General features: G+C 37.8%; 9 protein-coding genes and 2 non-coding genes across 14 annotated transcripts; 4 read left to right on the forward strand and 7 right to left on the reverse strand.

The window, feature by feature from the left end:
• Window positions 1–9,167: 9,167 nt before the first annotated feature.
• On the reverse strand, window positions 9,168–10,288 carry LOC143626192 (uncharacterized). The gene is made up of 2 exons (XM_077096339.1): window positions 9,825–10,288; window positions 9,168–9,747 (listed from the first exon to the last, which is right to left on the reverse strand). Exons 1-2 carry the CDS (start codon window positions 10,286–10,288, stop codon window positions 9,168–9,170), a joined length of 1,044 nt encoding a protein of 347 aa, XP_076952454.1.
• A 6,204-nt stretch (window positions 10,289–16,492) lies between these two features.
• On the forward strand, window positions 16,493–20,664 carry LOC143626240 (sucrose nonfermenting 4-like protein). Its single transcript, XM_077096388.1, has 13 exons — window positions 16,493–17,114; window positions 17,229–17,316; window positions 17,486–17,668; window positions 17,749–17,883; window positions 17,961–18,020; window positions 18,122–18,211; window positions 18,331–18,465; window positions 18,540–18,684; window positions 18,766–18,939; window positions 19,016–19,079; window positions 19,180–19,249; window positions 19,573–19,684; window positions 20,299–20,664. The coding sequence occupies exons 1-13, from the start codon at window positions 17,014–17,016 to the stop codon at window positions 20,388–20,390; spliced, it is 1,449 nt and encodes a 482-aa protein (XP_076952503.1). The 5' UTR covers window positions 16,493–17,013; the 3' UTR covers window positions 20,391–20,664.
• A 2,776-nt stretch (window positions 20,665–23,440) lies between these two features.
• LOC143626241 (ISWI chromatin-remodeling complex ATPase CHR11-like) lies at window positions 23,441–30,310 on the forward strand. 3 transcript variants are annotated; one of them, XM_077096391.1, is made up of 24 exons: window positions 23,442–23,696; window positions 24,535–24,651; window positions 24,749–24,855; window positions 24,970–25,082; window positions 25,503–25,600; window positions 25,700–25,879; window positions 25,980–26,201; window positions 26,386–26,520; window positions 26,606–26,888; window positions 26,991–27,064; window positions 27,185–27,405; window positions 27,486–27,573; window positions 27,664–27,757; window positions 27,852–28,040; window positions 28,118–28,226; window positions 28,304–28,393; window positions 28,509–28,581; window positions 28,728–28,782; window positions 28,856–28,914; window positions 29,035–29,200; window positions 29,287–29,465; window positions 29,539–29,754; window positions 29,840–29,947; window positions 30,055–30,310. In XM_077096391.1, the coding sequence occupies exons 1-24, from the start codon at window positions 23,487–23,489 to the stop codon at window positions 30,070–30,072; spliced, it is 3,204 nt and encodes a 1,067-aa protein (XP_076952506.1). In that variant the 5' UTR covers window positions 23,442–23,486; the 3' UTR covers window positions 30,073–30,310. The 3 variants fall into 3 exon arrangements, with proteins under 3 accessions (XP_076952505.1, XP_076952506.1, XP_076952504.1); XM_077096390.1 differs by lacking the exon at window positions 30,055–30,310 and having other exon boundaries at window positions 23,441–23,696; window positions 28,731–28,782; window positions 29,840–29,998; XM_077096389.1 differs by lacking the exon at window positions 30,055–30,310 and having other exon boundaries at window positions 29,840–29,998.
• Window positions 30,311–32,318: 2,008 nt separating this feature from the next.
• On the forward strand, window positions 32,319–41,921 carry LOC143626242 (uncharacterized). Its single transcript, XM_077096392.1, has 5 exons — window positions 32,319–32,721; window positions 33,227–33,361; window positions 33,469–33,526; window positions 34,105–34,331; window positions 41,328–41,921. The coding sequence occupies exons 1-5, from the start codon at window positions 32,339–32,341 to the stop codon at window positions 41,398–41,400; spliced, it is 876 nt and encodes a 291-aa protein (XP_076952507.1). The 5' UTR covers window positions 32,319–32,338; the 3' UTR covers window positions 41,401–41,921.
• A 1,520-nt stretch (window positions 41,922–43,441) lies between these two features.
• Window positions 43,442–49,277, reverse strand: LOC143626243 (putative serine/threonine-protein phosphatase 2A regulatory subunit B'' subunit TON2). The gene is made up of 12 exons (XM_077096393.1): window positions 49,137–49,277; window positions 47,367–47,458; window positions 47,083–47,145; window positions 46,126–46,224; window positions 45,683–45,841; window positions 45,467–45,538; window positions 45,206–45,338; window positions 44,948–45,012; window positions 44,738–44,813; window positions 44,512–44,613; window positions 44,230–44,422; window positions 43,442–43,844 (listed from the first exon to the last, which is right to left on the reverse strand). Exons 1-12 carry the CDS (start codon window positions 49,273–49,275, stop codon window positions 43,607–43,609), a joined length of 1,431 nt encoding a protein of 476 aa, XP_076952508.1. The 5' UTR covers window positions 49,276–49,277; the 3' UTR covers window positions 43,442–43,606.
• LOC143626249 (small nucleolar RNA snoR104) lies at window positions 44,065–44,188 on the reverse strand. The gene has a single exon (XR_013152401.1). It is a non-coding gene; the product is annotated as a small nucleolar RNA snoR104 (small nucleolar RNA).
• Window positions 46,722–46,844, reverse strand: LOC143626250 (small nucleolar RNA snoR104). The gene has a single exon (XR_013152402.1). It is a non-coding gene; the product is annotated as a small nucleolar RNA snoR104 (small nucleolar RNA).
• A 19,258-nt stretch (window positions 49,278–68,535) lies between the features above and the next one.
• Window positions 68,536–71,929, reverse strand: LOC143626245 (putative cyclic nucleotide-gated ion channel 14). Its single transcript, XM_077096394.1, has 7 exons — window positions 71,683–71,929; window positions 71,057–71,594; window positions 70,334–70,546; window positions 69,933–70,234; window positions 69,748–69,859; window positions 69,410–69,646; window positions 68,536–69,295 (listed from the first exon to the last, which is right to left on the reverse strand). Exons 1-7 carry the CDS (start codon window positions 71,709–71,711, stop codon window positions 68,567–68,569), a joined length of 2,160 nt encoding a protein of 719 aa, XP_076952509.1. The 5' UTR covers window positions 71,712–71,929; the 3' UTR covers window positions 68,536–68,566.
• Window positions 71,930–87,142: 15,213 nt separating this feature from the next.
• Window positions 87,143–93,806, reverse strand: LOC143626246 (ubiquitin carboxyl-terminal hydrolase 18-like). The gene is made up of 11 exons (XM_077096395.1): window positions 93,323–93,806; window positions 90,647–90,782; window positions 90,467–90,555; window positions 90,292–90,377; window positions 89,791–89,953; window positions 89,544–89,667; window positions 89,232–89,389; window positions 88,976–89,060; window positions 88,609–88,821; window positions 88,397–88,458; window positions 87,143–88,042 (listed from the first exon to the last, which is right to left on the reverse strand). Exons 1-11 carry the CDS (start codon window positions 93,607–93,609, stop codon window positions 87,427–87,429), a joined length of 2,019 nt encoding a protein of 672 aa, XP_076952510.1. The 5' UTR covers window positions 93,610–93,806; the 3' UTR covers window positions 87,143–87,426.
• Window positions 93,807–135,507: 41,701 nt separating this feature from the next.
• Window positions 135,508–136,069, forward strand: LOC143626160 (flowering-promoting factor 1-like protein 1). The gene has a single exon (XM_077096319.1). It carries the CDS (start codon window positions 135,520–135,522, stop codon window positions 135,901–135,903), a length of 384 nt encoding a protein of 127 aa, XP_076952434.1. The 5' UTR covers window positions 135,508–135,519; the 3' UTR covers window positions 135,904–136,069.
• Window positions 136,070–138,788: 2,719 nt separating this feature from the next.
• Window positions 138,789–139,867, reverse strand: LOC143626161 (protein SRC2 homolog). Of its 2 annotated transcripts, XM_077096321.1 has the most exons (2): window positions 139,289–139,866; window positions 138,789–139,252 (listed from the first exon to the last, which is right to left on the reverse strand). In XM_077096321.1, exons 1-2 carry the CDS (start codon window positions 139,710–139,712, stop codon window positions 138,804–138,806), a joined length of 873 nt encoding a protein of 290 aa, XP_076952436.1. In that variant the 5' UTR covers window positions 139,713–139,866; the 3' UTR covers window positions 138,789–138,803. The 2 variants fall into 2 exon arrangements, with proteins under 2 accessions (XP_076952436.1, XP_076952435.1); XM_077096320.1 differs by having other exon boundaries at window positions 138,789–139,867.
• Window positions 139,868–144,179: the final 4,312 nt, after the last annotated feature.

Consider the following 144,179-nt stretch of genomic DNA (forward strand, 5'->3'; position numbering starts at 1 on the left):
GTTGCCATGGTTTGTCGCCCGGTTAATAGCGCTCTTCCGGACGTTATCACAGGCGCTCATGAAGATCGTGAGTGGTATCATGTCCTTATGGCGGAACCAACGCCAATGCGGGCGTTGCCTGAGGAAGCCCTAGTGTGGGCAGGCATGAGCCGCTTATGGCCTTCAGAGTTTTTTGAACCTATTTTTGTTGACTTGAATGAAAGTAAGTTGCCTCTTTGCCTTTTCTTTTCTTTGACGCTTTTTAAGACTGATTTTCTATCTTCTCAGGTCGGATTTCTATGCTTAACGCCCTCTTTGAGGATAGAGGTTGTGTCCGCAAAAGCATCCGCGAAGCAGGGGACCAACCTATTCTTGAGAAAACCAAGTCCCGGTTCCTCTTTCCAAAGAAGGTGCGTGCTGAGCCTAAGATTTCGGACGCCACTCTATCATCAAGCGATGATGATGACGACAACTCTGAATTTTCCACCTCTCAAGAAGAGGGAAACTCTAATGTCAATACTTCTGAATTTTTTTCAGTCTCTCACTTACTGGTAGAGTTAGAGAAGAAGAGAGCTTTCATGGCTTTTCAGGCAAGTCAAGCGGACGCAAAGACTGCGGACACTTAGGCGGGACCTTCGAAGAAAAAACAAAAAACTCATCGTCCCAAGAAGCCACAGTACAGTCTTGCTGAATGCATTGATACAGTAGAAGGTATGTATTACCCTTTAAGTACTTTACTAATTTGGGGTGTTAGCTAAGTGTAACTTTTTATGCAGATCCGTTGATCTTTTCAAAAGATGTGTCTGAAAGGTTGCCCACTCCGACTCCTCAGACTGAGAAGCAGCCATCTCCTCCTCCAGAGAGAGGGGCGGGGGACAAGCCTCCCACTCCACCTACTGAGATTATCACGGAAGACCGGCCAACGTCTCCTCTGGTTGAGACGACTACCGGAGAAAGGCCACCGACTCCTCCGGTTGGTACTGCTATAGATGAGCCCATCATTCAGTCTGAAACTGATAATCGTTATGCTTATCTTTTTCAGACTGGAAGTGCCACTGGTGATTAGGACGACAACCCTGCTGTGAATGCGGAGGGTTACAGGATTAATGAGTCTCCTCCTCGTCCTCCTCTTTCCCAGTTCGTCTTGAACCTTCAGGTTCTCGTTACTATGGGGATGCGAACTTGGGAGATAGGTTTGACTTGTTTGTACCTCCTTGGGACATTACTAATGGGTCCCGGTTTTCTGATCCCGGGACCTGTATGAGCTTTGTCAAACATTGTGAGCCACCTGCTGAGATGGCGTACCAACGTGACCTCTCCCGCCACGACCTTCATACAAACGTATCTTATCATCTAGCTAATTCTTTAGCCGGTATCTAGGAAATCTTACATGAATGGCGTACCATGGGCGGGAAGCTGGGAGAAGCCCATCGGGCCGCTGAGGTTGCGAAGAAAGAGGCTGAGGAGCACCGTGTTGCGGCCCATACTGCTAAATGGAAGCAGGCGGACGCGGAGAACGCCCTCAAGAGTGAGCAGGATCGCAACGCTACCGCTGCTCGTCGATGGAAGGAAGCCTGTGAAAAGCAGAACTCCCTTCTTGAGGCTGCCCGGGCAAAGGCTCAAAAAGAAAAAGATGATTTGGCCCGGGCTCAAGAAGCAAACTCGGCCTTGGAAAATCAAGTGGCCCATCAAGGCACTCGAATCCAAGAGCTTGAGGCGGAGCTGAGGTTGCAGAGGGAACAAGCTGAACTCAAAGACAAAATGCTGCAGAGATGCAGGCTGCTTATGACTCCCTCTTGCATGCTCGAGAGGAAACAACTGCGGCGTCCCAAGCGTTCCGGATGCGAGCTGAGCGCACGGAACAGGACCATCAGTGGTTCCTTGCTTGAGGAGTTGATGTTGTAAGTTTTCCCACTTTTATGTTTATTCCTTATCTCTCGTTTTGATATTGAAAACTTATGTTTTTATTTCTGACAGGTCATCCGCCACATCAAGGGAAGTACAAAGCTAACTGACAGCTTTGCTAATCTGATGGCTGCCTCTTCTTCGCTTGGACGTGTGAGGGGTTGTAATGAATGGGTGACCTATGCTCAGAGTAATCGCACGTTTAAAGATCATCCTCTTCACTGCCATGATGTCAAGCAGGAACGCGCTATAAGGATTAAAGAACATGATGACCTGGTCTTCCCGCTCCAGAATATGCTTCCGGAGTTTGCTTCCGCCAATGACGGCGTATAGCAATTGAAGATCTATCTGGGTGATGAGTCTGAGGACGACTCCTCCGAGAACACTTCTCCGAAGGCTCCGGAAGACACAGCGGCTTAAATCTGTAGGCTAGGATTAGGCTAGATTTTTAATCTTTGTAATTGTTCTTCCGTCTGTTTTGTAACCCTCTTTTGGATATTAAATGGAAATGAACTTTTGTGTCCTTTGTGAAAATTCGATTGTCTAAAGAAAATATCCTTAGAAGTTTTTTTTGAATTTTGAAACTTTTGAAAGTTAGATAATCATGATGACGTGGCAGGAAAAGAAACTTCTTGGGGACAACTGATTAAACGTATATGACGCCTTTGACAGCGTGTTTGCAATTTCTTGAATCTCCCGCCTGACGTGTCAATCATCTGGTGGTCCGCATTTTCTCTCTCCTCTGGCACTCCATCAGTCGCATTAATTGCGATTAGTATAAATAGATCACTTGTGATTCCATTCAACTCTACCACTTTCGAATTCTCCTTCTTTCAAATACTCAAGACTTGAATTTTCTGAGATTTCTCTGTTCATATTGTTTAAATGGTTTGAGAGAAAAAGGGTACCCCCACTATTCATGACGTCGTTGTAAATCTTAAACAGAAGGATTTTGATGACGTCATTAACGTTTACGGTCTGGCCTTTGAATGAGAACCAGAACGTCCAGCGAAGGGTTCTGTTGCAACTCATCCACCGCCGAAGAAAATGGCAGTGTACGTGGACCATTTCACGACCGGGAACTTCCGTATTCCAGTGACGAAGTTCGTCCAATCGATCTTGACGACTTATGGGATTCATATATCTCAGATTCATCCTTTTGGGATGTTGAGGATTCGACACTTCGAATTCTGTTGTCAAGTTCGATATTTTGAACCCTCTGTCGGCATGTTTGCCGTTTTCTACAAAATGACCTTCCGCGATGGATGGTACAGTTTTGCCTCCACCGGGAAGTATGTTATAGGTACGGAATGGAACCGTAGCCTACATGGCTGGAAGCCGAAATTTTTCTGGATCAGGGAGGAAATTATCCCTTTCCCAATGACCCGCAGGAAGGCGGAGGAAACCATGTCGGTGGTTCCGGCTGCTGATCACGAGGGTCAGCCATGGTTCACGACCCTGACCACCACGCCGACTCCCATGCGCCCTATCCATGAGGGAGTGATGGTGAGTGCGCGGATGAGCCGTCTATGGTCGTTCCCTGAGTGGGAGCCCTATTATGAGAAGACCAACAAGAGTAAGCTTGATGTTACTTCTACTTTCTTTAATAAACGTCCAACTTCTAACTTGTGTTATTATTTGTACAGGTGATGGTTCCGCCTTCGACACTTTGTTGGATCAAGAAGGGGGAATGATGGTGCGCCGCCCAATCGATCCTAGGGATGTGCCCTTTTTGGAGTGCACCAGCACCAACTTTTTGTTTTCCACCGCGTTTCGCTTGGAACCAATAGTTTCTGAGGCGATGTACGCCCAAGGTGAGGAATATGTTAAAGAATGCATCCAGAAAGGTAAGGGCATTTTACAACCCCGACCCGTGACTTATATTACTTCCAGCGGAGTGATTGTACTCTTTTCATCCAGCGAAGAGTCATCACTCTGCGGAGGAAGTTTTTCGGCTGATGCTAACAACGTTGTGGACTCAACTGCAGGTCTCACCCGCCAAAGAGCCACACTACCAATCAGTCAGCGGGTCACGACGATGTTAACACTGCTACGGAGGGCAATGCGCCTGATGATGTCATCCCAGAGGACACTTATCAAGCAGGTGATGCGGGTGTCTCCAAAGTGGCTAGGAAGCGCAAGGCTAACCCAGCCAAGGCTGCTCCAAAAAAGAAGTCCAAGAAAGCAAAGCCTGCTGCCTTGGGGGCACGCCTTAACCAACTTGACGCGGAAGACGCTTCCTTGGGTAAGTTAACTGCTTCTCACACTTGTTGACTGTTATGAATTGAATATATTTCTGACCAACTGCTAATGTTATTCAGTAGACCTGGATGACCTTACTGAAGGTGCTTCGGGTTTAAAGAGCTCAACTCCTCTTCCGCCGCCACCAACTAATACTGCCGAGGAGCCAATTGTCGTGGCGGACGACTCTCCCTTAAAGGACAAGGAGGCTGTCAATACTGATCATGTCAGTATGTCACCTTCTGATAATGTTCATCATTTTAAAGATCAAGGAGGTGTGAGCATGTTTCCCCATGCTCCTCAGACTTCTCCAGCTCCTCAAGAGGAAGACCCTACCCTACATCGTCCGCGTTGGTCTCTACGTCGAGATTCGACATTTCGCGACGTGGACTTATGCTTTGAATATCTGTGGGAGAGTCTTCCTCCCGCTGAGAGGGAGTGGCGTCGCCGTAGTATTCGCCAAGAATTACTGAACTCCAATTCTTATCATTTGGCGAATACTATTTCCACCATTCAGGAAATAACATGGGACTGGTTGGCGATGAATGAAGAGTGGGATGATCTGGCGGCCTCCGCATCCGATGCCAAGGAGGAAGCTCTTAAAGCTATAAATGAGACTCGGGAAAACTGCCAGGCTCTGGAGGCGGAGAAGGTTGCTCGATCCGCCGCCGAGGAAGCCAGGACTGTTCTCCAAAAACAATTGGATGAACAAGCCAAATTAGTGGAGGCTCTACGAGCTGAATCGGCGGCCAAGGACAAGCATTTGTCGGATCTTAATGCCAAGAACCGAGATCAGGCCTTAGAGTGTGCTGGCCACAAGATGGATCTTGTCCGGGCTAAGGCGGACAAAAAGTGGCTGTTAGCAGAAGGGATTCCCAAGGTATGTATCTTTTCTTTATTGTAAATCATCTCAGTGTTTGAAGTTACTTATATGTATTTATTCTAACAGGTCATCGCCGATGTCCGGGCGAGTGATGAACTTGGGAACTGTGTAGCTGTCCTTCTGAAAGCTTCCAAGCAAGTTGGTCGCCAACTGGGTTTTCAAGAAGGTTATCAGTTTGGTTCAACTTCCAGGCTTCCTGAGGAATACATTTTGGCTGGCCAGGATACTGTTGTCGTCCTCAAACAAAAAACAAAGGATTTTGATTCTTTGAAGTTTTCTTTGGCGGAGCAGATATCCGAACTTGCGAACAAGGAGGATAGCATGGAGCAACTAAAAGTTCTCCTTGACCTTGACGGAGAAGATGAAGAGGATGATGATGATGCGGGAGATCAGGATGCGGGACATGATAACGTCGCGTTATAGATAGATTTTTTCTTTTTCTTTGTAATTGATCTTTGTTGTAATCTCTTTTGCATGAATAAAGAAGTTTCTTTGTTGCATCCGGTACACTTTGTTTTATTTTCATAATATAAGTGTTTGTAGGATCTTCTTTGTATGCTAATAAAAGATTACATAGTAAAACAAGTCGTAAATGACTTAAGCGATAATTTCCATAAACAAGGCATAAGCCGAATTACACAAAATGAAAGTACATAGCTTGTGACTATCTAATTAGGCACGCAGGCCAAAAAAAACATATTACATATAACATTTCTTTAGTTGGGCCCCATTCCAAGTTCCAGGGATCTCAGTCCCATCCAACTTTTCTAACTTATAGGCACCTTTAGATAAAACTTTCTGAATTCTATAAAGTCCTTCCCAAGTTGGGGCCAAATTGCCCGGAGGCTCTTTCCCGGAGGCTTCATTGTTGCGGAAGACAAAGTCTCCTGCATCGAACCCACATCTTTGGACCCGCGAGTTATAATATTTTTGCAATTGGCGTTTGTAATTGTGATCGTGGATCGATGCTAGTTCTCTCCTTTCCTCGAGGAGGTTAAGGTTCATCCGGAGTTCATGATCATTATCATCGATCAAAAGAACTCTGGTGGATGGAATCCCAATCTCGGCCGGAATCATGGCCTCTATGCCGTAGGTTAGACTAAAGGGGGTCTCAGAATTGCTGGAATTCTTTTGGGTGCGGAAGGCCCATAGTACATGGGGCAATTCATCAACCCAACCCAACCCGTCCGTTTAGTCCCTAACCTTGCTTTCATTCCTTCTTTGATGGTCCGATTGGTTCTCTCAACCTGACCATTTAATTGCGGGTGGGCTACAGAGGTGAAGATTTGAGAAATGTGTAATTCTTTTAGCCATTCTTGTAGCCCACTGTCCGCGAACCGAGTTCCGTTATCGCTAACGAGTTCCAGAGGAAGACCAAACCGGTAGATTATGAATTCCCACAGGAATTTCTTAACACTTGTTGCTGTTGTGGAAGCAACCGGTTTAGCTTCCACCCACTTCGTGAAGTAGTCGATAGCTACTATAAAAAATTTAACGCGTCCAGGAGCTTCAGGGAAAGGTCCCATTATGTCGATAGCCCATTTCTAGAACGGCCAAGCTTAAGTGACTGGAACGAGCTCATTATTTGGTCGTAGCGTGTTAGGAGCATGACGCTGGCATGAATCACACTTTCTGATTTCGTGCACAACATCCAGATGCATTCCTGGCCAATAGTATCCGGCGTTCATTAACTTTGCTACGACCATACGCGGGCCAGCGTGAAGACCCCATATGCCTTCATGAACTTCTCTGATTAGATAGTTCGTGTCCTCGGCATCCACACAACTAAGTAGTGGTCCGAGGAAGGAACGTCGGTATAGAACACCATCATGTATCTGATAGTTCAAGACTTTGTGCTTTATCTTCTGGGCCACGGCTTTTCCTTCTGGGAGGGCTCCGGATGACAAGTATGTTGTAATGGGTGTCTTCCAGGACTCCACTCCTGTTTGGATCACTAAAACTTGGTGTTGGGGAACAGACGGGCGGTCCACTATTTCAATGCGGATGTCTTTGGCGAAGTGTTCGAAATTTGTTGAAGCAATTTACTAAGAGCATCTGCTGATTTGTTTTCACTTTTTTTTATGTGGATGACCTTGCATGAGGAGAATTTAAGCATCAAATCTTTCGCCTGTGACACATATGAAGCCATGATGTCATTCTTTGCTTCATATGTGCTGTTGATCTGCCCCGCAATCAACATGGAATCCACGCGGGCTTCCAAATGTTTAACCCCAAGCTTTTTGGCTATCTGTAAACCCGCCAAGAAAGCTTCATACTCTGCCTCATTGTTAGTACTCTTGAAGTCTAACTTTATGGCGTATGTAAACTCATGGCCTTCGGGATTGACTAGCCTGAAGCTTGTGCCAGATCCCTCACTGCTTGAAGCCCTATCCGTGAACAAAGACCAAATCTGTCCTAGTTCCGGAGGCGCTTAGGGTTGTTGCTCAATCAAACATTCCTTCTCTTTGTGTTGCGGGACTTCGGTGACAAAGTCCGCTAACACCTGTCCTTTAATTGCTGGTCTAGTTTTGTATTCTATCGCGTGTTCGCCTAGCTCGAAGGCCCATTTGGCCAATCGCCCAGACAGTTCCGGCTTGCTGAGGACGTTCTGGAGCTTGTATCCGGTCAAAACATTGATAGGATGCCCTTGGAAGTATCTGCGGAGGCGTCGGGCAGCATAGACCAATGCTAAGACAAGTTTCTCTAACATTGAATATTTTGCCTCTGCTGACAAGTACATCGTTAGCAATGTCTGATGCTGACAAGTACATCGTTAAAGGTTCTCCCGCATGAGGTGCTGTCAGCGTAGGTAATTCCATCAAACATTTTTAACCTCCAAAAAAGCCTGTTCCGCTTCCGCGGTCCATCTGAATTGTGCTTTCTTGAGGCAGTTTCTTAGTGTTGAGACAAAAGGATAAGACTTGGCTGCATGATTCGCTAAGAAACGATTTAAAGCAACCAATCGACCATTGAGTGTCTGAACTTCCTTGAGGGAGGAGGGAGAAGGCTTGCGGGCTACAGCTTGAACTTTTTCTAGGTTAGCTTTGAAGCCCGCACCTGTGACAATTACACCGAGGAACTTTCCTTCCTCCATCCCGAACGAACATTTAGCTGGATTCTGCTTCATGTTGATGCTTTTTAAGGTTTCGAATGTCTCTTCGATATCCCTTAGCATCTGATCTTCCTCAACACTTTTGATCACAAGATCATCCATATAAACCTCCAAATTTCAACCAATTTGACCTTTAAACGCTAAGTCCATTAATCTTTGATATGTGGCTCCCGCATTCTTTAGTTCAAAAGGCATCATTTTGTAATAAAATGTGCCTTGATCGGTACGAAATGCTATTTTATCTTCATCACCCGCAGCCATGCGGATCTGATGGTAGCCTTTGTAGGCATCCAAGAAGCATTTGAGTTTAAACGGTGCCACAGCATCGACCTTTAGGTCTATTTCAGGCAATGGATAACAGTCCTTGGGACATGCCTTGTTTAGGTATTTGAAATCTATACACATCTGCCATGTTCCATTGCTTTTGGGAACAATAACCAGATTGGCGACCCAGGTCTGATATTGAATTGGTCGGATGATTCCAGCCTGTAAGAGGTCTTGAACTTGCTCATTCATTGCCTTTGTTTGTTCCGAACCCATCTTACGTTGTTTTTGAACAATTGGTGTAAACATAGGGTTTACCCTCAATTTGTGCTCCGCAATGCTCCGCGGGACACCGGTCATGTCCGCAGGTTGCCATGCGAAGACATCGATGTTTTTTTATAGCAACTATTTCAAGAAAGTTCTTACTATCTCAGAGATAGCAGGTCCAATTGTGATAGTCTGATCAGAAAACTTCTTGTTCAAAACCCATTTTTTCGGTTCAGTTCGCTAAGATTGTTTCGGAATCTTGCTAGGTTTTGAGCTTTCAGTTGCAAAGCAATGTCTATTGACATGGATTATCGCTACGCCGGTGCGGGTTGGAACCCCTACCGCACCATGAGTTGTGGACGGATGAGCGTTGAAGTCACCAATGGCTTCTCGTCCAAGGATGATGTCATGTTTCGACGTTGCAGGCAGGACTAAGAACTCAACTTCCTCAGTCCTTGAGCGAACTCCATCACTCAGGGTAACCGTGAAGGAAATCACTCCACGCGGATGCATTATTTATCCTCCAAATCCAGATACCGGAGAATGAATGGGCTTTAACCTTTCTTTATCTTCGTCATCCAGTTGTTCAAAGCACTGTTTGTACATGATGTCCGATGTACTTCCAGTGTCAAAGAAGACATATTGAGAACGATAATGACCAAAAACAGCAGTGATAATTAAGGGGTTCTTGTTACTGGGACCTCCTTTGACTCGTGGAAAAATTATTGGCTCGTTTTTCCATTCCTCTTCATCAGTCTCTCTCCTCTTTCCTCCCACCTTATGTCCGTCCTGGATCATGTGGACGTTCAAGTCCTTGACTTGCTTTTTGGATTGGCCCTGGTTGTCCCGTATGGGAGCTTTACCAGTCCCGGGCTTTCCATCTTTCACTAGGTGTCCAAGTTTCCCGGACTTCACAGCCAACTCAATTTCGCTCTTTAAAGCATTACATTCGTTCGTGTTATGAACGATGTCATTATGGAACGAACAATGTTTCTTGGTATCAAGGAACGACCTCCTTGTGAGTGGTTGTGGCTTCCGGAAGTTCACGTTCTCTGTGGTGAGAATTTCAGCGGGAGTTTTTGAAAGAGGAGTCCACCTGTGAGGACCTTGATTTGAGGGTCTTGTTTTGTTCTTATTTCCGATGAGGGACCTTGCGTCAAACGGATTTGATACCTCCGTATTCGGCTGAAGTCTTGACAGGTCGGTCCCTTTGCCTGCTTATTGGGTCGCGGGTTTTGGAACTCCACTTTGAACTTTTGTCTTGAACTGTTGTTCCCCAATGTTTTTTCGGAATTGGCAAATAACTTCGCCGCAGTCATAAGATCGTCCCATTCCTTCGGCATTCCATCTTTACCAGTAAGTGTACGGATCAACTCGTCACACTTGACATTCTTACAAAAGGCACCACGAAGCATATCTTTGCTTATCCCACCAATGTTCAAACTTTCGTCATTGAACCTGGCGATAAAATCTTCAATGGATTCATTATCCCGGCGGATAACATCCAGAATCTCTGATTGGTCACGCGTGTGCTTCTTTTGTTGGCTAAACTGTTGTGAGAACTTCTTCACTAGATCATCCCAACTATAGATCTGACCATCAGGGAGTTTCTCGAACCATTCCCTCGCTGCGAACATATGGCACCAATAGGGGAGCGTCTATCGACTCACACCACCTACCGCTACGAAGTTTTGCAGATGATCGCTTGGATCAGTCATGCCATTGTATCTACCCACCGTTGTAGGTATCTTAGCATTGACAGGGAAGGGTGCTGTCGCAATACTAGCTATAAATTTTGACTTCTCGGCAAAGGCTGTCGGACGGTATGGCTTGGTGAAATCTTCCTCAGCATCGATGTGATACACGGTATGGCGAACGACGTCATGCGGACGACTGCTTCTTGCCCTCAAACTCATTATGCTATCACCCGTGTAGAAACTGTAGTCCCCCGGATGATAAGTCGAGTCGTAACTATCATATGCATCAAAGTAAGAAGGCATCCGCATGTCCATGCGAGGACGAGGGCGTAACCTTCGTGGTTCAACAAATTCTTATTCGGTTTGCTGACTGTAGCGGATCTGACTTCCCCTCACCGTTGGAGGAGGAGAAAGAGATCTCCGAGGAGATTCTTCGTAAGTCAGAGCACGAGCGTGGAGGTGTGCATTTCGCACCCAACGCTCGTATTCCGCTCTCAGGCTATCTTGTTGAGCCTGCAGCCATTTATCCGGGGACAATTGTCCGTCGGGTCTGGAATTATGACGGTGAGATCTCACCATATTAGAATCGCCGGAATCATCTTCCAGATCTAATACAGAACGAGTTTGGCGAGTATCTCTCAAGATTCGTCCAAGGTCCCCAAGATTAGAACCTTCTGTAGCCGTAACATGACCTAACTCAGGAGGAGTTGGTCCAGTTGGAGCAACAACACGCTCAAGGGTATGACCACCTGGTGTTGTCTCGGTGGCTCGTGAACCCGGAGCTGTTCTTCGTGCAAATATACTGGAAGCAAAACCCTCAGGTGCTTCAGTATTAATGACACGTGATGTTTGTGCAGGAGTTCCCGTCGGCCCCTCAGGAAGTTTGCTCATACTTTAAACGAATCGAAAAACCAACGAAGAAAAAATTATGCAGTTCTAACACTAAAACGGATGGCGCCAATGAAGAAACACGGATCTGATCCCCGAGTATGGGTCCTGGATCCAATAAGTCCACAGGGTAAAATACGGATAACTACTAACACGGTATGAGTATAACTTCCCAAAGTCCAGTGACCGGAACCTGCAAAACAGACACCGTGAGTCTCGTTATAGGAAGGACAAGAGGGGGGGTCTTCCTGTAACCACCCTCCGGCGTGAGAATTAGTAACGTTTGTAAAGGAGAAAGTACTGAAGCAAACAGACTAAGTGTAGTCAGAATGATTGTGAGTGAATGAATGTGTACCTCATATGGTTTGACGAGGTATTTATAGCCGAAGGATGTAGGAAGATGATTGGGCCAACTGTCCTCTTCTAGAAGATCTCAATAACAGCCTGGACGTGTGTCCTCTTGTGATAGGTTGAGCTACAACCTGGACACGCGTCGCCCAATAATAGGACGGATTGCACCCTGGCCATGTGCACGGCTATAACAACCTGGCCAGGTGTCCTTTGCTCATTGGCTGGTAGGTCACGTATTCTTCAAGTAACAATCGTGGTCATTCTTCTAGAAGATAGCTGATTGGTGACAACTGTCCCATTGGCATTGCCTTATGGTCATTCTGGCGGGCAAATGTCATGTCCTGCGGATGACTTCTGAGGGTGCCAGGATGCTTCTGCGTGTGGTACGAGGACGTTCTTCCTCTACCGTGATATGCGGGTGATCCATATGTCCCGCGGGTGTTATGTGAGGAGCCCCTCTATAACCCGCGAGTGTACTTAAGGGTATTTGGGTCTTTTTGGTACCCTACCTCTATAGTTGTGCTGATAAGTCAACGCAAATTCTATTGATATTGGTTAGATTCGTAATGGTATTAAAACTAAACTTAAAAATATATTCATAACATGTTTAAAACAAAAGGAAATAAAAAAAAAACATCTTTAAAAACACACAAAAATAAAACTAATAAAATATTCAAAAATTGAACTGTGACACCGACATCATCTTTTAAACTTATGTGTAATATTTAACGTTAAAGGATCCCCCAACTAATAAAACTTAAAAAACAAATGATTTGACCGTTAAAAATGTAACTTTTCTAAGTTATAATAGCTTAGTATAATTTGGATATATATGGTCTCACCTAAGTTGAAAAAAAAAGGGAGAAATTGGTTGAAACAAGTTTGGTCAAATTATGTTTACATCATGTTCAACCGAAATGTTAATTTCACCTAAAGATATATATCTTATTAGCCGCATGAGTCAGGTCAAATTAGGTTTGGATCATGTTCAACCGAAACACAACTCTCACCTAAATATGTGTAGATATTAGCCGCATGAGTCATCTACAATGGTAAATTCAGTTGATACATTTATTTTTAATCCTACTTCTAAATTTATACATTTGTCCATAACAAGACCTAAACAGCTAAACCTTTACCACTTCAAAATGCAATATTTTTAACACCTTAATATATTATTAGGGCTAGTCGCCCTCTAACATTTGTGATTTTTTTATCGAATGGGCCCATTCTATTTGTGGAATCAACATAAAATGTTTGTGAACCATTTATGTGAAATCAACATAAAAAAAGGTTTGTGAGCTACAAACCTAAGCAATAGTATGGTGTTTGACCTTTAGGAATCCGACATATTCGGGTTTAATGATATGAAAATATTTCAAAAGATTTTCTTACACGTTTGATTTCATCTATTAATAAAAAAAACCCAATCAAGTATTTTTAAAGTTAGATTTATTGTAGGTAAAACTATTAATGATCAACTAATGATTACATGTAAGATGAAAAAAATTATTATTAATTTGTCTATAAATATACATGATAGAGATATCAATATCATTAACAAAGTAAACATATATTTTTCTTTTTCTTTTTCTAACATAACTCTTCGTGAGAAAAAAAAAATAAAATTAAGATAAAACAAAGGATTTCTTTCCAGAATGTGGCTCACAAATCCGTATATAAACTTGTTCGTTCACACGAACCTACTCACGCAAAACAACTATAAACAAACTCGAATACGCATAATCGACATGTATAACATTTTTATCCGTCATACATTCAATTCAAAAGAAGGTCTAGAGTTCTAATTCACAACTTATTTTTAATGTTATTCATTGTTGGGTTTTAGTCTTTATTGATGATTTTATACTTACACCCTTTACATCTTAATTATGTTTATACCCTTAACGTCAATAGAATTATCATACGACCCATGAACTTAAATAGAGTTGTCATACAACTCCCGAACTTTTTAACCTTACACTTGCACCCCCTATACCTTAATTACGTTTCTACCTTGAATTTCAATAGAGTTATCAGACAACCCCATAATCTTAATTAAGTTATCATACGGCTCTGAAACTTATAACTTTAGACACGTTTACTTAACCAGGTAACTTGCTTATCGTCGTTTCAACTTTAAGTTTTTAAAATATGTACAAGTCACCAAAACTAATCCGTACATATTTTTTGCCTGATCTACACCATGCACAACACACATATTAATTTAAGAGTTAAATGCATTTATGGTCTATGTGATGAAACCCAAAACGCTTTCAACCCCGTGGTGATCATTTCGTGTATATGAACCATGTGGTGGTCCTTTTTTGCAATCAGCCTATTGTGAACCCAAAATTTGTTTTTCTACGAAAAGACCATTATACCCTTGCAACTTGCAACCCTATGAACCCTCAATCTATTAAAATATTTTTCCTCCAACATTTTCAACCAACCGAATGTTAACTTTTTATGTTTGACTATCTATGATCCATTGGTTGTTATTGTAATTTGCTTATCACAATCTATTTAACATAAACCATCATAATTTTGATTATCTAAACTGATTATTTATATAAGACTAACTAAATTGACACGAAATCAAAATTTTAGCTTGACAATATACATACACATACAAAGATATGCACACACTACACCCATACTCTGATGCATGCATATTCACATGGATATGCACAGATAATCATACAATAAACTTAACATAAACAATCATCACCTGTTGACTTTCCTAAGTCAAACTATGACTTTGCAAATCAAAGAACTCTAAATAAAAACACACAGTTTGACTTTCCTAATCTTTGCACAACATTATCTAATTGAACAAAATGTTTTGACTTTCCTAAATTAAATTGTGACTTTGCAAATCAAAGAACCATAGGTCAAAAACACACAGTTAACTTTCCTAATATTTGCACAACATTAACCTATTGAACACAATGTTTGACTTGGCTACATAAAGATACATTCAAATGCATGCAAAACACATACACAGATACATACACTAATGTGAAATGACACTCATGCCCCTGCACACTGGCTTATACAAATTGTGTGTATGTATAATTAAGTGTTAATACAACAAAAGACAGTGCATAAAACATTTAGTATATAGACACTTAGTATATAAAAACCTAGTAAAACACTTAGTATAGCACACACAGGTATACATACACAAACAACCATACATACATATATACAAAGACAATCATACATAAAAAGGCTATTATGCCCTGCATAAATACACATACACACGTTGCAAGCACTTGATTCCTTGACTAATTAGTTTGTTGTTATATAGAGTCAAACACAATCAACATATGCATACTAATTATACATACACCTAATAAAATCAAACAAAACACTTGACTCCTTAATACAGCCTCACATACATCTAATTATGCATACAAAAAAATAAATACATATAAGCATACATATGTACAATGGCGAAGCTTGGACTCGAGCGGGGGGGGGGGGGGCTCAAAATGTATTTAAAAAATCATAAACGAGGGGACGACTCAAATTTTTGGCTGAAAACGGGTAAATTTAAACTACGTATAAAACTTTCAGGCAAAAAAACTGATACATTTACACTACTGCGAAAAAAATAGGGAGTTTTCGGGTGAAAACGAGTAAGTTTACACTACATATTAAATTTTCGGGCGAAAAACGGATACATTTACACTACTGTGAAATAAAATAGGGAGGTAGGGCTCAAATTTTCGGGCGAAAACGAGTAAGTTTACACTACGTATTAAATTTTCGGGCAAAAAACGGATACATTTACACTACCGCGAAAAAAATAGGGAGGTCGGGCTTAAATTTTCGAGCGAAAACGAGTAAGTTTACACTACATATTAAATTTTCGGAAGAAAAACGGACACATTTACACTACTGCGCAAAAAAACAGAGGGGGCCGGGGCCACCCCTGGCCCTAATGAAACTTCGTCATTGCATATGTACACAATTTTACAAATTCATATACACAAAAACAAGCATACATAAATAAAGATATAATCACACCCACATTAATCATACATATGCGCACACATTGATCAAAGTAACAACTTTGCAGTTAACTAGTGATCATATATCATTATATTTAACAGACATAATTACTAGATTGGTACTTAAGTTAATACAAAATACCCTAATTAGTTGTTGATAACAAAATACATGATTACAAGTATAGGTCATTAATATCTAAGTTATATTATATAAAACACCCAAACCACTAATTACATTAATCCTACTCGATTTGATCATGGCCACATTCTTCACCAATTACCTAAATCCTACTCGATTTGATCTTGACCACCTTCTTCAAACTGGAAAGTGTAGATCCTGTATGGCCGAGTTTTCACCAAAACCACAAACTCAAGTTTCATATGGTCAAAGGTAACATCTAGCCAAATCGTTGATATAAAACCAATAACATAATCGTCTCAAATGAGCATCGACCTAGAATAAAATTAATCGAACAAACGAATTAACAGGGAAATGTGAACTCCAATACCTGTGAAAAACGTAGTATTAGCCATTAGGGATTGCACAAAAATCCAAGCCATTGTTATGATTGACGGAAGGCAATGAAGACGGGCGACGATGAAGACACGACATTGGGTTGATTTTAGGTTTGTAAGTTGAGTCAGAATTTGTTTTGGTGTGAAAACACTATGTTGCCCCTAAAACTAACGGAGATAACAACCGTTAACTAAAGACCGGTCCTGATTGGAAAAAAATGACCACCACATAGTCCATACATACAAAATAATGAAAGTTGCGTTTTAAATTTCACAACAATTAGCTCTTAATTTAACTTATGAAAACAAAACAATTATGTGTCAACTTCATCATAATATTAACTTTTATTCAACCATTTATTTAACACAAAAAGTGAAAAGAAAAGTGCAAGTTTTCACCATCTTTGTTGTTGGCTTCCATTCATTCTTATTCTTGCCCAATGAACGGTTGATTACGCAACTTTAATACAAATACAACACAACATCTTCATCAGATCCTCAATTTATTACTTCACCACAAACTTTATATACCAAAACAATTCAAGGGTTTTTGCTCAATTTACATTTCTAGGGTTTCATTTTTCTATCAAGATCCAATTCAATAGTCTCACTATTCGATTCGATTCGATTCGATTTGACTCGTTCGCATTAGGGTTTAATTTAATTTCTTTTATTTTTTATTGGGTTTAATTTTGTTCTATGCATGAGGTTTGTTTTTGAGCTTTTGGGGATTAAATTAGGTTTCAAGAATCACAATCTTGAGCTGTTGTAGACTTGTACAGAGTCTTGGTGTAATTTAAAGCTAGGGTTTTTAATCAAGCTGTTTGCTTTGAGTGAATTTTGAGTGCAAATTGTGGGTTTAGTTTAGTTTAATTGGAAGTGGTGGATTGAATGTCTGGTTCGGGAATGGATGGCGGTACGAATCTAACGCCGGCTCGGTTTGTGTGGCCGTATGGGGGAAGGAGTGTGTACTTAAGTGGCTCGTTTACGGGGTAAGATTTTGGTGTTTATGTTTGTTTGTACGGTTGCACGCCAGGTGTTTGTGATAATGCTTGAATGAATGGACTCGTACGTTGGTTAATTGATGGTATGTGTGTTTTGTATAGATGGTCTGAGCATTGGCCCATGACTCCGGCTGAGGGATGCCCGACTGTGTTTCAGACGATTTGCAGCTTACCGCCTGGTTACCATCAGGTTAGTTTTTTGCTTAATATTGTTTTGGTTGTTGATAAGATTCTTTACAAGTGAATGGAAGGCGTTTAGGTTAGGATTGATGTAATTTTTTTAAGACCAGAGTGAAGTTATGGAACATCGGATAACTATCACATTTATACGACATTCACATATTATTTGCATCTGGCAGTATAAATTTATTGTCGATGGCGAGTGGCGACATGATGAGCACCAACCTTTTGTAAACGGTAATTATGGTATTGTGAATACTGTACACTTAACCGGTGAACCAGAATACAATCCTGCAGTCATGAGTCCCCATATGACTTCTGGTTCAAGCATGGATGTTGACAATGAGACCTTTCAACGAGTGGTAGGACACTTTATATTTTATTATCTTTTAACTAGTTAACTGTATATTCTTGTAACTCACTGTTGCTAGTTTTATTGTAGGTTAGGGTTTCAGATAATACGCCACATGAACCACTGCCAAGGATATCAGAAGCTGACCTGGAAGTTTCTCGTCACAGGATTTCTGCATTTCTGTCTACACACATGGCTTATGAGCTGCTTCCTGAGTCTGGCAAGGTCCGGTTTGATTATTAGCTTATTTAATCAAGTAATTAATCTTGAATTTTACATTATTTTAACCTTTTTTTTCTCAGGTCATTGCTTTAGATGTTGATTTACCTGTAAAACAAGCATTTCATATTCTTTACGAGCAGGTAATCCAGTATTTCACAACATCTCTTATCTACCGTATAATGAATCTTTTTTTATATTATTCTATCTATATGTATGATTATTAAAGCTGTATAATTTTTAGGGAATTTCTACTACTCCTCTCTGGAACTTCAGCAAGGGTCAGTTTGTTGGTGTTCTAAGTGCATTGGATTTTATTTTAATTATGCGGGAGGTAAGTTCGAGGCGAATCCACTTATCAACATTAAGACTAATGATGCATGGTGAAAAAAATACAATATTTATAATATTATTGGTTTAAAAAGGCTGGTTATTTATTTGAATCTTTTGCAGCTTGGTAATAACGCGTCCAATCTGACGGAGGAAGAACTTCAGAAGCATACCATATCTGCTTGGAAAGAAACGAAGCTATATCTGAATAAACCAACTATCGAACATGGTAAAATATTTCCTAAAAGATTAGTGCAGGTGAGTATTTATTTATTTCTTTTGGAAAATTTAGTTTTTCTAATGACTATCTGATATATATACACATTGTTCAGGCTGGGCCAGATGAAAATTTGAAAGACGTCGCATTAAAGATTTTGCATAATCGTGTTGCTACAGTTCCAATAACTCATTCAACCTCAAGTGATGGTTCATACCCACAGTTATTATATCTTGCTTCACTTTCTGAAGTATTAAAACGTAAGGTTTTGATTCGTTTCTATTAACCAATGTAACTTTTATCACTCTGAATTGCTAACCAAGTACATGTGGTTAATTCAGTTGTTTGCAGATACTTTAGGCATTCTCTAAGTTCATTGCCTATATTGCAATCACCAATTTGTTCACTTCCTTTGGGCACGTGGGTCCCGAAAATTGGAGAATCCAACAGACAACCGTTGGCAATTTTAAGACCGAACTCTTCTCTTAGTGCAGCCCTAAATTTGTTTATACAAGGTTTTTTTATGATCAGTAGATATTGACATAAGTGTAATCACGTTCTCTTTTATAAATTCATCATTTTCTTTTGCAGCTGATGTTAGCTCAATTCCAATTGTTGACGACAATGATTCATTGTTGGATGTATACTCTCGAAGGTATCTTTATCTCTCTTTGTGTATTCTAAATCTTAATATTTCTTTGGATTATGTTATTGATTTTGCATTGTTCTTATCGTGTTGGTGTACACTTTGACAGTGACATAACTGCTTTGGCAAAAGACAAAATCTATACACACATTAACCTTGACGAAATGACTTTTCATCAGGTAAGTGTCATTAGATCAGCTAAACTTTTAACCTTGAGTCAAATAGTATTAGTGTTTAGTGACTTAGTCTGTAAAGTAGTATGATATTAGCAAAAAAGGGAGCGAGTCAAACGGTTGTAAGTCAACAAAAATTAATATTTGTACATATCGTAGAAATAATATAACATGTGTAAGCACATTTTACACTTTATTATGTATTAAGCGAGTTAGACAAAAAAATGTTTGGCGTCAACTCAAGCCGTACCAAATTTTCACTCATTTTAGCCTATCCAGTTTGGCCCATTAACCAACTCGTATGTATCTGATGTCTCTGGTAATCTCAGGCTTTGCAACTGGGACAAGAGCCATACCCTAACGGGGCAAGTGGTCAAAGATGCCACATGTGTCTACGCTCGGATTCTCTGTATAAAGTCATGGAAAAATTAGCAAAACCAGGTACTTTCAACCCATGTGGCCCGGTCCATTCCCCTCTAAGATCTGTCAATCTAACTTAATACAGTCGAGCCAGCTCAGCTCGTATCATTATTGGCCCGAGCCCGACTTGTGAACATGAAACTTTAATAAAAAGATCCGTAACCAAGAAAACCAAAGTGACCAAACCTAAACAAAAACCATCGGTAATGTTTTTGTAATAACATTATTTTTGGTTTGGTTTCGGTTTTGCATGTAATTAAAACCTAAAAAGAACCGTACCGAGTTTATGGATTTTCATTTTCTATTTTGAATGTTAAGTAGTTTATAAACGTCAATAAGTAGTGTACTACAAATGTTTTAGCCCAAGTGTATAGTAATCAACAATTGACAAGAAAAATTTAGGCCCAAAGTTTTATGTGTTTATTATTTCGGGCCAATTTTTTTTACACCCAAAACATTTTAAGCCCAAATGGTAAAACCAAAAAAACAAAACTGGAAGTTTTCAAAACGAATTATTGGTTTGAACTCGAAACCGACCGATGCACGCCCAACCCTGCTGTTTGTTATGATCTATGCAATACTTTAAAGTTTGAATTATATTTTGACCATTTGACTTGATATGTGTTTTGGGTCAGGGGTAAGACGAGTGGTGATTACGGAGGCTGGAAGCAAGCGGGTAGAAGGCATCATTTCTCTAAGTGACATATTCAAGTTTCTGCTTAGCTGATCCATCAATAACAAATCACAATTCTTTGAAGCTTACGGTTGCAATTTCACTGTTTCGCCTTATGTTTTGATAAAGTTTATGGATTTTTGAGAGCAAAGGCGTGTAAATGATAAATCCCATTTGTATTTTGTTTGTTCATCATCACCCACCCACCTTTCTGACCATTACTCAGACTTGCCTTTGTGCTCCGTGCTAGTTTCGCCACTTTGTGGTATGCAGTTTTACTGGCAACTATGGTGGTATTCTTTTTACAAACAACCGAACAGAACTTATGAAATGGTAGCTGTGTTGTTGAGCTTGTTGGTTATGGTTTTGTACAACTGTTGACGTTCATTGTTCAAACTTTTAAGAAACCGCCGATGAAAAATGTTATCATGTGTTGGTTAACTCAAAACACTTTCACGGACTCAAGTGGAGTTTGTTGGTGAACATAAAATTTAGTGAGATATTAACTTTGACTGTCGGTTGGTTTAAACATGTTTACTAAGATGACTTTTGGACTTGGTAAGCGTTGATAAAATCATCGGCGACCGTGCATCTGATCATACAAGGTTAAAGGGTTGGTGTTTGTGAAATCCGAATACAAACATTCAAATGGTATGAAGCAAACAATTATTTGAGTTTTGATTATAAGATCTTGAAGATTGTTTGATCAAGGTATACCAATGAAATAGCATTTGTTACTTTGATTTCTACGTTTGTGCTTAAATAAACAATATATAGATTTTTGAGTTCACGGTCTTAAAAGACTGTTGTGATCGATGTTAAGTTAACTGACAATCTATTAGTATATATCTATTTTATTAGAAGAGTAGGATACCCAAAACTTGAAGCTCTTCAAATATGAGTGCTTATTGACAAGGCATTAACACAAGTTGATTTTGTAATAAAGGTAACATTCGTTTTATGTAACTAGTTATAGTCGTTTTCATTTTTAATGTTAGTGCTAGAAGTAAATTTGACAAGTCAACAAGATGCAAGGGGTGTGTTTGTTAATTCAAAAAACTCATTTGAATTGACTTTATAGTTTGGTTTGAGGATGAAATAGTTTTCAATGTTGGACGACCATTTGTGACAAAAAAAAAACTTAGTTTGTTAACAAATCGTTAACCAGCTCAATTTAGGGATTTAGGGTTTATAATACGACTAGATAAGTTAGTTCTTTGATTATTTTCCTTTTTCATTACAATCATTTCGATCTTGAATTCAATAATAATCGTTTTATATCCGTTATTTAATTGTCGAATTGATTGGTACTATTCATAACAACAAACGACGGTAATAATGAAATTAGTAAAGCATTAATGCAATCATCATTCTACAAACTTCGTTCATTCTAAATTCAATTTAGGACTAACAAAATCCCTAACCAAGCACAACCAACACTCTTTAAGTCTGCAGTTCTCACATTTTACTTTATATCCATAAATACTGAACACACGGGCATGTCTCCTCTAACACCTACTTTGGTATAAAACAAATAAACTCAATCATGCATACACTACACGTTTTATGTGTATCTAAACACAAAAGGAAACCACTTACATTCCTAGTCAAGACAAAACAACTAAACACCATATTACAACACAAACGAAAATCATCGTAAGCAACAAATAAATCACCCGTCACCACAAAACCTTCTACTAATCACATCGCTCAACAATACATAAATGAATTATTTTCTATCTCAGTAACAACCTATACGTAGCTTAAGGGTGCGCAAACGAGTCACACCCGACCCATTTACTGGTATTCTCATAACCCAAGACAGGGGTGAAGCTTATTCAGTGCTCTGGGTGGCACCGACCCCCTGTTTTTACAACAGTGTAAATTCACCCATCTTTTTGCCCGTAAATGTTTATATGTAATGCGAATTTATCCGTTTATGATACATTTAATACATTTTGAGTTGGGCCCCTCCGACGTTTTCGCCCAAGTTTCACCACTAACCAAGACCCGACAATATCGTAAATAACCATATCTGATCTGTTCAGATATCACTAGTTTTAATGTAAGAAGAAAACGATCAGACCGTCACCCAACCCGGACCGGACCTGTTTAATGATATTATACTATATATAAAGCAAAACTTAAAGCTACAGTAATATGATATGAGGTCCAATCAGTGGCTGCCAAGTTTCCTTTTTTTTTTTAATATTTCGATTTTGTTTGGGTATTTAGAGGGTGTTTGGGATTGCTTATTTTCACCAACTTATAATTTATAAACTTTTTGAAAATTAATAAGGTGTTTGAGATTGCTTATATCGTGAGATGAAAAGTTTCACAAGTTACGCTTTTGTAACTTATTAACTTAATGAAAAATTACAACGATGCAAAATAAGGAATCCCAAACACCCCCTTAATCATTTGAAACTAACTTAGCTATTAAAAGTAGAAGTTGGTGTGGTGGTTTTGTTGTGTTGTTGCATGTACTAAGTCCCGAGTTTGAGTCTCTATGAGCCGTTTTTTTATTTTTTTTATTTTCACTTGAAAGTAATAATTGTAGCTGTTGTGGTGGTATTGTTTGTTGTTGCAATTTGCAAGTCCCGAATTCAAGCCTTTTTGAAGCCATTTTATTTGTTTTTGTTTTTTTTAAATTGAAATAGATTTTTGTATTTATAGATTCCATACTAAATCAAGCAATGAATGAGTAAGGTGGTGTGGTGTTTTGTTTTTTAATTTATTATAAATAGTTAGTTTGCGGAATTATTTCTTTGGTTTAGTTTTGATACCGTAAAGGACGTTGCTGATGCCAACCGAATTCGCGTCAACTTATAGAAACGACAGCCGGGTGTAACCAACACATAACTGTCCAGCGCGCCCTCGGGTAACAACCTAGTTCTCATAACCCGATACCTGACCGTATTGTAAATAACCAGGTTTGATCCGGGTATATCTAAACCCAACAAAAGCGGGAAGCGAAACAATTGCGATGTGTAAACGGCGGGAATTTTCCCACTCTCGAAATAAACTAAAAATTTAGCCTATAAATATCAATACTCACTATTTTCTCTCTCTTCGCTCCTCATTTACCCTCTTTTAGATTTGGAGAACTGAAGCCAAAACCCTAACCGTAAACTGATCAATTCGATCGCCATGGCCGGACACTCCAAATCCAAGGACTCAACGGACGAGTCTCTCTCTAATTCCAATTCCTCCGAGGAGGAGCCGCAGCTCAACGATCCGGTGGTGGAGGAAGAAGACGAGGAAGAACTCGAAGCCGTTGCTCGGACTGCCGATTCCGACGAGGAGGATAACGGAACTGCTGCGGCCGGTGAGGAGCAGGATGAGGATGAAGAAGACGAGGTTCGTTTTGTTGTTCATTTTGGTTAGTTAGTGGTTATGTTAGGGTTTGTAGTCATGTATGACGGTTTAATTGTACGATTTAGGTTAAATTTAGTGTGAATTTGTTGCTAGGGTTTTGAATTTGTTTTCTTTTGATTATGCGTAGCTTATTTGATGAAAGTTTGTTAATGTAATGTAATTATTGTTTCACCTTGTGTAATGGGGATTTGGTGATTTAGAGGTTTCAGCTAGTTTTATGGAGAGTGATGTGCTAGGGTTTTGTGTTTGTTTTGTTTTGTATGTGTAGCTGAAGTTGTAGTTTGTTTATGCTTGTTCAGTAAGCGTAGCTTATTTGATAAAGTTATGTCAATGAAATATATTTATTGTTTGTTAAAGCTGGCGTTATGAGGATTTAGTGATTTAGAGGTTTTAGCTAGTGTTATAGAGTGTGATGTGCTAGGGGTTTTGAATTTGTTTTGTATGTGTAGCTGCAGTTCTGGTTTGGTTATGGTTTATGTATTTATAGCTTATTTGATGGAAATTTGTTAATGAGAGAGAATTGTTTTTTCATTTTGTGTTTTGTGGTTTTAGTGGTTTAGAAGTATTAGTTATTGATTTGATGAAGTTCTTGTTTACAGAGCTGGTTTTGTTTGAATACATGCTGTAGTATGTTTGATTTGAGTTAAATTTTGGTTACTGGTAGTTGAGATATGTATATAGAGTTTACTTAGGTTTATGATGTTTATGACATTGTTATGGTTTTTAGAGATATTTTATGCACTGTCCGAGAGTGGAGGTGAGTTAAGATGAATTAGTATTGTTATTTTTCTCCGTGTAACCGGTGTATGGTATTGAACAGGCACAGAATGATATTTCTCGTCGTGAGAAGGCTAGGTTGAAGGAAATGCAGAGGTTGAAAAAACAAAAAGTACAAGACATATTGGACCAACAGAATGCTTCTATTGATGCTGATATGGTGTGTTATTTAGAAAAATAACAATACTTTTGATGCTTTTTTATGTTAAAATTAACTGAAGTAATGTGTTTGTGTTGCTTATTTTACAATATGACAGAATAGCAAGGGAAAGGGGAAATTGAAGTTCTTACTTCAGCAGACAGAATTATTTGCTCACTTTGCCAAGAGTGACCAATCTGCTTCTCAGAAGAAGGTGAAGGGAAGGTAATAACTTTACGGACTTGTTGAACTTTGTTACTTGATTTTTTTGTGATTGTTTTTTATTTAAAGCATTAAACTTTTCTAATGGCTTTGTGCTTGCTTTATTTTGGTTATTAGTGGTCGTCATGCATCAAAACTGACCGAAGAAGAAGAGGATGAAGTGTACCTTAAGGAGGAAGAAGATGGGTTGTCTGGAGCAGGGCATACACGTCTGTTGGTGCAGCCATCTTGTAAGTTTTTTTCTTTTTTGTTTAATAGTACTGGTTTGTCAACACAAGGATTCTATTTTTTCCCTCTTTTCTGTACTAGCTAAGATTTAAACCCGGGACAAAGTTTTTTAATTGTTACCATTTTTACGACCCTTGGTGGTTTAGGTAATACTTATTTTAAGAGAAGTGTTATTATGCGATTTGGTAAAATTTTGATCAAGTTCTTGTTAAAAAAAGCTCTTATTTTTTTTCTTGATGATCAATGCATAAAGTGTTGCTATGTTTTTTAGATCAGAGGGAGTGTTTTATACTTGTTTTAAAAAAATGTATAAAGAAGGTTTTTAGTGGTGTTTTTTTCCCCTTTTTTAAAATATATGTTTCAATGTTATAAGGTATAGCTGGCCTTTTGAATCTAATTTTGGGTATGTAATTCTTTGACAGGTATTACGGGGAAGATGAGAGATTATCAACTTGCAGGGTTAAATTGGCTTATACGATTATATGAAAATGGCATAAATGGCATTCTTGCGGATGAAATGGTACAGCCAGTGATTTTAATATTCACTATCAGTTTTATCATGCAATTATTACTTTCTGTTTATTTGATTACTTATTTTTATCATTTTATAATTGTTCAGGGTCTTGGTAAAACTTTACAAACCATCTCCTTGCTTGGTTATTTGCATGAATTTAGAGGAATTACTGGCCCTCACATGGTCGTTGCTCCTAAATCCACACTTGGAAACTGGATGAATGAGATTAAACGTTTTTGCCCGGTGTTGCGTCCTGTTAAGTTTCTTGGGAACCCAGATGAAAGGGTATGTTACGGGCATTGTTTTTAGCTGAATTTATTGTTAGTTTTTCTTAATATAGTCTTAAAGTTTAAGTGTTGATATTTGATTTTATCTGATTTTACAGAAATACATACGAGAAGAGCTACTTGTTGCTGGAAAGTTTGATGTGTGTGTCACTAGTTTTGAAATGGCTATTAAAGAGAAGTCTACTCTACGCCGTTTTAGCTGGCGCTATATTATAATCGATGAAGCTCATCGAATTAAGAATGAAAATTCACTTCTTTCAAAGACCATGAGGATCTACAATACCAATTATCGTCTTTTAATAACTGGCACACCACTTCAGGTACTGGAAATGATACTTCATTTTATTTCTTTGTAGTTAGTTAACTTGATTTTCATGCATGGTTTATGTTTATCATGAAAGCTATCAGGCCTTTCAAAGTTTTTGTTTTTTCTTTTTAACCATTTGTTTTAAATCTTGTGGTTTTTGTTGTAGTTTTAATCATATTTATATATTTTTTATGCAGAACAATCTTCATGAGCTTTGGGCACTGCTGAACTTTTTGCTACCTGAGATATTTAGTTCTGCTGAAACATTCGACGAGTGGTTTCAAATTTCTGGTGAAAATGATCAAGAGGAGGTTGTTCAACAGCTTCACAAGGTATGTTGAGTGCTTAGTTTATAAATTTTTGTACTTTGATATCTGTTATACTACTGCATATCTTATTTGTTTTTATCATGTTTAGGTCCTGCGGCCTTTTCTACTTCGAAGATTGAAGTCTGATGTTGAGAAAGGTTTACCTCCCAAGAAAGAAACCATTCTCAAAGTTGGAATGTCTCAAATGCAAAAACAGTATTACAAGGCTTTATTGCAGAAAGATCTTGAGGTTGTAAATGCTGGTGGGGAGAGAAAACGTCTGTTGAATATTGCTATGCAGCTTAGAAAATGTTGTAATCATCCATATCTTTTTCAAGGAGCCGAACCTGGCCCTCCTTATACTACTGGGGACCATCTTGTAGAAAATGCAGGTGATTGTCTTACCTTTATATTCCTATATGGCTGCATCATTTTATTTGATGCTCATATGTTCATTGGTGTGCTGTCTATTAATAAATTTCTTTTAATCACAGGTAAAATGGTACTTCTAGACAAGTTGCTTCCAAAATTAAAGGAGCGTGATTCAAGGGTTCTAATATTCTCACAGGTTCATACTTTTAGTTTTTTCGTTTTGTATGGTTTTATATTCAGCTTATTGTTGAAGCCATGAATGAATGTTTATTAAAAAATTCCCGGGTGAGTATACTAATGTAATTTAAACTTGTAGATGACAAGGCTTCTGGACATTCTAGAAGATTATTTGATGTATCGTGGATATAAATATTGTCGAATTGATGGAAATACTGGCGGTGAAGATCGTGATGCTTCTATTGAAGCTTTTAATAAACCAGGAAGTGAAAAGTTTGTTTTCTTGCTGTCAACTAGAGCAGGAGGTCTTGGTATCAATCTTGCTACAGCTGATATTGTCATTCTTTATGATAGTGACTGGTAATACATCTTTTGTCTACTGTTTTTAGTATTTTTTGGATTCTTCTAACAAACTTGTATTTACTGTAAATATTGTGTAGGAATCCACAAGTGGATTTGCAAGCTCAGGATCGTGCTCATAGAATTGGGCAAAAAAAAGAAGTTCAAGTGTTCCGTTTTTGCACTGAGGTCTGTCTTAGTTTCTTTCTTTTGCATTTAATTAGAAGCTGCTGTACTTATAGTTTACTAATCCTTTTATGGTCATATTGATGATTGCAGTACACTATAGAGGAAAAGGTCATTGAAAGAGCTTATAAGAAGCTTGCACTTGATGCATTGGTTATTCAACAAGGACGTTTAGCTGAGCAAAAGAGTAATCATTCTTGATACCAAATTATCATACATGCATACCACTTGTAACTATTGGATTTCTGTGTGCCTTATTATATTCTGACTTTTCTGTACAGCTGTGAACAAAGATGAGTTGCTACAAATGGTGAGGTTTGGTGCTGAAATGGTTTTCAGTTCTAAGGATAGTACAATCACAGATGAAGATATCGATAGAATCATTGCTAAAGGAGAAGAGGCAACTGCTGAACTTGATGCTAAGATGAAAAAGTTTACAGAAGATGCAATTAAGTTTAAAATGGATGACAGTAAGTTTATTATCTTTGCTAATTTTGTGTTTGTGTTATTTTAACAGATACTAAACTAAACATATATTTACATGCAGCTGCTGATTTGTATGACTTTGATGATGATAAGGATGAGAACAAGTTTGACTTTAAGAAGATTGTCAGTGATAATTGGGTCGAACCTCCAAAAAGAGAGCGAAAGCGAAAGTAATTGTTACTTCTGATTTCATGGTATTTTAACAATCTTGTAATCAATCACTTGGCTAAGTGTCACTTTTTTTCAGCTACTCAGAATCAGAATACTTTAAGCAAACAATGCGTCAAGGTGGTCCCACAAAACCCAAGGAACCAAGAATTCCTCGTATGCCACAACTGTAAGTTTCTTTTTTAATGATTTGTTTTGTTTAATAACATAAAACTGTTCCCTTTTCTTCAACTTCAAATAACCACTTGCAATGCTTCTCTTGGACTTGCTACATCTTAATGTAGGCATGACTTCCAGTTCTTCAACACACAGAGACTCAGTGAACTCTATGAGAAAGAAGTGCGCTATCTCATGGTGGTAATAACACTATTAACTTGTTAACTTTTTCCACCTTTCTGTTGTTTTGAATAGTCACATCACTCTATTGCTGGTTTTTTCCACCTTTGGTGCTGATATTTTTGTGCACACTTCTGATGCCTTTTCTTTGTTTTTTGATTCTTCAGCAGGCACAACAGAAGAATCAAGTTAAGGACTCGATTGAGGTTGATGAGCCAGAAGGTAAAAATAGTTATTTTCATTGTTTATTATATTATTTTCGTGAGTATTGAGTAATCGATTATTAATTCTTTAGAGGTGGGAGACCCTTTGACTGCTGAAGAGCAAGAAGAAAAAGAGAAACTACTGGAAGAAGTATCTTTTTGTTTTTTACTTTATATTTGAATGAGCACTAGTTCTTAATTTGTTTTGGATTTTTTAAGTGTTTACTTAGTTTTGAAATTGTTAATTTACAAACTTTATTCTTTATTTCAGGGTTTCTCAACATGGAGTAGGAGAGACTTCAATACTTTTATAAGGGCCTGTGAGAAGTATGGCCGGAATGATGTGAATAGTATTGCTTCAGAAATGGAAGGGAAATCAGAGAAGGAAGTTGAAAGATACGCTCGTGTGTTTAAAGAGAGATACAAGGAATTGAATGGTAAGTTCATACATATAACTTCAAAGCGTCTGTACGTACGCATGTATGTATATGTATTCTCATTAATGATATGATTGCAACTACAGATTATGATCGGATCATCAAAAATATTGAAAGAGGAGAGGCTAGAATTTCACGTAAAGATGAAATAATGAAAGCAATAGGAAAGAAACTGGACCGTTACAAGAATCCTTGGTTGGAGCTTAAAATTCAGTATGGTCAGAACAAAGGCAAGCTTTACAATGAAGAATGTGATCGATTCATGGTACTAATTCTACTCATAATCTTTACTTCTAAAAATCAGTTATCTTTTTGCTAACAAGATGATGAATATACAGATTTGCATGGTTCACAAACTTGGGTATGGAAACTGGGACGAGCTGAAGGCAGCATTCAGGACATCACCTTTGTTCAGATTCGATTGGTTTGTGAAATCTCGAACCACCCAAGAACTTGCAAGGAGATGTGATACTCTCATTCGTTTGGTTGAGAGGGAAAATCAAGAATACGACGAGAGGGAGAGGCAGGCTCGTAAGGAGAAGAAACTTGCCAAGGTTTGACTTTTGACTTCATTTTTTAACTTGCTTAACCTGTCACATATTCCTTTGATAAATTGTCATGTTCACATGAATATTTCAGAACTCGACTCCATCAAAGCGGGCCTTGTCAAGACAAGCTAATGAGAGCCCTCCGCCTTCTTCTATGAAGAAACGCAAGCAGTCATTGATGGATGACTATGTTAGCTCGGTAATCAAGGCTACTCTTAGTCCCTTCCTGTTGTGATGTTTTAATCTAATCTGCACCCTTAATGTGTAAGCTCGTGTTGATTAGTGAATGGTGTATTTTTTTTGCAGGGAAAGAAGGGCAAGTGACAGCTTACTGATATGTGATTTTTGAGACTGTTGGATTAGTAGTTGTATTAGTATATACATGGATTGGCATTTGTTATATGATGCCTCTTAGTAGGCCCATGGATCTCTATTTACTTAGGTTTCGTTTATTCGGGCTTCAGACTGTAATCAGATTCCAAGTACGAATCCTGGATTTGGATTTTGTATCAGCTCTAACTATCATACTTTTGTTATGACTCATATGGTCTTGTTTCGGTTATGGTTTATTTGTTTATTTTTTAAGATATTTGTAATCTTAAGTTCAACTTAGGCTAAAGATAAATGCAATTATAAAATGGGATTACATAAAAAAGACTGCATCTAAAACTAAAATAGGTTTTTTTTCTCTTGGATACCGTATTTGGTATCGGTATTGGTACCAAGATTTTAAAAATTTGGTATTTGTTAGTTTTTTGTTACTTCGAAATTCGAATAGAGTTTTGTTGAGTAGTCTAACACATGAATATTAAGTGGGTATTTTGTTATAGTTTATTGGTTTTTTTTTTATTGTAGTATGATTGGTATTACTGTTTTTGTTTTATAGTTTGTTGAATGCTGGTACTCATACCAACGTAGCCAATTTGGTACTTGTCGCATATAGATATCCGGAGTGATTCAGCTAAATATTACTTTTTCCTGTGTAGATACCAAGTTTAGTAGACTTGAAAATAAAAAGAACGAAGTGGTACCAAAGCATGTATTGTACTAATACCCATTACTAATCAATGCTTGTGCCATAAAATTTGGTACGGTACCCGATAACCGTACTGATACCCATACTCATACCAATACTTGTACTTTGTTACGGTACTTGGTAACCAGTTGTAGTGATTTTGGGCACGGGTACCGGGTACGACTTCGGTCTCATCCCTATTTTTATATATAAAAATGAGATTTGATGATGATCAAGGATTCGAGAAGGCAATTAGTAAAATAAAGGTTTCATATAATGTTGGAACAATGTGTTAAGTGAACTGAAATTTGTTTGCTAAACACATGATATGGTAACAACGAGAATACTTGTGTATGGTGTGTATAACATGAAACTTTATCGGTGTAGTAGCATGACTTTCCCAAAGAAGCCCTAAAAAATCCGAGGCCTAGAGCTAGTAAAAAAAATGAAACTCTAAAATATAAACTCAATGACTTGTACATAGTTCTTAAAAAACAAAGAATGCCACCTGTAGGAATTAAACCCGAAACATTTAATTCCATGTACCTACAATTTTTTCGTCGCATTCAATAGTCATTTACTCATTTTATGTTTAAAAATAAATTTGTATATGAAATATATACAATTCTTTTTATTGATTATGAGCTCATGAGAGAATGGGCCTGTGTAGTAGCAAACATACAACATTAAGTATTACCGTGTTCTTAGAATTACCATAATAATATTCAAAGGAACGGAAAATAAATCAACGTCACGCCATAGTCATAAAATACTTGATAGAAACATATTATCGTAACGGAAAGTGATTCAAAATCTTAAGTAAGAAGTTACACATTTCTTTGGAGCCATGTTTTGACTCCACGGTAAACCATCTGGCAATTGACATCAATCACCATTGACGTGAGCAAGTTAACCGCCATAACCATTGACCGAACCATTACTATCATAACCGAACCGATTTTAACTGACATAATCGGTTGGTCGGTCTAATGAATTTTCGAAAACCGCCAAATACGAGTCGGTTTTGGTTCAAGATAACTCCGACCCCGTCATAACCAAACCGCCCCATTAGTAATGCTTTTATCGTTTTTTAGACCTGTCACAGGAAATCAAAAAAAATGTAAGGACTTTTTTTATTGAAGATGGTGATTGGGATTAACTTTCACCAAACATGTTCTTGGATTATACCTTTTTGATGTTTTTGGTTCAACATTTGTTATCGAATTAGCTTGAATTTTATTGTTTGAATTACATCATACCGTTTTGTTTGAATGTTTTGTTTTGTTGGATTATGTCATATTGTTTTGTTTTTTTGTTAATATTTGATACCAAACTTTTAAGCCCAACTACTTTGTTTTGGTCATGATTAACCGACTCAGTATAGTAATCGAAATCGATTAACAGAAACCACCATAACAGATATTTTATGGTTAATCTATTAACCAACATAACAATTATTATTATGAATTTAGTCCAAAACCGTCACAAACTCATGCACACACCAAATCACGAACACCAAACAGGTTAACCATTTTGACCGCCATATATTCAGCTCCACCAGTTCGATACACGCTAATGGAGTCATCATCATCATCATCAAGCCACCACAAGCAATCAGTTGATTCTCACTCCAATCACAAACGCTTTATACTCAACCACTTAAAGCCAGCAATCGTTAACAAATCATGCGCCATTTGTTTAAACCTAATTAAACAAGCAGCCGTAATTACAATATGTTTGCACGCCTACTGCACCGACTGTATTCGCAAATGGAGTGATCAGAAGCGGACGTGTCCGCTCTGTAACGCTCAGTTCGCTTCGCTGTTTGTTCAAATCGATTTTAATTCCATGAGTTTCCGTACACAACATTTGTTACCTGTCAGAGAGTCAGGTGCAAAAGTCAACGATAGAGTTAGGGATTTTGACCGTAGGCGTAGAGATTTCGTGGCTCAACGAAGGTCAGCCTTTTTAGTTAAACCTAGGGTTTCCGTTTTCGTGAGAAGTTAACCGTAAACGAACTGAACGAACATGATGTTCGTGTTTGTTCATTTAAGTTTAGCCGAACATGAACACATAATGTTCGTTCATTAAGGAAAAAATGAGCATGTTCGGTCCGTGTTAGTTCGGTTAAAACTAAATGTCTAAATGAACTGTTCACGGACTTAAACGAACATATTTGGACTAACATAAGCAGACACAAATTAACATAATTGACCAAACAAATTAAATACCATCAAAATTTATCTGAACATACATGAACTTAAAAAAATGAATATCAATGAACGAACATAATATGTGCTCATGTTCGTTCATTTAATTAAACGAGCAAAATTTTTTTGTTCATGTTCATTCGTTTATTAAATTAAAGGACTTCCTGCAGGAATATTCATGAACGTTCGGTTCGTTTATAGGCATTCTCAGGGTTTCTATTTTAATATTTGTTTATATTCTGTTCACTCTCAGGGCTATTGGAATATCAAGAGAACTGAATGTTGTTAACAGAAGAACAAGGCCATTACCGAAGCAGAGGTCATTTGGGCAGTCCAGTATGCTGCCTCCTGGTGTTGGCAAAGAGAGAATTCTGCAGTGGCGTGCAAGGTATAACACGTACAGCAATGTTTAGTTTAGTGCAAGTTTCTTTTTTTTTTCGGTAAGGTGATTTGGCGTTTGTTTGGTGACATGCTTTTATGAATATGTATTTGCAGCATATATAAGCAAAACATGGTTGCTGTACCTTGCCCTACCCGAAAGTCTATTGAGCAGGTATGCAGCTTACAAAATTTTAACTATTTACTGTTTATCATATTATTAACATTTTCATTAGATTTATTATTTCTATTTTTAGGCTAAACTTGAAAATGGAGATAGTTAAAATGGCCACGTTCTATTGATTTTGTGTTGCTGTGTACATTGAAGTTGAAATGACTGCATAAACTTAGTATTACCCTCATTGATTGAAAATTAATTTTATTGATAAAGTGGGTTGATAAAAAAAAAAACTTGAAGGGGTCACTTTCAATCTAGTCTCGAATGATCGTTGATCGTTTGTCACAATATATGGAACGTTAGTTTATCAACCCACTTTATCAATAAAAGTAATTTATAAACCTTTTATAAATTTATCGTATAAACCTTTTATATTTGATTTATAGCATTCCATACCTCCAAGCAGCAAGTGTCATCTTAATGTTCAATACTCCTTTTTATTCAGGAAGAAGCTTAACATAAATTTTTGTTTTTGTTCTACGTGTTGATTCTCTAGAGTCTGCTACGATTTTGAAGTTAACAGCTTGCATTTGCTTCGAGAATGTTAAGATATAATTAGATTTGTGTACTTTCAGGGATGTATGGGAAGAAACAGTAACAAGGAAATTATACTAAAGAGAATAGAACCATGGATACACAGGGAACTCCATGCTGTTCTTGGGGATCCAACTCCAGTCATACTCGTCCATTTGGTGACATCACTCTTTATCTCAAGCCTTGAACGAACTCATGAGAATGACCATCTTGAACGTTTGCAACCTTTTCTGCTTGAACGGACGACTACATTCTGGCATGAACTCAGGTATGCGTATGTTGTCTCTAGCTATCATTAAGTTTGTAGTTCACATTAAAATTTGGAATTTATAAACTTCCTTGCGTGAGTTTTCTGTGTGTATGTTTGTGTTACGAACCTTGTTCGTTAATCAAATGGTCCAAAGAAAATAGATAGAAACCAGATTAGAAATCATAGATTTTTGGAAGAAACTTTGATTGTTAAATCATCATTTTTCATTCATAATCCTAACACATAAGAACTAGTAGCTTATATAGCCGAGATACATAACTGACCCACTACTTAATTAAATACCCACTACAAAGTACTAAACGGACAATTATCAATCTAAACAAATACAAAGAACATAGAAAGGTTGCATTGCATGGCATTGAGTTGTAGGTATGGAAACGTGGGTGTGGTGCTAGATCGTGGCACACAACAATCCCTCCCGCTTGAAGAAACCGTGTCCACACGGTTGAGAATCTGGACACGATTTGACGCCTTGCCATGGTGGTCGCCATTCGAGCCTTCCAACGGCGTTCGGAGCAGTCACCACGGTGGGCGCCACTCCTTGAAAGACCGGAAATATGCATGGTTATCTCTATTAGTGCGGGTAAAATACTCAAAATCAAACCCATGAAAAAGGGTTGTTGCTGGGGTGGGTCGTGGAGGTGGGTGTGAAACAGTGAGGGTTGAGCCAAGTGTTGGTGCAGGCGGTTGTGATAATGGCGGTACAACGATGGTTGCAAACAACACAGGTGGAGGTGGTTTGATGACAGCAGATGGTGGTGGTGAGGCGGCAGTGGCCGGTGTTGGCGTTGTGGGTGCGCAAGCGACAGAGGTTGGGAACCGAGGTCGGTTTTTGAGAAGATTGATCACCTCAGCAATAGTTGATATGATTCGATCCAACGACTCGTTCCATTCTTGAGTGTCCATAGAGTGGATCAAGACCGCTCTGATACCACTGATGTGGTTAGATCGGTTCAAGCAAAAAAGATGAGAAAGGAAGGAGTTTTAGAATGGAGAACTGGAACAATTTTCTCCATAATATTACTCAAAACGAAATTCCCTTTTAAAGGGTACAAATCACAATTACCACTACTTCCACTTTCCTACTAAATTGGAACATGCAAACATGGAGAACCAAGTATTGCCCACGATCTCCTTTATTCCCTCACAAATAACAAGACAAAGTAAAAGACAAATAATTAAAACAAATACTAAATAATAATCCACATGCAGGTGGACGTCATGCATGGCTTGATTAAGTGTGCATGAGATTGGTAGACGTGTAACAATCTGATGCGGTTAGATCGGTTCAAGCAAAAAGGAAGAGAAAGGAAAGAGTTTTAGAATGGAGAACTGGAACAATTTTCTGCATTCTAAAATTCTTTCCTTTCTCTTCCTTTTTGCTTGAACCGATCTAACCACATCAGTGGTATCAGAGCGGTGGTGATCTTCAATGGATACCTGACAGAAAGCTAGTGAGCAATTCCAACAACATACTCAAGAATCCCTTGACAAACTCCAAGCCATGCTCGAAAAAATGACGGGGGATTACCAGCCCTCCACTCCACCGTTCAAGCCATCCAACAAAACAACTTCCATGCTTCAAGCAGTGACCTGACCCATGGCCATAACAACCACCACCACTTGAAACTCTTCTTGACCCGGTTCGCGGGTGATGACCCGATTACTTGGCTATTTCAAGCCGGACAGTTCTTCGACTACCAGAAGATTCTCAGATTCCCGATGACGAGCACACCCACCTGGCCTCTCTCCACCTCGACGGGATAGCCCTTCAGTGGTACAAATGGTACACAAAATCCCTTGACAAACTCCAAGCCATGTTCAATGGATACCCGACAGAAAGCTAGTGAGCAATTCCAACAACACACTCAAGAATCCCTTGACAAACTCCAAGCCATGTTTGAAAAAATGATGGGGGATTACCAGGCTCTCCACTCCACCGTTCAAGCCATCCAACAAAACAACTTCCATGCTTCAAGCAGTGACCTGACCCATGGCCATATCAACCACCACCACTTGAAACTCTTCTTAGCCCGGTTCGCGGGTGATGACCCGATTACTTGGCTGTTTCAAACCGAACAGTTCTTCGACTACCAGAAGATTCCCGATGACGAGCACACCCACCTGGCCTCTTTCCACCTCGACGGCATAGCCCTTCAGTGGTACAAATGGTACACAAAATTTTGTGGGCCGCTTGCTTGGGCGGAATTTTCCACTGCTCTCCTTCATCGTTTTGGCTCGACCGACTTCGAAGACCCCTCCGAAGCCCTTTCCTGTCTCACACAGACGACGATTGTTTCAGCTTATCAAGAAGAGTGAGCGTCTCTCGCACCGGGTTGACGGGTTGCCCAATGTTTTTCTCCTCGGTTGCTTTGTTGGTGGGTTGAAAGACGAGATTCGTTTGGAGGTCAAGATTAAGAAACCCCGGAATTTATCTGAAGCTATCGGCATCGCTAGCTTGGTGGAGGACAAACTGAACCTCCAGCGTAAACCTTTTTCCTCCTCCGAAACCTTAACACCCTCTAAACCCTGACCCACTTCGGCTGGCCTATTGGGCCCTGGCCCATCCACACGTTTACCTCTACCATCTCCTAACCCTATCCGCCGTCTTTCTGGCCAAGAGGCCCGAGCCTGTCGTGAAAAAGGGCTCTTGTGACGATCGTTATTCCCCCGGCCACAAGTGTACCAAGCCGTAACTCTTTATGATTGAAGATGTTCATGAGACGTCGGAGGAAAACCCGCCACCGTCCACCGACGACCACTAGGCTGAGATTTCCTTCCACGCCATCTCCGGGGCTCTCACTCCTCAGATTCTACGCCTTCCCGGGCAGATTCAGAACAAGCAGGTGATCGTGCTAGTCGACGGCGGTAGCACCCATAATTTCATCGATCAAGCCCTAGTCGAGCGCTTCGGATTGATAATGGATAAAGATATTCCGTTCAAGGTTGTTGTGGGTAACCGTGAACATGTCTCTTGTGCCGGTCGCATCCGTGGGTTAACTCTAACGATTCAAGGGTTTGTGATCACGTCTGATTTCTTTGTCTTACCCATGGCAGCTTACCCTGTTGTCCTCGGAGTCCAGTGGCTAAAAACTCTCGGTCCAGTCGAGATTAATTATGACAAGCTTACCCTTGGGATCCACCTAGCCGGCTCTTCCCATAAACTCCAGGGCCTTCGTGGCTCCGACTTGGCAGCCTTACAGTTACATGAAGCACTCCCCTTGCATGGCCCTGTTCTCCTGTTACAAATCAGCCTTGCCTCCACCGAGCCATCTCCCGAACCCACCCTTTGTCTCGAAATCCAACGGGTCCTCCATCGTTTTGCAACCGTTTTTCAAGAACCCACTTCCTTACCACCTAGACGTTCCCAGGACCATAGTATCCCATTAGTTCCGGGAGCCTGCCCGGTCACAACTCGTCCTTACCGGCAACCCTATCTTCAAAAAACTTAGATCGAATGCTAAGTCAAGGAATTACTACGCCAAGGGTCGATCCGTCCGAGCCACAGCCCTTTTTCCTCTCCTGTGCTCCTGGTTAAGAATGCGGATGGTTCGTGGCAATTTTGTATCAACTACCGTTCTCTAAATGACATCACTATCAAAGACAAATATTCTAATTCGGTTATAGATGAGCTTCTCGACGAACTCCATGGTTCTCGTCTCTACTGCAAATTGGACCTCCGCTCCGGTTACCACTAGATACGCGTGCGCGATGATGACATCTATAAGACGGCTTTTTGCACTCATGATGGCCACTATGAATTTGTCGTCATGCCGTTTGGTCTCACAAACGCCCCTGCTACGTTTCAGTCGCTCATGAATGACCTTTTTCGCCCTTATGTTCGTAAGTTTCTATTGGTTTTCTTTTGACGACATTTTAGTGTATTTAAAGTCTTTGGCGGATCATGTTGAGCACCTCACTATTGTTCTGGAAGCCAGTTGCTTATATGCCAAACACTCCAAGTGTTGCTTCGGGGTCCCGTGGGTGCATTACTTGGCGATCGAAACCGCCAAGGTTCAGTCGGTTCTATCTTGGCCCACACCGACCACTGCCAAGGGCGTCCGAGGTTTTTTGGGGTTGGCCTGTTACTACCGGAAATTCATCAAGGGTTTTGGGGGTATTGCCGCTCCGTTACACCAGCTGGTGGGAAAGGGTCCTTTTGTTTGGTCAGCCGACGCCGACCAAGCCTTCAATTCCTTGAAGGTGGCTTTAACCCCCACCCCCACCCCCACCTTGGGCCTTCCGGACTGGTCACTTCCGTTTACCATTGAGTGTGATGCAAGCGGGGTGGGAATCGGGGCCGTTTTGACCCAGAAGGGCAAGCCACTTGCTTATTTTAGTGCACTCCTCAAAGGATCCGTGCTATCGTGGTCGGCGTACGAGAAGGAAATGTTGGCTGTTGTGCAGGCGGTGCGCAAGTGGTGTCACTATTTGTTGGGTCGACCCTTTGTGGTTAAAACTGACCATATGAGTCTTATATACTTGCTGGAACAGCGCATCACTACACCTGCACAAGCAAGGTCTTAAATCTATGACATGCGTCGCCCGAAGGGGGTCACTTTGGGTTCCAAAAAACCTTGCATAAGGTTAAACAAACCTTTTGGTGGATCGGTCTTAAAGAGCAGGTTAAGAGCTATATCAAACACTGCCAAGTTTGCCAACGTTTCAAGTCTGATAGTATGTCACCAGCTGGCCTTTTGCAACCCTTGCCCATTCCGGAATGGGTATGGGACGATATCAGTATGGACTTTGTTGAAGGTCTTCCGAATTCTAAAGGGTTTACTGTAATCATGGTAGTAGTCGATCGGCTTTCTAAATACATCCACCTTGTTCCCTTGTAACCATATGAGTCTTAAATACTTGCTGGAACAGCGCATCACTACACCTGCACAAGCAAGGTGGCTTCCCAAACTCTTGGGATTTGATTACACTATTGAGTACAAGAAAGGGGTCACCAACAAGGGGGCAGGGGGGCAGATGCTCTCTCCAGACTTCCAGAATATCACTTTATGGCTGTTTTCCATCCTTGTTCCACCATTTGGCAAGACATTCAGCAAGAGGTACGATCTGACCCATTTTTTAATAACTTATCTTCGGGTTCGGCTCGCGGGGTTTTAAAGCACTTGATCTTCCGAGATGGAGTTTGGTTTCAGAAAGGAGTTATCCTTTTGAGTCCAATATCCCCCTTAATTGACAAGGTCTTAAATCTATGACATGCGTCGCCCGAAGGGGGTCACTTTGGGTTCCAAAAAACCTTGCATAAGGTTAAACAAACCTTTTGGTGGATCGGTCTTAAAGAGCAGGTTAAGAGCTATATCAAACACTGCCAAGTTTGCCAACGTTTCAAGTCTGATAGTATGTCACCAGCTGGCCTTTTGCAACCCTTGCCCATTCCGGAATGGGTATGGGACGATATCAGTATGGACTTTGTTGAAGGTCTTCCGAATTCTAAAGGGTTTACTGTAATCATGGTAGTAGTCGATCGGCTTTCTAAATACATCCACCTTGTTCCCTTGCACCACCCTTTCACAGCTTCAACCGTGGCACGAGAATTTCTTGTGCATGTCGTTAAACTTCATGGTTTCCCCAAAACAGTGGTGAGTGATAGAGATAAAGTCTTCACAAGCTCCTTTTGGCAATCTGTTTTAACTCCAAGGCACTACCCAATACATGAGTTCTAGCTACGACCCTCAAACGGATGGCCAAACCGAAGTGGTTAATCGCGTCATCGAACAGTATTTGCGTTGTTTTGCAGGTGACCAACCAAAGAAGTGGGTGGATTGGCTCCCTTGGGCTGAGTATAGCTACAACACCTCTGTTCATTCTTCTACAAAGATGGTTCCGTTCGAGGTCGTTTACGGGCGTACAGCCTCTAGGCTTCTTCCGTACGTTCTAGGAACAACACAACATCAAGAGGTCGATGATTTTTTACGTGATCGTGAGGGCATTCTGCAACAACTTAAGAAGAATTTGGTTGTGGCCCAAAACCGTATGAAGATTCAGGCGGATAAGAAGCGACAAGAGGTTCATTTTAATGAAGGTGATCTCGTGTTTGTTAAGCTGCAACCTTACCGCCAGATCACGCTTGCACAAAGGTCGTCTAACAAGCTGGCACCAAGGTTTTTGGGCCTTACAAAGTTCTTCGGAGGGTGGGACAGGTTGCCTATCAGTTAGAATTGCCGCCCAATTCGTTAATCCATGATGTTTTCCACATTAGTCTTCTATGCAAATGTGAAGGACCAGATACTACCCCTAGTCCAATGGTGATTAACGACACTACTCTTACGTCTTCGCACCCGCAGCCGGAGTATGTCTTGGACGAAAGGGTGATCCACAAAGGTAAATACCGTCCTCGTACAGAGATCTTGGTTAAATGGGTGGGTTGTAGTCGGGAGGAGGCAACTTGGGAAACAAAGTGGCGGTTTGCAAAAGCTCATCCTGATTTTCACCTTGCGGACAAGGTTGGTTCAAGCGGGGTGGATTGTTACACGTCTACCAATCCCATGCACACTTGATCAAGCCATGCATGGCGTCCACCTGCATGTGGATTATTATTTAGTATTTGTTTTAATTATTTTAGTTATTTGTGAGGGAATAAAGGAGATCGTGGGCAATTCTTGGTTCTCCATGTTTGCATGTTCCAATTTAGTAGGAAAGTGGAAGTAGTGGTAGTTGTGATTTGTACCCTTTAAAAGGAATTTTGTTTTGAGTAATATTATGCAGAAAGTTGTTCCAGTTCTCCATTCTAAAATTCTTTCCTTTCTCTTCCTTTTTGCTTGAACCGATCTAACCACATCAGTTTGTATTACTGTAATGAAGAACATCTCATTATTTACATATATTGTATTTTTGGAATCAACTGATGGAAATATTAAGAATACTGAAGCTCGTGCGGTTTCAATCAAAGAATGTGTATATCAGTCAGCAATCATCGGATTGCTTTACATTTGGTCCAGTTTTGTGTTCTAACCGCCGTATATTTTTTGTCTACAGATGTTTTGCAGAAAGCTCGCTGAACATAGAAACATATGACACAGTAGTTAAATATGAAAAAGTTTCAAACTGAAGACTGTTATTGGATTCATTACTTGTATCCATGTGGGAATTTCGGGAGCACCTATAATATGGATGAAACCAAAAAGCAATCCCAAGTCTGGATGAAGATAATCGGGCCAATTTGTCGTGCAGGCTAGGTGCCAGTTGAGTGTGGTTCGCATAAGGGTACGGGTTTAAAATTGATATCCTCCATACCTACTAAAGAGTGGTGTGTTTTCATTCCTATTCACCTTGTTATCAAACCCATGCCTGCAGTGATCAGCCCGTAGGGACCTGCTTTGATGATTTGAAGTTAGTATGGTTATTGTGCCCACACTCAAAACCTAAAGTAACCCCCTAATCTTTAAATGCAGCATTGTCATATGGGTTTGGTGTTTCAGATTGTTGGAACTTGGAACCCTCAAGCAATGAAGCTGCAAATCCATATTCACAATAGTCAGTTGAAATCGTTTGTGAGCACCGACCCAAATTGTTTTCACCAGACCCATTTAGCTCGGCCCTGATTCAATTACCAGGCTTTGAATCTGCTGTTCTCTTTTCAAGGGCACATATAATTGGCACTTATACTAAAGTATTGTATACTTCATTTGAAATCAATTTAGATGTATGCCTTTTCCACCTCACTTCACATATCACATTTACCCTATCACAACGCAAGTTCTTGAGTGTAAAATGTGAAACAATCTACTAAACACGTGGCGTCACTTTTTTTCACACCGGCACAACGCATAGCCTAAGGGATCACACACAGGGCCACAAAACACACTTAAAACTAACACAAATGGACCTTAAATCCTTTAGTTTACTACAATCCTTCGTAGTGACAGCGTCTAACTTTGCCCTTAACTAGCTTTTGTATAAACATACAAACAACTGAACAAGCATACATGAATCCCCTAACTTACCATTATTTGTAGAGGCATACGGGTGACAAATTTCACAGTTAGGGAGACACTGATAATAGATATTCTCATAGCAGTAAAGACTTGTGGAACAAATATGGCCAACGTGTTACGTAACTCGTCTTAATAATAAAATGCCGATTCATGTGGAATAAGACTTTCTCAAATGACCAAGGAATCTATTCTATAAGGAAACCATGTTTTTAAAGAACGCATTAAGGTAAGCAGTTGCAAAGTTATTATGTAATCATATTATGCTGCTCTCACTTTATTTGAGAAACTAGTTTACCTGAACAATATACTTTCGGTGTTGCAGGTGTGGACAGAATAGCAATTGAGCAAAACATTTTGGAAACAACTTTATAAATGGACTTCAAATCACCGTTCGACCCCCTCCCTCGTTAAAACTTTCGAGCGTTTAAAAGTGGCGCATTGTATAACTTACACACAAAGATCTTAATTTATTTGCTAGATGACCCGAGCAACTATGATGATGCTCGAAAGTATCATGATACACCATAATTTTCTAACATTATCACACGTAGCATTTTGAAGAGAAACAACAAAGCAAATACTCAAAAAATAAAACACATACACAAACATGAGGCAAATTGATGTTATATCAATATTCAAAGACAGAGTAAACAATTGGAAAACATTTTGCATACATAATAGATATTGGCACAACCATACCCAAAAAATGTTCATTTTATGATTCTCTCCTATTAAGTAGAGGTGCACAAAATAACCGGTTCCGGACCCGACCAGGAACCGGTTCCTACCCATACCCTGCCAGAGTATAGGACCGCCCGAGTATAGGACCAGGTATAGGATTTCTCCTCGGAGACGTACCCGGAACCGGAACCAACCCGGAACCGGTGGAAAAAACCCGGAGGAACCGGTCAAAACCCGACCCGGAACCGGTCAAATACCCGACTATACCCGGAACCGGTTTATACCCGAACCTGGTTTGACTTTTGTTGACCATACCCGGTTCCGGTTCCTACTCGGTTCCAGGTTTTTTAAATACCCGATTTTGTGCACGTCTACTATCAAGTCATGAAATGTGGAAGAACAAAATAATAACACAAGCAAGATATCTAACTTTTTGTTTGGCAACAAAAGCCATCAAGAATCTGAACTCATCAATGCAATATAGCATTTTAGCACTCAATAATACTGAAACAAATTAGTTTTGTAAAGCAAGCACTACAAGTTATCATTAATTTTTACATAAGATACACACATGGTTCTCAAAAAGATGTTAATATGTATACTGTAATTGTCACATTATTAAGCACCAAACCAAAATGGCTATTCTTCTTCAGGCTCTTCCTCCTCTTGCAGAAGGTTTTCTCTGTTGTCGTGGGCCCAGAAACCGCGAACGTCTATAAGCATACTCGCAACGGTCCCGCCTTGTTTGCAGGATAACAAATCTGAAAGTGTGATCCTTAAAGGATCAGCTGGCTTCACCATATCCCAGATTTCATCCCTAACATCCTCTATGCAAAGTTCATAATTTCCACCCTCGATCCATTTCTGGTGCACGTCTCTGAATTGTATGCAAACAAAACATCACAATTGTAAGTCTTGCAAAAAGCAAACGCCTTCAAACAAGTGCAAAATTGATTTGCTTTATGCTTACAAAAACAAGAATTATCTTTTTGAGTAATAAGATAATCTTTTTGAACTCCAATGCGCACACTAGTTTTTAGCATTGAGTCATTGACTACACATAATAGTTATTTAAAAGATTAAAACAAGATTTTTTATTATGTATCTCGTAATCTGGAGGCTTGTGAACGTGACTCGTGCACAACAAGCAGGAAAAGTCGAGACTTTCTATTTGATATAGGAAGGGCATATCAGGCAACATTTAAACTTTAAATGCTCCCCTTCTTAACTTCCAATTAAATTCTAGACAGATAAACATTTACCTGAAAAGTGTGTGAATATCAGCTGTTGTAAGGAATCCCCTTCCATGAAGATCCAGACATCTGAATAAATAAGTTATACCCTCAGGAGTATCTTTATTCTCTAGGGCTAGAACAAAGTCAAGAAAACTCTCAAAATCCATCTCCCGGGCATTCCCACTCCCAATTTTACCACGTCGCACATGCTCATCAAAAGCTGTTAACATTAAAATAAAATATATATTATTTAAGTGAAAAAGATATTTCCTTCCAAATAAATGTGAAAGATGTTAACAGTTTACTTACCCCTCTCGATAAAGATATCTGTGAGTGTACCATCTGCATATTCTCTAAGTTCCTGCTTGCTAAGTGAACCACTTGAGTCTTTATCGAGTGCAAGGAACATATCTGCACATGAATATGAATAGCCAAGGTCAAAGTCTACAGCTTAGTTTTCACTCATTATTAATGCAACTTAAGTTAAAAAAAATAGTTGTCATATAAGAATTAAATATTAAAAAAATAGGCTCACCACATATACGCTGTGCAGATGTCAGTGAAAACCAGTTTTCAGCCTGTTCAGTATCAGTAACTTCTTCCTCGCTTTCCTATTATTATGATTAATGATGCAAAAGCCCAAGCAGTAAGGAAAACCATAAACTAAATCATTGGAGAAATGACGATTTAATGTAGAAAGTAGAAACTAGAAAATGCCAACAGAGGCGTACAACTGGCATATTACCTGGTGCAGTTCCATAAGTTCTTGAAGACAGTTACTAAGCAGCACTTTCTTTATGCATGCCTTTCCTGCAAAATAATTTATTAATAAGAAAAATAGAAACCCCTAGATAGACAGCATTCTTCAATTTGAAGATATCTAAAGGCTTCCAAATGAGAATTCCACAGAAAGCCAAAAAAGAAGCTGAAAACAGCTGGTATTCATGATTGTTGGAAACGAAGAACACTGAATTTAAGGGAACGAAATAAGATTAAAACAAACCTCGTCTATTGGGATCACAAAAGAAGAAGAACTTGCGTGCAGCTATCTTGCAATACATTGTAACAAAAGGTCCAGGCATATCACGTAGTTGAGCCAAATTAGGAATTAGACCACGAATATAAGCTTCCATTTCCTATAACATCAGATTACAGAAAGTAAATAATGATAATAATAATAACAAAAATAATAAAACAAAAAGTTTGATCTGAACAAATCAAATCAATTTGTACAAACTGAAGATTAAGATAACGAGATACATACATTAGGGTGAAGGAAACCATCAGAATCCTCATCAAGCTCACTCATATCAATTCTGGCCTGAGTAAGTGAAACCTGAACCAAAAAAAACAAAATATTTGGGTTTGTAAAACTAAAGAAACCCCTAGCTAATAAAGATCTATATAATAAAATATTAATATAAATGCCATGCGAAGAAAATGCTAAAATATCAAAAGAATAGAGTAGATTAAAACTCACCGTGCGCATTACATAGAGATAGAAAGGCAAAATAGCAATTCTTCCTGATTCATCCTTTTCAAATTTCATAAAATTTGAAGGGCTAAAAAAACGCCTGCATTTTGGGCCAATTTGCTCGGTACAAACAGAGGCAATGTGACAAAAGTCTTCATAGTTCATCTATAGATGGTTAATAGAAAGAAAGATATCAGCATCACCATTGGATGATGAAACGATATTATAAAGAAATTAAATCAATCAAGTAAATCTGAACTGTATTAGCCAGGATCATTACAAAAAATAGTATGATCAATGTACATAAAAGTAGGCCCAAGTGCAAAACTAAATATAATGTGACACAAAAAATGCACACTAATCATTCATTATTTGCATGAAAAGTGATATTAGATCCAAAAACACAAAAGAGGAAGACTCTATATGTGACATTTTGATGAGGTGGATACTTTCTCTGCACCGGTGGCATCATCAATAACACAATTTTCTCTCAAGCAAACCCACATAGCATCCAGATCATCAGCGTTCAGTAAAAGATCAGATTGCTTCTGCATCAACATACCACAACTTTAAGTACTTATCTCTAAAACACTACAATGATAGCAGAGCTAATCAGGTAGCTTTGATTTGTAAATGGGTATAGACTACAAGTTTGAAAAGAGGAGGACAAACAAACAAACAAACAAACAAATGTACCCGGTGAAATCCCATTCATTTAGTAGGGTCTAGGGAGATGAGAGCAAAAGCAAAAATACTAATAATAGTAGTAAAATACCAATAACAAAAGGTAGTGATAATAACTAGAAATAATGTGATTAGGGTACATAACAAAAGTTTGCTAATTGAAGAAAAGCTGGGAATTTGAACTTACGAAGTTGTAGTGTTACACCAAATTTGGGATAATTAGGTTATGTAAGTTAAGTTTCATTTCACGTAACTAATGTGTTCCTTGGATAAAAATAATTGTATTTTTATACTAAATCAACTAATGTGTTCCTTGGATAAAAATAGTTGCATTATTATACTAAATCAAGTGTTTCTGGTCATATGTATCTCATAATCCAGAGGCATGTGAACGTGACTCATGTACACAAGCAGGAAAATTCAAGACTTTTGTCTTGGTATAGGAAGGCCATTTTAGGCAACACTTCAACTTTAAATGCTCCCCTTCTTTACTTCCAACAAGATATGATTGTTTTAAAAAATTTGTCTGTTTAATAGGTTGAGATTGAAGGTTTAATAATAACTGTATTTATAAATGCATAAAAGAAAAACACTTTATGGGTGACTTTCATATCCATTAGTTCACTTCAAACCCCTCCAACCAAATACACCCTATTTGAACAGGAAAAAAACATAACTTGACAGTAACACACAATGAATTGCAGAAAAGTAGAAATATGCACCTTCAGAAAACGATATTTTGCCAACCTTTGGACTCTGTGGCTGATAGAACCATCCTCAGGTTTCTGATAAGACAAAAATACATAGGATGGTTAGAAACTACAAGTGAATTATATTCTAGTTGGTAAATAGTGAATTATCTGTGTTAAACTATGTCAAGTCAAATGTCTATATTCTGTGGACGGATGAAGTACTAAAATAAGTCATATTGTGAAGTCAATAATTTCTATAACTGAATACAATAAAATTACATATTCAATAAAAACAATACAGTAATTATCAAAACCTTCTTATAGAAACTTGGGATTGTGCCAGCTTCGGCACTCTTTTGTTGCTTTTCTTTAAAAATATCAAGCAAGATTCTTTTTGTTTCTAGCTCTGCAAAACAAGGTATGAACATACAAGTTACATAGCTACGAAAGAAATATCCACAATATAATCATGACATTTTAAGACCATTTTTGAGAGCATTATAAAACTCTAACTTGAAAATGCTAATCTGCAGACCAAATGGCTTGCAGTAGATTCAACTACAATTGTCAATGGGAAGCTGTAACAAAAGAGCATGACGTTTGTAAACCGTTTAAAAAGATACAAGAGGAAGGTAGAACTTATCATAGTTATCAAATGCGCTAGGCGCATAGGCCTCGCCTAGGGCCTAGGCGCAAAAAAACGAGGGCCTGAAGAAAAGAAGCGCACTTGAATAAAAAATTTAAAATATATAATGAATATGAAAAATAATAGTATTCTTCAAATAAAATAAACAAAAACTATTATATAACATTTAATATAATCTAATTAGTACCAAAAGTTCTAATATATTCAAGATTCAAATGTACTTCTAGAACTTGAATAACAAAATGTATCAATATAATGCCTTTGACATCTCCTAGATCTAAGTTTTAATAGCACTCCTTGAGTTTCTTTTGCTCGGCTTTTATCTTCTCATGTTTTTGGCATAGACAATGCTGAAGCGCTCGCCTAGAAACTAAAAGCGCATTTATTGAGCCTCGCCTGAAAAATGGGCCTAGGCGCAAGAAGCGAGGGCTTTTAATAACTTATATAAAGTAGTAGGAAGGCCTTAAAATTATTATGAAACCATATAGAAGATTTGGATAGCCTCCGTAAAAGAAAGCTTAATATGATCCAAGAAGTGTTACAAAATTCCTACTGTTTGTACTTCCTTGTATTTACCTTTAAATCTTTATCTAATTGTATATTCATGTACTTACAAACTAAAACCCAAACCAAGACTCGGTTTTGACCAAATTTTAGCACCGGCTCAAGCTCACAAATGATAAAAGTTGAATAAAACTGAAAACAGAAACTTCAACTCATTTGTACAGTTGGATTTCGACTATATCTCACAAATGTATAATGCAAAATGTACAACATTTAACAGAGAACTATTGTCCTAAAAAAAACTAAGAATGTTCTCCTTTTACAACCTAAAACCTTTTAGTTTTCATCAACCGTTTCTCAACCTCTCGTAAACACACTTGAGTCTTACAAGATGTGTATTAAGTCTTAGAAACTCTTCTTTTAACAATTCCAAAATTCAAAAATTTAATAATTACTTTCTAAAAAAAGGATCAACCCCTAGTCATGAGGATAACACAAGCAAATTTCACCAAAATATCTAAACATGCTTTATCAAACTGCCCTGACATTAAATGCTGAACATTCACATTTCACTCACTAGTTCAAACTTTTCCTCTAACTAGACTCAAGCTTGCAAAAATCCATTATTACAAAAAAAAATTAATAATAATAATAATAAAGTCTAGCCAATCTTAAGATGAAAATGACCTCAAGTTTACATTTTTCCTCCAATCTGAGACCTAGATATTACTAAGAACCACATTAATCATTAAACTCATCAGTCTTAAACCTAAAACATTCATCAATTCATATAATTATTTACTCAGTGCAAAACACAGAAACCCTAATTACAAAACACACACCACAATTTGAAAAAAAAAACAAGTTGAATTTGTAATAATAATAATAATAATAATAATAATAATAATAATAATAATAATAATAATAATAATACCCATAAGAGCTTCTGAGCCAAGACCGGCACCGGATCCGATGAAGCGGCGAAGATTACGGACCCACAGCATTGAAGACGCCAGCGGAATCTTCCGAGATGATGCATCGTGGCCTTCACCGTCACTCGAACCACTATACATTGATGTATACAGGGAGTAGAGTTAGAGTATACTTGAAGATTTGATTTGAAACCCTAGAAAAGAAAATGAATGACTGGAGTCCAAAGCCTAAAACCACTCCCTATATGTATTGTATTAACCGGAGATATAGTGTTTTTTTTTTTTTTTTTTTTTAATTACACGCTTTGACGACGTAAACTCGGGAGAAAATAACCAATGCTGAAACGTTAACACCCTCATGTTAAAAGGATAAAGACGTTCTTTTAGATTAACGAAAGTAACACAAGGCTTTAAATACCTCATTGAAGCTCTAAACATCATGTTAACAAACAACTCGTTAAGATTCTTACACGTTTTACATCAACATTTTCTAACAAACGAAACCCTCACCTAATAATGTATTCAAAGAAACGTAGTTGAGTAAAAAAAAACTTATTTGTAATATACCTTTGTAGCAGTAGAACACTAATCCCCGTCACTAACCAACTACAATTTCTCATCAATTTCCTAAATAACATATAATTATGACAAAATTGAGCAACTAAACATTAGTTTCCATTTATTCGGTATAAAGTAGCCGCATACGACAAACTACTCATTCAAATAAAGTAATTTAGTATTTGATTTACGGCTTGGTAAAAAGTCGGGACTTTGTACAAAGCTGTAAATAGCCACCACCATCGTCATCGCAAACAAACTCACGGCGGTTGACCGGTAGTCAAGTCGTTAAAAAAACCATCGGAACTGTGTTGCATGCAGAACGATCGGAACAGTGGAGTCGAAAAGTGCAAAAACTTTTGTCGGATAAGACAAAGGTAAAAAAAAAGGATATCAACAAACATGTTGCAAAAATGACCATGTAAAAACACTGCATAACCTACTTGTATATCTTGCAAGTTATATTGGATAATTGATGAATAGTGTTTAATATGAGTGTATGAAATGTTGGTTTTAATATATAATAATTTTAATATCAAATATAGTTATTGCTCGCAAACACTTAAAATCGTGTAATTGGTTACAAGCTTACAGATACCATGATTATGTTTAACCAATTAATAAAAACGTATCGAACGGGTTAACATGGAGTAATCGTGTTGTGAAATGGGGCATAATGGGCTAGCAGATCGATATGTTTACCTAAACAGCTTAGTGACGTGATCTATTTGATCAAACGTGCCTACTCAAGTACTGCTTGTTTAAGGTTACATATAAATATAAGTTATAATAACCCAAAGCCTAATTGAAATTTGTTTCATGTTTATAAAATAGATGTATATTTATTTTTAGGAAAATTGGTTTTAAATAATCCAAACTATTGCCTATTGGTAAATATCCATCCCAACTTTACACTTGCATGCTGGCAGTACTACTACATATGCATTTGTTTTAAACGAGCCGCGACTAACGGATGTTAACTCCGTTAGTCTTTTGCTAACGTGGCCATCCGAGCTGTCAAAAATTAGATTATGTGGACGTCTACGTGGCCGGCTAACTGTGTATAACGTATATGTGTAACATTACGTGGCGTCTCTCACTTTATACAATCTGTAAATCAATACAAATCCCTAACTCAATATAAATCCCTAACTCAATACAATCCCTAATTCTATCTCAACAACCCTAATACTCTGTAGACGAAGAACGAACCCTAATTGCTTGACGATTGAACATCATTAGGGCCAGACGATTGAAACAATGGGTGATAATATTAATATCGACTTCAAGACTGGTGGGAAATTTGATGCCAATCCTCCTAAATTAAGGTATGTTGGGGGGGGGGGGGGAACAACATTATTAGGGTTAGAGGTTGATAAGCTTTCGTATTTTGAGATACTAGGTTATGCAATGGATTATGGTTCATATGAAAAGAAGGAGCATTTGTTCTTATATTGCTTAATACCTAGTGATGGTCGGGTAAAACATTTAAATAGTGATGGAGTAGTAAACGAGATGGCATCTCTGCTTGGAGCTGATGAAAGGTTAGTTATATACGTTCAAACCGAAAAACTATTCCTTACCTACATTTGGTTATTTGCATCCCTACCTACAGCAGCTAGTAAAATACGTCCTAGAAAGGTTTTAAGGAAACACCTATCTAGGCATAACACCTTCCTACAACCTGCTAGGAATCCCTTCTTCAAACCATCAAAACACACAAACAACCTGAAAATAAACCCTAATGACCAAGATGAACTTAATAAACTCTAATGAAAATGAGATTGTACCTGAAAAAAGTCTCCAATGATGAAGATGAATCTGAATCCTCCCTAAGGAACCCTGGTGGGGCAGTTAGGAGTTCAAATGTTGAACTTGGGTTTGTATTCTTTAAAGCTGCTATATGTGATCCAAGTTTACTATAATGGTCCCTCATTGACGCATGAAGCTTCTTATAAGCACTCCTTTTAGCATTATAAGCCATCCATTTATTAATGATCACTTTATACTTTTCTCTAACAGCTATTTGAATGTCTGCAGCAGGCCAATTAGGTTTTGCCTTGAACATAGGCATAAACTCATTAGCAATGAAGGTAGATGTCAATTGCCTATTCCTTATCATGTTTCTTTGGCAGTTGTGCTTGCCTTTTACTCCTTTAACAATATAGCAACTTTTGCCCTTATGAAATGAACAATACAAATTAAAAGGACACCCTGCCACACACTTGATACGTAATCTCCCACCTCTATTCTTGTTACTGTCACTAATGGCTAAATTTCTACCATTTGTCACAGCATATTTCCTAACAGCATCTTTAAAAGCATCCCTAGTAGGGAACCTGATGTGCGTGCGCTTGCGTCTTAAAATATGATGGGTTGGATATCTAGCTTTTGCACAAGATCGTGTTTTAAATTTATAAAAGTGATTTCTACAAAGACTAAACACACACAAAATAGGCCAGTTTACCTATCGTATATGTAGAATAGTATTGGTAAGAACCAAGTATCGATCCGTGGACACAAATGTTTCTAATAATAAATCGTTGTTTTACTTTAATCGGAGGTTTTAATCTTTTTTGGGGTAAACTTTTCGAACTTTTTATAAAATATAAATACTTATATATAATATATAGGTGACCAAGACGAGAGATTCTAAACGAGTTGTTCAATTATGCGAAGGTTACCATCTAAGATCAAGAATCTACTCCATTTTAGCATTGATAATTAATATTCAAACATGTGATAAACTTGCCATAACAATATATGATAGATAGCTTCTTAAACCGTAAGTGAGCATCTTTAGCACTAAGAAGATAACATGCGCATTTTAAAGTCCACCATTTCCTAATGTCATGTCATCTCAATGATGTCAATTTAAGTTGGCAAGTAGTTTCGTAAAGTAGAAAGATTAGGATTGACTTCGATTTCTCAAATACCAATTCTAACAACTTCGGGTGGTTGTTCATCACACAACCTCCCCTTGGTTGATTTAAGTAGGTTATAATTACACATTCCGTTAATATATGGTTTCTTTAACTAATTTGATATCCTAAGAAAAGCCATTTTCGGATTACCAAGGTTTAGAAAAATACACCATAACTTATATCTCATCATTTCTAAGTACAATATAAGGATCCATGTTTCGATAATGTATCAAAGTATTTCTATCTTTCAAGAACATGAATCGATCATGAACGATTGCCAATGAAATTGACAACCACCAACTTTGAATTAGTAATTTAAGATGGTGAAACATTTCTCATCAAAAGATAATTGTAACATAACCATGTACTTTACTAGACTACATCACATGTCTTGATTAATTATCAAGTAAAACAAAGCTTCTTCATAGATTTTAGATGGTAAAAGGAGTTTAGCTCATAAAGAGCATAGTGATAAACATTAAGATGATTGGAAATAACAAATACAAGATTAAACTTGGAACAATCTAACCAAATGTAGATGAATCTTTCTTCTTAATGATGGTAATGATGGTTGATGATGATGATTAGTGGTTATGACCTCCAAACCTTCAAACTCTTCACTAGATCTTCAAAGTGAGTGTTAGTGTGTGTTTTTATAAGTGAAAACCGGAGAGAATTCTTTTCAAGACACCCCAAATGAGTGCAACATGAGCCACTATTTATAGGCAATCTGGATGGTGAGGCACGGCCCCGTGCTTGGTGAGGCGAGCACGCCCCCGTGCATTTTTATGACATGTGCCAGATTTGTTTTGTCTTTTGTGTGAGGTGGCAACGGCCCCGTGGTTGGTAGGCACGCCCCCGTGGTTTTTAATGACATGTGCTCAATTCTTCTTTGTCTTTTCTGCATTCTCGTCCACGGCCTCGTGCATGTTGGGCACGGCTCCGTGCTTCTGCTTCCAGATTTTTGTCTTTTCTTGTGTCAGAAGCATGGGGGCGTGTTTCTTGAGGCATGGGGGCGTGTTTCTTTGTTTTCTTGTGTTTTCTTCTGTTTTCTACGTCTTTTTGCTTGTTTTTTCGTTTGGGGTTTGGTTTCACCTGAAATTATGTTTTATTATGATAAGTAGCCTTTTATTCAATGTTATTAGATAAAAATTGCAGTTTTTAGAGATTATTTGATGCCGAAAAGACGTATATTTCTATGTACATCAAACATCCCCACACTTGAACATTGCTTGTCCTCAAGCAATCTTTTTATAAACATCCTCTAAAAACAGCAAATTTAGATTATAGCTATCCTTTAAGTGAGCTCCAAGAAGACGAAACAAAATAACCAATCTTTATGTTAGTCATAAAAGAGAGAGAACTTTTGTTTTTATGAGCTTCCGTTTATGCAAAACGTCACGTTCTCACAATGTTTACTCACACTCAGTTTTATATCTGATCATACATGTGATGTATGTATGTGAACACTCTTAGCCAAAATGCAACCTGTGATAAATAAGCTTGTAACAAGTTCAAATCTCCACCTTTTGAAGGGTTGCATAGATCAGAAGGTAAAAAGGGGTTTCGGTTTAGTGTGAGTAGGAATTGGTATTTTGTGGCGGTTCAAGGGTTAATGGTAAATACAACTTCCACTGTTTGTTGGGAGTCTTGAGATGTCTTAAATGGTTAGCTCCTTTTTTCTAGAAATATATATATATATATATATACCTAATGACTCTTTTAAGGTCAGATCGTCAAGACCAGTTTTATCGAGGATGTGGATTAGTTCTTCCTCAATCCTGTTCTGAATATAACTTCCAACTCTAATGGATCGTTCGGCTTTGAGCCTAATAGCCCCCATCCTCATTAGTTCGGTATATTCATGCTGAGACTGAGTTTGACTTTTTCTACATCTTCCTTCATGGGACTAGTTTCCGCAACCTAAGCATCGTTCATATCTTTTCGCTCTTCTCTTCATTGCGTTTTTGGAAATTCCACATAATGGTGGCCTTTGTTCGTCTTGGCGCCACTTTTACCTCACCTCATTGCTAAAGAGAAAGATTCTCTCCCTAAGTTCTGGAGGCAACCTAGGTTTTGTGAAGTGTATGCAGCAAAGGAAATTGAAATCGAAAGAATGCATTTCCAGTTCTTTAGGGTCTGCCGGTAAAAGACCAGTGTTGTATTTTACCGGTGAAAATGGATAAAGTGATCGGGTTTTTGGGTTTTGTAATGGGTTTGATGGAATTGTGTATGTATTACATTCTTCTTTATACAACTCCTCGTGCGGTCTTAAAATGAATAATTGCGACAAGTTCTAAATCACACGAAACATATGACTCACTCAAAGCTTTCGAAAAAAATATTTATATGGCATGAGGTTTATCTCACAGTAATGGAGGAATTGGGTATTAACGCCATATTTTGCATAAACTTATTCTCAATATTCCAAAACTTCTTCGTACTTTTTCACTTTTATGTAATGATTGGTTATTTGCAAAAAAATTTCTTGGTTTTTCTTTTTAGGTTTAGAATAATCTTTGTCTGCTGCAAAAATATTTGTTTTAGAGAATTTTTATAATTAGTTGGACAAACAATTGGTCAAGTAATTCCCCTCCCCACACTTGAATCTCACATTGTCCTCAATGTGACAAGATTCATGCAAATATAAAAATTCTAATTGAGTAAAAATGGAGAGTTAGTTCCCTACGGGTTAACGAAATTTCGACAGAGCGTCCCCTGTTTTTCGTCTGTTTTCCTGTTTTTGTACCTGTATAATATAAAACTGCAAACATCCACAAACAACCAAGCATAAAATGCTGAAAATTGGGTATGGAATCATCCATCCCTTTGCCCTATCGGGCTAAATTAGTACCTAATATAGTGTCTTTGGCACCCACGGCCATAAAAGTATCCAAACCAACATAAACAAACAAGTACGATGAAAAGTAAATTGTTCAAAACACACATAATAAGTTCATGAAATACTACCAACCCGTGCCCGTGCCCATGCCCAACCTACCTGTGCCGCCAATCATCAGTTGCCCGTGTCCGGGTCAAACGGTCCCCACTGCCTATCCATGCGATAGCCCAATCGTTCAATCTCTCGCCTAGTTGCTTCATACTCGGCTGCTCGCTGTGCATCGGAGGCAGCCATTTGCTCGTTGATCCTGTTAAATGAGGCGGTAGTGTTAGTTGAGAATTGATCGATAAGTCCATATATACCCTCCAAAGAGTATCGGCTATCATGTGGTGAACTGGGGCCGGCCCCTGATGAAGATGGGCCTCATCTCTGACCGTAAGTTCGGCGGCGTTGTTGTCTGGGCGGCGATTGTCGTCTCTCATGCACATCCTGTATCATCATCTCTGACGGGTCTTCTAGGTCCCAAACTTGGTTGTTCTTATCACAAAATCTCCACACACCCGGGCTGATTTGCTGAACCATCTGCATGCTCTCACAGTAATCAAGGTTGAGAGCTATCGAGTTTGGGCTTGGAGTTCCTTCTATGTCTGCACCATAGGCCCTGTAGAGGTTGTAGATCCAGGGGCCACCAAAGATCGGGGAATTTCCTCGGGCGGTGGCATTTGTCATGAATAGCTTGCAAAATAGCATAGTGATATTGCATGGTATTTCATTTTTCATGCAGTACAATGCCCAAAGATCCCTTAGGTTGACAACCCCTTCGCTCTGTCCTCGAGCTGTGACGGTATGACTCAGCAAACAGTGTATGTACCTCATGAGCGGGTCACGCTGTGCTGTGCCTTTTGAAACGCTCGGTCTATACCTTGTTCCATAACTCAACTGTTCCCAAGCTTCTTCCCTAATGGCACCTGCTTCACCTTCATCATCATCACCCTCATCTGTAAAGGTTGTTTTAGCCTCGAACTAGATATCTGTGTCAGTTTCTTCGGCCGTGTAAATACCCAAATCAATTCCCAGTTGAGTGACAGAAGTTGTATGCCAAACACCCCCACATCGAAACTCGATTGCCTTGGTATCCCACATGTCAAACCTTTTCTTTTTCATGTTGAATGAGGCTAGGAATTCCTTTGTAAGTTCTGTTACTGAATCCCCCGTTTGGCTAAAAACCCGTCTCCAAGGTCCCGTCACAATGTTTTGTTAGCGGTCCCATTGGTTAACTTGTCTGAGGGTTTCTTCGCATGCATGGATGTGAGCTTAAGGATATCTGTTAATCTTTCGTTTGCCAATCGGTCCTTAGTCTTGCGGTTTCTGAAGACTAGGAATGCATGAAACTCTTCCCCATACTCGGCCATCTGCAATTTATACTTAAATTAGTCAAAAATCGTGAAAGATTTTCAATTTGCTGAAACAGAGAGCAAAGCACGGCGGCGTGCTTTCAGAAGCACGGCCCCGTGCTGTTACTTTTGGTTTAGTTCCTTTGATATTTAACTTTTTGGTTGACCACGACTCGTGTTGTTTTGGGCACGACTCGTGTTTTTTTTATATTGATTTCTAACTTACTCAGACTCGAACCCTCGTTTCTAACCGGTTATATCAATTGGGTTTAATGGTGTGTCGGTTATTTATGCTAATACCCAAAACCCGAATTGTTTCTTTCAGTTAAACCCTAACCATCAAACTTTCAACAATCTATTCATCATAATCAAGCATAATAACCCATATCCTTTTCGGGTTTTGACCTGATTTGGTCGATTTGAACAATTTTAGGGTTAATCTAAACCTAGAATTACGAATTTGAATAATGAAATTGTTAAATTAACATACCTTAGGTTTAGAATCAAAGATTAGATGAAGAAATTAGCAAAATAATTGAAGGTCGGCGGTTTCTTGGTTCAGAACACAGTGAAAAATAGGGTTGGTGGTTGGAGAAAGTTATTTTGTCAAGTTAAAACTCGTCACTGCCCTGACACCAAAAACACGGCCCCATGCTTTTAGAAGCACGGTACCGTGCTGCTTAGTGCAGACAGTATTGTTTTGTTTATTTTGTTTGTTGAGCTTGGTTTGTTTTTACTGGGTTTTTATTTTCTGGTTATTTTAACATGGTAATTAAAAATCCTGGATTTCATTAAAACATAAAGTTCGTCAAGCTTCAACGGCCACCACCCCCGAACAAGTCCTGGATGTGTGGTGGTGCTCGTTTGGCTTCCAAAAGTTCGTCAAGCTTTTTGTTGAGCATGACGAGTTCTCGGTTGAGAAAGTTAAGTTTGGAAGTCACATCTTTGTGGTGGCCATCCACAACATGGAAGTTCTCGAACCTAAGCAGGTCGACTTTGTTAATCAACTCGACCACTCGAGCCTCGGTTTGCATATTGCTCTCAACTTGATCTCTTACGATGCATTGGAGTCTCATGATTAGCTCCTCAAGGAAGGAGGATTCATGTTGTTTCCCCTTTTTCACTGGCTTTCATTCAACCCGTTTTCCTTCCATTTGGGTAATTTGTGTTTGGTGTGAATGGAATAGTGAATTTATGCATGCATTATATAGAGACTGGAAAGTTGAACACGACACCGTGCTTTAAGAAACACGGACCCGTGCTGCTAGAAGAATAAATGTTTCTGAGTCAGAGAATTGTACGGAGTCAGCGCGTATCATGCTGAAGATTCTGGGGTGACCACGGCCTCGTGCTTAGGAAAGCACGGCCCGTGCTTTTTGTCACAGTGAATTTCCTTTTAATTTTTCAACACGATTCAAGATCCGAAATTTTTTAAAATGACGTTTATTGTAATAATTTGGAAGATTGGTCATCTAAAAATTACTTTTCATTAAAATAAGGGTCCTAGAACAATTACGGGATAAGCCCGGTTTTCCTAAGAAAAAGAAAATAATCGGGTTAAGCTTGAAGTCCTAACACATTGTGCTTAATGCACTTGTTTACACATAAAAGCATAAAATTAAGTTTCCTAGAGTTCCCCGAAAGGCTCTCCTCCTCCGAATGGTCCTGGTGGTGGAAAATACGTGAAACCGAGAACTTGAAAACGAAGTTGTTCGTTGATGTCTCGGAGTTCCATTTTCATGTTTTCCACTGATTCGGTGAGTTGCACAAGACGCATCTCAGCAAGGAGATTCATTTCGGTGAGTTCTTTCACGAGTTCTTGAAGTTTCAAGAGAAGCTCGGTTTTGGAAACATGACGGGCATCGTTTCTCGGATGTCGGGAAACGGGAATTGCTTCATTCATCTCAGTTGGCATGCTGAATTTTCAGAGGGTTTTTGGTTTTGGTTTTGGTTTGTGCAAGAAATGTAATGACACAAGGTGCCTTTTATAACCAAACAGGATACCGAGCACGGCACCGTGCTTTTGGAAGCACGCCCCAGTGTTTTTACTCTGACAATTCTGTTACAAACCAGTCTGACTGAGAATTTTGCAGCGTAGATGTCGGCCCGCATTTTTAGGCACAGGGCCGTGCGTCTGAGAGCACGCCCCCGTGGTTTTTCAAAATTTTTTTAGATGATATTTATTTACAAGGCCTAGTTTTGTGAAGGTCTTGGCCAGACTTTGTTTCCTTAATCTCTTATTTAAAAAGTTTGGAGGGTTAATACCTCCAAAACTTTTTTAAGTGGACCGTCGATGTATGGTTTTAATCGATGTCCATTTACTTTGAATTTCTGGCTGTTTGAATTTGAAATTTCGATGGTTCCATAGTCAAAAACTGTTTCAACTACATATGGACCTGTCCATCGGGATTTCAGTTTTCCTGGGAAAAGACGTAAACGAGCGTTGTATAACAGTACACGATTGCCAACTTGAAATTTTTTGTTTCCTTTTAAATGAGCGTCGTGTATGCGTTTAGTCTTTTCCTTGTAGGATTAGGAATTTTCATAGGCCAATGTTCTCAGTTCCTCGAGCTCACAAATTTGATCTTCTCGGTTTACTCCGGCGGACGTTAGATCAAAATTCACTGCTCTGAGTGCCTAGTAGGCTTAGTGTTTTAACTCTACTGGTAGATGACATGCCTTCCCGTAAACGAGCTTGAAGGGTGTCGTTCATATGGGAGTTTTGTAGGCCGTCCTAAGGGCCCACAATGCGTCATCTAACTTTTCTGCCCAATTTTTGCGATTCATCCCCACACTTCTTTCCAAAATTCTCTTAATTCCTCGATTTGAGACCTCTATCTGCCCACTGGTCTGAGGGTGATATGGTGTTGCTAGTCGGTGGTGAACCCCATACCGTGTTAAGACCTTGTTCATCAGGGTGTTACAGAAGCGAGTACCTCTGTCGTTGATGAGGGCTTTCAGAGTACCGAATCTTGAGAATAACTTTTTCAGATATCGTACAACTACTCGAGCATCGTTGGTGGGAAGAGCTTGTGCTTCTACCCATTTAGATACGTAGTCGACTGCTACAAGGATGTATTTATTTCCGAATGAGTTAGGAAATGGCCCCATGAAATCTATCCCTCATACATCAAAGATTTCACAAATTTGAATGCCTTTTTGAGCCATCTCATTTTTTGATGAGATGTTCCCGGCTCTTTGACAAGCATCGCATGCTTGGATCAAAGTATGTGTATCTTTGTATATAGTGGGCCAGAAAAATCCTGCATCAAACACGTTCCTGACCGTGGTGGCAGTACCGTGGTGTCCGCCTGTTGGTCCTTCATGGCAATGTTTGAGAATGTCTAAGGCCTCCTTGCCTGCTACGCACCTACGAATGACTTGATCCGCACCTATCCTAAACACGTATGGATCTTCCCAGAAGTAAAACTTAAGATCGGAGAAGAATTTCTTCCGCTGTTGATGGGTAAGTCCTTTTCTGAGGATCCTACAAGCTAAGTAATTTGCGAAGTCGGCATACCAAGGACTTTCGGCCTTTTCTTCTATGACTCCTTGAATGTGCATGAGAACCTCATGTGGGAAATTATCGTTGATAATTTTTTCTTGAAGTTCTTCGGGAGTTGGACGTTCTAAACGTGAAAGATGGTATGCGGCTACATTTTATGCTCCCTTCTTGCCTTTTAACCTCGATATCAAATTCTTGGAGTAGTAGGATCCATCGGATGAGTCTGGGTTTGTCATCTTGTTTGTTGAATAGGTACCGTATTGCAGCATGAGCGGTGGAAACTATAGTTTTGGAAAGAACTAGGTATAATCTAAATTTTTCAAAGGCAAATACTACTGCTAGTAACTCTTTTTCAGTTGTGGTGTAATTCTCCTGTGCATCATTAAGATTTTTACTTGCATAGTAAATTGGGTGAAAATGTTTTTCTTTGCGTTGTCCGAGTACGGCTCCAACTGCAAAGTGACTTGCATCGCACATGATTTCGAATGGAAGGGTCTAGTCGGGTGTGGTCATGATTGGTGCGTTGATGAGTTTGTCTTTTAGTGTATTGAATGTCTCAACACACTCCTCAGAGAAGACGAATGGTGCGTCTTTCTCTAGAAGTTTGGTCATAGGTCTTGAGATTTTTGAGAAGTCTTTTATGAAGCGGCGGTAGAAACCTGCGTGACCTAGAAAACTTCTAATGGCTTTGACTGAAGTTGGCGGTGGAAGTTTGGATATGGTTTCTATTTTGGCCCTATCAACTTCTAGTCCGTTTTGAGAAATCTTGTGACCTAGAACAATGCCTTCCTTCACCATAAAGTGGCATTTTTCCCAGTTGAGAACTAGATTTACTTCTTCACACCTAGCTAGCATTTTGTCTAGGTTCTTCAGACAATGATCGAATGAGTCTCCAAAGACTGAGAATTCGTCCATGAAGACTTCCATAGAGTTTTCGATCATTTCATGAAAGATGGCCACCATGCAACGTTGGAAGGTGGCAGGAGCATTACATAATCCAAATGGCATTCTTCGGTAAGCGAAGGTTCCGTATGGACATGCAAAAGTAGTTTTCTCCCGATCCTCAGGAGCAATGGGAATCTGAAAGTATCCGGAAAATCCATCAAGAAAACAGTAGAACTTTTTTCCAGATAATCGTTCGAGCATTTGATCTATGAAAGGAAGTGGAAAATGATCTTTTCTTGTGGCATCATTAAGCTTCCGGTAATCAATGCAAACTCGCTAGCCTGTGATTGTCCTCACTGGTATTAGTTCGTCCTTCTCGTTCATTAAGACCGTCATTCCTCCCTTCTTGGGTACTACTTGAACGGGACTAACCCAAGGTGAATCCGAGATCGGGTAGATTAATCCGACATCAAGCAGTTTGATTACTTCCTTCTTCACCACATCTTGCATGTTGGGATTGAGACGTCTCTGATGTTGGACCACGGGTTTGTATTCTTCCTCCATGAGAATTTTAGTACAAAAAGAAGGACTGATGCCCTTGATATCCATGATCTTCCATGCGATGGCTTTCTTATGGTTTTTGAGAACCTTAAGAAGTTCGTCTTTCTCTTATTTAGAAAGATTAGATGAAATAATTACTGGGAGTTGAGAATCTTTTTCTAGAAAGGCGTATTCGAGATGTTTAGGTAGTTCTTTTAACTCTAAGGCTGGTGGTTCTTCGATTGATGGTTTTGATTTTTCATTGTTTTTAATGATTTCGTATATCGTTTCTGATTCTTCGTAGTAGTTGTTAAGATTTTCGTTCTCTAAATGGGTTTGTTGAGTGTTTTGTCTAAAACTTGTGTTTCTAAGGGGGTATTAATGGAGGAATCTCGCATATAGCAACTTACGATGGAGTCTATGATGTCAACACAATATAACGTGTCATCGTGCTGTTGCGGACATTGCATAGATTTTCCTATGTCAAAAGTGATTGCCTTGTCATTGACCCTGAGAGTGTGTTTGCCGGTGCAGACATCAATGATAGCCTTTGCGGTGGCTAAAAAGGGTCTTCCTAAAATTAGAGGTACGCTTTTGTCTTCCTCCATGTCTAGAATCACAAAATCTACTGGGAAAAACAAACTTGGAAATTTTGACAAGCATGTTTTCAACAATGCCCCGAGGATATTTAACGGATCGGTCAGCTAACTGGAATGCTCATGCGGGTGGGCTTTGGTTCTCTTATCCCTAGTTTTGCAAAAACCGCATAAGGCATTAAATTAATACTAGCTTCTAGGTCAGCCAGGGCATTGCTAACAGATAAATTTCCTATGAGACAAGGGATAGTAAAGCTCCCTGGATCGGTCATCTTTGTCGGTAGCTTGCTTTGGAGGACAGCTGAACATTCTTCACTTAGGGTGACATGCGAGAGCTCCTCCAGCTTCCTTTTGTTTGTTAGCACTTCTTTGAGAAACATGGCATATTTTGGCATCTGAGCGATAGCTTCGACAAAAGGGATGTTAATATGGAGTTGCTTAAAGAGTTCTAGAAACTTCCCATACTGGGCTTCCAATCGCTCCTGCTTTAGTCTTCCAGGGTATGGAATAGGCAGAACATAGGTTCGGACTGGCTCCTTACGCTGTACTGTGCTTGTTGGGGTCAGCCTTTCCTGCGTTTCATCAGGAGACTTTTTCTCCATAACTGATTCTGAAGTTGGTGAGACAACAGTGGTTGTACCACTCCTGAGTGTAACAGCGTTAGCTGTTGCATTCGGGTTGGTGATTGTATTGCTTGGAAGAGTGCCAGGTGGTCTTTCGGATAATTGTCGGGAAATTTGTCCGATTTGGGTTTCTAGGTTCTGAAGTGATGCTTGTTGACTTTTGAGATCGGCTTCATGTTTTAATAATACTCCGCTGATATCAACAGCTCTTGAGTCAGCTTTCTTTTCTGCTTCATTCGTTTTGGTCATTAGTTGGATTAGTATTTCTTCGATCTTTGAGTAGCTTGGGTTTTGATGGCTACTAGAACTTTGATCTTGAAATTGAGGTTTAGGCTGGAAGCATTGATTCATTGGTCTTTTCTTGAATCCGGGTAAGGGCTGAGTGTTACCTCCGTCTTTCCAGCTGAAATTCGGGTGGTTTCTCCATCCTGGATTGTAGTTATTGCTGAAAGCGTTGTTCTGTCGAGCGATGAAATCGACCTCTTCCATGGCTATAATGACTTGTTTACAGTCACTTGTCTTATGATGTCCTCCACAAGTGTCACAGGCGGGTCTGGTTTTTGATAGTTCGGCTTGAAGTTGTTCGAATTTTTTAGAAAGAGCTTCAAGCTGTGCTGTGACAAGAGTGTTGGAGTCAACGTGGTGTATTCCTTTATGGGTAGGTGTAGATCTTGGTGGGTTGTAAGCAAAACTCTTCTTTGCGGCCTTTTCCAGGACTTCAAATGCTTCGTTAGGTGATTTGGATCCCAGGTCTCCACCAGCGATTTGGTCGATGGCCTGTTTGTTTTGACTGGATTGTGTGTCAAAGAAAGTTTGAACTTGTAACCATACGCTCAGTCCATGATGTGGACATCTTCTTAGAAGACTTTTGTATCTTTCCCATGCTGCGTGTAACGATTCGTCATCATCGGTCCGGAATCCGGTAATGCTGGCTCGGTATTTGGCAGTTTTATCGGGCGGAAAATATTTGAGGAGAAACTGTTCAACCATCTGGTCCCAAGTGGTAATGGAACCAGAAGAAAGAGATTCTATCCATTCTAGGGCTTGGCCCCTTAGAGAGAAAGGAAAGAGTTTGAGTTTGATTTGATCTTCTGAACAGTTTTGGATTTTAAAGGTTCCGCAGATTCGTAGAAATCGAGATATGTGAGAAAGAGGGTCTTCGTCAAGGAGACCATGAAATTGAACTGAATTTTCCACCATATGAATGGTGCTAGATTTGATTTCGAAATGTTCGGTAATTTCGGGTGGAGTCACTCCATTGCCGTAGCCTTCGAGAGATGGCTTGGCATACTGGCTCATGTTCGGCTCATTGTTCTGGGCCTTCATCATTTCTTCGGTTTGATTTTCTCCTGATGTGGTGGCGTCTACTGATTCGTCTTTGATTGCTTCTGCGGTTTCTGTAGTCCATTTACGTGCTTGTCGACGAAAGAGTCGTTCCGGTTCAGAAAGTGGAGAAAAAAGCTCACGCTCAAAAGTAGAGGACATACATGAGGCTAAATCAAAATAAAACTAAAGTAAAAGTTAGCTAAAGTTAGTCTAAATTAAGGGTTAGTCTAAGTTAAACTATAAGTTATGATAAGCTATTCTAAACTATCTAAGGTATAAGTTAATTAAGCTAAGGTAAGGTAAGGTAAATAAAGGTAAAAAGTAGGCTAGCCGTAAAATTATATATTTTAATAAAAAAAATTGAAGATAAAATAGAAGTTTAAAAATTTGTACAATTATAGACAATGATTAAATTAAAACTTGGATCGTTCTTAGAAACGTACCGTGTCCCCGGCAACGGCGCCAAAAACTTTGATGTGCGTGCGCTTGCGTCTTAAAATATGATGGGTTGGATATCTAGCTTTTGCACAAGATCGTGTTTTAAATTTATAAAAGTGATTTCTACAAAGACTAAACACACACAAAATAGGCCAGTTTACCTATCGTATATGTAGAATAGTATTGGTAAGAACCAAGTATCGATCCGTGGACACAAATGTTTCTAATAATAAATCGTTGTTTTACTTTAATCGGAGGTTTTAATCTTTTTTGGGGTAAACTTTTCGAACTTTTTATAAAATATAAATACTTATATATAATATATAGGTGACCAAGACGAGAGATTCTAAACGAGTTGTTCAATTATGCGAAGGTTACCATCTAAGATCAAGAATCTACTCCATTTTAGCATTGATAATTAATATTCAAACATGTGATAAACTTGCCATAACAATATATGATAGATAGCTTCTTAAACCGTAAGTGAGCATCTTTAGCACTAAGAAGATAACATGCGCATTTTAAAGTCCACCATTTCCTAATGTCATGTCATCTCAATGATGTCAATTTAAGTTGGCAAGTAGTTTCGTAAAGTAGAAAGATTAGGATTGACTTCGATTTCTCAAATACCAATTCTAACAACTTCGGGTGGTTGTTGTTCATCACACAACCTCCCCTTGGTTGATTTAAGTAGGTTATAATTACACATTCCGTTAACATATGGTTTCTTTAACTAATTTGATATCCTAAGAAAAGCCATTTTCGGATTACCAAGGTTTAGAAAAATACACCATAACTTATATCTCATCATTTCTAAGTACAATATAAGGATCCATGTTTCGATAATGTATCAAAGTATTTCTATCTTTCAAGAACATGAATCGATCATGAACGATTGCCAATGAAATTGACAACCACCAACTTTGAATTAGTAATTTAAGATGGTGAAACATTTCTCATCAAAAGATAATTGTAACATAACCATGTACTTTACTAGATTACATCACATGTCTTGATTAATTATCAAGTAAAACAAAGCTTCTTCATAGATTTTAGATGGTAAAAGGAGTTTAGCTCATAAAGAGCATAGTGATAAACATTAAGATGATTGGAAATAACAAATACAAGATTAAACTTGGAACAATCTAACCAAATGTAGATGAATCTTTTTTCTTAATGATGGTAATGATGGTTGATGATGATGATTAGTGGTGATGACCTCCAAACCTTCAAACTCTTCACTAGATCTTCAAAGTGAGTGTTAGTGTGTGTTTTTATAAGTGAAAACCGGAGAGAATTCTTTTCAAGGCACCCCAAATGAGTGCAACATGAGCCACTATTTATAGGCAATCTGGATGGTGAGGCACGGCCCCGTGCTTGATGAGCACGCCCCCGTGCATTTTTATGACATGTGCCAGATTTGTTTTGTCTTTTGTGTGAGGTGGCAACGGTCCCGTGGTTGGTAGGCACGCCCCCGTGGTTTTTAATGACATGTGCTCAATTCTTCTTTGTCTTTTCTGCATTCTCGTCCACGGCCCCGTGCATGTTGGGCACGACTTTGTGCTTCTGCTTCCAGATTTTGTCTTTTATTGTGTCAGAAGCATGGGGACGTGTTTCTTGAGGCATGGGGGCATGTTTCTTTGTTTTCTTCTGTTTTTCTACGTCTTTTTGCTTGTTTCTTTGTTTGGGGTTTGGTTTCACCTGAAATTATGTTTTATTATGATAAGTAGCCTTTTATGCTATGTTATTAGATAGAAATTGCAGTTTTTAGAGATTATTTGATGCCGAAAAGATGTATATTTCTATGTACATCAAAACCTTATACCAACAACCCACTTGAAATTTCCCCACTCAGTTTGGTGACCTACAACTGGAACATCTTGTTTGTACTTGTTCCCTCTGATGTTATCATCTTCACTCTCTCCAGGTGAGTTAACATCACCATCTGAATCCTCATAGCTGCTGTAAGTTTCTACATATGAGGGCCCTGCATCACCAGATTCTTTCAAACCTTCCTCAACCAATTTACCAGTTTCTTTCAAGCATTCCTCAAGCGCCTTATTTTGGGTTGCAACAACCTCTTCACGTACTTGTTTTCTTGCAACAATTGAATCTCTCAGCTCTTCATCATCAGATTCATCATCATCCAAATTGACATTGTAAGACTCATCATCAGAATCATCACAGTCTCCATCTAACTCATCTGAACTACTATCAACTGGTGGTGAAGTGTTTGTAACTGGTGGTAGTTCAATTGGTGGTGTAGTACTGATAATTTGTGGTAGTTGACTAGGTGGTGAAGCTGGAAATACCTGTTTTCTTGCTGTAAGCTTGCTGTACCTCACAGGACTCAATGTTAGATGAGAAATGGTTGGCTGGGATTGTGGTTTACTATGCATTGTTGGATGAGTTAGGGGCTAGTGGGCTACATAATGGGTTGGGCTTCAGTGTTAGTGGGTTGGGATTGAGTGTTAGTGGGCTGGGATTCAAGGCTACTGGGTTGTGGTTTGGGTTTCCTTAGTTTTTCGATTTGAACGTATATAACTAACCTTTCATCAGCTTCAAGCAGAGATGCCATCTCGTTTACTACTCCATCACTATTTAAATGTTTTACCCGACCATCACCAGGTATTAAGCAATATAAGAACAAATCCTCATTCTTTTCATATGAACCATAATCCATTGCATAACCTAGTATCTCAAAATACGAAAGCTTATCAACCTCTAACCCTAATGATGTTGTTTCCCCCCAACATACCTTAATTTAGGAGGATTGACATCAAATTTCCCACCAGTCTTGAAGTCGATATTGATATTATCACCCATTGTTTCAATCGTCTGGCCCTAATGATGTTCAATCGTCGAGCAATTAGGGTTCGTTCTTCGTCTACAGAGTATTAGGGTTGTTGAGATAGAATTAGGGATCGTATTGAGTTAGGGATTTATATTGAGTTAGGGATTTGTATTGATTTACAGATTGTATAAAGTGAGAGACGCCACGTAATGTTACACTTATACGTTATACACAGTCAGCCGGCCACGTAGACGTCCACGTAATCTAATTTTTGACAGCTCGGATGGCCACGTCAGCAAAAGACTAACGGAGTTAACATCCGTTGGTCGCGGCCCGTTTAAAACAAATGCATATGTAGTTGGTACTGCCAGCAGGCAAGTGTAAAGTTGGGATGGATATTTACCAATAGACAATAGTTTGGATTATTTAAAACCAATTTTCCTTATTTTTATGTATCATGTGTATGATATTATTACAAATATGTATATCAAAGTGACTCAAAACTTGGTTAGATATTTTCTAAAGAATATACTAATCAAAATTCAAGTTATAAGTGACAACTACATTATAGTTCTTTTGCTTGTATAATCATACATTGTTTAAACAAAATTATTCAAGAAAACATAACCATTGGTCCATAAGTCAAATATTACAATAGGGACGGATATCGGGTCCGCTGTAGTAATCACTTTTCTCAGGATTATATCATCTGGTAAATATTGATAATCAACGTTTTTACCATAACTATATCACATTCAATATTGTAATGTCCCAGTAATAAAAATTATAAAAGCAAACAAATGACTATAACTCTTGTTATATAACTATCTAGATATCAATAACAAACAGAGTTAATCATTACTAACCTTTAATCATGTTTGTTCCAACATTTAACAGTACATATAAACACACTATTAGTTATAAGAATACCAACTTTGTAACTACACAAGTATATATGATGTCCCATGTACCATCATGTATCATACATATCCTGTATAAATTAAAAACTAATCATCTTCTGGCTCAGCAGAAAAATCAGGCTCTTCAGGCTTCTGCAACTTAATCAAATCAACATCCTTTGTTTTCAATATCCCACGCCTCGTGTTAGTAGCGAATCTCGAAGCTAGTATCGTGACATTGAGCGGATTCGCGTTGTATGACGATGCATCATCATGATGTTCAGTTTCATGATGATCATGATGATGAACATCTTCATCGTCATCAGGACGATACGATGATTCGCTCATACTCAAATTCCATTGCATTCTTCTCTTCTTTATTCGTCTCCAAGCCGCTTGAATAAAACACGCAGCCCATGTTCTCCAATGATACGAGTAAAACCGGAAGGTGTGTTGTAGTTTCTTGCTGTGTAACCGTCTGAACTGATTTGCAACGAACTTTAAGTCTTCTGCGCGTAATGCAAAAGCTTCCACTTCACTTAATGCTTTAACGGTTCGTGTGGAAGATGGTAAGTTCAGAGTGGATTTCGGGAGTAGGGCCCACGCGAGCAACTCTTCGCCACAAAAGTCACCGGGCCTTAATGTGATTGAGTTGAAAAAGCCCGTTCGGCCTCCGTTAGTGGTGGAGCTATCGAGTCTTCCTCGGATAATAAAAAGCATCTCTGAAACGGGATCACCTTCGCGTACTATGTATGTGTCTTGGGTGCTTAGTGACGACACTAACCGCTCGCATATAGCATCGAGTAGTTGATCATCCATTTGAGAGAAAAATGGAACCTGTGAATTATTAATTACAAACTTGATCAATGTAATACAACTTGTTTGACCCATTTGCCATTTTTTTTTCATTTGGCCCGTTAGATATAATACAAGAAAAGGTGAGCATCTTACACGTCGAACAAGATCAAGACACAAGTGGCGTTGTATGTCTCGACGAAGATCTGAAGGCAAATTACGCAAAATAGATTCTTCATCAACACCGCGTGTTGCAAGCCACTTGTACTGAACAAACTTACGAACACGTTCTTGCAAATCATGAGGTAGCTGTCTGTGTCTCATCCATGACTCAGTGTCTCGCCTTCTAAGCCTCCATTCCTCAAGCCTTACAGTGATGGATTGCAGATATGTCTACAAAAAAAAATGAGCATAAAAATAAGAAAACATACATTGTTCAACCAATATATAAATAAGATTGGCTTGTCATGTAACAAATAGACTAGAAACATTACCTGCATATTTCCTATTAAATGAGCAAATAATACAAGTCCCATTATGGCAATGAGTATAGCGAACGATGTTTCTCCAATAAATGTGCTTGTGGACAAGTTTTGTCCATATGAACTGCATATAATCATATTTAATATACTAATTTTTTTATGTAGTTCAAAAAAATGTACAAATAATAGAACCATACCTCAAGTTTTGTAATCCCCACCACAAGCAATAGAAGTATTTCTCAAAGAAATTGGCGGAAACAACACCTTTTGCAACAGCAGGTCCAAATATTCCATATTTGAAACCTGTATCATTGTCTGGATCACAAATTTGAAAAAGATTTGTCCCGTTGGCCCATATCTTCCGTCCGTCGTCGTTGGACGAACCACAGTCCAAATAACGAAGTGAACACATCATTGGATTATTATCGTGTCTGCAAGTCGTTTTCCAACATGTTGCGTGTCGTTCAAATGACAACAAGTACCATGATGACCCTAAAACCTACCATAACACACACACATGATGATTTAGCCAATAAAGACGAAAAAACTTGTAACTTTAGAGGTTTAAAGATTGGACATCAAAGAGAAAATTACTTACATGACTAGCTAACATGTACAATACAAGATTATATGCTGCACCGGCCCAAGCAGTTTTGGTGACAACTCCAGTAGTTTTAATGATTTGAGAGCTTAAAGGGAATATCAGATAAAGTCTTGGAATGTATTGGAGGAGCACAATAAGTACTAAAGCGTTGGTAGTGTGATCCGCACTCGGGGTTCTTATTGCTGGGATAATGAACCATATGACAATCTGAGTAAAAATTATGAAAGAGCACCATGTGAGTTTAAATTTCAATTTTTTATAACTATATACCATAAGAATGAGAACTTATATATCTGAAAATTGTGATTACAAACTTCGGTTAACAACGATTCTACTATTTTATAACCAAAGTTACCAAACAATCAAACACACAAAGTAAAATTCACTCATAGCAAGCTATTGATAGGATCTGAGGGGAGGGTGGGCCCGAGCTGCTCCCATTGACCCCCCCCCCCCTCCAAAACATTTTTTTACATGTAGAGTATAGTAATCCACTAAGGGAGTCAAAACAACAACAAAACAAAATGTTACTAATAATAACATTAGTAGACTATCGATAACAATACGTTTGCAGTATCAGTATCACATAATCACTTTCAAAACGCACATCAAAGCACAACCACAATGCCAAAAACATTTCAACTTCCATACAAGACTAACGAGACGTGCATTTTAACTTAAAAAGATTATTTAAATTAAAACCAAAATCATACATACCTGCGGTAGAGGCAATGTAGCAACAAGATCTATAAAAAAATTCGACTTCAAGTACCTCCTCGCAATCTTCTCCTGATCCATAACAAGTTCACCTCTACCCAACACTCTCGAACTCGGCGAAACATACGCAGTCCTGAACTTAATAGCTATATTCAACATATAAAACACATCCGCCATCGTGCGCAGACACGTAACAACAATCCCTAACTTCAAATCAGACAACATACATGAAGAACCACCACCTTCACTTTCAACAGAAGGCAGATAAAAAAACAATGGATCCACAAAAAGTGCCACCAAACAAGAAAAAAGAAAAATCCTATTCCACTGTAAAATCACATCACTTCCAGGATCCAAAACCCTTTTTCCCTTTGACTCGTTACTTTCTTCAGGGTGGATTCTTGATCTCCCTAATTTAATAATACCAACATGATTAGTACTTGAAATTGGTCTACTTTTACCAGTATTCATCAACAATGGAGCTGAAACCTTGTGTTCAGGTAACTGTTTTTCTGGGATTTGCCAAGAATGGTCAAACCTGTGTAATTTGTTCAAAATATTAATATAACAAAAATGTGGAAAATGCATAAAGGCGTTAACTTTATAGCAAAAAGATGAGATTTAACCTGACTTGCTTCTCTGATTTGAAGTCCATGATGGTGAATTGGGGTAAATCTTTAATCTTGAACAGTACCCATATTGAAAGCTTGCATTTTTATTATAAAGTTTTGATTTTTATTGTGTGGGATGAATGTTAGAAGTTGAAAGTTAGAATCTTTTTGGGATGGGTTGAGAGATATGCATTTGTACATGGATTGGTGAAGAAAGATCACAATGCAGAAACCCACACAAGATTTTGATGAATGAGCTGACACTGTGTTTTTGTGAAAGAAAGAGTAGACTACAAAATACAGTCCTTTAAGTATGCTTTGTTTTACAGTTTTGATTTAAGTTTTTTCGTATGGTTTTGGTCTAAATTCTGAAGTTGCTAATGAGAGATTTGGTGGCATCTTAATAGTCATTAAGAGACTACCTTTTAATGGTTTTTAACCTCTTAATGGTTAATAGGTGGCGTCAAGTCTGAATGATTAAGAGGTAGTCTTTTAACCATTTAGATTTAAGGTTTATGAACCATGAAGAGGTAGCATTTTAATGATCATTAAAAAACTATCAATCAGCCCCTTAGTCAATTCATAAATATCTTCTACCTAATATAATAAGTTCTAACGAATTATCAAATCTAAGACGTATATAGAAAAGTGAAGTATATAGAAAGAAATAAAACATTTAAAGTAATTCAAAATCAAGATAATTAGATAAATATTAATAAAAGAAAATAAAGTCGTAAATTTGATCCAATTGATATATTTCATTTGCATCTTGATAGCGGTTTTATTAAAAGGCAAATTTTGATTTACATTCCGGGACTTAAAGTTAGATCATTGGGCTATTTAAAAGACTTTGTCTCTATTACTAGGCCACCAACCCGGACACATCTTAATCGAAGATGGATTTGCCTTTTTTTTTTCATTTTTTTAACACTAAAATAGATTTTGGATAACATGATAAGTAGGTTGGCTATTTAAATCGAAATATTTTAATTTTATTTATAATTTAAGTTCTATGAAATCTGATTTAATAATAAATGTTGAACGAATGTGAAACTAAAACGTTGTTATGGATGAAAGATTATAAATTGACAATAGATCTCTTACACAATAACCCTTACACAAATTATTGAGATAATTGATCGAGTTGAAATACTGCTACAATAACAGAAAAAATTGTCACTAAGCTAAAACTTCAAAATGACATAAACTTAAGGGACTATTTTGTAATTAGTTTAGAAAATCTATTTTCTTGGTTGACTTTTAAGTGGTAAAAGTAGAAAGAAGAAATACATATGTTCCCCGTAAATTTCCAAAATTAGCATTTTTGTCCAAAATTACCTCCATGCTTTGTTAAACCGATAATAAATAATAATAATAATAATTATAATAATAATAATATGTTTACTAAAAATATCAAGTGATACTTTAATTAGTCAACTATAAGTGATCTTGAACCATAAAGAAAAACTATTGTCTTAGACTGAGACCAAGTCGACATATTAGAAATCAATCGCATATTGTTTGCTTGTTATGAGTCGTCAAAGTTTAATTGTTCGGTTATTTGTTTCTGCTAAACTAGCTAGGCCGAAACAGTTTTTATAAGAAAAAAACAAGTTTGAATTGTTGATTATTTAAACTTGTTTTTATGTTTAGAATGGCCAATTGAAATTCTTTTTTTTTCTTTAAGAATTTTTGTATTTTCTGTATATTATTAACCTTTAATTAGTTATGACATCTCTTTATTTTTAAGGTTGTTATATGAGTGGTCCAAACCATTGAACTAACAGAGCATAGCATATGGTATGATAAACTGTCGGATTTATAATTATTGATGATAATTAGATGCTCATAGTAATTCATACTTTTAGCTCATTTTCATTTTTCCATATCAAAATATAATATCAATATCACATGTATTCACAACAAGAAAATGTTTTTCACATTTAAAACAATGTGCTGTATCCAACTTATGCAAGTACTCGTTGTCAATTTGGAATGGTAAAAATACTCCAACACCTTGGAATGGTAAGGACATCATCTGATATCTCAATCTTATCTTGCAATCTCTTAATATACACTTATATTCAGAGCAATCTAGTCTGATTCTCACGCCGGAGGGTGGTCACAAGGAGGAACCCCCCCCCTTCTCAGTGACGAGCTTACGGTGTCTGTTTTGCAGGTCCCCTGAAGAACAACCTTCTCTGCTGGACCTCATCCTCGTGGGAAACATTACTTAACCCCCAGATTATCTATAATCTGCCCGTGGGTTCACTTAGTGTTTCTTCATTGGCGCCATCCGTGCATAAAAGCTAGAACTAATTTAGTTTTTTCAAAATTTCTGAAGAAATGGTTAACGTTACTCCGGTCCCGAGGCCAGTAACCGACCAAGAAACCCCAGTAACCACAACCCCAGCAACTGGGGGGAACACCGGCGGTTATACAAATCTTACGAACACTACCCCGACTACCCAAGCCGGGGCAAGTGCAGTAAATATTCCACTGGGTTCACTGATGCCCAGTTGGAAAAACGAACGAGGGCCCCTCGCCAAACACTAGATCAAGTGAAGGCGTGGGCCGAAGCACGTCAGAGAGAGTTCCAAACTGAATTGGATGAACGCTTGCGTTCAGTTCAACAGGCTGACGAATTCGGCAGTACTCGCCAACAACTCAATATGAACGAGTGCGAGTACTCAGACGAGGAGAGAGAAGAATCCGATACCGACGCAAACCCTCGCCATAAGGCGAAAGGGAAGCGTAAGGAAACGGACTTCCAGCCGAAAAGGAATTTTGGGGAAGCTTTTAAACCAACGAATGCGGAGAGAAACCCGCGTGACTTCTCCAAAACCTTTAGGCCAACTGCTACAAATGCAGGAAAGTCAAAGTTCGCAAGGGACATTGCGGAAGCAATCGCCCCGAGAAGTGCCAAACAAATGTCCAACATTGGCACTTATGATGGTCTATCCGACCCAGACGACCACTTGAACAGATTCATTGCGGGGGCAACCGTCAGTAACTGGACGGAACCCACGTGGTGTTATATGTTCCAGATGACTCTGGTTGGAGCGGCCAGGGCATGGTTCGATCGTTTACCGGTCCACCACATATATGACTGGGCGGACTTTCAGAACAAGTTCAGCCAGCACTTCAGCCAACAGAGGAAATATACTGAAGAACAGTGGACGATCCTCAACTGCGTTAGAGAGGAGGATGAATCTTTATTAGACTTCATCACCCGCTTCAACTCCAAAAAGCTAAGTCTCGGCAACATAAGTGAAGATCTTGTTCGCGCCGCTTTCATCCAAGGCGCCGAATACCCGGAGCTTATCCGCACATTGACGGGTAAGGATGGCATGCCATCAACATGGGATGCCATCATGACGGCGGCCAAGCGCTTTGCCGAGACAGAGAAGCAACTGGGAAGGGATCTTCCCCAGAGTACACACCTCTACACGCAGAGGACAAGAGAGAACAATGTCCGGATCGCCCGGCAGAACAAAAAGAGGAAGCTAGGTATCTGGCAGTCAAGGGTAAACTTTGACACCTCATCCAGCTCTCACCCTCTTGTTGGCGGAAGAAATCACACACACCCTTCAAGCCAAAAGCACCGGTGGACGCCACTCACCAAAAGCGTCACGGAGATATTTGCCACTGAAAAGCTACCGTGGCCAAAAGCTCCAGTGATCCGGCACCGACCTAATGCGGATCAGAGCAAATCCTGTGACTTCCACGGGACAAAAGGTCATGGTACGGAAGAGTGTACATCCTTGAAGGATATTGTTGAAGCATTCGTCAAGGATGGAAGACTGGCACACCTGGTGGCATCAATCAAGAAGGGAGGACGTAACGACAACCGGTACCGAGGCAACGGACGAAAGCCCGTTGACATCAGCATCAACATGGTTCATGGTAACATCAGAGGAAGAAAAAGGCGAACGCCAGAACCATGTGCGTGGAAGGAAGCTGAGGTGCGCTTCCCGCGAGTGCCAGGAGGACCCAGCAAAGAAGGCCCTATCGTCATCAAAAGCCAGCTGGGGCACTACATCACTTCTCGCACTCTTGCTGACAACGACGCCTCGTCAACGGTGATGTACAGGCAGTTCTTCGACAAGCTAGATGACGAAGACAAGGAACGCCTGGAAACGATCTGCGCCTCGATGGAAGGGTTTGATGGCAGCACAAACACCCCCCTGGGTATCCTATCTTTCCCCGTCACTCTTACAGATGGGAAACACTCCCGCACAGAAGATGTGGACTTTGTCGTGATGAGGAAGCCACACCACACATACGACATTCTCTTCGGGAGAGACGGGATGGCAAGATTCAACGCCGTGGTATCCTCAGTCCACGGCATGATGGGATGGCCAACAGCTGAGGGTGTAGCGATGATCACCGGCATTCCCCAGGTATGCATCGCATCTGTCTCATCTAAACCCAAACCAAAGATGGCTAAACCAACCATCACCGAACCAGAAAGATGGGCCTTCAACGGCAAGTACCCGGACCAGGCCGTCTCCATTGGCCCAACAATTGTTGATCCCACACGCACCTTACTTAAGCGCTTATTACAAAGGAACGCCGACATTTTCGCGTGGACACCAGCTAACATGACTGGTGTACCCCGGAGTAAGGCAGAGCATAAGCTCAAATGCGATCCGGCTGTTACGCCGATCGTACAAAAGCGCAGAGTAATGGAGCCAGAACAAACTAACGCGTGTAGAACCCAAGTCAAGGAACTCCTTGACGCAGGCATCGTACGCGTTAGTAGATATCAAACTTGGGTTGCAAATCCCGTTATGGTACAGAAGAATAACAAACAATGGCGCATGTGCATAGATTTCAAAGACTTGAACAAAGCATGCCCCAAAGATTGTTATCCGTTACCCGAAATTGATCTTAAGGTGGACTCGTTGGCACCATTCCGCCTTAAATGCTTCCTGGACGCGTATAAGGGGTACCATCATATCCACATGGCCGTTGATGATCAGGACAAAACCGCCTATCGGACGCCCGATGGCACATTTTGTTACCAAATGATGCCATTCGGACTTAAGAATGCCGGGTCCACATACCAACGCCTGATGGACAACCAGTTTCATACCCAAATTGGGAGGAACTTGGAAGTCTACATGGATGACTTGGTCATCAAAAGCCCTGACCCAGAAGCGATGTTGAAAGACATCGAAGAAACTTTCAACACGCTCAGGAAGATAAACATGAAGCTCAACCCGAGCAAGTGTGCCTTTGGAATGGAAGAAGGGAAGTTCTTGGGGGTCATCGTCACTAAAGATGGCTTCAGAGCGAACCCTGAAAAGGTTGAAGCCATTATCAAAATGGAATCACCTACTACCATCAAACAGGCTCAGACACTGAATGGACGACTAGTGGCACTTAATCGCTTTTTGGCAAACCACGCGGATAAGTCGTTTCCCTTCGTGTCAACGTTGAGAAACTGTTTAAAGAAAACGCACTTCCGCTGGACACCAGAAGCGGAAGCAGCTTTTCAGGAGATTCGGTCACGCTTGATCGAACTCCCAACACTCACAGCACCAGAAGCGGGAGAGGAGTTAATCCTATACCTTTCCGCAACTGATAGAGCAACCGGGGCAGTCCTGCTAGTAGAGCGAAAAGGCATCCAGATGCCAATCTATTATGTCAGCCGTATCCTAACAGACGTAGAAACCCGGTACTCTACCCTCGAAAAATTAGTCTTAGCACTTATACACGCTTCACACAGGTTAAGACGATATTTCCAGGGTCACCCAATCACCATTCTCTCCAACTTCAAACTTGCAAACGTTCTAGGCAAACCCGAGTTATCGGGACGCCTAGCCAAATGGGCAATTGAGTTGGGAGAATACGCGATAAAGTATAAGCCAAGACCAGCCATAAAAGGCCAGGTTCTGGCCGACTTTATTGCAGAAGTGCCTGCATCGCGGGAAAAAGAGTGCCAGGAAGAGGCTCAACCCTCTCCAGCACAAGACATCAATGATGTCTGGCGACTCTACACTGATGGGGCAGCCAATAACGAGGGTTCAGGCGCAGGGCTAAAGCTAACCAACCCAGCGGGCCAAGAATACACTTACGCTATTCGACTGGATTTTCCAAGTACGAATAACGAAGCCGAGTATGAGGCATTCTTGGCTGGGCTGAGAATTGCGCGTAAGATGGGAGTGAAAAACTTGGAAGCCCACGTGGATTCCATGTTAGTAGCCAATCAAATCAACGGGACGTACACGGCCGTGAACGACACAATGGCCCTGTACCTCGCACAAGCAAAATCCCTTATGCGCGATTTCAATGACTGCAAAGTCATACACGTCAAGCGAAGTGAAAACAAATCTGCGGATGCGTTAAGCAAGCTTGCATCATTAGCCTTCACCCACTTAGGAAAGGATATACGCATTGAACTCCTCGAGACACCTTCGGTCCCGCACAAGGAAATTTGCGTTATCCAAACCGGCACGGAAACGTGGATGACACCAATAATAAAATACCTTGCGGCAGGTACACTACCGGAGTCCAAAACACAGGCAAGAAAACTACGCTGTAAAGCACTGAATTATCAACTTATCGATGACATCCTTTACAGACGTAACTTTCTTGGCCCACTCTTAAGATGCGTGGACAACCAAGATGCTGACTACCTCCTAAGGGAAGTACACGAAGGCATCTGTGGAGTACACGCAGGTCCCGGCGCTGTTGTAGCTAAGCTAAACAACGCGGGATACTTTTGGCCGGGGATGCATACGGATGCACTGGCATACATCAGAAAATGCAGGTCTTGCCAGCTTTACGCACCCAACACGCACCGCCCGAAGAATGAACTTGTTCCAGTCACTTCTTCATGGCCATTTCAGAAGTGGGCCATCGATGTGACAGGCCCATTTCCTACAGCAGCAGGAAATGTTCAGTTCCTAGTGGTAGCCATCGACTACTTCACCAAGTGGATAGAAGCAAAACCTTTAGCCCAAACAACCGCGAAACATATCAAAAAATTTATTTGGGAATTTATTATTTGTCGTTTTGGACTTCCACAGAATTTGGTGAGCGATAACGGCACCAACTTTGCTGATAAGAAGCTACAACAGTGGCTGAAAGAACTTCAAATCACCCACACCTTTACCTCAGTGGCACACCCGCAAGGTAATGGTGAAGTGGAAAGAGCAAATAAGAGCATCGTCGAAGGCATAAAGAAAAGACTCTTGGAACACAGATCCGGCTGGGTGGACGAGCTTCCGCACGTCCTTTGGGCAAACAGAACGCTGAAGAAGGCCAGTACGGGAGAAACCCCGTTCAGTCTCACTTATGGCACTGAAGCCATGGTCCCGGTCGAAATTGGTTTACCCTCACCAAGGGTCTTGATTCAGCCAGAAGACAATGATGCGGAAAGACGGTTGGACCTTAATGTAACCGAGGAACGCAGAGACTTAGCCGCAGTGCGTGAAGAGAACTACAAGCGACAAATGCAAAAGTACTACAACACGCGGGTAAAACTCTGCAACTTCAATGTAGGAGACTACATACTGCGTAACAACGAGGCTTCGAACCAAGAACGCCCAGGAAAGCTGGCCCCGGTCTGGGAAGGGCCATACATTATCAAAGAAGTCCTGGGAAAGGGCGCATACCGGCTCGAAAGGCTCGATGGCACTCCCATCCCAAGAACATGGAATGGAGCTCAATTACGCAAATGTTATATGTAGATCAATTCCAAACTTGTAAAGAAAAGGCCTAGAGCCACTTCTAATGGAAATGATTCTCCTTTCACAATGTGTTGATAGCCTTACCTTTATACTTATGAACTTCCCACACTGGTGCCGGTATTCACCGCACAAATGGGGGAAGAAGTAAGTCGTTACGTGTGGAAGGCGGCAAAACCCGCATAAACACAACGCTAAAAATAAGGAAAACCTACACGCAGGTCAGATGTAAGTAAAGTTTAGCCATCCTTGTAAGTGCAAGTGACGGTCTTACCCGCACAATCACGAACAAGGAAGCAAAACTTCAACCTATCATCTACCACGTTCAAAGGTTAACTTATTCTGAACACTTAGAAAATTTCAAAGGAAAAGATGAGGAAAACTTCCACGCAGGTCAGATATAAGTAAAGTTAAGCCATCCTACTAAGTGTAAGTGACGGTCATACCCGCACAATCATGAAAGAGGAAGCGAAACAAACTTATAATTTACCACGTTAAAAAGTTAACTTATCCAAGTACTAAAGAAATTACTAAGTTAGATCAAAACATGCGTAAAATAAACAAGGCAAAGAACAAACACAATCTTTATTTCATCAAATTCAAACATTACAAAGATAGCTATACAAAAGCAAAAAATCTACGCTAATGGTGGAAAGGGATCTTCAGAATCAGGCTTCAGGACCACTTCCACTTGGACCCGCTCCATCAGTAGAGCGTGGTGGTTCAAGGAAGGCTTTAAGAATAGCTAGCCCATCATCAGCAGCAGCGACTTCGTTCACCTTCTCCACCACAGGATGCGGGAAGGCGGCATACTGGTTCACTGCTTGGTCGTAAATAGCTTCAGTATCCACATCGTACAAAGGGAAGTTGGAAGGCGGGATGCCTTTCTCAACGAACCCTAGACCAAGCAGGAAGCCGGCCTTTTCCCCATCCTCATGAGAAGCGTTGAGGGCTGCGCTCATAGCATCGTCATAAGACGTCTCTGAGAAGACCCGATGCACAACCTACAAAGAAAAAATACAAGTATCAGAACCTTTTCTATTTATAAAGAAAAGCGTGAAGACATGAAGCTAGACTTACCCGAGACAACGCTTCTCGAAGAAGCCATTCCTTGGCAACCAGAGCTTCTTGGAGGGAGGCTTGAGCTTGGGTACAGGCGCGTTCGGCTTCACTTTTATTAAGGTTGGCAAGCAACACTTCCTTTGCAGCAGCCTCTTCGACACCCTTTAGCTTCCGCTCAGTGTGGTCAAGCACGCCCCTCTGGTCCAGGATCTCTTGAAGCTTCTTCGCGTCCTCCATCGCCAAAGCATCATGAGCCTGCTGGAGAGCCTCTAATTTGGCTTTAAGCTCTTCATTCTCCACGCGTAGAGGCTCGGCAACAGCTTCAGCCTTGGTGGCCCTTTCAGTCGCGTTCCTAGCAGTCTCCTTAGCCAGCCGAAGCTGTTCATTAACAGCTTGGGCAGCCTTGGAGCGAGCCTCGAGACGGGCCTGAACCTCGACTTCAAGGGCCTTGAACGCCTTCTCCTTCTCCGCCGCCGCGGCGGAAAGCCTCCTATTCTCCTCCCGGACAGCCCGCGCCAGAGCTACTTCCTGAAGGGGAGCTGCTTTTAACTTGTCGTTTTCACGACAAAGCAGCTCGACGCGCGGCTGCATCCGGGCCAGGAGAACCCGAAGCTCATTGCTAAGCCTACCCTCCTGGTAGCTAGCCATGGCTTCCCCCAACGCACCACTAGGAGCAGCGTGACGAGCCCACTCCACGCACTCCACAGGGGTGCGAAGGGTTGTTCCTCGGCGAATGTTCCATCGTGGAACATACACTTCATTGGAATCCGACACTGCAAAAAACAAAGAGCAGTTAGGAAAAGATGATTGAAAAATATAAAAAAGGCCAAAAGAACCCTACGTACCTGTAGGGTCAATAACAGGCCGATAGCCGCCGAACCCATCACCTGAACCCAAGGGAAATCCATCCAAGAGGTCAGGCAGATGGGAAGGTGGCAGAGTTTAGCGATACGCCCCATGCATACATGAAGGATCGGCCGTCGTTGCCGATGACGGAGGAGGCATGGTGGCGGCCGCCGCGGTGGCCGCTGCAGAATCCGCAGCAATAGTAACCGCCGGCTCGGTGAAAGATGCTGTAAAAATAGCACTCACAGCCGGCGGTGACGTCATCACAGCTGGAACAGTCGGCTCAAAGGAGTGAGCGACTGAACCAGCGGATGCAGGCGCAGGCGCCTGGGTCGTCGCCTCAGGAAGGCTGACCAAGCCTACCGTCATTGGCGGAGAGGTACTCCTCTGCGCTCCACCCTGGAATGCGTCAACATCCACGCCTGCGTAAAGAAGACAAGTGTTAAAATGACATTAAACTATGAAGCTAAAGATAAAGGAAGTTTGTACTTACGGGTTTTCTTGAGCCTAAAGGTACGGAGAGGCGGGGACGAACCCGATGGAGCCGGCCTCTTCACGCCGGTCACCGTCGTCATCCTGGGCTCTTCGGTGACAATTGTCACAGCCTCCGGAATGGTGATCTTATCACCACCGGGATTCCCCGCCACCTCTTCGCTCTCGGTCTCCGAGTCAGACCGAGGCGCTGGATCGGCTGTGGAGGCCACCTTCTCCTTCCCCTTCCCGCCGGCAGCCTTCTTCTTCCTCACCAACGGAGGACCATCTGCGGATTCCTCATCAGAACATACGATTAGAGGAATTCCAGCAGAGGTTTCAACATTGAGGGGTCGAGGGTCGAATAGCGCCTTACCTGGCCGACGGGAGCTAAGGATCTCATGGCCTTGCGGATAGACCTCCACGAACCGATCCGCCGTTTGTTCTAGGATGGGCAACTCGTTCTCGTCCAGAGCACGAGTACCCATCCGAGCGGGACCGTCAGCCTCCCGCGGGTTCAGGAGCGACTGCAAGTCGTTCCCCTCTGAAATAAACAGGAAAGAAGTTAGAAGAAATTCAGAATCAACAAAAAGAAATAAAGCATACCGTAAGGAACAGAGTTCGAACCGTATTCGAGGACGATCGGAATCTTTCGCGCGTCCGCCTCCTTCCACACCCGGCTCATCCCCAACATCACCATCCCGGACTCCGCAAACCGGTAAACCGGAGATTGGACCCGGGATATCTTCGAAAACCATTCCGCCTCCTCGTAGTTGGAGGCGTGAAGGCTGGGAAGTACTTGCCCGTTCTTGAATTTCATGGCAATGGGGATGGCGCGAGCGGATATGAAGAAGAACTCCCGCTTCCACGCGCGAAGACTGCGCTCGGTTGCGCAAATCTTCAAACCCTTGATCCGGGTTATCAACGTGTACCACCCCTGGATGCACCTCCAAGTGTAGAAGGTCATCAGGCGGTCAACATAGGGCTCAATGCCCAAAATCCGGCACACCCACTCGAAGTGGCGAATCTTGGCGATCGCCATGGGGTGCAACTCGGTCAAATGAACACCGTGCCTCTCAAGGACACGGTAAACAAACTTTGTCAATGGGAACCTAAGATTCCCATAAACAAAGAATGCAGCATAAACCCCGATCTTGCCTCTGGGGGCATCGTACACCGTCTGATGGGGTTCAGGAAACTCAGGCTCGAGAGACTCGAGCATGAACTTCCTGACGACGTACCGATACAGATCGCCAGGCAGAGCACACTGGCACTCGCCAGCAGTACTCTTGTCGTCAGCTGTAGACTCGAGATCACGAGACATCTTGAAAAAGAAGAAAACGATTTCGGGAGAATGCTTGCCTGAAAAGGTGAGTATTCGCCGGAAATCGCAAAGAAGATGAAGAGAAGAGTGAAAGTGTGGATTACAAAGAACCCTCTCCCCCTTTATATACTAATCGCAATTAATGCGATGAAATTAATGCGGAAGAGAGAGAAAACGAAGGTGCAATGAAACTATGAGACGTGGCAAAAAGCAAGCTGGCAACAGCTGTTGACAGGACGCATACCATTAATTTCGCGGCCACGCGCCCGAAAAATCGCGCCCACGCGCCTGAAAAAGCGTCTGGAATGACCATGTACTGTCACGTCACCATAACTTCCTGCACGTCCTGACACAGTCAGAAGAAACCGTCGCACGACGTGTCAGAGGTTTGGACTGTTCTTATCCTTCCACCAACTCTTCGAATTTCAAAATTCAAAATTCAAAAAGATTCAAAAGTAAGCGGGAAAATACCCCTTACCTTGGCAACCAAGTAACTGTAAGACAGGTGCGGGTACAGTGTTAAGGCAAAACCCTTCACATACTTAGCACCTGCAAGGAATTGAAGCCAAGAATTCCTCGGCAACCAAGTAACCGTAAGACGGATGCGGCTACAGTGTTAAGGCAAAACCCTTCACATACTTAGCACCCGCAGGGAATTGACGCCGGGAATACCTTGGAAGTAAAGTAACCGTAAGACAAGTGCGGGTACAGTGTCAAGGCAAAACCCTTCACATACTTAGCACTCTGCAGGGAATTCAAACCAAGAAGGATCTTCTGGGCCATGCTGGCGGGAACGGGAATAACATCCCCGCATGACGGGAACGTCGAGAACTATATTGTTCGAAACTCCATGATGGGATTGGTGGTTTTAGCATAATTGATCAGTATGTTGAAAACTACCAAAACCCCACGGAGAATCCACACAAGTAGGACTCAACGCTCCTGACGTACGAGGAGGTTACAAACCTACCCGCTTCACACCCAAAGATCAAGCAGAAAAGTCGGGAATTTCTGCGTGACATCAGGAAAACCGCGGGAAGAATCACCACGGAAAACCGAAAAACTAAACCCTTTTCAAAAACTCCTTGCTAAGTCCAAAAGTTCACCTCACTTATTAATAATTCATGAGAAGAACATTGGACTGGGGGGACTTGAAGAGGTAGGTCCCAGCAGAGCCCAGTTGGACCCGCAAGACTCACCTTGAATAGGGACGTCTGCGCAATAACCAACTGCTCCAGCAGGGCCCACCATGCTCAGAGAACCTTACGCGCAGTACGCCAGCTGTACCCGCAGGGAAAGCCTCCCAATGGCGAAGTACCCCGCCTGTTCCCGCAGCTGCGGATACAAGCCATCAGGGAAGGCTACCCGCACTAACAGCAAGGCTACACGCACAAGGCATTCGCTACTTCAGTAGTCACATGAAGGAATGAGCAAGGCGGGAATACTCCCGCCTAAATGAGCCAGTCCGTATGCTTCTGGAAGGTCTTTCGTACTATACCTACTAAGGTATGGGCGGAACAGACAATTTGACCAGAGCAGCCCATGAACCAATCACAGGGTGACAGCTCACCGACAACAATACGAGGAGGAGCACCCTCTAGTACTGTTTGTCACTATTAGCCGCTGCCTACTCACCAACCCTTACGATGGGACGCGCGCAGCCTACAGTTGGTGGAATAGTGCGTAGCCGGCAGTAAAGGAACAGTATACAGCCGACCTTTACTGTTGGCCGTAGCCTATCCACCAACCAGCATGGCCTGTGCGTAGTCCACTGTTGGTAGAACAGGAATACTATTCAGCCGGCTGTACCTTCTAGGAAACCTACCTTCGGCTATAAATACTCCAACACCTTGGAATGGTAAGGACATCATCTGATATCTCAATCTTATCTAGCAATCTCTTAATATACACTTATATTCAGAGCAATCTAGTCTGATTCTCACGCCGGAGGGTGGTCACAAGGAGGAACCCCCCCCCCCCTTCTCAGTGACGAGCTTACGGTGTCTGTTTTGCAGGTCCCCTGAAGAACAACCTTCTCTGCTGGACCTCATCATCGTGGGAAACATTACTTAACCCCCAGATTATCTATAATCTGCCCGTGGGTTCACTTAGTGTTTCTTCAACATGTATTCACAACAAGAAAATGTTTTTCACATTTAAAACAATGTGCTGTATCCAACTTATGCAAGTACTCGTTGTCAATTTATCATTAATAATGACACAACATCAATGTCTCATATCAATAGAAATTGTTATTTAAAAGTATGGTGGCTAAAGATGCTACATAACAAAAGTTCAGGGGTGATTGTGTAAATTAGTGAAACATAAAATAAAACAACACGAAAAACAGCTCAGAGTGTTGACATTTGACAAGCAGGTCGTGGACGGCACAACCTGGGACTCACTCTTCATGGAGTACGACAAACTAATTATTTTATGTTTAATAAATGTTCAAATTATTAAAAGTTCTTGGGTTGTATAGTGAAGCGTATATTAATAGAACATGTTTTATAATCATATAGTTAGTTAAACTATGTGTAAAAAAAACATCTTGTCGCGTAGGTACGAGGACATTCACTCGTAAGCATGTAACGGTTTAACTAACCACATAATTATTATTTAATTTTTTAATATATAAAAATGTGAATGAGTAAATTTGATTGGTTGGATTAAAGTTATGGTCCTACCTTTTGAGCCTCTTGCCCGTTGATGCATTAACACAAAGGGGCAACCAACCCTTTGACGCCTCACTTCTTCACCATGAAACGGTATGGCGGGCGTAATCAGGCTAATGTGTAGAGCGCGTTAGCTCGCTACTACTGATTTTATCGAGAAATAATATACATATACTAGTCAGCTTAAAAATTAATTTAATTTCAAAACTTTAGAATAAGTGAGTTCTTTTATACCCTTTTCTAACCATTAGTTTTAATGTCATGTTTTATTATTATTATTATTATTATTATTATTATTATTATTATTATTAAACTATACGCGTGTTTATTTATTTGTTATTGTTTTAGACTTCTACTTACAATGTCCATGGTGAAATAATAATTATTGAAGACCAGTATTTTATTAAAACGAACAATAACAAACTAAAGAGTAAGAGAGCTCAACAGTGATAGTCCAATACCCATTTTGTTTAGCCAATACAACATGTTTTTTTGTTTTATTTTTTATAACAATCATCGTCGATCTTTGGGAAAAAAAACATATAATGGCCTATTTTTTAATACCTGCTTTAGGCACTCAAATTCTTGAAGGCGAGCCTGAGTCTACGTGAAGAGTATTCAATTAAGAGGATGAATCAAAAATGTATTACTATTTTCAAACTCAAAACATAATTTAGATTATTGCATACTCAATCTTGTATCCGGCAATAAGAGAGAATTTACTAGGAAATGACAAATAGATTATGGAACAACAAATTTTTTCTAATAAGTGATTTAAATAAATATACTTTACTAAATATTTGTTAAATAGGGATAAATTAATTGAGGTCTATAATTAGAGAACCAAAAAATTTGTATTTGGTTCATTTGGTTTGTGTTAGATATACTTCTATACCCACACGGGCTTTGTATTTTTCGATCTTGATTCTATTCGATTTGACTCATGTAACACGACATAAAAAAATGAAAATGACATTCAAAAGGAGACCACGGTACAAAAAAAAATGTTTACTATTTGGTATCACTTGATTGTCAGATACGTAAATAACACATAAAAATCGATAATTAAAAAAGATACTATTATCAATAATTGATTTGGAGACATGGCACATGACTATCATTGTTGCGAAATCGTACCGACATTGTTGCATGTCCATTTGGCCCGTTGAAAGACTTGCTAACATGTTTAGAACATCTTTTTCCGACAAACAACGTTAACACCTAATTGAATTAGATTTGGGGGGGGGGGGGGGGGTCTCATCGAAACATACCGCGTGATTACTTGACTCTTTTTTTACCAAACCATTGATATATTTACTTCATAGAACATTTAAATACTACATTTAAAAAAAACAGTAGCGAAACCAAGAATTTTTTCATCGATTTCGAACATAAAAAACAAAGGTAGAATCAAAATGCAGAGGAAGTTTGTTCTTATTCACTTTAAATAGATAGATGTACCATACATTACATACCCTTCAAGAATAAAATCAAATCTTTAAAAAAAAAAAGTGTACCTCAAGAATCTAGCAAATTACTGTTTTATCCTCCTCCTCCTGCTGCTGCTGCTGCTGCTGCTATATTAACCAAAACATCACTTATCCCTGCCCCTGAGACTTCTATATTCCCAAATTTTCTCAAACACAGGAACCTTAATGATCATCAAATTATTATTATTATTATGTTAAACTCCATTTACAACCACCCTAGACTCCATTTTCGACTCCAGAGTATCATTATTCTTTAAATCTCCATTTTGACTTTCAATGGCTTTTTCGTCTTTCTTATTGTTTATAACTTTCCGAGGCCGTTTACTGAGAAAACCCGACGAGATCAACGGCTTCAGTTTTGCTCCAGAAGAACTTGGCTTTGCTGGTTTTTCCGACTCCACACCGTTAGCTTCTTCACCGTTGCTTGAACTAGAAGATACGTTTCTCATTTTACCCTCGATGTCATCACTAGCATTATTCTGGATGGTGGCAGGTTTGTCTGGTGCAGTTTCGTTTTCAACGGCGACTGTACAATCATTGGTGCAGTCTCCATTATTGTTTACGACAGATACACCTTTGTTTGAATCGGCTGTGTCAATGTCCATGTCACTAGTGGTTGAAGTTTGAGATGTCGAGATGTTAATGGCTGCTGATAAGTCATTAGCAGCATCAACTGATTCTGTAGTCAATGAAGAGTCAACAAGTTGGGTTACGATAGGTGTCTTTTCTTGGGATGTGTTTGGTGGTTGAATGTCATCGGTTTTAGAAGCTTCTTCAATAGGATTTAAGCATGAATCTCTGGCCGAAACCCTGAAATAAACAATAATATAATAAAAATAATAATTGGTTTAAGTAATAAAAAAATGTAAAGTTTTTATTTTGGAAACATTATACAACTTTGTACACCATCTTCGCTTCTTTTACACAATACTTAATTTGTATAAATTTTTTTCTAACAAAGTATTTGTTTTTTGTAATAAGTTATATACATTTTTATAAATAAATTGATTTGGTTAAAGAATAATGATTATAAAAAAATGTAAAAAGTGGCAATGATGTGGAAATGTAAGGATGTTGTAGGGATTGAGTGAAAATGGGCGTTTTTGAAAAATTAGTGAAAATCTGACGTGACAACTGACTATGTGCGTTTGTGGGAATATGTACCTATTATACAGAAGCATATAAGCACCCTGTGACAGCACTTCATCCAACTCAACCGTCTCAACCTGCAAGAAATTGTGGGCCGGTTAGAAACAAATATAAAATCATTCATAAAAACTTCTATGGATTATTGAAGAGATGACGTCATGAATAACTCAAATTTCACACACACACACAGACACAAATATATTTGTGTAATGAGAGAGATATTGCACCTTGCAGTCATCAATTCTGTACCAATTGCCAGAAAAGTCCTTAGTAAAACATATGTAATGGCCAAAATATGATGCATTCAGCATGTCGATGTGGACAACAACCGCATATAGCTTGTATATATTATTGCCGTCTGCATCTTCACTCATGTAGGGACTAAGATCTAATGTTTCTGGGAATGTCACTCTCTTATTAAGTTTCCCAAACCTCCCACTCTGCATAACAAAATAATAAAATAATCACTGACTAAAAGTTCATAACAATATTAATTTACATTACATAATAATACAATAAGAGATGATAACTTCATAAGGCAACACAATATATTCAAAAGTGTATTTACAGATGAACAACTCTAGTTTTACGAACCTGAAATCGTTTTAACGCAATGGTAAGAACATTTGGAGCCATGTTAATGTTAAGTCGTTTCCATGCTAAGACATAGTCATTACATCTGCAAAATAATTCAGCAGTGAAGTCAGCTGACAATATCATATGTCGGTTGATTAACTAACAAAATGGACAAAAATACATAAGTTAAATAAAACATTAAAGCTAAGAAAATTTTGGAGCCATATTATAGGTTGTTATTGAATAAGAAAACAAAGAAGAGAGAAAAGATTACCCGTCACATTTGTACTTATTATCTCCTTCAAGCCATTCTTTGACTGTAAATTGATCTAAGCATTCCTCAAGAGATGCAGCATCCCCTTGGATTTCAACAGTCAAATCCATCATATTTTCAAACTGATTCGACACATTATTGCATTTCGTACAGATCACCTACAAATCATTACCATTTGATAAAATGCATGTCTTTAAAAAATTAGTGATAAACAACCCGTAAGTTTCAATAATTGGTCATATCATTATATGTGAAGTGTACAAAAAATTACTTAAAAATGTTATTAAGAGAACTAGCTAAATATAAAGACACCTGAGACTGAAGGCGGCCCCCAAATATATGTTGAATAAGTGTTGTCTCCTGAGAGCTAGGATGCACAGCTCTTTCTCCACCATATTCATCAAGGCAAACTGATTGCATAGTGTCAATTACAAACCTGGTAAATGTGAAAGCTATGCATTCAGTAACAGATACATGAATAAACAAGATTTAGTTAATTTTGTTTTATTAAAGATGTGTGTATGCATATTGAACTAATTATATATGAAATTAAGAAAACCTCATGAATTCGTGTGCATCCTCTTGTTTTCCATAACCGAGATTTCCACCAATGTTAGGCAATCGTGACAAAATATTAACTGGTGAAAATGCATTGTTACTTTGGCAGGTTCTTTCCATATGAGATTGAAGTTCACACAAGAAGCACCAATCATTTCGCTGACCTAATAAATCAAAAACAAAAAAAATAAGAATCACAACACACACATACCATAGGAGGAGAGTTCAAGAACAAAATAAATCATTCATGTTTTCAATTTTAAAATACAAGAAAATGGTTAAAATGCAATGTTTATTCAACTCTTTTAACATTCTATAAAAATGCATACACAAAATTTATTTTTTTATTGAACCTACACATGTATAGGTAAACGTTTAAAAAAGAACATATAAACAAATTAGTTTGATGGTTATGTATGTGCATAACATAGAAATGTGTATGTAAGAGGCACACACACACATATGTATATATATGAAGAGAGAGAGAGAGATAAGTAGTTACATTCCCTCCTATGGCCTTTCTCTAGCAAATATGCAGCAAGTGGTCGAGTGTATGCTAAACATTGTAAAACAACATTGGCAAAACAGCTGTTAAATGAAAAAAAAAATCAATCAGAATTTTATAAACCACATGAACACAAGAAAGTAAATGGATAATAACAGCCATAAAAAGACACCTGTTTCCACAATTCAGAAGCCCGCAAGGAGGAAACCCTTGATTCCTCCAGTTAAACAGCTCCACAAACTTGTCATAAGGAAAAAGAACCTGAACCAGAAAATATTCAACCGAACATTAAAACCATTTATTGTAAATCAATTTAAACCAACAAATGCAGACAACAATAACCAATCTTGACCTTCTTTATCTGTGAAGAACTACTAGTCCCGGGAGCTACCGTACCCGCGGTAGAGTTTCTTCTCCGGGACAGCCGAAAATCTTCACATTTTTCCTTGTGCCCAGATTTCCAATGAGACCTTTGACATGATTCTGAACTGAAATATAGAATACAACAAATTAAAACCAAAATCAAGAAACAACACTTCACATAACGTTAAAACACAATGCCACAAAACATTAAAGAAAGTCAAAATCTTTCACAACAGATCAGACTATATCACCAAAAAGCTTTAGATAAACAATCTTTAGGGGCATAATCTTGTATCATCCAATAAAAAAATAATGTTCATAGAGATTGTGATCAAGAGATATCTAAAGATGTTTTCAATGAAAAAATAATGGCTTTCATAAATTCAACAGAACTTAACTACCTCAAAACATATCCAACGCTGTAGCTGTATTTGCCAGAATTCATATCATATAAACTCAACAAAACATAAAAATAAAAACTTTACAACAGAACAGACTATACCACCAAAGCACCTCATACATAACAATATTTAGGGGTAAAATCTATCATCCAATAAGGCATCAATGTTCATAGAGATTGTGATCAAGGGACATCTAAAGATCTTTTCAATAAATAATTAAAGTCTTTAACTAACTCAAAATAAACCCAACCCTGCAGCTGTATTAGTCAGTAATTGATCATATAAACTCAAGAAAATATATACATAAAAACTTTACAACAGAGCAGACTATAACCCCAAAGTACCTCATATAACAATCTTTGGTGGTAAAATCTTGCATCATCCAATAAGACATCAAAATATATTCAATAAAAAAAATAATATTCATAAAGATTGTGATCAAGGTATATCTAAAGATATTTTCAACAAATAATTAAGGCCTTTTAATTTTAACTACCTCAAAATAAACCCAACCCTTCAGCTGTATTAGTCAGTAATCACATCATACAACCTCAAGAACACATAAAAATCAAAACTTTACAACAGAGAAGACTATATCACCAAAGTGCTTCATATAGGGGAATAGTCTTGCATCATCCTAAAATATAATGCTCATAGAGATTGTGATCAAAGGGTATCTAATAATCTTTTCAATACGAGGGGCTTTTAATTTTAACTAACCAAGATAAACCCAACCCTGCAGCTGTATTAGTCATAGACCACATAATACAAACCCAGTAAACCATAAAAATCAAAACTTTAATAAACATAAATTAACAATTTTTAATCCCAGTAACCATCATCACATAAAAAGATAGTGTTCATACAGATTGTGATCAAGGGATATCTAAAGATCTTTTCAACAGATAATTAAGGCCTTTAAATTTTAAATTATCTCAAAATAAACCCAACCCTGTATCTATATTAATCATAAACCACATCATGCAACCTTAGGAAAACATAAAAATCAAAACTTTAACAAACACAAACACAAACAAACGTTTTTCAATACCAGTATCATCCAATAAAATAAAGTGTTCATACAGACTGTGATCAAGGAGCATCTAATAATCTTTTCAACAAATAATTAAAGTCTTTTGATTTCAACAACCTCAAAAATAAACCCACCCCTGCAGCTGTATCAGTCATAACCCACATCATATAACCTCAAGAACCCATAAAAATCAAAACTTTAATAAACCCAAACGCAAATTAACAACATTCAATACCATACAAACCCAAGAACCCATATAAATCAAAACTTTAATAAACACAAACACAAATTAACAATTTTCAATACAACGCAAACCCAAAAACCCATAAAAATCAAAACTTTAACAAACACATACACATATTAACAACTTTCAATACCATACAAACCCAAGAACACATAAAAATCAAAACTTTAATAAACACAAACACAAATTAGCAATTTTCAATAGAGATTGTGATCAAGGTATATCTAAAGATCTTTTCAATGAAAAAATAAAGGCTTTTATAAATTCACAAAACTTAACTACCTCAAAATAAACCAAACCCTGTAGTAGTATTAGTTAGAAATCAAATCATATAAACTCAAGATTATTTTAAAAAATAATTACAACAGAGCAGACTATATCACCAAAGTGCCTCATATAACAATCATTAGTGATAAAATCTTGCATAATCCAATAACACATCAAAATACTTTCAATAAACAAAATAATATTCATAGAGATTGTGATCAAGGGATATCTAAAGATCTTTTCAACAAATAATTAAGGCCTTTAAATTTTAACTACCTCACAACACACCCAATCGTATAGCTGTATTACTCAAAAACCACATCATATAACCTCAAGAAGCCATAAAAATCAAAACTTTAATAAACACAAACAAACACCAGTATTATCCAATAAACACCAGTATTATCCAATCAAAACTTTATTTATTATCTATTTAATAAATAACTGAAGCCTTTTAATTTCAACAACCTCAAAACAAAGTAATAAACCCAACCCTGCAGCTGTACTAGTCATAACCCACATCATACAAACACCCATGAAACCATAAAAATCAAAACTTTAATAAACACAAACACAAATAAACAATTTATAATACCATACAACCTCAAGAACCCATAAAAATCAAAACTTTAACAAACACAAATTAACAATCTTTAATACCATACATGATACAACCTCAAGAACCCATAAAAATAAAAACTTTTAACAAATATTGAATACCAGTATCGAACGGCTTTACAGCGGGCACAATGTTTGGTGGTCAAGCTGCCACAAACCACACAGGGATCACTGGTAGCAACAAGACCCGGCATCGAACGAGACCCAATGGTGTTAATATTATTATTAATATTATCAGAATTGGAATGGTGAATGAATAAGTAGTTAGCGGCTGCAGTCTTGAGTGAGTAAATCAAGGCACAGATAAGCGCGAAAGCTGTAACAGCGAGCCCAAGATACCAATTGAGATCCAAAGGAGGATTATGATTATGATGATATTCTTCATGCATCGACAATAACTCTCACTTGTGATTATTATTTATAATAATAATAATAATATTGTTATTAATGGGCCAATTAGGGTTTTTCATGGGTCGAATTTGATTGATTGATTGGGGATTCAATTGATTGAGGGATTGGTTTAATCCAAAGATTGATTTGTTGGGATTTTTTCTTCCGATTATTATGGAATGGAATTGCTGCAACGAGTTATTATTAGAACATACATACATAATATTAAGTCGTTCAACGGTGTCGTTTAGTGTATCTGGTTAAGGAAACTGATCTTTCGATGGATAAAATTAAATGTATCTTTTAACTAGGAAATTGTAACTATGATGACCTAAATAAAATTGTACTTTAAATTAATTATAAAAGAACATTATGATTTATGTTTATGTGCTTTATAAATGGGATGCTGTACAGGTCTTATTTTCAAATTAAGTGTTGTGTGTCATCCTAGTCTTCAGGCGGGCACAACTACACTCATGCAGTTTGTTGACTGTCGCTTGACCCGTGAAGATGTGATGAAATGGCATTACTACCCCGCCAAAGCTTCAATATTACACTGTCGAACCATCCAGTTGACCTTGTCTTCATCTGTCGATCCCTCGTAGATCAAATTGGAGTCCTAATGTCTTAATATCTTTTTTCTTCATTTGCCACACAATCGAAGTCACAAACATATGATCGATATGAGGTGCGATGCTCTTGTGGTGCAACCAATAATTTAAACTGGTATTTTACTTGTACCGGATTGTACTAAAAAATAGTACAACCGGTTGAATCGGGTTCTACCGGGAGGTCCATTCGGTTGAATAGTTTACCTTATAATTTCCTAATAAATGTAACTTTAATACAAAAATAACCCACAACTAAATGATTCCATAACAAAAAATACTCCAAAATTTAATCCATATTAAAAAAATTAATGCAAAATCACTCAATTTTAAAAAAAATAGTCATAAAGTTTATATGTTTGAATGTTAATTGTTGGGTTAAAACTAACTTTGAGAAAATATGGGCCGCAAAAATAAAAAATTTCTCAGACATAAAACCGATTTGCCGGTAAAAACCGGTATTTTAGACAAAACCCGCCGGTACGATGTTTTAGCAAACCGACGAAAAATACCGGACTCAAAATACCGGCTTGCTATGCGAAATCCGGTTCAACAGGCCGGTTTGAACCGGTTTTTAAAACACTGGGTGCAACGACTTATTACTAAATTTTCAGGACCGAAGCAAACCCGGGTCGATGATTCTTGTGTTGTGTAAGTGTTAAATTAGTTAGATTTTATGATTCTTGTGCTGTGTAAGTGTGACATTAGTTAACTTTTATGATTGTTGTGTTGTGTAAGTTCAATTTTGTCACACCACTACTTTGTGCCTGAAAGAGTAACCATCAGTTGTTACATATTTTTGTAAATATATCAAAATTGTTTAATTTAGCAGAGAACTTTAAGTTTATAAAATATTAATTTACATTGATTATTTACTCGGGAATTAAACACCTAAGTATTCATTTACAAAACATTGTTTATTTTATTACAAGGATTTCATCATCAAAACTGAGTCATCTTATAACACGAGCTTCTATCTTCAAGATGACTTTAACCTTGCTATTGCTTACTGAAACTTAGTTACTTGCAATGGGTGGGAAAAAATACGCCAGCTATATGCTGGTGAAACATATGACTCTCAAAACATTTAAACAACAACTACAATACAAATATAGTTTTCTGTACAAGCTCAGCAGAAAGTATTTCATTTCTGGGATTTGTACCACTGCCTTATACACACAAAAGTTCTCCGAGCCACGTAGCCCCTATTGAAGAACTGGTTATGATTGTTAGATAACGGCCACGTATCCATTGCATGTTTAGGCTAGACAATTATGTTTGGGTCCATACACATGTGTAATTGGTCTGAGTTGCTTTTATTTTCTATCTTGTATTATAACGTTTTAGAGATCACGTAATCTCATATAAACATTTGACTGACTTTCCAAGACAAACAACTCGTTCATATTATCGAGTATAAAAATATGTTTTGACTGTTTGTAAAGGTTTAACGTATTCACCTGTACCGTCGGTGTTCGTTTGAAAACCTTCTTGATATGAATGAGAATGATGTTAACCTATAAATAAATAGGTTTGTATACATATCTGGATTGTGTTTCTTGATTAAGTCATAGACCTTTGGTCTAATTTAACATTGATAAATATTTGTATTTATTTGAAAACACTTGTTTATTTTGACGTTTGATTATAACATGCTTTGGTCTAATATGTTTCAACACAGTTATGAGCTTCTCCATGTAAGTAAACGGGTTCTATGGTTGATTGAGATTTGTACGAATTACTTTCCTTATGCAAGAAATTCACTATTAGTAATATCCCCCTTCCAGTTACTACATGCCCTTTAAAAATATAGTTTTGTTGACATTACTTCTTCATGAAGTAACGTTTATGAAAATTTTTGTGAATGCTTTAAAAAAAATCATTTCAAGGTTAAAGGTCGTAGCCTTAACTAGGTCTAAGCTATTTATTTATAATATAACTTAAATGTAGTTCCTACCTTAGCGGACACTTAAGAATGATAATAATAAGATAATGAGTGGCAACTTATTGGCTGAGCCTTAGTATCATAATGATAGTACGCTTAAATAATCAACAACGCGTTTGAACTTCGATACTTGCACGAACTTCGAGAAAACAAGGCCTCGACATGTTGTAACAATCGGGCACGCTTCCCTAAGCTAAGTGTGTGTAAATGAAGGTGTTTTGGGGATGATAATGGCTCAAACTCGTTATTTTCACCTTGATTTATATCTTCGGATTTTTGTTGTTTCAATTATTTACCCCATTTTTCTTTTTTATCTTGTTTAAAAAGTCAATCCCAAAATTTTTCAACCGTTGGTATTTGTTTGTCAATATTGGTAAAATTCAACGAATTTATTTACGTATCCATTATTTAAAGATTTCAAAGTAAATATGTCTCTTAAACCACACAATGGAACGAACCACGTGGACCATACGACGATCTAAATAATTATGGGTGCACACTTAATTATCGAAATCCCGGTATGGAAGCCATAGTAAGTACACTTGTGTGTGATAACTCATACCCGAGAATGATAGCAGAAAAATGGTAGAAATGCGAGTTATGACAAGGGCATGGTGGATACGCCGCTGGTATATCTTATATATAAGTGCCTTTATTATGTTCTCATTTGTGGCGTTTTTCGAGTCATGCAAAGATTTGACGTTAATCTTTTGTTTAATTTTTTTTCATACAATTGTTATTTTAAAGATATTTGTTAATAATTACTTTAAGTTTATTTTAATTTCAGGACGAAATTTCCAAAAAGTTGAGGATACTGTGACATTCGTCAATTTCGGGTTTCGTTTGTATTCGTTTTGTAATCGTTTATTATGTAAACCGACCAGTTTTGTAAACCGAAACCCTCGATATATTCAAAATGTTAGATTTTATGTTTCATATTTGTTTTACACTTGTTGGGTCTCAAAAACATCCTTTTTGGTCCTTAAAACGCGTTAAAAGCACTTAAAACGAACTTCATGGGCCAAACTGCTAATTTTGAAACTTTGAAAATTCTTGGCCATCCACCCCATCGCGCTACGCGATGGGGAGCCCCTAAGGCATTGCGTGGTCCGACGACACCTCCAGACAGCAGCTGCAGCCATGTTTTCTTGTTTGTTCTTTTGACCCAAACTCGGTTTTTACCCTCCAAACCTCTTGTTTAACCCTCCAAACATTGTCCCATAAATACAAGACACTTTCCCACGTCCATCCCTACTCTCATTTCATTTCCACACTCAAATTAAAGAGTCTTTAAGCTTATTTTTCTTTGTTCTTGGCAGTTTGACTTTCAAAAGTCAAACTGACCATAATACTTGATTCTAACTAACATATTAACACTTATAACTTATGGCACAACATATATATAATATACACCCCTTGTTACCTTTGGTGGTTACTTTTCAGGCCTCGGTTGGTTGACTTTCGGACCTCGTAAGGCAAGGCTTCATGGAGGACTTTCGTGGTCCTTGTTATATATTTTCGGCATCTAACCATATAACTTTATTATTGCTTACTAACCATGCTTAACTTATGCTCATTTTAGTTTGTAAATCATATTTATGAAGTTCAATGGTTATGGGTTTGAAGAGACTAACCTCGGTTTACCGTAAATAGCTCTAAATCGTAAACCGAACTTGTTTATTAGCTTTGTTAAATAATTGTTTAAACATGCTTATTGTTAGATTTAGGTTTCTAAAATCATTTATATGAGTTCTATGGTTATGGGTTTGCAGAATCTTACCTCGGTCTTAACCCGAAACAAGATCCGAACCGAAAACCGAACTTTCATTTAAAGACTTTATTGTTAACTTTTTGGTTGTAAAACTTAAGTATCATCATTTATAAATTATTATACAAGTTCCTTGATATTTGGATATGTGGAAACTGTTGGGTGCGGATTTTTATCCTCGGAATTGAGCCTCACTTAGGGATAACGACTTAATCTGCTATTCTGAGGAAGGTACGTTGACTAATTCAATTGTCCTATATTGTTCTTGTTTGTTTTGCAGATAAGAACACGTGGTAAATGTGATAATAAGAACGTGGACTGCAACGGATATTATCTGGACTTCGTCAAATTTGAACGTGGGAAACTAACGTATTAAGGAAGAATTAGTCTAGGGTTTCCGGTTATTTCGGTATAACAGTTGTAATCTTTTCTTATATAAATGAGCTGATAATATCATTAGTACACACACATTCACTTAACTAGCTACTAGCATACTCTGTAACACTTAGCATTCGATCACTTATCAGCTCCACCACTTGTAATCACTAATTTTCATTATTAATAAAGTCGACGGTGATAGTTTTCACCGTCCAGGGTTTTTTGTGCCGGAGATTACCATAATCATATACGAATCCGACCAAAAATTACATTCTTAATCTTTGACCAAAGAAATTCGACCAAAGATTATGTTGTTAATTCTTGACCGACGTAAGATTATTGTGATCAAGGGTTTTTTCCCTCGTAATCATATCATTGTGTCCGATATTATTATCAACAAGCACTTCACCTCACGTACTAATTTGATCAAAAGTTGCTTTACCAATTTTTGGCCGAAACAATTTGGCGCCCACCGTGGGGCAAACGGTGCTTTAATCATTATCAACTCTCAAACTAAACCCTACTTTCAACATCCACAACATGTCTTCCCAACCGAAAATTGTTTCTTTTTCTGTCGCAGCTTCAGATTCCTCTGTGAGGCCTTCTATGCCTCCTCCTCCTGCTGGTGGTATCCTGAAGAAACCTGACAACATTCAGAAGAAAACTGCTACTCCCGTATTTTCGGGATCGAGACCGTCTCCCCAGGATCCCGTTATGGTATCTAATAATGAACTTTTGTCTATTTATAAGCGGTTACAGGAACAGATGGATCGCCAGAACAAGACCAACCAGATGCTGGTAAAGGAACTGGAAGATATCAGAAAAGTCAAGAAGCCGGCGGAAGAATTCACACCATTAATCCCGAGATCTCTGGATTTCACTCCTCCAGGATCCTCAGGATTGGTGCGTCCGGAGTCAACCATGGCGTACAACCCTGGATCCTCGCTCTTCCAGCACTTAGGGTCTGCGGGATTGTACTCATCTGGATCCCAAGGATAGTTGCATGCATCCTTTGCTGGTCCGTTTCAACATGCAGGATCCTCAGGATTGTCGTAGCAGGGAGGATCCTCAGGTCATTATCAACAGGCGTTATCCTCAGGATTGTCGCGGCAGGGAGGATCCTCAGGTCCTTATCAACAGGCGTTATCCTCAGGATTGTCGCAGCAGGGAGGATCCTCAGGTCCTTATCAGCAGGTGGTATCCTCAGGATTTACGCAACACGCATGATTCTCAGGAGTACCTCCATCAGGGTTCTTCAATCCTCAACAGCCATTTGCTCAGACTCAGCAATTTGCAGGGTCCTCCGAGATGCACCAGGGAGACTTCATCCCGATGCAGGCTAACACTTCGGCCACTCCATCTGTCACTCTAGGAAATACTATGTTCGGGAATGCCAGCTACAACACCCAAACCGTTCCTCAGAATATCAATCAGGGTAACACTTTAAATACAATTCCTTTTAATGCTAATCAAGGATTTTTGCAGGATGCAGACATAAGTTCAAGTTTAGCCCGAGAATTACAAAAGCTTAAGGACATGATATCAAATGTTCCTGGTGTTACCCGTCCCATAGCTGAAGTTCCCACTGATAGTCACAGAATATCCCGATTTGTACCATCAATTGGTGACGTACAGATCCCAAAATGGTTTCAAACCCCAAATATGAAACTGTACGATGGTTCAACGGATCCCGAGGAACACGTTGCACAGTATAGAGAGCGTATGGAGATCAACCCAATCCCTATGGAAATTAAGGAAGCATGTCTTTGCAAGGGATTTGTGTCTACCTTGACCGGAGCAGCTATGAAATGGCTACTGAGTATTCCTCCTAATACTATCACTTCTTTTTCTCACTTAATTAACTTGTTCAATAACCAGTTTTCTTGCAGTAGAACATTTGAGAAAATGACAGGTGATATTTACAGGGTTACCCAAAATCCTGGGGAATCCTTGAGAGATTTTATTACCAGGTTTAGCAAGGAGTCGTTGGAAATTCCAAATCTAAACCCGGCTTCAGCAGTGGAAGCTCTTAAGCTGGGGTTAGAAAAAGGCTCCTCTTTCTATGAAGATCTTGTTATGACTCCATGCAGGCCATTAGATGAAGCAAGAAGCAGAGCTCTGAGGTTTATCAGGCTGGAAGATGATAAGAAAAACTATAAAATCGGTAACCCGAAGTATGACCAGACGAACAGGAAGGCCGAATCCCCAGGAAAATCATATCGGTCAAAACCTTATTACAAGCCTGATAACCCCAGGATCAATGCAGTTGATGATGAGGATAATGAAGAATATCCTAAAGTTTCTGAATATTGTTTTTCTGTTGATATTGGTGGATTAATGTGTGCCATGCAGGATTTAGGTGAAAAAGCCAAAGAAGGTGGAAAAACAAGGAGTCTACAAAGACAAATCAAAGTGGTGTGCCTTCCACGAAGACTTTGGGCACTTGACTGATGATTGCATTGCTCTCAGAAGAGAAATTAGCTATCTTCTCAGCAAAGGCCACTTGAAAGAGTTACTTGGCAGGAAAAGGGAAGAGAGCAGAATCCTGAGAATATTCCTGAAAAGCCAACTCCACCACCAACGGATGCAAAAACAATCATGTTCATATCCGGAGGATCCGACATCTGTGGAACCTCTTATTCTGCTGCAAAGAGAAATGCTGATAAGAGGAAGTTAGAAGTGGCTGACAGACCAACAAAGACATCCATTCTCACTCAAACAAAGACCATGACCTTCGATGAAAGTGATAGAGATAACATTCAGGATCCTCACCATGACAGTTTGGTAATAACATTATATGTGGCTAACCATTATGTGCGCAGGATCCTCGTAGATGGCGGAAGCTCTGTCAACATTATTCAATCAGATGTGCTGAGAAAGATGAATATTCCTAAGGATGAGATTGTTCCCAGTTCCTCAGTACTGGTTGGATTCAGCGGAGAGACTAAGAGCACTATTGGGGAAATAAAACTCCCAGTATACGTCGAAGGGGTAAATAAAATACAAAAATTTTGTGTTATTGACTGTTTGTCTTGTTGCAATATCATATTAGGCAGGCCCTGGATACACGACATGAAAGCAGTCCGCTCCACCTATCACCAATGTGTGAAATTCCCAAGTCCGTGGGGAGTTATCAAAATCATCAGCGATCAACAAGATGCAAAGAATTGCTACACATCCTCTATGAAGTGTACTGCCAAACCCCAGCAGGCGTAGCAATTATTGAAACCAGCACGAGACGTAATGGAGGCCAGGGAACAAGAAATCAAAGAAGTACTTCCTTATCCCGAGGATCCTGAAGTCAAAGTGCTGATGGGAACTAGCATTCCTGAGGATATTGAGTCAAAATTGCTCGATTTTCTCAAGTCAAGACTGTCGACATTCGCATGGAAACATGAAGATATGACAGGTATTTCCAAAGATATTATAACACATAAACTTGGAATTGATAATTATTTCAGGCCAATCCATCAAAAGAGAAGAAAGTTTGCACTTGAGAGAAACATAATTATCCAAGAAGAAGTTGAAAGACTTTTGAAGGCAAATATGATCAGGGAAGTTCAATATCCCCGATGGTTGGAAAATGTGGTGGTTGTGCAGAAAAAGAATGGAAAATGGAGAGTTTGTGTAGATTTTACAGACTTGAATAAAGCCTATCCTAAAGATCCATTCCCTCTGCCACACATCGATTCGATGGTAGAAGCTACAGCCGACCACGAGATGCTGACATTTATGGACGCATCCTCAGAATTTCAGCAAATCCAAATGGAGCCCTCAGATCAAGAAGACACAGCCTTCATGACTCCCACATGTATTTATTGTTGTATTGCTATGCCCTTTGGACTTAGAAATGCAGGTGCAACCTATCAGAGGTTAGTTAACATGATGTTCAAAGAGCAACTGGGGGACACGATGGAAGTCTATATTGATGATATGGTGGTGAATTCCAAGAAAGCTGAGGATCACCTCCAGGATCTCAAGACTGCATTTGATATCCTCGACAAATATAACATGAAGCTGAACCATGCAAAGTGCCATTTCGGAGTGAATGCTGGCAAATTCTTGGGATACATGGTCACCAAAAGGGGGATAGAGGCGAGTCCAGAGCAGATACAAGCTATCCTGAACCTGAAATCCCCAGCATCAGTCAAAGATGTTCAAAGACTGACTGGTAGGATAGCAGCACTCAACAGATTCATATTTAAATCCTCAGAAAAGTGCAAGGAGTTTTATGATATCCTGAGGAAAAACAAAAGGTTCGAATGGACCAGTAAGCATGAGGAGGCTTTAATGTCCTTAAAAGCTTATCTCTCCTCTGCTCCTCTACTGGTAAAACCCGAAGAAGGCGAACCTCTATCTCTATATCTAGTTGTATCAAATAATGCCGTGAGTGCAGTTTTAGCTAAGGACCTCGAAAGTCAACAACATCCCATTTATTATGTAAGTAAGAGTTTATTAGATGCTGAAACCAGGTACTCTTATCTTGAGAAATTAATTTTAGCACTTATTATGGCATCTACTAAACTTAGACATTATTTTGAAACTCATCCTATTCTTGTTAAAACTAATTACCCTATTAAGTCTATTTTGAGGAAACCAGAAATGTCAGGTAGGATGGAAAAATGGGCTGTAAAGCTGAGTGCATATGATATAGCATATGAACCCAGGACTGCCATCAATTCCTAGGCATTAGCAGACTTTGTGGCTGATTTCACCAGTGAACTTAAAGAAGAAGCAGACTTGGAAGTCCAACAATTGGAAGAAACCAAAGATAAGTGGACTCTATACACTGATGGTGCTTCAAATGTTAGAGGAACAGGTCTTGGGATCCTGCTGAAATCGCCACAGGGGGACATTATACCTCAATCCATATCCTGCGAATTCCAAGCCACAAACAATGAGGCAGAATATGAAGCTTTGATAGCAGGATTACAACTAGCAGTCGACATGAAAATCAGGTTATTCAAGTTCATGTTGATTCATTATTATTAACTAATCATTTTAATGGTTCATATACTGTTAGAGGAGAAAAACTGATGAAATATTTAGAGCTAGTCAAAAAACTAGCAAAATGTTTCGAAATGTTTGATATTTCACAGGTACCTAGAGAAGAGAATGTTGAAGCAGACGCCCTAGCATACTTAGCTTCATCCTTCAGAATACCGGAAGGTGTCAAGATTCCCATCATACACATTCTGAGACCAACAATAGAAGAACAAGGTGTCAATGAAATATCAGAAGATGATGAAGATATGAGAGCCAAGGATCCTGAGGATAATGAAAATTCTTGGATTATCCCAATCAGGAGATATATTCAGGATGGGGTTATCCCCAAGGATGAAAACCCAAGAGCTTTTCGCACAAAGGTAATCCCATATGCTATAATGAATGATATATTATACATAAAATCTCTTGCAGGACCATATCTTAGGTGCTTGGAGAAGACAGGAGCTCAAGAAGTTTTTCAGGATATCCATGAAGAAGATTGTGGGAATCACACTGGGGGCAGAACACTATTCTCCAAAATCCCGAGGACCGGATATTTTTGGCCAACGATGAAGAGAGATGCTATGAGTTATTCCCAGAAATGTGATGCATGTCAGAGACATAGCAACATTCTCCACCAGCCAGCAGAACCCTTGTATCCTATTATATCCCCTTGGCCTTTCATGAAATGGGGTATGGATATAGTGGGAAAGCTACCAAGAGATCTGGGAGGAAAAGTCTTCATGCTGGCAATGACAGATTATTTCTCAAAGTGGATTGAGGCTGAGTCTTTTGTTCAAGTCAGAGAGAAAGAAGTTATCTCATTCATCAAGCGCAATATTCTGACAAGATTTGAAATCCCGGCAGAGATAGTGTGTGACAATGGCTCGCAGTTCATCGGCAAGAGAACCACCAACTTCTGTGCCAGTTGGGGAATCAAAATGATCACTCAACACCTGTCCATCCTCAGGCTAACGGACAGGCCGAGTCAAGAAACAAAATCATTATCAATAACCTGAAGAAAATGTTGGGGTCTAAGAAAGGAAAGTGGGCCGAGGAACTACCTTTTGTTCTTTGGGCAGGTAAGACCACTTCAAAGAATGCTACTGGTCAGAATCCTTTCTCATTGGTGTTTGGAGCTGAAGCAGTTATCCCGACAGAGATGGTTATCCCTACAGCTAGAGTCAGTCATCAAAATTCCGAAGATAACACTCAGAGTCTACTTGAAGATTTAGATGCAGTAGAAGAACTCAGGGATTTAGCAAAGATAAAATGGCCTCTTATCAACAGAAGATAGCAAAGTCCTACAACAAAAATATCAGGGTTCGTAGATTTCAAGAAGGGGATTTGGTTCTCCGAAAAGCCTTTCAGAATACTACAAATCCTGCAGATGGAAAGCTTGCACCAAAGTGGGAAGGTCCTTACTTGATAGATTCGGAAGCAGGAAAGGGGGCATACAGATTGTCCACTTTGGATGGTGACTTACTACCAAGGGCTTGCAACGCTATCCACCTCAAAAAATATTTTATGTAAGATTTCTATCCCGAGGATAATTTAACAGTAATGTTAAACAACTAATTTATCTTTTTATTTTTCAACATTATTATTCTTCTATCCTGGTACTGACTTAAGCATCGGAAGGGTGTTAGAAAGGCTAACACCCACCCCTCACTTAGAGTTGACTGTTTTGTAGCTTGAAGATATGTGGTATCCCCACATGGAATGGAGTCAATTTGGGCTTTGTCGCCAGTATATATAGGCCTTGTCGCCAGTTTAATCCTAAGGTTTAAGGGGTTTTCATCTCTTCTCAAGGGCTTTGTCGCCAGTTGGCCTTTGTCGCCAGTTAAGGTATTATTCAATACTTTCTAAGGTTTATGGGGTTTTCACCTCTTCTTAAGATCGCCTGTAGCGCACGTTTATTCAGCCGTAGTTTGAGAGACGGGGCCAGCACATGAAATATAGTAACTTGTTACCTCGTTATCCTCAGCTATTGGTTTGAATCTCAAGTTTATGGTAGACGTACCATTTCCTAAGGTTTAAGGGGTTTTCACCTCTTCTCAAGGGCCATGTCGCCAATTTAATCCCATGGTTTAAGGGGTTTTCACCTCTTCTCAAGGGCCATGTCGCCAGTTTAATCCTAAGGTTTAAGGGGTTTTCACCTCTTCTTAAGGGCCTTGTCGCCAGTTTAGGCCTTGTCGCCGGTATATTTGGGCCTTGTCGCCAGAATATTTGAAATTATTCTCAGGATAATATTACGGGATATCCTTATGATTAGAAGAACAACCTGAGAGGTAATCTTGTTAACAAGGACGAAGTGGTCTATACCTTATCAAAGTTGATTACTAAATAATTCTGGTATGACTTCCTATTTTGCAATGTTCTTTATTTCCTTCTATTTAATGAATTTTATGACTTTATGATGGTTCATTAACTTAAACCTAAATTTTGTTTCTTATCTCACTTGGATTTCTAAATTATAATGAAATCAACTTTATTGTGAAAATTCGATAACATGAACGAAGATAAAACACCAACATAAGTCATAAAAGGTTATTCTACTAATATTAAAAGTGCAGGAAAAGGATGATTCAGGTTTCACTCAAAAAAGTGCCCATCCACATGAACCATCATATTGTCTTAAAGCAAGAAATAAAAGGTTTGGGCTTCGTCCTGAACTAGGATCCCTCCACCCAAACCATTAGCCTAAGCATACTACATTATCCTTACATAACCAAAATAAAAATTGCCCAAACAACCATAAAAAGCACATAAAAACCACTTGAAAACCAGGCCTAAACCTTATCACCTTCAACCTGGTCGCCCTCCTTCTTCTCCAACTCCGTCACCTCACCAGCCTTGGTTTCCTTCACCTCTTCACTAGCACCAGCCTCCTTGACCACCTCAGAAGTGCCCGCCACATCATCTTCCTCAATATTCTCACCCCTCAGCATCTTCAGCTTCTTCTTCCAAGCCACAGAGTTCCAGGAATCCATCGTGTAGCCTTTCGTGTGAACTTCCTCTGGCATCTTGAGCATCGACTCCAGGATACTGGTGGCTGCACACTTCTTGGCCTCTTCGAGGAACTCAGTCTTCTCCAACTCAAATGAGGCTCTGAGATCCAAAATCTCTTTATCCTTCTTTTTGAGCAGCTTATCCTTGATGTCAGCAGCATGCAGAAGATCGGCAACCTTAGCCTCAGCATCTTTTTGAGCCAACTTAGCATCCTGGGATCTCTGACGGTAACCTTCAGTTTTCTGTTATCCCCAAATTAACATAAGTTTTCTGCAGTTTACTATTTTCAGGATAAACAAAAGTACTTACTATCCCAAGAAAGTTGGCAAGAGCTTGCAGCTTTTCCACAACGTCAGTAGTGCTCATATTGGCAAAGAGCTCGGTCTCGGCTGAAGTAGTGGCTTTCCTCTTCTTCTGTGCCGCGCTTTTTTGACGGGTCGTCGGAACTCTCACTATCGGAGAAGCAGTCTTGGAGTGTTCTTGCTTTACCACGGTCCTATCCTCAATGAGATCGTCCAGATCAACTAAGCTGAAAGAAGACTTTGGCTTCGTGATCCCTATACAACAATTTATCAAGTTATTTCCAAGAAAGTAAAATCCTAAGGATTTCATGAAAAACCCAAAAAACTTACCAGAAGACATGCTCTCAACAGACTTTGCAGCAGTTACACTTGTCTCTCCCGTTTCTTCTTCTAACCAGAACTCCCTATCCTCTGGTGGAATCTTAAACAACGCCTTAAGCCTTCTATTTGTATCCTTCCTATACTTTACCAAATCCTCTAACACAACTGCCGACAAAGAAACCATATTAACATAAAACGTTTGCAAAAGAAATTCTATCCTAAACATTTCCTACCCTTGTGAACCCATTTTATAGGCAAGTTCATTTCGTCGGGAATAGAGTCACGACGAAAAAAAAAGAATTTTTTTCTTCCAATCAGGGTCGCTAATGGACACCTTGGGAACCATGTAAAGACGGCTGGATTTGGATTGAAGGCAGTAGCGGAAAGATCTGTGTGTACGGAGGTTATAGGTGGCAGCTATCTCAGGTATACCAATCGACAACCCATGAGTTTTATTCAATCGATCTACGGTGGCCAAGACTCTCCACACCATCGGCATGACTTGTGAGTACGAGAACCCGGTGGCGTCAAAAAACTCCTTGATAAGCGGGGGAAAAGGGTATGAAAGGCCGATTGGAAAAGGGTAATAGAAGAAGCACACCCAGGTTTTAGAAGAGAAGTCAGCCTTGACTTTAGAATCGTAGGGTCTGATAATGGCTTCGGCAGGTAGCAGGCCTGAATCTTTTAGAAATCTAATGTCAAGATCTCTAAAGAGACACTGGTCTTCATCGGTGGCCGGAATAAGAGCTTGGTCGACAAAATCGTCCGAGGTTGTGAAAGAGAAAGGATTGGGCGCTCGAGGGGTTCTCTTCCTCATTATCGATTGAATCGGAAGAAAAATTTCAAGAAATTAAGAAGAAAAGAGATAAGAACTAACCTGATTATGAACCGGTGGAAGAGTATTATGATTTGGAAAAGTGGGAATGGTTTAATTATAACCTAAAGAAATGGTTATAGAGTCTCCTTGATACACGTGCACGTCCTTTCAAATCGCAGAGATATTATTGATTTTAAAATTCAAAATTTTTATAGTTGTCACGCGGTAAAAATTGGGGGCAATTGTTGGGTGCGGATTTTTATCCTCGGAATTGAGCCTCACTTAGGGATAACGACTTAATTTGCTATTCTGAGAAAGGTACGTTGACTAATTCAATTGTCCTATATTGTTCTTGTTTGTTTTGCAGATAAGAACACGTGGTAAATGTGATAATAAGAACGTGGACTGCAACGGATATTATCTGGACTTCGTCAAATTTGAACGTGGGCAACTAACGGATTAAGGAAGAATTAGTCTAGGGTTTCCGGTTATTTTGGGATAACCGTTGTAATCTTTTCTTATATAAATGAGCTGATAATATCATTAGTACACACACATTCACTTACCTAGCTACTAGTGTACTCTGTAACACTTAGCATTCGATCACTTATCAGCTCCACCACTTGTAATCACTAATTTTCGTTATTAATAAAGTCGACGGTGATAGTTTTCACCGTCCGGTGGTTTTTTGTGCCGGAGATTACCATAATCATATACGAATCCGACCAAAAATTACATTCTTAATCTTTGACCGAAGAAATTCGACCAAAGATTACGTTGTTAATTCTTGACCGACGTAAGATTATTGTGATCAAAGATTTTTTCCCTCGTAATCATATCATTGTGTCCGATCTTATTATCAACAAGCACTTCACCTCACACGCTAATTTGATCAAAAGTTGCTTTGCCAATTTTTGACCGAAACAGAAACCATCTATGAACTTATTGTGAGATGGAAACCGAACTAAACCGATTTTCACTCGCTTAAGTCACAAAGTGTGTTTTTAGCTATCAAGACTTGTATAAATCTTTAAAAATACTTTATAAACTAATTTTAATTATTTTCTTAAATACTTGGAAATGTTGGATCCAACTTGAACTCATAACAAAGTTTGGACGACAAAACCGAACACTCGCTTAACAGACGTTGTTAGTTCTAAAACAATAGAACTACATACTTGATTAAGTCTTATTAAATTTTAATGAGTTATCTCATAACATTCATTATTTTGGAAAGTTGACTTTGGGTTTGACCAATTATCAAGACCCGAACCAACAACCCAAAACACTCGTTAAAACCCGTTTTAGTATCTATATTATAAAGGGACTTGCATTCTAGCATTTTTACCCGCCTTATTACTTAAAATAGGTTGAGTAAATATTAAGGCTAGATACTTTAACCCGACTTCGAGCAAACTTATATTTTAAAGACTATTATTATAATTTCTTGAATATTTACATTTTAAACCTTAAACTTTAAATTGTTTAAATTTCTTATCTTTTATTTTATTTAAAGAATTCCTAGACAACCTTTCTAATACAAGACTTCCTTCCACCTAGACCTTGCTCGTTAAACCTCATCCTTCCGGTTACCCGTCATTTTACCGATCAAGATTATTACTTGAACGTGAGTACTTTTCATACCCCGTTTTCCATCTTTTGTTTTGGAGTGCTATTGCATACTTATTCAAACTAAATTCTTTATACTTGAGTCTTAAACCATAAACGTTATTGTATACTTTACTTTAAATAAATGCTCGATTTGGTGTTCTATGCTTACATGCGTATATGCTTATGTGTTTACTGCTTTTGGTTGGTTGATTCTTAAATCCGTGAACTATCTGGTATTCTCTTATAGCACGATGTCGTTAATGCATTCTTATTAACGATAACTATAAAATCCTAGACTATTTGGCATCCCCTTATAGCAAGGTGTCGTTAATGTATTCTTATTAACGATAACTATAAAATCCTAGACTATTTGGCATCCCCTTATAGCAAGGTGTCGTTAATGTATTCTTATTAACGATCTCATGGAAATCCGAATCTATTTGGTATTCTCTTATAGACGGTGTCTCTAAGGTATTCTTATTAGCGATCTCATTTTATCCAAATTATTGCTATTACTTATTGTTTCGTATACAAGTTGTGGAAATTTCTTATTATATACATATTGTTCAAAAAACTATGAAATTGCTCACCAACCTTTGTGTTGACAAACTTATTTTATGCAATGTTACAGGTTTGACTTTGGTTGACTCGAAAACTTGACGAAAAACGTTATCAAGACTATTAGGATATTAGCAAAACGAACAATATATATTTGTTTACTTGTATTCAATTTGTTTTTGTATGAACAAGATGTGTGGTTTATTGATTTTATGAAATAAAATGAGTTGAATAAATATTGTCGCTTTAATAGCGTCTTGTGTATTTGGGCAATCCATTGCACCCCAGCATGTTCTGACGCCTTTGGTCGGAGTGTGACATTTATAGCCAAAATTTGGATTCCATCACGTATCGTGATGGAGCCCATTTTGTGGCCTTCATGTATCGCGACGTTGCAATTTCTGCGAGGATGCCACATGTTGGCATGTGGCCTGTCAAAACATGCCACACGTTGACACGTGGTTAGACACGTGTAGCCGGTTGCTTAACAGGGTCATCGCGTAATGCGATGATCCTTGGTATGGTCTAATATATATATATAGGTGTTGGATCATTTCAGAAGTTTATTTACAGCGAGAAGTGCGAGAAGTGAATGTGTAACTCCATTAATCCCTAATTTCACTCCATTTCTTATGTGTAGGTGTGTTGTGTAGGTGCGTATGTACGTGTGTAGGTACGTATGTTTGTATATGTGTATGTATGTTTGTATGTGTGTAGGTACGTAGGTTCAATGTGGCTCGGTACATTTGTATGTGTATAGGTAGGTTTGAATGTGTATTGAGACATATATACAACCAACCTACATACATGCAAGATCCATCCCCTATATATATATATATATATTCGACACTTTTAAATATTGTGAGCTATTTTTTATTGAATATAACTTCTATTTGGCTCATATTTAAAGTTTAAAGGTTTAATGAGACTAGGAGCTAAATTGGAGTATTTTTACTAAACATGAGCGACGTATAAATCTTTGAACTATGATTATATTGTTAATGGTTTACTTTAGTTTAAGGCTCCTGATATAAATAAATATTATCTGGCATAGTTGAGACTTACATGAATTAATTTATGTGCTTACAGTTGAAATAAAATAAAAGAAATCATGATGGAAACAAAAGTTACAGAAGTCTCAAAATATCAATTTTAACGGAAGGAGAAGCGGGATACAAAATGTCAAAAAGGTTTTAATCACTTGGGCTACAACAAATTTAGTGGATTTGGACTCTATGGACTCGTTTACTATTCAGAGATTAAAAATCAAAAAGGCATAAAGAGGGTCTGGGGGTCGGCGAAAAAAAAAGGGGTTTTTTTTAAACCTACTGCCATGAAGGGGGCACCCCTGTTGGTGTGACAATGTTCGGGAGCCAGAAAAGAAGAAAAGAAAAAAAGAAATAAAGAAGCAAGCAAGAAGGTTAAATATATTTTATTATTCGATGAATTGCACTTTATTTTTTATTCTTGTTTCATCAATTACTATGATTGGCTAAACTGTTATACTGTCTGGGTTTGGATGAATACTTTTTAGTCTCCTTTAACTTTTGGTTTTGGATTATTATTGATTGGTTCATGCTTTGGTAAAGTTTTTATTTTATTTGGTTATGATGCATATGAGTATTTGGTATTAATTTATGATCAATTTGTTTTTCCTTATGCGTCTTTGTGAATGTCTTTCATGTATGAATGCGTATTAGGTTGTTTACAGTGTGTTTACAACTACTTTATGGTTTATAGTTAACGTATTCCTTAGGAACAATAACTGAAAGTTTAGAGATACCTTATATTCTGCCACTTGAGAGACCAGGAGGTAATTAAGTGTCGTCTGTTTTGGTATTTTGCGGGTTTGGGTAGTGATTGCAAGTGAGTGAGTTACCCTAGATTCCTTTAGATTCTTGTAGATCCGAGTTATAACCGAATTCAATAAGAATACCATTTTACGCCTTAGGGTGTTTTGTGATTAGAGAGACCGTGAGGTAATTTAGCCTTTGGGTACCTTAGCATATTTAGGTAAGGTGATACCGGGAGGTGATCCGAGCCATTAAACCGTTAAGCTTTACATGATATTTAGGGTTCTTAGGTATTGTTGGTGAGACCGGGAGGTGATCTAGCGTACTTTAGTTATTCGTCAGTGTCATATTTTTAACCTGGTTACCAATCATAAATCCAATCTGAGAGTTTACGAGTTGACTAGTAGGATTCCTTGCCTATGTAGTTGTTTCACCCTATTTGAGTTCTAAACCAATTTGTCCGTGTCTAGTTTTCGTGCCAGTTTAAGTATTCTTTAGATTTTAGTTAATAATAAAAAACACAAAAATCAATTAAATCTATTTATTTAAGTTTGTCAGAGTCTAGTTTAGGTGTCGCTAGTGTCTCGTGGGTTCGATATCCGGACTTCATTAGGCTTTACTACAGTTGATAGGTATACTTGCATGTCTAGTGGTCTAGCATTAGGATAGTCTAGATTTATAAATTTAAAACTAGAGTGTCTAAGTTAGGTTAAGTTTTTAATAGACCGTTTGGCACATCAATCCTATTGGTTTGGCCATCACGTAGCGCGATGTCGCCCAAGTATCGGTTTTTGTGAAGATCCATTGTGTAATGCAATGGGTCAGAAATTTCAGAATTTTCATTTTAAGTCCTTAAACTTTTGAGAATTGGCATTTTAGACTAAATCTTAAGTTGGAAAATTTTGAGGTGTTACAAATTTTAGGTTAATGTTGTGTATGTTAACACAATTAGGGTTAGTTCAATTTTAGGTTGATTATGTATTCATATGTTGAATTTACTACATAATGGGAGTTTTGGATGGCTAAATTGGACTAATAATCCTACCCGTCCCAGTTGTGAAAAGGTAATCCATTATATGGTGAAGATAATGAACAAGAAATACGAGTTTACAAGAATGAAAACCAAAGAAGTAACAAGATTCAAGATTGTGTTAGACATCAGTTGGTTATGGTTCTTTGTGTATGTTTGTTTTTATTGATTAGTTGTGTAATTTGTATTTTCCATACAGGATAATGTAATGTTTGTAGTACTTCTAGTTTTAGTTTATGTTAAATATATATAGTTTGTTGTTTAAACTATTTACATGATTTGTTTTGCACATTAACAGTCATGTTACAGCCATGATGAAATTGTAGAGGTTGAGAAGGATGCGTGGCAAGTGGAAAAACATGTTTGTAATGTTGGTAAGTTGACATTGAAGCTGGTCAATTTAAAAACCATGTTGTTAATGTTGACAAGGAAGCGAGTCAATTGGAAGAAAATGAAATGATAGCCTACTTAGTGCAAGAAGATGAATTCTTCAGACCAAATGAAGAATATGAAATGGAGTCAGGCAATAATTATGACCCTGAGGTTTTGAAATATGCTTATCACTATACAATGGTTCATATTCTCTTAATGGTTAAGATTTAGCATTAAGTCTGAATGGTTAAGAGTATACCTTTTAATGGTTACATCTTAACCATTCAGACTTAAGGATACCTCTAAACCATTAAGAGGTTATGAACTATTAAGAAGTAGATTCTTAAAGACCATTAAAAGGCTATATGTGACATTCGTCAATTTCGGGTTCTATTTGTATTCGTTTGTGTATTCGTTTATCATGTAAACCGACCCGATTTATATCCTGAACATTTCAAATTTATAAAATATTGGATTTTATATTACTAAATCATTCCCACATGTTCAATTTGAAAAACCCCTTTTACGGATTCGAAAACGCATTTAAAACGATCCAATTACATCAAAAACGAACTTCGGGACGCAAAACGAACCACGCAAGACGAGCTGACCAAACCCCACCCTCATGGGCGCCGCGCCCAGCGGCCATGAAGGCTAGGGCAGCTGCGCGTGGCGGCCTCAGACCTGCAGATTCGTTTTTTTTTTTGGCTTTTTTATGCTTTCTTGTGTTTATAACCAACTCATGTTCATGCAAGAATCTTTATGCTTGACCATTTTAACTTACCCTATATGTACACACCTATCTTCTTCATTTTTACACTTTCTCATACTCCAAATTCTCTCTTAATTAAAAGATCTTAAAGGTTGTTCTTCATGTTCTTGGTAGTTTGACCTTCCAAAGTCAAATTGACATAGTCTTTCATTTTAATTAACTTACTAACTCTTATTATACTTGAAGCTTATGGAACAACATATATATATATATATATATATATATATAATATACACCCCTTGTTACCTTTGGTGGTTACTTATCCGGCCCTGGTTGGTTAAGTTTCGGACCTCGTAAGTCAAGGCTTCATGGAGGACTTCGTGTCCTTGATATATATATATATATATACACTTATAAACTTGTTTATACATACTAACCATGCTTAACTTCTGCTCATTTTTGTTTGTTTGTCATATTTACAAGTTCCATGGTTAGGGGTTCTAAGAGTTTATGCTTCGGTTTAACCGTAAATAACTCTAGACCATAAACCGAACTTTGCTTAGTGGTTTTTTTAATTACTTGTTTAAAAATGTTTAATGTTAGATCTCAGTTTATAAAATCATTTTTATGAGTTCTATGGTTATGGGTTTGTAGATTCTAACCTCAGTCTAAACCCGAAACTAGATCCGAACCGAAAACCGAACTTTTGTATAAAGACTTTATTGTTAACTTTTTGGTTGTAAAACTTAAGTATCATCATTTATAAATTGTTATACAAGTTCTTTGATCATTGGGCATGTGGTAACCGTCTATGAACTTATTGTGAGATGGAAACCGAACCAAACAGAACTTTCGTTTAAAGACTTTATTGTTAACTTTTGGATTGTAAAACTTAAGTTTCATCATTTATAAATTATTATTCAAGTTCTTTGATACTTGGGAATGTGGAAACCACTATGAACTTATTGTGAGATGGAAACCGAACCAAACCGAATTAGACCGATTTTCACTCGCTTAAGACGCACAAGTGTGTTTTTAGATATCAAGACTTGTATATTTCTTTAAAGATACTTTACAAACTGAATTTAAATATTTATTTAAAGTACTTGGAGTGTTGAATTCAACTTGATCTTATAACAAAGTTGGACCGACAAAACCAAAAACTCGCTTAACGTATAGTGTTAGTTCTAAAACAATAGAACTACATACTTGGTTAAGTCTTCTTAGATTTTATTGAGTCATCTCATAACATTCGTTATTTTGGAAAGTTGACTTTGGGTTTGACCAATTATCAAGACCCGAACCAACAATCCGAAACACTTGTTAAAACTCGTTTTAGTATCTACATTATAAAGGAACTTGCATTCTATCATTTTTACCTGCCTTATTACTTAATGTCACACCCCGACCGAAGGCGGCGGAACATGCCGGGGTGCAACCGATTGCCCAAATACACAAGACACTATTTAAAGTGACAATATTTAATCAGCTCATTTATTTCATAAATCAATAATCAACACATCTCATTCACATAAACAATTTGAATACAGGTAACAATATTATATTGTTCATTTTACTAATATCCTAATGGTCTTGGTAACGTTTTCATCAAGTCCTCGAGTCAACAAAAGTCTAACCTATAACATTTCATAAAATAAAGTTTGTCAACACAAAGGTTGGTGAGCATCTCATAAGTTTGAGCATATAAGTATATAATAATATAAAGCCACAAAACTTGTATACAAAACAATAAATAATAGCAACAATTTAGATATGCAAAAGATAAATGGTTCGGACCCTTTCTAAATGGTAACAACCAAGTATACTCGGATCATAGTGTCCATGACTACCCGCCTCATGCTAAATAGTTATCGTTAATAAGAATACATTAACGACACCCTCCATAAGAGAATACCAAATGGACTCGGGATTTCGATTCGGATCGCGATACCGTCTATAAGGGGATACCAAATAGATCGGATTTTGTGAGGCCAACCTGCCTTAGCATTCAAGTGTGGCTACCCGCCAAAGCAATAAACATTTAAGCATGTAAGCATAGAACACCAAATCGAGCAATTATTTAAGTAAAGTATACAATCACGTTTGTGAGTTTAAAGATTCAAGTAAATAAAGCATTTAGTTTGATAAGTATGAAATGTCACCCCAAAACGGAAGATGGAAAAAGGGGTATGAAAGTACGCACCTCGATTAATGAACCGGGAAATAAATAGATAAGTAAATGAAGCTGAACGGTAAACGACAGATCCGACTTGAAACGATAAACACCTTAGCTAAAAAAATAATATAATATATATTAATGAACTTGAAACCATAATGAAACTATATCGGAAACAATGAACGATGAGGTTCGGTTGTAAATCGGATTACCGGTGAATTTGTAAATGATTAGGGACTCACACTTAATTGATAATTTAAAATAATATAATATTATTTTATTGGGCCTTTAAATAACTATAAACCAATATTAAATAGAAGCGAGACGGGTTTTAAATCAAGAGCTTGGTTGTATAAACATGAATATATAATAAAGCTTATAATGATGTTATTAATTATAAAGATAGAAATGATAATAACGATTTTAAAATATGTTATATATATATGTATATATATACATATATGTATATATTTTGATATATAAGATAAAGATGATAATAATACATAGAAATATTACCAATTGAAAAATCTTGTTAAAACTAATAATAGTAGTAGTAATAATAAATATAATAATAATTACTTTTGTTTTTGTATATATTATTAATAGATTTTTATAAGTTTTAAATGATAATAGTAATAATTATTATAATAATTATATTTGCTATATTAATAATAACTAATACTTATAACATTTTAATAATAGTAGTATTAGTGATAAAGATATGACTCGAGTGACGATGACGTTAAAAAGGCAACTAGGTCCGACATGGGTTTCGGTTTAATAAAACATGTAGATAATACTAATTTTAATAATATTCCTTAATAATCACAATAACAACGATAATAATAATCATAATAATAATAATCTATTATTATGAAAAAAATGATAATAATAATAATAATAATAGTGATAGTAATATATAATAGTAATAATATGAATTAAACCTAAAATAATAATATAACATTTATATATATTTATTTTTATACATAAATCCAAGACCGATTTTAAGTGGTTAGTAACCCGGGTGTATTCCGTCTTAACTAACCAAACCCGATTTGTTTAAGTTTGCCGACAAAACCATTGTTCCCCAAAATCATTTCAACCAAAACTAAAACTCAAATCGATCAAACTAAATCCGGTTCGGATAGCAATTTAAGACCGCAAACTCGATTATGACAACAAAACGAACCGAAATCCGAAACTAGTTTACCTATTAGACGTTCATATGGCCGTGGCTATACTCCGGGAAGAAACCGAGCCGAAGAGAGAGATCGACGGAGAGAGAGGAGCCGAGTGAGAGAGACGGAGAGAGCGAGAAGGCGGTGCAGCGAGAGAGAGGTGCGGGACAGAGATAGAGTGAGAGTGAGAGAGAGAGATACGAGAAAGAGAGAGAGAAAGTTGCGGGACGGAAAGCCGGTTTTCCGGTCAGGTCGCCGGAAAACGAAACCGAAGAGGAAAAAGGGGCTGCGGGGCTGCCGGAAAGCCGAGGGGTAGTGGTGTCAGATTGAGGGAGGTGAGAAGGGACGGCTGGAGGTGGTGGGTGGTGTCGGAGGTCGCCGGAGCCAATTCCGGCCGTCACCGGTCGCCGGAAAACGGCGCCGGAATTGGAAGAGAGAAAGAGGGAGGCTGGATGTTAATATGATGCTAGGGTTAGGTTTTTTTGAGTTTATATATATAATATATATTTTCAAAATACCCCCTCAAGTTTCATCAAAGATTAAAACGAGTTTAAGGGTTCGTAAAAACTTATAACGACTTTACGAAAAATCTTTTTGAACTCCTTATGTTTTTCTTAGGGTCATTATAATATGACAAACATCGGTTTATTAATGATCGATGTCTATTATAAAAATTATATAATAATCAATTAAGGTTCTAAAAATGTTGAGTCCGGTTTACGTAATAAAAGTTTACAAAACGATTACAACTCGAGACTCGAATTTGACGAATGTCACACTTAACATAGGTTGAGTAAATATTAGGGCTAGATACTTTAACCCGTTTTCGAGCAAACTTATATTTTTAAAGACTAGTATTACAATTTATTAATATTTACATTTTTAAACCTTAAACTTTAAATTGTTTGCATTTATTTTCATTTATTTTATTTAAAGATTTCTTAGACAACCTTTCATATACAAGTTTTCCTTTCACCTAGACTTTGCTCGATCAACCTCATCCTTTCGGTTACTCGTCATTTTACCGATCAAGTTTATTACTTGAATGTGAGTACTTTCATACCCCGTTTTTCATCTTTCGTTTTGGGGTCACATTTCATACTTATTCAAATTAAATGATTTATGATTGAATTTTAAACCACAAATGTTATTGTATACTTTACTTAAATAATTGCTCGATTTGGTGTTTTATGATTATATGCCTATGTGTTTATCGCTTTTGGTTGGTGGAACTATAAAATCCTAGTCTATTTGGCAACCCCTTATAGCAAGGTGTCGTTAACGTAATGCAATTAACGATAATTATAAAATCCTAGACTATTTGGCATCCCCTTATGGCTAGGTGTCGCTAACGTAATTCTATTAGCGATATCTATTTATCTAAGTTATTGCTTTTATTTATCGTTTCGTATACAAGTTTTGTGGCATTTTATCACCATATACTTATATGCTCAAACTTATGAATTGCTCACACACCTTTGTGTTGATAAACTTTATTTTATCAAATGTTACAGGTTTGACTTTTGTTGACTCGAGGACTTGACGAAAAACGTTACCAAGACTATTAGGATATTAGTAAAACGAACAATATAATTGTTTACTTGTATTCACTTTGTTTGTATGAACGAGTTGTGTTGTTTATTGATTTATGAAATAAAATTAGTTGATTAAATATTGTCACTTTAAATAGTGTCTTGTGTATTTGTCCAATCACGTTGCACCCTGGCATGTTCCGCCGCCTTTGGTCGGGGTGTGACACTATCAAACAGTCCCATATTTTATATTCGTCTATTCTCCTCAAAACTTTAAATAAGTTAGCTTTATATCACACATTTTCACACTACAATTGTATACTTTGATTATAACATTTGTACGTGTATGATGAAAATGAAAAATATGGATAGGGTCAATGAAATGAGTAAAGGTGTAATTTATAATTTTTTTGATGTTAAATGGATTTTAATAATTTAAAATTTTTCCTCTTGGTTGATAATAGAGAAAATAACTGATTGAGTCCTATGGTATTTTAGCGGAGTCACATTGAGTCCTTGAATAAAAACGACCTGCTTGAGTCCTTAACGTTTAAAAAAGTGAACTGACTGAGTCTTGCAATCTAACCTCTGTTAACCAAGACTCTAACTTTAAGGGTGTTCTGTCAATTCCTTTGTGTTATGAAATTCACCCTATCTAAAAAACATTTACCTTAACAGAGTTAACAACTGCCATATTCATTCTTCAGAGACTGTGAAATTGAAACAGTGGTACTTCTTCACCCTTGTTGATCTTCTTCTTCGATCTCCATCTTCTTCGTTCTCCATCTTCATCGATAACACGTGGAGTGTGGAGGATACTTCTTCATGATGAGGATCTATTGACATCTACAGTAAGTTCGAATAGGGTTATTTTTTATGTTATTAGTTCAAATTATAAGGAAAGGTTGATTAATAAATTGTTTCTTTTAATTGAAGATGATAACAACTTGTTTACATTTAATATTTTTCATGGAGGTGAGTTTTCTCAATGTCCCGGTAGAGCATACGGAGGAGTCCGATCGGTTTTCATTAACAATGTGGAGGTTGAAAAATTGGTAAGGGTGATTTGGTCGATATGGCAAGGAATCTAGGATATCCTCCTAGCGAGGTACTTTATTTTCATTATAGAGAACCGAATGTGTGTATGGATTGGGGTATACATCCATTGTGTGATAAATTCGATTTTAAGAAAATTTTTGATATTGTAAGAAGTGGAATTAAGGTGGTTGATATATATATGGAACATGGGCATTCACGTTTGATAAACAATGTATCATCTTCTTCTCACTTTGACTTTGCAATTGAAAAGAGGCACGAGGTAGATGAAGTTGATGTTCATATAATGTACACATCAAATAGGTTGAATGAGGAAGAGGGTAATGAAACCGATTCACATGAATCGAGTTCATATGAAACAGAGGATGATCCATATTACACTATGGAAGAAATTGGTTATGAGTATATGGAAGATGTAGAAGTGGACATGACAGTCTTAAAAAAATAATGTTGATGTCGATATCATTGAAGTTTATAATGCCACAGATAATGCACTAGATAATTATGAAGACGACGAACATAAGAAAAGTCTCGAGTTTGACCTTGTGTGTAGTGACGAAGATAATTCCACTGTGTTGAATACGGTGAAACAAAGGATAAGAAGGAAAGTAATTAGTGCAGGGCCTTCGAGTGATGCATGCCCGTTCTATGTTGGTCAGTTAATTGAAGATAAACATACAATGAACCACTTGGTTAAAACATATGCCGTAGCATCAAGAAGAGAGCTTTACATTAAGAAAAATGACAATATAAGGTATAAAGTTGTGTGTTTGGGTAAGAATCCTACGTTGATTAGAGGTGAGGGTTCAAACTTGCTAACTGGGGAAAACCTTAAGGCTCAAAATGCAAAAAAAAAAGGGAAAACTAAACCCATTTGCCCTTGGGCAATGCAGATCTCAAGACCATCCATTTCAGATCAGTGGTGTGTGAAGACACTGTCCCACCAACATCAGTGTCTCCAAACTAGGGTTGTTGGGCTATACACTATGGGCACCATAGCAAAGGAGATAGAGTCGGAAATTGAAACAAATCCTACAATCCCTGTGAAATCTCTTCAAGACAAAATCCAGAAGAAGCATCAAATCCACATTTCCGAAGTGAAAGTGAGAAGAGCAAAGAAGCTTGCTAATGATAAAAAAGATGGTGATTTTATACAACAATACAGTGTGCTAAGAGCCTACCTTGAACAACTGGTAAAATCCAACCTCGGTAGCTATGTCAAAATAGATGTGGAACCATGTCATGATCCTAGCAGTCCTACTAGGCAATTCAGGAGGGTTTATATATGTTATGGTGCTACGAAGAAAGGTTTTCATTTGTTAAGAAGAGAATTTTTGGGCCTAGATGGATGTTTTGAAAGGCCCATTTCCACTATGTGTTGTCTAGGCAAATAACAGTGTGACCATGCTTCACCCTTAGCCACAATCGTGCCTACCTTAAAACGGTCATGCACTATACACAAGCATGGTTGCACCGAATTGTGGATTCTCCTATACAAGTTAACGACATCAGAAACATCCAAATCAAAACTAAGTGTGGGCATGCTTAACTTAAGTGTGCTCGTTCTCTTTGTCAAATCAATACAGATTTATATGATTATATCCATAATATTACACCCACACCACATGTGTGTGTGTGTGTTTGTATGTTCGAGTGAAAGTTAGGTGAGGACCCCACTTGATCAATCATTTCTTAATGTTTACCTGAGAACGTGCATAAAAAAATATACGCCAGCTTTCCTTAGTGAATTCGATAAATAGAAAATTTATATAAAATAAGACCACATTTTCTTGGAGTCCATTGTTTGTGCAGATATTTGCAGTTTATATATGTATGTTTCAATAATAATCCCATCCAATTCATCCCTCGGGTTAACCAAGTTTTGCAAATTGCACACCAAATCAAGTATTACGTATGTCTACATCTGGAGGGTCACATGTAACACCGCGTCATTTACCCTATAAATTTAAGCCTAAATATACTAACTTATAAAGTATAGGGACCAATCTAGTAAAATTTGAAAATCTTCATCCATCGCGATACGCGATTGGGCAGGCATTAATCCCATCACGTAGCGCGATGCCCTTGCACACAGACCTAGAAATGGGCGGCGTAGCGATACACTATAAACCCAATCACAACGGTCATCGCATATCGCGATGACCCTGCTGAGTCATTGGACACGTGTCCAACCACGTGTCAACATGTGGCACAATATGGCAGGCCACGTGTCACGAGCCGGTAAGGCGGCGTCAAATTGCGGCGCCGCGATGGGTCACAAGAAACCCATCGCGTATCGCGATGGGATCCAAAAATGGCTATAAAAGGGGAGAACGGGTATGAGCTCCATTCATCCCAAACTCACCTTCATTTCCACACACATAGCCTAGGGAAGTGTGCCCAATAGCTGTGACGAGCCGACGTGCCATATTTTCATGATTTGTGCAAGTAACGAAGTCATAATCAAGCTAGCAATCGTATAATCGAGTAGATTAAGATACTGCCTTTTTCTTATTATCAATCTAAGTATCCAATCTAAGGTAGGAGTTATGTTTAAGTTATTTGAATTATAGCTTAGAATATCAATCGAGGCTATGACCTTTAACCTTGATCGTATTTTACAAACATTCACATTCATAAACGAGTTTTCATAAACGTTACTTCATAGCGAAGTAATGTCAACAAAAGATATATTTTGACGGGCATGTAGTAACTGTAAGGGGGATATCACTAGTAGTAAGTTTCTTGCCTAAGGAAAACTAATTCGTATAAATCCCAATCAATCGAGGGACCCGTTTACTTACCTGGAGAAACTTACCAACGTGTTATAACCTATTAAGCCAAAGCATGCTATATCAAACGTCACATAAAACCAAGTGTTTTCATTCACAATCAAAGATAAACGATTTCAAGGTTAAGCTTACAATCATAGCTTAACATTATTCAAAACATTCATATAAACCTATTTATGTATAGGTTAAGAATCATTCACAATCAATCAATCAGTCAAGGTTTCCAACACCGACGGTACAGGTGAATACGTTAACCTTTTTAATCAATCAAAACATATTTATACTCGATAAGATGAACGAGTGTTTGTCTTAACGAGTCAGTCAATATTTACATGAGATTATGTGATCTCTAAAGCGTTATAATACAAGATAGAAAGTAAAAGCAACTCAGACCGAATACACATGTGTCTGGATCCAAACATAACCGTTCAGCCTAATCATTCAAAGGCTACGTGGTCGCGGGCTAATGGTCATAACTAGTTTCCCATTAAGGGCTACGTGGCTCAGGAATAATTGTGTGTGTAGGGCAGTGGTACATAGACCAGAAGTAGAAATGCTTCTGCTGAGCTTGTAGTGAAAACTATATTTGTATTGTAATGTCATTCAAATGTTTTATAGAGTCATACGTGTTCACCAGCATATAGCTGACGTATTTTTCCAACCCATTGCAGGTAATTAAGCATAAGTAGCATTAACAAGGATTGAAGTCTTAATGAAGATAGAAGCGCGTACAAGATGGCTCCGTTTTTTATAACTAAAAATCCTTGTAATATGAAACGTCTATTTTGTAAACTAATACTCGGGTATTTAATTCCCGAGTAAATTTTCAATGTAAATTAATATTATATTCAAACCTAAAGTCTTCCGCTAAAGTTAATCCATAAACCCTGATATATTTACAAAACAGGTACCAACTTGTGGTCACACGCCTAGGCCCTAAGTCGGGGTGTGACAGGTTGGTATCAGAGCCATCAGTTTCAGCGAATTAGGTATTAAACATTAGTATCTAAGCTTTAACCATTAAATTTATTGTCATTATTCCTATTACTATTTTGTAGGGATAAGATAGGATTGGTAAACCTCCTATCCCTAAAAAATAATTAAAGTGCAAATGTCTTACTTTAACTATCTTGGTCATAGACGCCGAGTAGCAATCCGATCAAAACCAACAATCAACTACGAACCATCCGATATGGAGAGTAGTAATAGTTATTATACTAGCTTTTTCAATCACAATCAACCGAGAATTGATGATTTGTTTGATCAGCTCCAAGGAGCGAGTTGTCTTTCAAAGATTGATCTTAGATCGGGTTACCACCAGTTGAAAGTACAAGAAGAAGATATCCCAAAAACAGCCTTTAGAACCCGATGCAGACATTATGAGTTCACCGTGATGCCTTTCGGACTCACTAATGCTCCGGCAGCTTTCATGGACATGATGAATCGAATTTGCAAACCGTACTTAGACAAGTTTGTTATCGTTTTCATTGATGACATTCTCGTTTATTCAAAATCCAAAAACGATCATCAAGTTCACCTCAAAATCATACTTGAAACCCTAAGAAACGAGAAATTGTACGCCAAATTCTCCAAGTGTGAATTTTGATTATCCGAAGTTCAATTTCTTGGTCATGTTATAAATGAGAAGGGTATTCAAGTAGATCCAGCAAAGATAGAAGCCATAACCAAATGGGAGAAACCTAAGACACCGACTCAAGTCAGAAGTTTCTTAGGCTTAGCCGGATACTACCGAAGATTCATTCAAGACTTCTCCCGAATAGCCGTTCCATTAACCTCACTCACAAGGAAATCAATTAAGTTTGAATGGGGACCGAAACAAGAAGAAGCATTTGAAACACTTAAACAAAAGTTAACCAAAGCACCTATCTTGGCCTTACCAGAAGGATTGGAAAACTTTACCATTTACTGTGATGCTTCGCATACGGGAATGGGATGTGTTTTGAAAATAAAGTAATTGCTTATGCTTCGAGACAATTAAAAGTTCATGAAAAGAATTACACCACACACCACCTTGAATTAGGCGCTATAATCTTCGCGTTGAAATTATGGCGACATTACTTTTATGGTGTTAAATTCATTGTATACACTGATCACAAAAGTTTGAAGCATATATTCGACCAAAAAGAATTAAACATGAGGCAAAGACGTTGGATGGAAACACTTAATGATTATGACTGTGAAATCATATATCATGAAGGAAAGGCGAACGTTGTGGCTGAAGCCTTAAGTAGAAAAGAACATGAGAAACCAAAGAGAGTACGAGCTTTTAGATTGGAACTCAAAGTTGATTTAGCTAGTTAGATCAAAGAAGCTCAGAAGTTGGCACTTGAAGAATGAAACATTAAAGCTGAAAAAGAGGATGGTACAATCGACCAGTTAGTCAAAGGAAGTGATGAAATACTTAGACTCGGTACTAGGATTTGGGTACCGATGGTCGGGAATTTAAGAGATAAAATTCTAGAAGAAGCACACAAGTCAAAGTATATGATGCATCCAGGAAGTGACAAGATGTATCACAATTTAAAAGATGATTATTGGTGGATCGGGACGAAGAAAGACATTGCTTTGTATGTAGCTAAATGCTTGACGTGTTCTAAAGTGAAAGCTGAACATCAAAAGCCGTTATGATTACTACAACAACCGGAAATCCCGATATGGAAATGGGATATGATAACTATGGATTTCATCATGAAGTTACCTAAGACTTCTCGCCAAAATGATGCAATCTGGGTTATAGTTGATAGACTTACCAAGTCTGCCCATTTTATTCCGATACAAGAAACATTTAGTATGGATAAGTTAGCACACTTATATGTCGAAAACATAGTATCCTTACATAGTGTGCCGTTATCCATCATTTCTGATAGAGATAGTCGTTTCACTTCAAATTTTTGGTCAAGCTTTCAAAAGGCTATGGGGACTCGATTAAACTTAAGTACCGCATACCATCCCAAACTGATGGCCAAAGTGAACGCACAATTCAAACCTTAGAAGACATGCTTCGTGCCTGTGTTATCGACTTAGGAGGAAGTTGGGACACTCATCTCGCGCTGATGGAATTCTCGTACAACAACAGTTATCATACGAGTATCCAAGCAGCACCATTTGAAGCATTGTATGGGCGTAAGTGTAAAACACCTGTATGTTGGTCTGAAACAGGTGATAGTCAGTTGTCAGGAACCGAAATTGTTCAAAGAACCACTGATCAAGTTATACAAATCCGTGAACGATTAAAAACAGCAAGGGATAGACAAAAGAGCTATGATGACGTTCGTCGCAAGCCATTGGAGTTCAAATAAGGCGATAAAGTGTTACTGAAAGTATCGCCTTGGAAAGGTGTAGTACGATTCGAAAAGAAAGGGAAATTGAGTCCAAGATTCGTTGAACCATTCAAAATACTTGATAGAATCGGACCAGTTGCTTACTGATTAGAGTTACCTGATTAAATGAAAGGTATTCACGATGTGTTCCATGTATCCAATCTACGCAAGTGTTTAGCCGACGAAACTCTTGCCATTCCGCTAAAAGATGTTAAGATCAACGAGAAGCTTAAGTTTGTGGAACAACATATTCAAATAGAAGATAGCATGATCAAGTTTCTTAATTACAAACGACTAAAGCTCGTGAAAGTCAAATGGGATTCAAGACGAGGACTCGAGTATACATGGGAGCTCGAGTCAGAAATGAAGAAAAAGTATCCCTATCTATTCCAATAAATCTCGAGGACTAGATTATTCAAAAGGTGGGGAGGATGTAACACTGTGTCTTTTACCCTATAAATTTAAGCCTAAATATACTAACTTATAAAGTATAGGGACCAATCTTGTAAAATCTGAAAATCTTCATCCATTGCGATACGCGATGGGGCAGGCATTAATCCCATCGCGTAGCGCGATGGCCTTGCACACAGACCCAGAAATGGGCGGCGTAAAAATACGCTATAAGCCCAATCACAACGGTCATCGCGTATCGCGATGACCCTGCTGAGTCATTGGACACGTGTCAACACGTGGCACGATATGACAGGCCACGTGTCACGAGCCGGTAAGGCGGCGTCAAATTGCGGCGCCGCGATGCGCGACGGGTCACAAGGAACCCATCGCGTATCGCGATGGGATCCAAAAACGGCTATAAAGGGGGAGAAAGGGTATGAGCTCCATTCATCCCAAACTCACCTTCATTTCCACACACATAGCCTAGGGAAGTGTGCCCAATAGCCGTGACGAGCCGACGTGCCATTTTCTCATGATTTGTGCAAGGAACGAAGTCATAATCAAGCTAGCAATCGTATAATCGAGTAGATCAAGATCCTGCCTTTTTCTTATTATCAATCTAAGTATCCAATCTAAGGTAGGAGTTATGTTTAAGTTATTTGAATTATAGCTTAGACTATCAATCGAGGCTATGGCCTTTAACCTTGATCGTATTTTACAAACATCCACATTCATAAACGAGTTTTCATAAACGTTACTTCATAGCGAAGTAATGTCAACAAAAGATATATTTTGACGGGCATGTAGTAACTGTAAGGGGGATATCACTAGTAGTAAGTTTCTTGACTAAGGAAAAGTAATTCATATAAATCCGAATCAACCGAGGGACCCGTTTACTTACCTGGAGAAACTTACCAACGTGTTATAACATATTAAGCCAACGCATGCTATATCAAACGGCACATAAAACCAAGTGTTTTCATTCACAACCAAAGATAAACGATTTCAAGGTTAAGCTTACAATCATAGCTTAACATTATTCAAAACATTCATACAAACCTATTTATGTATAGGTTAAGAATCATTCACAATCAATCAATCAGTCAAGGTTTCCAACACCGACGGTACAGGTGAATACGTTAACCTTTTTAATCAATCAAAACATATTTATACTCGATAAGATGAACGAGTGTTTGTCTTAACGAGTCAGTCAATATTTACATGAGATTATGTGATCTCTAAAACGTTATAATACAAGATAGAAAATAAAAGCAACTCAGACCGAATACACATGTGTCTGGAACCAAACATAACCGTTCAGCCTAATCATTCAAAGGCTACGTGGCCGCGGGCTAATGGTCATAACTAGTTTCCCATTAAGGGCTACGTGGCTCGGGAATAATTGTGTGTGTAGGGCAGTGGTACATAGACCAGAAGTAGAAATGCTTCTGCTGAGCTTGTAGTGAAAACTATATTTGTATTGTAATGTCATTCAAATGTTTTATAGAGTCATACGTGTTCACCAGCATATAGCTGACGTATTTTTCCAACCCATTGCAGGTAATTAAGCATAAGTAGCATTAACAAGGATTGAAGTCTTAATGAAGATAGAAGCGCGTACAAGATGGCTCCGTTTTTTATAACTAAAAATCCTTGTAATATGAAACGTATCTTTTGTAAACTAATACTCGGGTATTTAATTCCCGAGTAAATTTTCAATGTAAATTAATATTATATTCAAACCTAAAGTCTTCCGCTAAAATTAATCCATAAACTCTGATATATTTACAAAACAGGTACCAATTTGTGGTCACACGCCTAGGCCCTAAGTTGGGGTGTGACATCACACGTACCATACTATACGCATAAATCGGCCTGAGACGCCCACCTTAAACAAACATGCAAATTATGGATCAAGTATTGTTTATAATTATTTCCATAACATGTCTCAGTTTTGAAAATGTAAACATAGATTCACCTATTTGTTTGAAGCTATAATGTTTGGATGCCTCGGTTCTCTATGTGGTAATCACATATTCTAATACTATAAGTGGACCTAGAATAATAAGGATGGTATAACTTAGTTTCCCATTTCAAGGGAAAATCTAAGTTTGGTCTCGTTCTACGTTTAATATTAAGTGAAACTTGTTTGGGTTTTAAACATGGTTAAAGTGCTTAAACAAGTATATATGCTTCAGTTTCTGGTTAGTTACTCATACGACCCATGTTTGGCCATGAGATCATCATATGGTCCATATTTGTGGCGTAACCACATTTTTTTTTTCGATTGTTCATTGTAAAGTTTGGATTTGGGCATACGGTTCATCTTGTCCTTCAACAAGAACATAAACCTTTATGTTTAGCTTGAAATTTGAAACCAGGTTCTGGGGTATCGTTTCGAAATTCTAAGTTTACAAACTTACAATGGAAGTATTTCAAGTATATATATAGGAGGCACAATTACCTACTAAATGAAGAAAATGGTTAGTGACCTTTGTAATGAACATCCTTGAAACCTTCAGGCATACTCACACCTTTGTAATGAACATCTTTTTTCCACATTTGAGAAACCATAATTATTACATTTCTTCAAATATATAAAGGTTGATTAATGATTTTTGTGTTGATTAATAATTGTATCCTCTAATTAGTTTGTAGTTTTTATATGTTGTAGTTTTTATATGTATATAGTTTGTAAGAAACTTATATTTGGGGTATCTTTGTTATGGTTATATTTTTTATTTTGTTTAAATTTAGTCATGTTTCTTTCTAATTGATAATTATAAAAATAATAAAAAAATCAACCTTTTATATTGTATTTTCTTAACCTTTCATGTATCACACGAGTTCTAACCTAGTCTACTATATTTTGATCACAAAACGAGTGTTACACTTTTAACTCTAACATTGATATTTTATATCATTTTACACACACATGTGCGCACATATATAGTCTTTCAACCGGACATATGTGAACTCGTCACAAAAGAAATTTATCATTTAATATGGAACTAAAGTAATCGAATAATTTTTATAGAAATTTTGGATCTAGGGATTCACAAAAATTCAAGCTTACAAGCGAAAACCAAGCATCTAGTTGTAAAAACCATAAATAGTCCAGATAAATAACATATAAGATAATCGATCAAACCCTTTAGGGCTATCATACTTAATTTGTTATACAATGACAACCAAGGTCATTCAGGGCCGGCCCTGAGAATTCACGTATCCTGGTCGAGCTGGAAACAATATGCCCTTTAAGCTTTAACAAACTAAATAATGTAATCGATTGTTTTTAAACGAGGCTTAAAGTTATAGTAATAAACATAACAGTTAACAAAATCATATTAGAATGAGTCTATGACCCAAATATAGACTATAAAATGTTTGGGCATTATGAAATAGCGGGCTTATAAAAGTTCGGGTATTATATATATATATATATATATATATATAGGTTTAAGTTCAAGAGAGAAATAATATTAGTGCGGGAAATGAATATGAGCCACTAGTTTTATTTTAGGTTTAAAATAAAATAAAAAAGATGTAAATGCACTCCATCTCTTCAATTAATACAACTAATATAACCATAATAAATCTCTATCTAATTAATATATCTAACTAATTTATTTATAATAATTAAAAAGATAAAAACACTACTTTAATTTTATTTTTTATTTACACATTCTTCATTTTATTCAACATAAATACAATTTATTCATATAATACTATTTCTTTATATTAAAAAAATAATTTCCACTCAATTTATTAGCATATATCAACATGTTTTTTAACACTAAATATCAAAAGCAAAATATATTTTTTTCAATTGGTATGCCTATAAAAATTATTGTCATAAATAAAAATAAAAAAATATCATACAAATGTGTCCATTAAATGTAAACAATAAATATACAACCCACACAAAGGTATATAACATACACTTGTGTTTATCAATAAAAACGTACAACATACAACAAGTATACAACTTACATATGTAATTCGACATCAACAATTATATAAACTACACAAAGATACACATGTCCTACACATGCGTAGGTTATATGTTTTTCGTATGTAGGTTATATGTTTTCTTATTCTTAGAACAAGTGTAAGTTATATATTTTTGTGTAGGTTGTATATTTTTTATTGACATTTAATGCAAACATGTGTAACATAGTTTTTTGTATTATTCATCACAATGTAACTACGTGTTAATGGATATTGATATGTTGAGTTTGAAGAAATTGGTATCGAATAAAAAGAAATTAATGTATGAATAAATTGTATTTGTGTAAGATAAAATTTTCGTGTGTAGGTTATATGTTTTCGTGTGCGTGTGCGTGTGTATTTTATTGATTTTAGTGTGTAGGTTATATGTTTTTCATGTGTAGGTTATATGTTGTCTTATTCTTAGAACAAGTGTAGATTATACGTTTTTGTGTAGGTTGTATGTTTTTTGTTGATATTTAATGCAAACACATGTAAAAGGTTTTTGGTATTATTCATTATAATGTATGTATGTGTTGATGGATATTAATATATTGAGTTGGAAAAAATTAGTTTTGGATAGAAAGAAATTTTAATGTATGAATAAATTATACTTGTGTAGGCTAAAAATTCAAGACACATAAATAAGTAATAAAAATAAACGAGTTCTTAATATTTTACAATTATAATAATTTAATTAGTTATATTAATTAAGTAGATAAGTATTATTATTTATTAGTTATATTAATTGAATAAAGAGAATGATTAATACTTACTTTATTTAGCTTTAAGTATTTAAAACTTAAAACAAAACTAATGGTCTATATTCATTTCTCGCATTTCTTGCAGTAATATCATTTCTCTCTTGAACCATCCCATATATATACATATATATATATATATATATATAAACGAAAACACAAAAAACCTACGTGTCGCGATGTGGAGTCACCAGATTTGCTTGATTTTAAATGGAGGCTTCTCATGTATTTGACCCAAATTTATGGGTATGGGTCTTATCAAACCAATATATTTCTTAAACGGGTTATAACATCTCATTAAATTTAAAACTAATCTCACCAAATATTAGGATATACTAAAAATTAATATATGATTTATTTAAAAAAAGATATATATAATTTATAATTATAAAACCGATTTTATAGTAAAAAAATAAAACGGGTCTTGGGACTCATCAAACCCATGTAGCTTTTAAACCGGGTTATAACATCTCCATTTATTTGTGGAACAATTTATCATCAAACCATAAGTATATTATTAACTTTCATACAATAAAAAAAATTCAAAAAATTAATAAATATTAAAAACATATAATATAAAACAACCCCCGTAATACGGGGGATAAAAACTAGTGTGTGTGTGTATATATATATAATTTCGAAATTTTTTAAAATTTTCCGTACCCCTAAAAAACACATGCCCCGACCGGGCGTTCACATCACACACCCTCAAAGCCTCCCATGTTTCACTGATTTGGAACAACCGAACAAATAAATAAGAAGAACGTGAGGGTTCATAACCCATTTGATTTGTGTGCTTCAAATTAAACGAACCAATTGACGTTTCTAATTATTCTCGAGGGTTTATAGGATGAACTTACTTTTCTTGAGTGCTTTTAAAGTTAGAGAAGTGGTGCATCAATGTTATAAAGGTGTTGCACTAATTCTCATAATAATTTTCCGTCGATTCTTCATTCTAGTTGATACATTTATATATCATTCTTAGGCGAATGTGTATCAACATATTCTAAGTTCTAACTCTCCATTGTTTTTTATCATAAATTTTCACTTACTACAAACATGTTTCAGTATATCATATTCCAGTAATATATTTAATTTAATCTAAAGCTAAAGGTAATTAATTAGTGTATATATGATTATATTCTTTATCATAATATGCTCTCAAATCATAACTTTCTCTCTAAATATATATGTTAATCCTAGCCAATGATTGCACGGTTGTACCTTATATATGTAGTCATGCATATAGGTGTAACTGTGTAAGTAAATAGTAATATTAATTACCCATGTGGAACTAAAATTAGGTACACGTTGAATCTTTGAAACAAATGGAATACTTCATAATGTTCCCAACAAACCTAAAGTGTCATACTCTATACAATATAATAACATAATATAACAATATATGCATGGCCTAACATTTTTCCTTTTCTTTAAAGCTTTATGTATATAGAACTTAATACATTCAGTCCATCATTAATCCTTAAGGCTGTACATATTCTTTCAATACTTACAAGACATACTAAATGTTGTAGAGAGGTTGGTTAATAAAAAAAACAATATCACGTATGCAATTGGATTTAATTTACCAATACAAAAACAAGTGTAATAGAGGAAGATTAGTAAACCAAAATATTGAAAAAATAAAAAATATTATTTGACTTAATTAGGGTTGGACCCCACAACACTTGGTTGTTAGTTAGACGGGGAGCAAGGCTTAAGGCTATAACATGAGCGGTGAGCCTACGGGGTGTCGTGGTTTTTAACATGAAATTCGGGTGATATGGTAGATTGGTGGCACTCCAGCTCCCACCTTCACAACACTTGATCTAATCTAAGTACATTAAACTTTTGTTACATTACGCTTATTATAAGTACAAATATTAATCTTAATACAAACTAACATGTTTATTCACATAAAAGTTTATTGTTTTTGTGCGGATGTTGGTATGCATATATGTATATGAGTATGAGTATTGTTTCATATCATGTGAATGCGAATGCATATTGCATGATGAAGCATAACCCTATGAAAAGGTGGAATTGAAAATTCAAAATATCAAAAACCTTTACATGACGCGAAAGAATACTCATACACACATACACACACTAATAATTATGAAAATTCGTCCACACATCACCTTAAAAAGCTTTATGAGATTTAATATGCCTTTTGATATGCTTATGCTTAATTGTGATCCATAAACATTCTGATATTGTATATGTTTAGAAGGGATTGATCCTCATTAGCAAGTGTTTAGGCCTTTATTCTCTTCACAATATTCCATTAACCTAATTAATGATATTTAGCTATTTCTTTTAGTTAGCTTTTGTATTATTATAATTAAACCTTTCCCTTTGTGCAAAACCAACAAACATCCTTGTTGAAAATGTAATTTGTAGTGAGTGGTTACTTGACGAATTGATGTAGCCTATTCTAGTTATGTAAAGTATTTTATCAAATAATATACAAAAGCGTGCACGTTAAGTAATGTATAGATTATATAATATTAGAATGGAAGTTTTTTAAAGTTATCCCTCTTGAACTTTCTTTAACATGGCATGATATCAAAATAATTAATCAAATTAGTAAGTTTATTCGTTTTGAGTTGCCATGTATAATTTGTTCACATCATGTTTTTGGCTAATAGAAATTAAAAATAATTATTTGGTTAATCCGTAGTTGGCAACTTTAACTTGCAAAAGCCGTTTAAATGTTTGCAACCTGCCAAACCTATTTAGATAATCAAGCTACGTGTCATGTTCAAGCAATTACATGCATGGTGAAAAATGTATTTGAATTAGAGTCTATATACCTTTGATACGAAATATAAAGGTCATGTTAAGATTAATCAAACTTTACTCGCCAATCCATTAATTTGCCACCCAACATATGAGCACCACATCACACCTTGTTATTGGGATAGTCATTTAGGGTTGTGGCAATCAGTAACAATTTGATTTTGTGAGTGGGTAGTCAAGCAATCATTTATCATCTTTATAACAAAAGTTTTAATAAAAATGGTTTTAGGTATTTGAGAGAGTAATGTCTATAATTAATGTTCATAGCCTTACATCGCTTATCACTAGATTCAAATATATATATATATATATATATATACTTGTTCGACAAACCGCTACCAGTGCATGAGTGATCATGTTATCATCTTTTCTTCCACGCTTATTTGGCAACACAAGACTACTACGAAACAATGGTGCACCTTAAACATTTAAATTGGGTGGTGGGGGGGGGGGGGGGTATATGTTATATTTGCGTTTTGGATTAGGAGGGGTCCAACCAAATAGAACTACTATTATTCAAACCTAATAGTCTAATTCTTAACCTGACGAACTATTATTTACCCGCGGGGGGGGGGGGGGGGGTTCCTTCTCGTCCAGTGGAAACTCCGCCTTTCGTGACTCCGCCTCTTCTACGAAAAAAGAATAAGACACTAATTAATGATACACATGCATAAATGGCATTCCGGTCTCACTCTTCATAACCCCACCATGATATTTTCCGATTTGTTATAGACAACCACATAAGAAATTCTTAGGATGCCACCCATCATGGTAGTTCTCTCATATTAGCACATCTAACTACAAAGTTCTAATGGTTTTGCCGTGCATGTTGCCCCAAAACACGTCATGTGGTGAATTTATTTAACGTAGCATCTCTTCTGAGATTCGTCTAAGGTGTGCCCTCTCCTATGAAAGTCGAGGGTTCGAGTTCCAATGGGAACTAAAATTAGGCCATACATACTAGGGCGACGAGTATTTGCCGCCTCTCATGTTGTTTTAGAAATTATTATTATATTTAAATGTGTGTGTGACACACACACACACACACATATATATAGGCTACAAAAGCACTACACCCCTAAAACAAAAGCTCACAATTTGTTGACTAAGAGCCATATGACACAAAACGCCCCAGTCAGCAAAATGAGGTGTTCGGTGATGTGGATTTTTGTTTTAGGGTGTAGTAGTGTTGTAGCGCGCGCGCACACACACACACATATATATATATATGGAAAGGTTATCCTAAAATTAAGTAGTTTTCTAGGAAGAATAGAAATAAATCATAACCATTGATCATGTTAATCAATGGTTGAGATTTAAATTACCAAAAACCGACATGAGAGGCGACAAATACTCGTCGCCTCCTTCCCCCCCCCCCACACACACACACTTTATCGGGGGGTGGTGTTCCAAAATTTTGTAGCCCCTTATCGCCTTTTTTGTCATCCCAGTACGTATGGCCTTAGGAGTAGATAGGATGATTGTGTGAGGAGTAGATTGCACAGATATATTGTGAGGAGCCATATTTTAGGAAAAGATACCATACCTGATGCATCATCTTAATTCCTTATTAGTTACAATTGTTTATAGTTTTATAAACATTTATATATACATGGATATGGAAGAATATATGCTCCTACCTAAGCAGCCTTCCTATAAAACCCTCCAAACCCCTATGAATTTTGCCATCTTCAATACTTATAATATATTAATCTGCACTTACTCAAGGTTAACTATGTCTGGTGTTTGGGTGTTCAAGAACGGTGTGGTTCGACTCGTAGAGAACCCTGGTGCTGGCTCCATGCAAGGTGCGTCTCGTGGGAAGGTGTTGGTGCACCTTCCCACGAACCAAGTGGTCACATCATACGAGGTTCTCGAAAGGATGCTCACATCTTTAGGATGGGAACGGTACTATGATGATCCAGACCTTTTTCAGTTTCATAAAAGATCAACGGTGCATCTCATCTCTCTCCCCAAGAGCTTCAATAAACTCAAGTCCATGCACATGTATGATATTGTGGTGAAGAATCGTAATGTGTTTGAAGTACGAGATTCTTAGTTAGTTGGCGTGTATTGTGTTCATGATCATGGTTGATTCGGTCTTTTGTTTGAAATATGTGTCGTTGTTAGTTGTGGTATGTTTCAAGATTTGATCATTTGTGTTATGCATGTGTTTTGATCGTTTAGTGTGGGGTTTTAGGGTTTATTGTTGTCGCAAAAGAGTTTGGTTGATTGGGTTTCAAGAATTTGTAAATCAAGTTCAGGAGTGATGAACTAGAAAGTAGTTGTACACAAATCATGTGGTTTATGTTAGTTTTGTTTCATCTTGTTTGTTTCATATAGCCGGACGTCACAATTTATCTAATCTCGCTGGTTAGTTTTTCTGATAACAATTCTCGTATTTAAAAAAACACCAACATACTATACATGGACACGAGTTCCAATCTTCTTTGATCTCTTTGATAAAAGGATCAATCTCTCTCTTCCCTCACTCTCTCTCTCTCTCTATATAAATATACCACACTACATATATACACAAAAAGCAAATTCTTGGGACCCAGGATACAGAAAGTTAAAAGTTTAAAGAGTGGACATATCCAAGTTTGATATCAATCCAACAACATAGTCGACAAGAAACCAATTGTAATCATAACTGGTAATAACAATAACTGAATCCTGAACTGTATAATGTTGTCAGGAAACATGCATGTTAATCTACATCTTTGTTACCAGAAAATGTTTGTTCCTGATCCATTCACACTTGCCCATAATTGGATATATATATATATATAGGATGAATATCATTACAGAACTGTTAAATTATTTAAGAACTTGAAGGAACCTTTGAAAATTAACATGTGTTATAAAAAATTTTGTTTGTTAATGTTATTTGAGTGTAGTTTTATCATTTTTTATATCTATATATACGATTACAATTTTGCAAATTAGTTTTTATATATTTCTATGTTTTGTTTTACACTTATGTAAATTTGTTAGTACATAAATTTTACACATATGTAAACTTGCGATTAATATATGTAATCAAAAATTTTTATATAAAATATGATAAAACTACTCTTAAGTAATGTTAATATATAAAAAAAATTATAAAAATGTTTGGTTATTTAGAGTTCCTGAGAGTTCTTAACTTTGTTGTGTTCCTGTTCCCAATTATTATATCGCTTGCATGACGTATCAAAAAAATGTATGTTGCACGTCGTGCAATATATATTTTTACGCATGTTGCAGGTTATTCTTTGGTTTGAAGTGAAGATTGAAGATCACATAGATTGACTTTAGGTTATATATAAAAAGACAACTAGTTTGATTTATTTATTTATTTATTTGTTTATTTATTTTTTGTTTTTATTTTTGATTTATTGACAAGTTGAGAATATGTGTATTTGATTGAATTTAATAAATAAATTAGATATTGTTATATTTAAATTGTATAATAGTACATTATGAGTTGTAAGCAATCAGTTCGCGTCACGGTAATTCCGCCTTAGGTTAGGGTGTGACATCCAACAAAGGGCGAGCAACAAAGTGAGTTGGCTGAGGTTTTTGTGGTCATTCAAAACCGCGGACCAAGGCCGGACGGACGGTGGGAGCTTGCTCCCCTCTCAAATACTATATGTATATTATGTATATAGTACATTATTTTTAAGGTTTTTAAAAAAAATTATGCAAAATTAAAGTTTATTAGGTTTTCTAGCGTTCAAAAACATCTTTAAACACTATTTTTTTTCATTCTTATTATGTTATTAATATTCGTCAAATCCAAAAAAAATTATATAAAATTATTGATAGGAAAAAGGTTGTTTTAGAAGAAATATGAAATATGATGTGGTAACTTACACCATTATGCTCTTAACAAATTGTTAGGTTCAACCCATTGCATAGATTCATTTGTAATATATGTAATAGTTTACTTAGATTTTATGTAATTACAGTATTGAAGATCAGGGTCAAAGACCGAGGACTGTTTGACTTGAAGGCTAGAAGATGAATAAACTTTTTGTCTTTACAACTATGTAACTAACTATAAAGTATCAACATGTTACTATTAAAAAAAGATGTATTTATGTGATTATTAGATAATTAATTATTGCTAATAAAAAGGACTTTTGAATCATAAAAGTTGTTTGTGATTTCCGGGATACATTAATTTTCACGAGTTAGTATGCAACTGAAGTCATGAATTGTTTCAGGATTGATAATTGTAGTTCATACTTAGATTATACGTTCATCAACCGTCTGTATAATCCTATTAAACACATATAAAATTATTTATTTATGGCATTATTTGACAAATTTAATCATTGAAAAGGTTTATTGAGTCGCCATGGCAAGGGCAACATCTTGAAAAATGGAAGATGTCGCCCATGATTGGACGATTTATGTAGAAGCTATACAAACAAATGTACAAATTTTAAGAACAAGTTGTCTTTTGTAAAGAACAACAACCTCTTATTAAACAAGTTCAATAAAGTATAAACTGCCCATCGATCATAAGTTTAGGGAGATGAGAAGATGAGATCATCCTCTTTATTACGAATCATTGTAAAGGAGATACTATACCAATCGAAATAGAGACATTGTTTTAATGAATACGAACTCTTTAACTAGAGAATGAGTGTTAGATGTGAGATGGTTAATATCATTATATCAACTCAAACGATGATTGTTTATACTCTTGATTTACTATGTATAATATTTGTAAAGAATAATGTTTTTCATATATATTATTTATTTATCCAAGTAGTCATGAATAGACAATATCAACATTTGAATTGTTTTCGGCCATAGGTTGTTTTGTTACTTTGTACCAATCTTTAGCCTCTACATTACTTCTAGTTGACTAATAAAAAAACTAAAATACATGTACAACCCTCCTTCTTCATCTCTTTTGAATTTAGGATGACAATTACAACGAACCATTACACACTTTTAGAGGTTTCAAAATCCGCCACCGCAACCACCACCACCAGCAGCGTCCGACACAATATCCCCTATCAACAAACCACCCAACGCTCCTCCCAATAATCCAGCTCCCAATCCAAGACCTAATTTATTCTTTTGAGGCTTTTGTGGTTGTACCACGGGCGGGTACCCATACCCCGCCTGTGGAGGAGGATACGCTCCGTACCCCACTGGTAGGAGCGACGGGTAACCATTGTAACCTGACTGCTGGTACTGATGCTCATATCCCACCTGTGGTTGATCATACCCACCAGAAGGAGGATAATACACTCCTCCCACATGGGGATAAGTACCAGTAGCAGTAGCGGCCGGTGGTGGTGGATAAATTCCCAAACCAGCATCGACAGCTGGTGGGTATAATGAACTATTTTCATAACCCACCGTTAGATAAGCCATAACAGGCTCGTCCAACTTATTATCTTTCCCTGGCGGATACGCCATCACCGACTCCTCAGCCTTACCAAACACCGCCAATTTCTCACCGAACTTATACGAAAAACTGAGTTCGCCTTTCGGTTTCCTCACCTGATAACTAACAAACTGTAACGGTTTCCCTCCAACCGAATAACCGTCCATAAGCTCCATAACCGGAACATGCACTTCTCCTACATCTTTATCCATTAACAACCCTTCCGCTTTGATATCAACAACGAGAGTTAACCGGTTTTGTAACGCAGCGTGCTCGTCTATCGTAAACTTCATCGGATGATTCCACGTGGGATTGGAGTCTCCGTCTTTATCGACACCGGTTTTCTGCTTCTGGTCTTGTTTCTTCCCGTTGCCGGTGATGTAGACGACGGCGTAGACGGCCATATTGCCGATGAAGTTGACTTTGTTAAGTCCTTTAGCTGACATGAGTTTGAGTTCTAATGGTATTTGAGTCATGGTTGCTTGGTTGAGTTGAATATTATTGTTTATGAATGAAATTGGAGATGTGAGTATATATGTATATATAGTTGGAATTTAGAAACCGAGTTTTTCTAGATAAGGAACACATGGAGAACATGAGAAGACAGTTTCCAGGAAACCAACAATGTTGTTAGTTGTTACCGTTAAGCAAAAGTTATTGTTGTGATCGTATATAAATTAATATAATAATATAATATTTATAATTTAAAGAAAAATATAATACTAATATATAGGGGAAGTTTCATGTACATTTTGATCTTAACATGCATACGTAGGAAATAATACCAATTTATTTAAAAATGCGAACGTAAGAAACAATACCAACTACAATACCAATCTACATAAACAATGACTTGTAATAACAAAGAAAGGAACCTAAAAATTAAAACAAAAGAATCAAAATCAAGAACAAAATAATAACAACATATACCAGCAAATACTTATAACAGCAAAAAAAACATCTAATAATAACAACAAAATATAAATTAGCAAATACTTATAACGTCTCATAATCGAAAATTAGCAAATACGAACATAAAATAGCAACAAACACCTATAAAAATAAACCTAATCATAACAACAAATTGGTTCTCACCGTTTTCATGTAAGAATAAAATGTATTTGATCTTGTTTCCTAATATATATTCGATAACAATAATAATAAGTTTGCTTGTCAATAAACTAGTGGTGGAGTGATAAGAGATAGACTTGACGAGTAAGTGATTTTCATTAGTTGAATCTTTGAACTGAACTATTCTTATCCCATCATGTTGTCGTGCCTTCGGTCAGGTATTCATAGACGTTGACATTAGATAAGGGTTTTCCCCAGATCAAAAGATAAGTGTATCCTGATATATTAAATTTAGTCAGTAACCTATTTAGAATCATAAGAATTTAGTTTATATATAGGTTTTTATCAGTGTTGTGGTATTTAGTGGTATTAAATACCTAATTAATTTGGAGATCTTGAATATTCGAGAAATGTCTTGCTAACAATTAATCTAAGATTTTTTTTTCAAATGAATAAACCAGGAATATGACGTCAACGCGGGGTTGATGATGTGGAATTCTGATTTAATTTTCATTTAATTATTATTATTTTTTATATATATAAGAATCCATTTTCCTAGAAAATACTTGTGGGTCATAAATTATTTGGTCAAGGCTTTCTTAGGAGACGGTTGAATCCGTCTTATCTTTGCTTTCTTGGTTTGGAATCTCTTTTGAGTATCACAATTCACTTATGCAAGATAACGAGGTGTCAATCTTTACATGTGAATTCTATCATCTTGGTGCATTAGTGCATTTGAAGAGCAAGAAAAGGCACGATATTATCAAACAAGGAAAGATGCACTTGAAAAAACGTTAGGGAAGTAAAGGAAATCGGTTTTTGGTAGGTAATATCTAAGATGAATAATCTTCGGTGGATTCAATGGTGTAATTCTAACTTTCATGATATCTCCGGTGGATAATGGTTGTACTATATAATTCTAGTGTGGTAAAAAAATATACATAGCATGAGAGCCATGTTCAATAAAACCATCTTCATTGCATTGTCCTCAAGCATGCCTATAGGCCGTAGTCAACATGAAAGTGAAGAGAAAGAGATTGTAAATTTTAAGATGGCCATGATAAAAAGAAGAGGTGGAATTCGTCCTTACAAGCTGATAAAGACGAGAACTGTGAAAATGGAAGAGAGAAGGAGGCTCGTCTATGACTAGTCCGATGTGAAGGGAAAGTTGGTGCCTTTGAACATCCAACTATAGAAAAGGTATAATACAAATTAATGAATTACTATGTTTTCAAATAAACAAAAGCAACATTTCTTTTTTATTTATCTTCCTGATATTTTGCTTCTTACTATTTCAAGTTAAACATATTATATATAAGTATGATTATGATTCGATTAACAAATGAGCCACGCGGCCTAACGACGCTCATCAAGTTTCACTAGATTCGTGAATTTAAAAATTTTATTATTTATATAGATTTTGTTCAATAAAATTATATAGTTATTGCTATAAAGTTATGATAAAAGTATATAATACCGTGTTATAAGTATTCATTATATATATATATATAAATAAAAGAAAATAGTTATACATATATTTAAATAAAATAATTAAATCATTGATAAATAAAAGAGTTGAGTAAAACATGAACTTAAAACCCTAACTATGACCCAAAATCAAGCATTATAAATAGAGTTTGAAATAAGCTCACCTCACTTGTTTACACCTCTAGTTTTACTATTCATTTTAATCTCTGATCATTGTAGGAAAACATTGTGTAATACATATGTGAATATAAAGTTTGTTAAATTTTCCTACTTTAGTATGTATTTATTTATTTATTTATTATAAATACGCTTTTTTAGAACGACAATTACTATCATACATATACATTATAAATCTAAATGAAAATTAGTCACAATTGACCTTGTAGACATAGTTTGTGTAATGCAGATGAATTAAAATTCATATTTGGTTTAGAGGTCTAAAACAAAGTTATGGCACAAAAGGGATGGACAGGATGAAATGATGAAATCATAGAAGAATCCATCTAGTGTGCAAGTACCAGAATGACCAAGAAGGGGGAAAAGATGCAATATAATGGAATCGGTTGCCTTTTAGCCATGTCTCAACCGTGTGAACTACTATTAGGTTATTCGAATCGATAATTTCTCTATATTGTACTAGATACTAAGGATCCATGATGTAAAATGTTAAAAAAGTAAAAAAAGAGTTCCTCACATTCACTTAACCCTAAGAATGGATTGTTGATATTTAATAGTAAGTGAACGGATTAATAATGTGAAATATAAATTGCGTTTATGGGTAGTTGCTATGATTCTTCAGTTTTGATAAATATTAAGTTGCACAATCATTTAGGGGATGATTTAGGTGAGAAGTTATTTTAGAATAAGAAGTGTGAGAAGTTAATCTTGACCCTTGATTAGGTTTAATCTAAGGTTAATAATGAAAGTGACAATCTTGTAATTATTACTTTTCCTCATTTAATGGATTTTAATATCAAAAGGGTATTTTAATACTTGTTTAGATAGAGATTATGAAATGCACGTGTAATAACTATCTCTCCTCTTTTTTTTCTCCTATATCATCTCTCAGGGGCGGATCTACAGTGTAATGAGCGGGTTTACGGAAACTCACTGAGCTTCGAAATTTATATAGAATATTATAATTTATGAAAGTGAACCCATATATATTTTAAGAATGAACCACATACAATATGCAACTTTGGTTTGATGGTAAAGCTCCTATGTTCCATTCTACACAACCCGGGATCGAATCTCTGTAGCAGTGTTTATCTTTTTTTTAATCCTTTTTTTTAATCCAGCCAAGTTGGGGGTATTTTATTTATTTACCCCATACACAAACAAAACATCATACGATTACATAGCTAACAGTTCAAACTTCAAACCCTAACAGCCCACCATCTATCAAGCTTTCAAACTCCAACCATCCACCTCCGTGCCCCGCCGGCCGCCTCTCTTTCTGTCACGACAGGCCGACGCCCTTGGCCCTCCTCTTAAATCTCTCCTAGTCTCCATCTCTCTTTCACTTCAGTCTTCAACTAAAGTATATTTTGATGTTTTGCTTCAATTATTTTAGTTTATTTATTGAAATTACAATTAGAAAGAATGATATTGTTAAAGTTTGTTAATTGAATTAGAAAATTAGTGATGTTTAAATTGCCTAATAGGATGGGTGATGGATTCTTGAATGATGCTTGCATTTGTTACATTGAAAGAGAGTTCCGTTCAACAAGTTTCGATCGAAGATGTAATGCAACGTTTCCAAAAGATGAAAACTCGTAAAGAACAACTATAAGTAGTTTTTTTTAATCTAAAAAGGCAATCGTATCTTTATTATGTATGTTATCCTTTTTATGACGATGTTTGTTTTTTGTTAATTTATCATATTTATGTTATGTAATGAACCTTACCCGACCCGAACCGCTAAACCGACCCAAACCTTCCAATCGAACCGGAAATTTTTATGGTCGGTCGTATAAAATTAGAGCATTTAAAAATAGTGAACTCATTGAAAAAATCCCTGGATCCGCCACTGTCATCTCTCAATATTAAAAACTAGCTTTTGAACCCGTGTATTACACGGGATGTTTCAAATGATACAAATATATGGCTCGTTATTTTAAATAAAGACAAAGTTAACCGTGAAAAAGAAATGAAATATATTGTAAAAACAATAATAAGTTTAGAATCTTAAATTTACAAATTTGAAAAAATCTCTTTATATACAACATTTGTAGTTTTATCATAAATATTCTCAGCATAATCCGATATCACAAATTTAAGACCACGTTTGCGATAACGCAACATATAGTTTGTCTATAGGAAAAATTGCATCACATGAACAACAACCAGGGAAAGAGATTGTCCTCGGCTCTTGTTACTCATCA

This window comes from Bidens hawaiensis, unplaced genomic scaffold, assembly GCF_021521415.1.
Source record: "Bidens hawaiensis isolate Kalapana, Puna unplaced genomic scaffold, B.hawaiensis_p1.1 tig00004283_1, whole genome shotgun sequence".
Lineage (NCBI taxonomy): Eukaryota > Viridiplantae > Streptophyta > Magnoliopsida > Asterales > Asteraceae > Bidens > Bidens hawaiensis.

Excerpts from the sequence above, each read along its gene's own strand:
- LOC143626192 (XM_077096339.1), bottom strand. The coding sequence starts at position 10,288 with ATGTTCGCAGCGAGGGAATGGTTCGAGAAACTCCCTGATGGTCAGATC. Across the intron at positions 9,748-9,824 it reads GACTTCAGCCGAATACGGAG|GTGGACTCCTCTTTCAAAAA; the intron begins GTATCAAATCCG and ends AGGTCCTCACAG.
- LOC143626240 (XM_077096388.1), top strand. The coding sequence starts at position 17,014 with ATGTCTGGTTCGGGAATGGATGGCGGTACGAATCTAACGCCGGCTCGG. Across the intron at positions 18,940-19,015 it reads CCTAAATTTGTTTATACAAG|CTGATGTTAGCTCAATTCCA; the intron begins GTTTTTTTATGA and ends TTTCTTTTGCAG. Across the intron at positions 19,080-19,179 it reads TTGGATGTATACTCTCGAAG|TGACATAACTGCTTTGGCAA; the intron begins GTATCTTTATCT and ends ACACTTTGACAG.
- LOC143626241 (XM_077096389.1), top strand. The coding sequence starts at position 23,487 with ATGGCCGGACACTCCAAATCCAAGGACTCAACGGACGAGTCTCTCTCT. Across the intron at positions 26,889-26,990 it reads CCATCTTGTAGAAAATGCAG|GTAAAATGGTACTTCTAGAC; the intron begins GTGATTGTCTTA and ends TTTTAATCACAG. Across the intron at positions 29,755-29,839 it reads AGGAGAAGAAACTTGCCAAG|AACTCGACTCCATCAAAGCG; the intron begins GTTTGACTTTTG and ends TGAATATTTCAG.
- LOC143626242 (XM_077096392.1), top strand. The coding sequence starts at position 32,339 with ATGGAGTCATCATCATCATCATCAAGCCACCACAAGCAATCAGTTGAT. Across the intron at positions 32,722-33,226 it reads GATTTCGTGGCTCAACGAAG|GGCTATTGGAATATCAAGAG; the intron begins GTCAGCCTTTTT and ends GTTCACTCTCAG. Across the intron at positions 34,332-41,327 it reads ACATTCTGGCATGAACTCAG|ATGTTTTGCAGAAAGCTCGC; the intron begins GTATGCGTATGT and ends TTTTGTCTACAG.
- LOC143626243 (XM_077096393.1), bottom strand. The coding sequence starts at position 49,275 with ATGTATAGTGGTTCGAGTGACGGTGAAGGCCACGATGCATCATCTCGG. Across the intron at positions 47,146-47,366 it reads TCCCAAGTTTCTATAAGAAG|AAACCTGAGGATGGTTCTAT; the intron begins GTTTTGATAATT and ends TTGTCTTATCAG. Across the intron at positions 45,339-45,466 it reads ATGGTTTCCTTCACCCTAAT|GAAATGGAAGCTTATATTCG; the intron begins GTATGTATCTCG and ends CTGATGTTATAG.
- LOC143626245 (XM_077096394.1), bottom strand. The coding sequence starts at position 71,711 with ATGGACTTCAAATCAGAGAAGCAAGTCAG. Across the intron at positions 70,235-70,333 it reads TGTACATGTTAGCTAGTCAT|GTTTTAGGGTCATCATGGTA; the intron begins GTAAGTAATTTT and ends GTGTTATGGTAG. Across the intron at positions 69,860-69,932 it reads TGGGGATTACAAAACTTGAG|TTCATATGGACAAAACTTGT; the intron begins GTATGGTTCTAT and ends GATTATATGCAG.
- LOC143626246 (XM_077096395.1), bottom strand. The coding sequence starts at position 93,609 with ATGCATGAAGAATATCATCATAATCATAATCCTCCTTTGGATCTCAAT. Across the intron at positions 88,459-88,608 it reads ACAGAATTGATGACTGCAAG|GTTGAGACGGTTGAGTTGGA; the intron begins GTGCAATATCTC and ends AATTTCTTGCAG. Across the intron at positions 88,043-88,396 it reads TATATGCTTCTGTATAATAG|GGTTTCGGCCAGAGATTCAT; the intron begins GTACATATTCCC and ends TGTTTATTTCAG.
- LOC143626160 (XM_077096319.1), top strand. The coding sequence starts at position 135,520 with ATGAATTTTGCCATCTTCAATACTTATAATATATTAATCTGCACTTAC.
- LOC143626161 (XM_077096320.1), bottom strand. The coding sequence starts at position 139,712 with ATGACTCAAATACCATTAGAACTCAAACTCATGTCAGCTAAAGGACTT.